A 125,586-nucleotide genomic window follows, 5' to 3' on the forward strand; every position below is an offset into this window, starting at 1 on the left:
ATCAAGCTTGACCATTCCATACTACCACAACCCTAAACCAGCCTGATCCATCTCCAGAATCCTAACTCACTACTCAGATGAATAAAATATGATGATGATGAACATAAACCCAGAAAATGATGAAACTAGCATGATAAGATAGATGAGATAATGAATAACAACTTTATATAAAAAGTAAACTCATATTCTCAATACCCAGAAAGTTATGAGACTTACAAGATATTAAAATCTGAGAGAAACAGTAAATAAAGTTGTAAGATGATATTCAAAGCTAAAAACCCTTAAGGGGTAAAAACTAAGGTTTTTTGTGGCTACTGATGTGATTTTTCCTAAAAGATGGTGTTGTGGGCGGCCATGGGGTACAAGGGATATATATAGTGAGGGAAGGAAGCCCTTATTTGGCTAGCTGACAAAATAGAAAGTCGGTTCGATGTACTCGACCACAAGCGGTCGAGTGGCTTGGTCGAGTGGTCCCTTCCCTTGCTTTCAAACGGTTGAGTCCCTGAGTATCACACGGTCGAGTCCACGAGTTGCACACGGTCGAGTGCTTTAGATGCAAACGGTCGAGTGCTTCAAGAGTGGTGGTCGAGTGGTTGATCCTTTGCTGGTCATCTCCTTGATTCAACTCCTATTTGCTTCAATGGTTGCACTCCTCTCAGCCCAGATGCTATTTCCATGCTTCTTGAATCCAATTCACCTGTTTAATGCAACTGCAATGCAAATCCTAGTCTAATGCACAAACAGTCCTTAAACTACATGAAAATGACAAGATAAGCTAATAAAACATGTAGAAGATGTGTATAAACAGTGGTTAAAGGAAGTAAACAGAATTACAAGATAAACTATCGTTTGTAATATCTCACCTACTAAATCAAATGCATTAGAACTAGGTGAAACTAGTAAAACGGAAATATAACTAGGTAAAGGAAGTAAAACTAGTAAGAGAAGATAAAACTAAGTAGAACTCGGTAAAACTGTTAGAACTGGAGTAAAACTATAATACTAGGTAAACGGAAGTAAAACTAGTAAGAAAAAATAAAACTAAGTATAACTCGGTAAAACTGGTAGAACTGAAGTAAAACTAGGTACAACTAGTAGTCTCGTGACAAATTGCTTGGATTATTTTCCATGATTCTATCTTTTAAAAATTAGTAAAACTATCGTTTGTAATATTTCATCTACTAAATCATATGCAGTAGAACTAGGTGAAACTAATAAAACTAGGTGAAACTAGTAAAGCGAAAATATAACTAGGTAAAGGAAGTAAACCAAGGTAATACTAGGTAATATTAGGTAAACGGAAGTAAAACTAGTAAGAGAAGATAAAACTAAGTAGAACTCGGTAAAACTGGTAGAACGAGAGTAAAACTAGGTACAACTGAAGTAAATAGGTACAACTATTAGTCTCGTGACAAATTGCTTGGATTGTTTTCCATGATTCTATTGTTTGTTAATATCTCATCAACATTCGAGAAAACGACAGCAATGCTTTGGAATTAAATTGTTGTTTTGGAATTTAAGTAAAATTCGTAGCATTAAAGTAAATGTCGTTTTCTCAATTGTTGATGAGATAATAACAAACAATAGAATCATGGAAAATAATCCAAGCAATTTGTCACGAGACTAATAGTTGTACCTAATTTTACTTTAGTTGTACCTAGTTTTACTCCAGTTCTACCAGTTTTACCAAGTTCTACTTAGTTTTATGTTCTCTTAGTAGTTTTACTTCTGTTAACCTAGTATTACCTTGCTTTGGAATTAAATTGGCGTTTTGGGATATAAGTAAAATTAGTAGAACTGAGTGAAACTAGTAAACTAGTAAAACAGAAGTAAAACTAGGTAAAGCTAGTAGACCTGAAGTAAAACTAGATAAAACACGGTACAAATATTAGTCTTGTGAGAAATTGCTCGGATTTTTTTTCCATGATTCTATCGTTTGTTAATATCACATCCACAGTTAATGATAACAATGCTTTGGAAGTAAATAGGCGTTTTGGGATTTAAGTGAAATTTGTAGAACTAAATTAAATGTAGTAGAACTTGGTGAAACTAGTGAACTAGTAAAACGATAGTAAAACTAGGTAAAGCTAGTGGAACTCAAGTAAAACAAGATTAAACAAAGTACAATTATCAGTCTTAGGAGAAATTGCTCGGATTATTTTTCCATGATTCTATCGTTTGTTAATATCTCATCCACAGTTGAGAAAACGACAACAATGCTTTGGAATGAATTGGATTTAAGTAGAACTGAAGTAATATTAGTACGAGAAGGTAGAACTAGGTAAAACTATTCGAACTAAGGTAAAACTTGTCGAACTACAGTAAAACTAGTTCGAGAAGGTAGAACTGCAGTAATATTAGTACGAGAAGGTTGAGCTAGGTAAAACTAGTCGAACTAGGTATAACTAAGTAAAGCTAGTGGAACTGAAGTAAAACTAGATAAAACAAGGTCCAGTTATCAGTCTTTTGAGAAATTGCTCGGAATATTTTCCATGATTCAATCGGTTGTTAATAGATTGGATTTAAGTAGAACTAAAGTAATACTAGTACGAGAAGGTAGAACTAGCCGTAACTAGAAAAACTAGGTGAAATTAGTAAAACTAGGTGAAAAATAATAAAACTAGTAAAATGGAAGTATAACTAGGTAAACCTAGTAGAACTGAAGTAAAATTAGATAAAATAAGATACAAATATTAGTCTTATGGGAAATTGCTCAAATTTTTTTCCATGATTCTATCGTTTGTTAATATCACATCCACAGTTAACGACAACAATGCTTTGGAAGTAAATAGGCGTTTTGGGATTTAAGTGAAATTCGTAGAACTAAATTAAATGTAGTAGAACTAGGTGAAACTAGTGAACTAGTAAAACGGTAGTAAAACTAGGTAAAGCTAGTGGAACTCAAGTAAAATAAGATTAAACAAAGTACAATTATCAGTCTTGGGAGAAATTGCTCGGATTATTTTTCCATGATTCTATCGTTTGTTAATATCTCATCCACAGTTGAGAAAACGACAACAATGCTTTGGAATGAATTGGATTTAAGTAGAACTGACGTAAAATTAGTACGAGAAGGTAGAACTAGGTAAAACTAGTCGAACAACAGTAAAACTAGTCGAACTAAGGTAAAACTTGTCGAACTACAGTAAAACTAGTTCGAGAAGGTAGAACTGCAGTAAAATTAGTACGAGAAGGTTGAGATAGGTAAAACTAGTCGAACTAGGTATAACTAAGTAAAACTAGTGGAACTGAAGTAAAACTAGATACAACAAGGTCCATTTATCAGTCTTTTGAGAAATTGCTCGAAATATTTTCCATGATTCAATCGATTGTTAATAGATTGGATTGAAGTAGAACTAAAGTAAAACTAGTACGAGAAGGTAGAACTAGATGTAACTAGAAAAACTAGGTGAAATTAGTAAAACTAGGTGAAAATAATAAAATTAGTAAAATGGAAGTATAACTAGGTAACGCTAGTAGAACTGAAGTAAAAAGATTAAATATAGTAGAACTAGGTGAAACTAGTGAACTAGTAAAACGATAGTAAAACTAGGTATAGCTATTAGAACTCAAGTAAAACTAGGTAAAGCTAGTAGAATTTAAGTAAAACTAGGTAAAGCTAGTAAACCTCAAGTAAATCTAGATAAAACAAGGTACAATTATCAGTCTTGTGAGAAATTGCTCGGATTATTTTTCATGATTCAATCGGTTGTTAATAGATTGGATTTAAGTAGAACTAAAGTAAAACTAGTATGCGAAGGTAGAACTAGGTGAAATTAGTAAAACTAGTAAGAGAAGATAAAACTAAGTAAAACTCGGTAAAACTGGTAGAACGAGAGTAAAACTAGGTACAACTGAAGTAAAATTAGGTTCAACTATTAGTCTCGTGACAAATTGCTTGGATTATTTTCCATGATTCTATTGTTTGTTAATATCTCATCAACAGTCGAGAAAACGACATCAATGCTTTGGAATTAAATTGCTGTTTTGGGATTTAAGTAAAACTCGTAGCACTAAAGTAAATGTCGATTTCTCAATTGTTGATGAGATAATAACAAACAATAGAATCATGGAAAATAATCCAAGCAATTTGTCGCGAGACTAATAGTTGTACCTAATATTACTTCAGTTGTACCTAGTTTTACTCCAGTTCTACTAGTTTTACCAAGTTCTACTTAGTTTTATGTTCTCTTAGTAGTTTTACTTCTGTTTACCTAGTATTACCTTGCTTTGGAATTAAATTGGCGTTTTGGGATATAAGTAAAATTAGTAGAACTGAGTGAAACTAGTAAACTAGTAAAACGGAAGTAAAAATAGGTAAAGCTAGTAGACTTGAAGTAAAACTAGATAAAACAAGGTACAAATATTAGTCTTGTGAGAAATAGCTCGGATTTTTTTCCATGATTCTATCGTTTGGTAATATCACATCCACAGTTAACGACAACAATGCTTTGGAATTAAATAGGCGTTTTGGGATTTAAGTGAAATTTGTAGAACTAAATTAAATGTAGTAGAACTAGGTGAAACTAGTGAACTAGTAAAACGGTAGTAAAACTAGGTAAAGCTAGTGGAACTCAAGTAAAACTAGATTAAACAAAGTACAATTATCAGTCTTGGGAGAAATTGCTCGGATTATTTTTCCATGATTCTATCGTTTGTTAATATCTCATCCACAGTTGAGAAAACGACAACAATGCTTTGGAATGAATTGGATTTAAGTAGAACTGACGTAAAATTAGTACGAGAAGGTAGAACTAGGTAAAACTAGTCGAACAACAGTAAAAATTGTTGAAATACAGTAAAATTAATTCGAGAAGGTAGAACTGCGGTAAAATTAGTAAGAGAAGGTTGAGCTAGGTAAAACTAGTCGAACTAAGTATAACTAAGTAAAGCTAGTGGAACTGAAGTAAAACTAGATAAAACAAGGTCTAATTATCAGTCTTTTGAGAAATTGCTCGGAATATTTTCCATGATTCAATCGGTTGTTAATAGATTGGATTTAAGTAAAACTAGTACGAGAAGGTAGAACTAACTATAACTAGAAAAACTAGGTGAAATTAGTAAAACTAGGTGAAAATAATAAAACTAGTAAAATGGAAGTATAACTAGGTAAAGCTAGTAGAACTGAAGTAAAACTAGGTAAAACAAGATACAAATATTAGTCTTATGGGAAATTGCTCGAATTTTTTTTCCATGATTCTATCCTTTGTTAATATCACATCCACAGTTAGCAACAGAAATGCTTTGAAATTAAATTGCCATTTTGGGATTTATGTAAAATTCGTAGAACTAAATTAAATGTAGTAGAACTCGGTGAAACTAGTGACCTAGTAAAACGATAGTAAAACTAGGTAAAGATATTAGAAATCAAGTAAAACTAGGTAAAGCTAGTAGAACTCAAGTAAAACTAGTAAAACTCAAGTAAATCTAGATAAAACAAGGGACAATTATCAGTCTTGTGAGAAATTGCTCGGATTATTTTTCATGATTCAATTGGTTGTTAATAGATTGGATTTTAGTAGAATTAAAGTAAAGCTAGTACGAGAAGGTAGAACTAGGTGAAATTAGTAAAACTAGGTGAAATTAATAAAACTAGTAAAACGGAAGTATAACTAGGTAAAGCTAATAGAACTGAAGGAAAACTCGGTACAAATATTAGTTTGGTGACAAATTGCTCGGATTATTTTACATGATTCTATCGTTTGTTAATATCTCTTCCACAGTAGAAGAAAGGTTTTTCTTCATGTTTCAGCCACCAGACTTCAGCCACAATGTTCAAAAACGTTTTTTGCAAGCTGCTAAATTAAAATGTTAATTACTCTTTTTATTAGAGGGTGTCAACAGAAGCTGATGCTGATTGATTCTCACCGGAGGAGATAAAAAGGTCGGCGTCGAAGAGTATCAGTATTATCCAAATTTATACAGAAAATTGACCTATTATCAAATTTCAAACTAGCTATCCACTTGAATCTCGGAGGAAATCGATGAAGATGGCGGCGGGGGCGGCGGTACGGCTGATTGATTCTCACCGAAGGAGATAGAACGGTTGGCGTCTAAGAGTATCAATTTCGACTTATTAATGGTGTAGAACGAAAATGGAAGAAAAGCTTACGAGCTCGAGAGTGACAGAGAGAAGATGAAAGCAGCGTAAAATCGAAGAAGAACAACAAATGGTGTACAAAAAAGGGAAGAAGTTAGAATCCAAAGTCCCATTGTGCTGTGTGGAGTAAGCCGAGTAATGTTTATTAAAGAAAGAATCAGAAGGTCCATTAGAAGCCCAAAACGATAATGAAAAATGAGGGGTGGGCAAAAAAACCGAAATCCGAAAAACCGAATCGAACCAAACCGAAATAAATGGTTTAGTTTGGTTATGGTTAAATTTAAAAATCTGTTTGTTTTTCATTTTAAATAACCATTTGGTTTAGGTTTAGTCTGGTTAAAAACCGTAAAACCGAATGATTTTTTTGGTTTTTTATAAAAATTTAAGATAATTAGATATAATTACTAATTAGTTTCTCAAGGTTATAAATTTATATTGTATAACAAGATTTATAATATTTTTCTTTATTGGGATCTAGTTATTGATCTCCTATTACTTTTATGCTTATTTTTAGTTATGTATCAACTATTTATTTTTTAAAAGCATGGAATAACCGTTAAAAACCAGAACCAAACCGAAACCGAACCAAACTGTGATACATATTGTTTTTATATGGTTTCATTTTTGATAAAACCGAAAAAACCATAAAACGGAAAAACCGAACCGTAACCAAACCAAATTACATATGGTTTCTTTATGGTTCCATTTTTATAAAACCGAAAAATCGTAAACCGAAAAAACCGAACGGAAACAAAACCGAAAAACCCAACGCCCATATCCCTGGACTCTGTAGCTCCTGCCAAACAATACCCTAATCTTAAGAACACAAATCGTCTCAGAAAAAACCGGGAACTTCTAGAACAAAATCGGTGTAAGAACAAAGGCTGTAACTTTTAAAACCACTCGTCGGCATCGTTGGTCGGAACACGATCCATTTCAGAACAACGCCCGTAACTGAAAGCAACTGAATCTGCCCATCAAGGTCCTTTTTCATCACACTTTTTATTTAGTCACTGACTTATTCTATGTTTCTTGTTACAAACCTCAGATTCCATTGTTGTATTTAGCGCCAATTGTTAGACTCAGTTTGGAAATTTTAGATTTGCTGAGTTCTTGGGTTTGATTTATCCAGGCTTCGTGAAATTGATTTTGAGATTCCTCTGTATGTTAAGGATCTTTGATGATTCTTGTTGGTTTGTGTTTTGGCTTTTCTGTTTATAGACGATCGAAGAACACAATGTGTTTTGCAATGTCTTCTTCAATTAGGGCAAAAAACAATTTGGGGATGATTTCTGATTTAAGTGCTCACGAGGTTCTAAACAGCGATCATGCAATGTTTGAGATTCTTCTTCTGTTACTGCATGAAACAATCTACAAGGTGATTCTTGTATCAAAGAGATGGCTTCAGATTGTCTCCAACCCTGTATTCCGCAGCACTTACCTAACCAAATGGAAACCAAGATCCCATCTCATTGGTTTCTTCATCAGCAACACAATGTACCTCAACAACCAATGTATTTGACCTCGCTCCGAGCCTCCTATGCCTTTACTGTCAACGAGCATCATAGGCAACAAAATGGAATATCCCGGCGTTCTGAAATAGCTTAATTACTACATCGATTCATCAATCGGTTTCTTTCTCTGTGGTCTTCATCCGAAAACTTACTACTTATGGGATGTAAATACGAGGAAACATGATGAGATTCTGTGTCCTCAAGCTCATTTCAGTGAGCTTGTTATGTCTTTGATGACCGAAGATTCTCTTGATAAAGGTTTAAGCTACAAGGTGATTCACGCAGAGTTTAATTCCTACGTACTTAACTCTAAAAAGGTGAAAGTCCAGACTTATTCCTCGAAAACTAGTATGTGGAGCTATGCCGAACTGACTTGTCCCCAAGGAATATCGCTCAGGCCGTGGACTCCCGGAAGAGTGATCGGTTCCGTGGTATATTGTATTGCCATAGCAGGTCAAGTGTCTATCTATGACACATACGATGAAGAGAAACATATCAATCAGATAAAACTCCCGAAAACATTTAATTACGATGAACATGTTTTCGGCGAATCTGCTGATGGGTCTTTACAATATGGATGGAGTGATAAAGCGGTAATGGAGATTTGGAACCTCGAGAAAATAACGCTTCAATGGGTTCTTCAATATAAGCTGAAATTCAAGGCGATGTTAATACGAACTCCCTAGGATGAAACTCTGATGGAGGCTGATGACAGGTAAGAGGCGACGTGAATTGATGGTGATGATGATCAAGTGGATTGCGAGTGACGGCAGGTGATGTTCGAGAGAGAAAAGCAATGATTCGATGGTGAGAAGTGTTAGATGGTTATATGGATTCGAAAATAAAGTGAAGATTTTCTTAATCACAAAGTGTTTAGAAACTCGGAATCATGAACGCATTCACGAGTTCGGATTGAGAGAAGAAAGATTCAACAATACTTGTTACATAAAACTTCTTTGCTACCAAACAAGGAGGCGTCACTTTTGGGTTTTATAATCAACCCTAAGGCTCGACACTCCAAACAACAGGAAGTTCAAAATAAAACAACAAGACGTGTAAAGGAAATAAGAAAACAACGAAGCGTCTAGGTGATCTGTAGTAGTACAGAAGTCACTTGTATTAGTACATAAGTCATGGTGACTTATACATTATCCCCCATTGGTAATGACTTCTAGATAACTCGACGTAGTGATCCATTTGCCTCATTAAAAACTATACCGAGAAAACCCATTGGGACAAAACTCAGCTATGGGAAAAAGAGTACAAACTTCACACCTAAGTTATCTAGTTATCATTACCGGGTGAAGTCTTCAGGGTGGATATGTTGAAGACTTGGATCCTCGGTAGATTGAATGACCCGTCAGCTATGAGTGCATGAGCTTCCTTGGCCATCTCCTTAGCTCTTGAACGAGTGATCCTTCCCACGATCTCCGGTTTTTCTACAGCTTCTGTCTCCTTGCTGGCCATGATCATATCATCCTCCCCCTCTTCAAAAGGATTTGTCCTCAAATCGGGATCTGCATAATAAGGAAGCAAATCAGAAACATTGAAGGTTGAAGATATATTATACTTACCTTGAAGATCAATCTGGTAGGCGTTGTCGTTGATCTTCTTGACGACTTCAAATGGACCATCAGCTCGTGGTAGAAGCTTGCTTTTCCTCTCTTCTGGGAACCTATCCTTGCGTAGATGAATCCACACCACGTCTCCTTCTTCGAAAACGATCTCCTTTCTGCCCTTGTTCGCATGTTTCTCGTACTGCTTGGTTCTTTTCTCTATGTTCTCCTTAGCTTTAGCATGTATCCTCCTGACCTGTTCAGCCTTTTCTTTGCCACCAAAGCTACACTTCACACTTAAAGGTAAAGGAATCAAGTCTAGAGGTGATTGTGGATTAAAACCATAAACAATTTCAAAAGGAGAGAATAAAGTAGCAGAATGCTTAGCGTGATTATATGCGAACTCTACGTGTGGTAAACATTCTTCCCATGACTTGAGATTGCTTTTCACTAAGGTCCTGAGGAGTGTAGATAGCGTCCTGTTCACCACTTCGGTTTGCCCATCTGTTTGCGGATGACATGTGGTTGAGAATGATAGCTTGCTAAACCTGTCAACCACAACGAAAATCGAATCTCTACCATTTCTGGTTCGAGGTAAGCCAAGAACAAAATCCATAGAAATATGAGTCCAAGGTTGAGAAGGGATAGGGAGAGGAGTGTACAAGCCGTTGGGCTGTACTTTACCCTTGGCCATTTTACAGATATGGCACCTAGAACAGACTTTCTCAACGTCTTTCTTCATTTGAGGCCAATAGAAGTGTTCTTGCAGTCCAAGTAGAGTCTTTGACACTCCGAAATGTCCAGCTAGTCCACCTCCATGAGCTTCTCTAATCAACAGTTCCCTTATGAATCCTCTTGGTATGCACAATCGATCTTTATAAAATAGATATCCATCCTGCCTATAGTAGTTTTCAAAAGCAAACTTATGGCATTTGCCATAGCTCTCAGCAAAATCGATGTCAGTCTCATAAAGTTCTACTATTTTATCAAAACCTTCAAGCTTAGAAGACAAGGTAGAAACGAGAGTGTACCTTCTGGATAATGCATCTGCGACTACATTATCCTTACCTTTCTTGTATTTAACCGTGTAGGGAAAAGTCTCTATGAACTCCATCCATCTGACATTTCTCTTGTTGAGCTTCTGTTGTCCTTTGAGATGCTTCAAGGACTCATGATCAGTATGAATAACGAACTCCTTTGGCCACAGTTAATGCTGCCACGTTTGAAGAGCCCGAACCAAGGCGTACAGCTCCTAGTCATATGTAGGATAGTTTAGCGTCGATCCTCCTAGCTTCTCACTGAAGTAAGCTACTGGCTTCCTATCCTGCATCAAAACAGCACCTATACCCACTCCGGAGGCATCACATTCAATCTCAAAAGTTTTCATAAAATCAGGAAGTAAGAGAATAGGGGCAGTGATAAGCTTCTCTTTTAAAGCTGAAAACGCCTTCTCTTGTGCTCCCTCCCATCTGAATCCTACATCCTTCTTGATAACTTCTGTAAGTGGCGCTGCAATAGTACTGAAGTCTTGGACAAATCGCCTGTAGAATCCTGCTAGTCCATGAAAGCTCCTGACTTCTGCCACGTTTTTGGGTGTTGGCCACTCCTTAATAGCCTTGACCTTCTCATCGTCCACTCTAACTCCTTCTGCACTGACAACAAAGCCTAGAAAGACAACCTCAATAGTACAGAACGAACATTTAGAAAAATTAGCAAAGAGGGATTGAGAACGAAGAACATTTAGAACTTGGCGGATGTGTTCTAAGTGTTCTTCTAGAAATTTGTTGTAGATGAGGATGTCGTCGAAGTACACAACCACGAAGACGCCAATGAAAGGTCTGAGAGCATGATTCATTAAACGCATGAAGGTTCTAGGAGCATTGGTGAGACAAAACGGCATGACTAGCCATTCGTAGAGCCCTTGCTTGGTCTTGAAAGCTGTTTTCCATTCATCTCCTTCCTTCATTCTGATCTGATGATACCCACTCTTCAAATCGATCTTTGAGTAGACTGTTGACCCACATAGCTCGTCCAACATATCATCTAATCTCCGGATCGGATGTCTGTACTTCACTGTGATATTGTTAATAGCTCTGCAGTCAACACACATCCTCCATGAACCATCTTTCTTTGGTACGAGCAAGACTGGTACTTCGCATGGACTGAGGCTCTCTCTGATGTGTCCCTTGTTCATCAACTCTTCTAGTTGTTTCTGCAGCTCTTTAGTCTCTACAGGATTGGTTCTGTAAGCTGGTCTGTTCGGTAGAGCTGAACCTGGTACCAAATCGATCTGATGCTCTATCCCACGTATTGGAGGCAAGCCTGGAGGTATCTCTTCTGGAAATACATCCTTGTACTCCTCTATAATCTCTATCATCTCGCGTGGAAGTTCTTCTGCTGGCTTGGTACTAGCGAGTGTCTCTTTGTAGACAAACATGAATGTGGTCATCTCTGGGTCAAATAGCTTATTGAACTCGCTGTGATTGATGTACAGGCTGTGAGACACTTTCTCTGTATCCTTGCGGTTCATGTGAAGCTGATCCTTGTAGATCTCGCTGGGTGTAAGTGGTAGAAGAGTGACCTTGCGTCCTTTGAACTCAAATGACTGCCTGTTGGTGTAGCCATCATGGAACACTCCTCTGTCAAACTGTCATGGTCTTCCCAAAAGAATATGACTGGACTTCATCGGAATCACATCACAAAGCAGCTCATCTTCATACTTCCCAATTGTGAGTTTCACTACCACTTGCTGTGAAACTGTTAAAGCTCCTTTGTTATTCAACCACTGTACCTGATAAGGTCTAGGGATTGAAGTGGTCATGAGATTAAGCTTCTATACCATCTCTTCACTAGCAGCATTAGTATATCTACCACCATCAACGATCAAGGTGCAGACCTTGTCTTGAACCATACACCGGGTGTGGAAGAGATTCTCACGCTGCCCTCGATCATCTGGATGAGTCTGAACACTTAAAGCTCTGCGTGCTACTAACATCTCTCCCATGACTGCGGATTCACCTTCTTCACCTAAATCAGGCTCTGGTTCACTCTCTGAACTGTCTACAGGCACAATCTCTCCTCCTTCTTGAAGAAGAAACATCTTCTTGTTAGGACAGTCTTTGGAATAATGCCCCATTCCTTGGCATTTGAAACACCTGATATGACTTGTATAGGTGCTACTCTTGGGCTTGAAATCGATCTTAACTTCCTCTTTGACTGTGGCTGTTGCGGGTTTGCTGTCCTTGGTGAAGGCGGGTTTACTGAACTCTCTTGGCTTGGGAATGTTAGGCGTAAACGTTGACCTCACTCCCTTTCTCTTGATCTGTGATTCAATTAGCTCTGCCTTATGTACCATTTCTTGCACATCTTCATAGTTCTGCAGCTCTATCTTGTCTTGAATCTCTCTGTTCAAACCTCCAAGAAACCTAGACATAACCATGTCTTCACTTTCTCTCAGATCAGCCCTGATCATAAGCGTTTCCAGCTCCTGATAGTAGTCTCTTACAGACTTAGTACCTTGAGTGAGACGCCTCAGCTTGTTAAGAATCTCTCTCTTGTAGTGTGTAGGCACAAACTTCTTTCTCATCTGCGTGACTAACTGTTCCCATGTAGTGATAGCAGGCTCTCTCTGTCGATGTCTAGTGAGTCCCAACTGCTCCCACCACAACAAAGCATAGCCATTGAATTCAGATATGGCTATCTTCACCTTGTTCAACTCATAGGTACCTTGAACTTGAAAGTTCGACTCCATCTTCCTTTTCCAGTCTAGATAAGTCTCTAGATCATTGGTACCATGGAACGAAGGATACTGAATCTTGAGATGATTCAGCTGCTGCCTCAAAGGATCATAATCCCTGCCGCGACCTCTGTTTCTGTTTCTCCTCATTGTCTCTTGGCTATGATTTGAGGCTTCCTCTTCTTCTGAATACTCTCTATCTGTATCAAAGTATATTCGATGCCCAGCTACTTGTTCAGCTCGTCGTGGGCGTGTAGGATCTCTACCAGTTCTTCGATGCTCTCTTTCTGTGCTTTGAGTGTTTCTTCTCTGATTGAAACAAGTCTCTCTTCCCCCAGTAGGTGACTTAGCTGTTCTGATCCGTGTATGTTTGGAAGAAGCTCCCACGTGTGCCTTTCCTTTAGCTAAGCGGAGAGCCTCATTAGGACTAGGCGGTTCTGAAGAACTCTGATCTGAAGCGCTAGTTGCTTAAGCTATATCTTTGATCTGCTTCTCAAACTTGTTACTGAGCTGCTCCATATGTTGCTGGAACTGAGTAGACATTGTCTTGTTTGCTTCTGCTATTTGCTTAGCCATGGCTTGGTTCAAAGCTTCCATAGCTTCTGGAGAAAGCTCCATTGTACCTGCAAAATAAAGAAGAAATCTCGAAGTAAACTCTAAGACTCATAATCTAGACACAAACGAACAACAAAAAAACAAATCCTAAAACTAAAGAAGACTCACAACGAAAGCTAAAACAGCAGAGACTAACACAACAAAGAATTAAACAAATGAACAAAATCAAAACAACACAAAACGAGATTAGGGTTTAGAATCGCTCAGCCTTTGGAACAGAGTTGGCTCTGATACCACATAATACGAACTCCCTAGGATGAAACTCTGATGGAGGCTGATGACAGGTAAGAGGCGACGTGAATTGATGGTGATGATGATCAAGTGGATTGCGAGTGACGGCAGGTGATGTTCGAGAGAGAAAAGCAATGATTCGATGGTGAGAAGTGTTAGATGGTTATATGGATTCGAAAATAAAGTGAAGAGTTTCTTAATCACAAAGTGTTTAGAAACTCGGAATCATGAACGCATTCACGAGTTTGGATTGAGAGAAGAAAGATTCAACAATACTTGTTACATAAAACTTCTTCGCTACCAAACAAGGAGGCGTCACTTTTGGGTTTTATAATCAACCCTAAGGCTCGACACTCCAAACAACAGGAAGTTCAAAATAAAACAACAAGGCGTGTAAAGGAAATAAGAAAACAACAAAGCGTCTAGGTGATCTGTAGTAGTACAGAAGTCACTTGTATTAGTACAAAAGTCATGGTGACTTATACATTATCTCCCATTGATAATGACTTCTAGATAACTCGACGTAGTGATCCATTTGCCTCATTAAAAACCATACCGAGAAAACCCATTGGGACAAAACTCAGCTATGGGAAAAAGAGTACAAACTTCACACCTAAGTTATCTAGTTATCATTACCGGGTGAAGTCTGAAGTCTTCAGGGTGGATATGTTGAAGACTTGGATCCTCGGTAGATTGAATGACCCGTCAGCTATGAGTGCATGAGCTTCCTTGGCCATCTCCTTAGCTCTTGAACGAGTGATCCTTCCCACGATCTCCGGTTTCTCTGCAGCTTCTGTCTCCTTGCTGGCCACTATCATATCAGATGTGGAAGATGAACCCAGTGGAATCTAAGAGATTAGCTAAGACATAAGAAACACAGCTGCTAGCATTAATGAATCAGAACTCGAACTCTGTTTACATCAGAAAGGACCCGCATATCTTCACCTGTGACTTGGAGTCTCAATTGGTTGAATATGTTCCGTACGGTAGACATGCATCTTCGTTCGTTTGGGATTACTGTAAAGTCTTGCCTTATTTTCGACCCATTTGGCCTTCTTTGCCTTTCTCTATTGAAGATCGGTCAGATCTCAGGTGAAACCGCAATCGATCCTGAAACACCCGCTGGTCTCAATCCGCGACTGAGAAGAAACGCCCCACGAAACTGCCGATAACTCCTAGAATATTAACTCAAATTCACTTCAGTAAAAAGGAGAATGACGATGAAAGACTGGGGAATAACTCTTCCAAATTTCGTTACCTTTGAAAACGATTTGATATATCGAACCGTTTCCTCCCAAACCCTAACGATTCTGCTCTTCTCCTTCTTTCTAAGATAAATCTTTGTTGATCTCTTTCTCCTTTCTAAGTGTCGACAATCCACAAAAAGAGAAAGAGGCGTCCAAAGCTTATAAACACCCTCTTAGGGTTTCTCAAAACCGACTCAAAACCAGGAGAACTCAAATCAAACCGGCCAATTTCTAAAATTAGGAAAACGGGATGTTACACAATGTGTGGTGTGTGTACGCACACGTGTTGTTCAATTATTCTTTGTATATCTAAAATAATCAACAGATGATTTATTTATACTTATGAATTGCAATACATTTATGCTAGTTATCTATACTAATAAATTTTCAAGATTCTATATATCAAAAACCATATGCGCGCGTACACACACACCACATCATTGCACGTACACACACCACATAATTTCTATGTGTGGTGTGTGTACGCGCGCTTGTTGTTTAATTGTTCTTTGTATATCTAAAATAATCAACATATTATTTATTTCTACTTATGAATTGCAATACATTTATGCTAGTTGACTAGGATTTGTATAAATTTAAAGAATTTGATAGTGTATTTACAACCCATCTTTCAGAATAAATAAACTACTCATCATAATCCAATTGTTTGTTATTTCACTCTCACCTTTATTTTTCCACCACCTTCAGCGCCTACAAAGATAGGGGATGATATTTAGCCTTCATGAATTCTTTTGACAGCAAAGACCAAACTTGAAAGATGCATTAGGAATTTTCTCGCGAAATGGCAACCGGTTGTGCCTCCTATCTAGTAGATTCATTAATTTCTTAAAATCGTCAAATACAACCAATCCCGATCGTATCATCCTAGGTATGTCGTATTAATCATTTAACTGGTTCCAAAGCCGGTTCAATTAACGACATATTTATGGTGACCCTCTGTGGACCAGTTGTATATAGATGATCTCAAAATTTTAATGAACCTTCTAGAGATGAGGCACAACTATTTTCCATTTTGTAATGAAGATTTTCGATGCTTCCTACAAGTTTGGTCGCTAGTGTCAAAGCAAATCATGAGAAAAAGTTTCTGAGCTTTAAATTTTTTCTTTCTGGTATTACTATTAAGTTTTTTGGTGGTTATAATAATGGTTGTGTTACATGTTGCAAGAAAATATTTTTCTATATGTGAAATTTAAAAATAATATAGAAAATACTAATAAATTATCACAATGTAGATGGTAGTATATATGTAAATTTTATTGTTCGTATATAAAATCATAGTTCAAAATTTTACTCTACTTTTACAACCATATAATAATTTTATTGAAGAGTATATAGTTTGTGCATGATAGAATACTTACATAGAAGTTTGGAATAAACCTTCCTTATCAAGAAAATTTTAGAAACAATATAAAACTATAAACTTCGCAGAAATTTATGGTGAAAACTCGTATCAAATTTGTGGTGGAAATTTTATTTATAAAAACCATACTTGACCAACTGCACATTTTCGCTGGTCGCACACCCTCTAAACCACCCTGGACGGATGATAGGACCAAACAATTTTCCTAGTTAAGATATAGGCTAGTTTATCTTTAGTACCAATATGATGTTTTTAATAATCCCATCACATGCACCGCATGACAATCTGGCTCAATGTCTCTAGTGCGCTCGTAAACAACTGGAGGTTCAATAATATGAATTGCAGTTTTACTAGCACATAAGATACGTGTTGGAAATGTTTGTTTGATACCAAATTGACTTTGCAAGACATGCTGCCATAGCTCGATACCTAGGTTCAGCTGAATAATGAGAAAAAATATATCTTGCTTCTTTACCTTCCAAGAAATTGGAGAGCCTCCAAGCATTACAATAAACGCACACAACGATCTTGCTTATATGATTTAGATCCAGATCAGATTTAAGAAGAATACCAAGGCTCCAAGATCCTTTTAAGAAGCAAACAAAACAGAGCTTCACATTCCAATGAGCTTCACGAGATTGTTGCATAAGTTGTGACATAACATGGAACGAGTAACTCACCTCCGGTCTCGAATTCCTAAGATAAATTAGTCTCCACACTAATTAATCGAAGATATTGCTTTGGATCTACAAGAACATGACCATCATTTGTGGTGAAATGGTGATTTTTTCCTAAGGGTGTAACACCTCGTTTATCACCACGATCACCACAATCGGCAACTATATCAATTCATGTCCATGACTTACTTCAATTTCGTGAAAGTATTTCAGCTGGCCTAAATATATACTACATGCCAAATGAATGAGACTTAGAAGATCATATACATATTGTTGTCACAAATGAAAAGATCATAGACATAAACAAACACAAATAGCTTAATGTCATCGGGAGCATAGGAGGAGAGATAATGCTCCTCATGGAGCTTGTTTAAGCTCATACAACATCTTCTTTTGATGGAAAACTTTTTAAGGATGAAAATGAAAAAAATAAAGACGTGAATTTACGTAGACTTCGTCTTCCAAATCTCCATATTGTTGATATTTGTTTGATATACCTCCCATATTTTAGCAGCGACAAGAGGAAAAATATCATGAACTATTATTATCTTGACAGCAGGTGCAAACGTTTCATTCAACTCTTCCCCTTCAATTTGTTTGTTACCAAGTACAACAAGACGCGCCGTGTATGTTTCTAACATACAATCCGCATTATACTTTATCTTGTAAATTGATGGCTTCCAATAGCCACTTTGTTTGCTGGTAAAGTGACTATATCTCATGTATCTATATTTTCAAGAGCTACAACCTCTTTATTCATTGCATTGTTCCATACTTTTAATCGGACGGTGTTCTTGACGATTTTTTACTCAGTCGAATGTGTAACTGTAGCGATGAATCCGAATGTCCTATAGAAAAGAAATCATCTGAGACGTAATCTATCAATGGGTAGAGAGACGTACCTTGGACCATTTCCAAAAGCTTTATTGAGGAATTAGGTAGAGCGTGATGGGTTTCTTATGTAGACATTAGATTATGTAAAAAAAATATACCCCGTATTTTTGATGATCTTGAGCAACTCTAAGTAAATCTTTATTGCTCTTGAGTAATTTGTATATATAATGTGTTATGTAGAAACTAGAAAAGGGTTTGGGGGAGGGAGTCTTTATTATTGTGTTGTTCTTTTGACTCAATGATACAAAGGTTTATATAACACACAACTCTTAGGATTTACAACAATATTAGGGGTTATAATAACCAATATCAACAAAGTTCAACATCGACTTGTCGGCCCATACACAAATATACACCAATACTCTCCCGCAAGACAAATTTGGTACACAAAACACAAACTTTAAAATCATAAAACGGAACACGTATGTCATGGATGCTTGTCAAGGGCATACAAATCATGTAAACAGATTCCTTAGGATATAAACTTCAATCTTGAAAAGAAAAGAGGGATAGAACTTCAGCTCGTCTTTGGTCTTTGTAAAAGGGAATAACAACATCCCATGGACGCAGATCTTGCAACTCTACAAATAATTGTCCTAATCTTGAACTGTCCACAAATCAAATTAAAAGGAAATTGAGGTAAAAAAATATGAGTGTTTTAAACAACTCCCTCATAATGGTAAAACTATTACCAAACAAAAAATCTGAAAATTCATAACTAAAATCCATGTAGACTATAAACCCTAGAAGTAGAACCCTTGATTAATTATTGCTAAAGAAAAAGAAAAACAAACCCAAATCTATAAAAAAACATATGAACCAAACCAAATAATTATAGTTTTGATACAAACTAAAACCCACGTGAAACAATCACGGGAACACATCTCTAATTGCTTACATCTTCATCGTCTTTATCTTCATCACCACCATCTTCTCCAATAAAGTTCTCCCTGATATCTTTTGAAGTTGAGATCACAAAATCTCTAATGCATAAGATTTAATTTAGATCCACATGCTCTGATACCATGTTAAAACTAGAGAAGGATTTGAGAAGAAGTCTTTATTATTGTGCTGTTCTTCTTAATCAATGATACAAAAATTTATATAACACCAACTCTTCGGAATTAAAAGAATATTAAGACTCATAATAATCGACATTAACAAAGTCCAACATATTCTTGTCGGCCCATACACCAATATGTTAGGTAACCTTTTGTTATATTTAGTTTCTTAGAAAATATGGTTTCAGTTTGTAACAAGTTTTTGAGTTTAAACGAAAGTCCAAAGCTCAAGCATATGCTCAGCAAATGTTTAACGAACTCTACATTTTTGCGTATTATTTTACGACTAACTGGACTCACAAATAGTAATAAGAAATTAAATAGCAATTCATTGTGTTCAATATAGTCTTAACAATAATAAATAAGAAACGACTAGAAATTTTGTATATTCCTCTGTTAAGACTTGAATCCACATTAAAACAACCGAAAGAATGGAGACTTTTCTCGGATGTATGGGAACTAAATTTCCAAGTTCCATGTCGCTTCTGCGGTCAGTTTTGGCATCTTCGATTCCTCGGCTAGATTCATTGATGCACATACATGTTGAATCAGTACAAGAAACCCATTTAACGTGACTCAGAAAGAACCAATTTTGGCTGAAGATATGTAAAGAACTATTATAGGCAGTACATAATCAACTCATTGTTTACATTTTTGACTAAATTGAGATTACTTATTCTTAACACCTTTTCATGTGTTTCCATTTAAACAAGAATAATCGATATGATTTCTATGCTTTAAATGTTTGGTTAATACTGAATTTTAATTTATTTTCATCAATTGAAATGATTGTTTATATAAACAATGAAGTATAAATTTGAATATGTATATATATATATATATAAAAATATTAACTTTTGAACCAGTATCTTAATATATTAGTATATATAAACTCTGAAAAGTTGGAGATCCATATTGTATTTTTCATTATTATCAGCGTGTTTCAAAAAAAAATTGTTATCAAAAAATCACAAATTAGTTATCTAATAGAATGAACTTTAAGGTTCTATATAGCAAAAACCACACACAAGCGTACACACCACACACACACACACACATATATATATATATATATAATGATAAATTACATCACAAATTAGTTATCTATACTATTTAATTTCATGGTTCTATATGGCAAAAACTATACGTGCCCTTACACACACCACATAATTTCTATGTGTCGTGTGTGTACGCACACGTGTTGTTTAATTGTTCTTTGTATATCTAAAATAATCAACAGATGATTTATTTCTTCTTACGAATTGCAATACATTTATGCTAGTTATCTATACTAATGAATGTTCAAGATTCTATATAGCAAAAACTATATGCACGCGTACACACAAACCACATCATTGGGTGTGCACACACCACATCATTTCTATGTGTGGTGTGTATAGGCGCACGTGTTGTCTAATTGTTCTTTGTATATATAAAATAATCAACATATGATATATTTTTACTTATGAATTGCAATACATTTATGCTAGTTGACTAGGATTTGTATAAATTTAAAGAATTTGATAATGTATTTACAACCCCTCTTTCAAAGAAAAGAAACTACTCCTCATAATCCAATCGTTCGCTTTCTTTTGTTCACTCCACCAAATATGAAAAATATTCGTTATTTGACTCTCACCTTTATTTTTCCACCACCTTCAGCGCCTATAAAGATAGGGGATGATATTTAGCATTCATGAATTCTTTTGACAGCAACGACCAAACTTGTAAGGTGCATTAAGAATTTTCTCACGAAATGGCAACCAGTTGTGCCTCCCATCTAGTAAATTCATTAATTTCTTAAAATTTTCAAATACAACGAGTCCAGATCGTATCATCCTAGGTATGTCGTATTAATCATTTAACTGGTTCTAAAGCGGGTTCAATTAACGACATATTTATTGTGACCGTCTGAGGACCTATTGTATATAGATGATATCAAAATTTTAATGAACCTTCTAGAGATGAGGCACAACTATTCTCCATTTAGTCATGAAGATTCTCGATGCTTCCTACAAGTTTGGTCGCTAGTGTCAAAGCAACTCATGAGAAAAAGTTTTTGAGCTTCAATTTTTTTTTTTTCTGGTATCACTATTAAGTTTTTTGTTGGTTATAATGATGGTTGTATTACATGTTGCAAGAAAATATTTTTCTATATGTGAAATTTAAAAATAATATAGAAAATACTAATAAATTATCACAATGTAGATGGTAGTATATATGTAAATTTTATTGTTCGTATATAAAATCATAGTTCAAAATTTTACTCTACTTTTACAACCATATAATAATTTTATTGAAGAGTATATAGTTTGTGCATGATAGAATACTTACATAGAAGTTTGGAATAAACCTTCCTTATCAAGAAAATTTTAGAAACTATATAAAACTATAAACTTCGCAGAAATTTATGGTGAAAAATCGTAACAAATTTGTGGTGGAAAATTTATTTCTAAAAACCATACTTGACCAACTGTACATTTTCGCTAGTCACACACCCTCTAACCCACCCAAGACAGACGATAGGACCGAACAATTTTCCTAGTTAAGATATAGGCTAGTTTATCTTCAGTACCAATATGATGTTTTTAATAATCCCATCACATACACCGCATGACAATCTGGCTAAATGTGCCTAGTGTGCTCGTAAACAACTGGAGGTGCAATAATATGAATTGCAATTTTACTATCACATAAGACACGTGTTGGAAATGTTTGTTCGATACCAAATTGACTTTGCAAGACATGCCGCCATAGCTCGATACCTAGCTTCAGCTGAATAATGAGAAATAATATATCTTGCTTCTTTACCTTCCAAGAAATTGGAGAGCCTCCAAGAATTACAATAAATACACACAACGATTGGATATTAAAGGTCAAGTAGCCTCATCCGAATCACAAGAAATTATGAGATTGAGATCCATATCAGATTTAAGAAGAATACCAAGGCTTCAAGATCCTTTTAAGCAGCAAACAAAACAGAGCGTCGCATCCCAATGAGCTTCATGAAGTTGTTACTGTGACACCCTGGTTTCAGAGACTTGCGAAGAGAGTTAAAATAATTGATTTGGCCACTTTAACTTATCTTTTCAGTCAAAGGTCCTGAAAAAACGCCACAGTTAAGCGTGCTTATACTAGAGTAGTCTCAGGATGGGTGACTTTCCGGGAAGTGATTGTCAGAACTGTGCAAGTTAGGACAAAACACAGGAAAAGATCATGTGGTGACTTGTAGGGACAGTAACAAGTCTTTAAAGCCTCCAATACGTAGCAAACTAACCATCAAATTTGGATGGACTCACGGGCCTAGTGAGAGGATGTGAGACATATTAAGCGATGTGGGCTCATGGGCTGGGAGTTGACATGGGCCCCATTGATAGGTGGCGGTCGGGTCGTTAAAAATAGTATCAGAACCGAACCTTGACGAGTGTGGAGTCAAGTGGGTTCATACCGTCGGGGGTGACGTTCTTGGTGTGCAACGAGAACGTTGCGATCTGTTAGTGAGGGTAAGCTGTGACACCCCGATTTCAGAGATTTTTGAAATGGTTTAAAAGAATCTATTTGGCCACCTATGTCACCAAAATGCACTTATCTTTTCGGTCGAGGATCCTAAGAGAACTCCACAGTTAAGCTTGCTTGGGCTGGAGTAGTCTCAGGATGGGTGACCTTTCGGGAAGTGACTGTCAGAATTGTGCGAGTGAGGATAAAACCCATGGAGAGATCATGTGGTGATTTGTAGGGATGGTAACAAGTCTTTAAAACATCCCGGACGTAGCAACCTGACCGTCAGATATGAATGGGCTCACGAGCCTAGCAAGAGGACGTGAGGCCCATTAAGGAAGGTGTGCTCATGGACTGGGTGTGGACATGGGGCCCCTAAGAGATGGCGGTCGGGGCGCTACATGTGGTATCCGAGCCGAACCCAGACGAGTATGGCGTTGAGTGTCTCACACCGTCAGGGGTGACGCTCTTTGTGTGCAATGAGGATATTGGCCACCTTAGTCACCATAGTGCACTTATCTTTTCGCTCAATGGTCCTGAGAGAACTCCTGAGTTAAGTATCTGAGTTAAGCATGCTGGAGCTGGAGTAGTCTCAGATAGCCCAGAGACCTATTATGTGGGATCCGATCTGGGATCCGCTCTCATACGCTCCAAGAAACCGGATATTCGGGTAGGACGGATACAAATCCAGATAGTAAAATTTCATGTCTGATGGATTCGGATCCGGATAGCACAAAAAACAGACCCGAATATCCGGATATCCAGCCCAGTTGGTAAATATTACATTATTAGGCTTATATTTGTATATGTGGGCTTAATACACATTACTATTTCAAAGCCCAATACATGTCCAATAAGAGAAAGTAGTACAAAGTCTGTACTGTTTGAGACTTACAATTAGGGTTTCACTTTTATTTTTCTCTCTGCCGCTTTCTCCATAACCATCTCCATCTCATCTCATCTCTTTCACTGTCTTCACACATCACCATCTAATCTCCATCACCGTCTTCCACACCATCACCGTGAATCTATGGATAGCTGCCGCAAGATGAGATCACCGACTCGCCGTCTAATAAGAAGAAGAGAGCAAGATAAGTTTAAATATGGCTTCGAAATGCAGAACAAGATGAGAACCTACGATCTCAATGGTTTGTAACTTGCAAAAGATGATCTCTGCGGCGGTTTCGATCTCTTTTGGTGGTGGATTCAAACTTTTTTTAGTGAAAGAGAAATAAGTTTCACCCCAAACAAAAAAAACATCAGATCCGGATATCTGGTGTTTTAAACACATATCTGAAACCAGGATATCCGGGTAGAGCGGATCCAGATCCAGATATTAAAACTAAGAATCCAGCAGATCTTGAGCCGGAGTCGGATACTCCTAAAACACCGAATATCCGGATATGTTACAAGTCTAGTCTCTGGATTGGTGACCTTTCAGGAAGTGATTGTTGGAACAGTGCGAGTGAGGACAAAATACATGAAAAAATCGTGTGGTAATTTGTAGGGACGGTAACAAGTCTTTAAAGTCTCCCGAACGTAGCAAACCAACCGTCATATTTGGATGGACTCACGGGCCTAGTGAAAGGACTTGATACCCATTAAGCGAGGTGGGTCCATGGGCTAGGAATAGACATGGGGCCCACTGATAGCTGGTGGTCAGGGTGTTACAGTTACATAAGTTGTGACATAACATGAAACGAATAACTCATCTTCGGTCTCGAATTGTAAGATAAATTACTCTCCACACTAATTAATCGATGATATTGTTTTATATCTACAAAAAAACGACCATCATTTTTGGTGAGATAGTGGTTTTGTTCTAAGGGTGTAACAGGTGATTTAGCACCTCGATCACCACAATCAGCAACTATATCAATTCACGTCCATGACTTACTTCAATTTCGTGAAAGTATTAAAGCTTGCCTAAATTTATACTTCATGCCAAAGGAACGAGACTTGATCATATACATATTGTTGTCACCAATGAAAAGATCATCGATATAAACAAACACACATAACTTAATGTCATCGCGAGCATAGGAGGAGAGATAATGATCCTCATGGAGCTTGTTTAATCTCATATAAAAACTTTTTTTGACCACAAACTTTTTAAGGATGAAAATGAAAAAAAAATGAGGTAATTTTATGTAGACTTTCGTCCTCCAAATCTCCATGAAAAAATTATTGTTGATATTCATTTGATACACCTCCCATATTTTAGCAGCGACAAGAGGAAGAACATCAAGAACTATAATTATCTTGAGAACAGGTGCAAACGTTTCATTAATCTCTTTCCCTTCAATTTGTTTGTTACAAAGTACAACAAGACACACCTTTTATGTTTCTAACATACAATCCGCATTATACTTTATCTTGTAAACCGATTGGCTTCCAATAGCCACTTTGTTTGGTGGTAAAGTGATTATATCCCATGTATCTTTATCTTCAAGAGCTACAACCTCCTTATTCATTGCATTGTTCCATACTTTTAGGCTGTTTGCGTCATTGAAGATTTTTGGTTCAGTTAAATGTGTAACTGTAGCTATGAATCCCAATGTCCTATAGAAAAAAAATCATTTGAAACTTAATCTATCAATGGGTATAGAGACGTATCCTGGACCGTTTCCGAAATATGTAGAAACTAGAGAAGGGTTTGGGGGGGGGGGAGTCTTTATTATTGTGTTGTTCTTCTTAATCAATGATATAAAAGTTTATATAACACACAACTCTTAGGGTTTACAACAATATTAGGGCTTATAATAACCGACATCAACAAAGTCCAACATGGACTTGTTGGCCCATACACAAATATACATCTATACTCCCCCGCACGACAAACGTGGTACACAAAACTTAAACTTTACAATCAATAAAACAGAATACGTATATCATAGAAAATTGTCAAGGGCATACAAATCATGTAAATGAATTCCTTAGGCTATCAACTTCAATCTTGAAAATAAAAGAGGGTTAGAACTTCAGCTCGTCTTTGGTCTTGGTAAAAGGGATTAACAACATCCCATGGGTGCGATCCTGCAGCTCCAAAAATAATTGTCCTAATCTTGGACTGTCCACAAATCAGACTAAAAAGAAATTAAGCTAAAAACATGAGTGTTCCAAACAATTCTCTTGTAATAGTAAATTATTACCAAACAAAAATTCTCAACAATTCATAACTCAAATCCATGTAACCATAAACCCTAGAAGTATAACCATCATTATTAGTTTAAATAATAATAAAAACTCGATTAATTATTGCAAAAGTAATAAAAATAACGAACCAAAATCTATATTAAAAACGTACAAACCAAATCAAATAATTAAAAAAATTATAAATACTAAAGCCCGTGTGATTGAAACAATCACGGGAACACATCTATTATTGCTTATGTCTTCGTCGTCTTCATCTTCATCACCACAATCTTCTCAAAGAAAATTCTCCATGATATCTTTTGAAGTTGAGATCATAAAAGCTCTGATGCGGAAGATCTAATTTAGATCATGCTCTGATACCATTTAGAAACTAGAGAAGGATTTGAGGAAAAGACTTTATTATTGTATTGTTCTTCTTAATCAATGATACAAAAATTTATATAACACCAACTCTTCGGATTTACAATAATATTGACTCATAATAACCGACATCAACAAGGTCAAACATAGACTTGTCGGGCCATACACCAATATGCTAGCTAACCATCTGTTAACTTATGTTTCTTAGATATGGTTTTAGTTTGTAAATTTTTTTGAGTTTAAACGAAAGTCCAAAGCTCAAGGATAAGCTCGGCAAAGGTTGAACGAACTTTACATTTTTGCGTATTGTTTTACGGACAATACTAGGGTTCACCATTTTATTGACCTCCTTATAATATAAAAAACAAAATCTGTATACATTATTGTAAAATAAAAAAAATCTAGATCTTTATTTTATAAACCAAACCGACAAATAATTTTATTTTAATTATAAAATTTAAACCCTAACCACCTCATTTATAAACCCAAACCGATATATAATTTCTTTCTAATGTAAAATCTAAACTCTAATCACCTCATTTGTAAACCCAAACCGACATAAAATTTTGTTTTAACTGTAAAATCTAAACACTAACCACTTCATTTATAAATCCAAACCGACATATAATTTTTTTTTAACTGTAAAAGCTAAACCCTAATCACCTCATTTGTAAACCAACACATAATTTCGTTTTAATTGTAAAATCTAAACTTTAATTCTCATTTATAAACTCAAACCAATATATAACTTCGTTTAATTGTAAAATCTAAACCAAGCAAATAATTAACTTTTTAAAATTAAAAATATAAATAATTTTTTTAATTTGTTTTGTTTTTTAATTTAATTTTGATTTATTTTTTAAATAAAATATTATATAAAAGATTCTCATTAGTTGAAAATGGAAAAGGTGAACAAAAGCTAAGTATTTTTCTTTTTTTTTTGTGGTCATTATAGTCTGATCTTAACAATAATAAATAAAGAACGGCATCTATCAAGACTTATATCCACGTTAAAACAACCGAACCGAAAGAATGGAGACTTTTTTGAGATGTATGGGAACTAAATTTCCAGGTTCCATGTCGTTTCTGCGGTCAGTTTTGGCGTCTTCAATTCCTCGGCTAGATTCATTGAGGCACATACCTGTTGAATCAGTACAAGAAACCCATTTAACACGACTGAAAAAAGAACCAATTTTGGCTGAGTGCTTAATGAACAATGTTCTAAAAATCGATTTAGGCATTCTTTCACGATGCTCGGCACCAACAGATGTTCTAGTTCCAAAACAAACCAACAATAATAGAGCAGAAGTCAGTTTCAGACCTATTGTGAAATCCTAATCGATGATACAACCAAATATTCTACCCGACATTCAAAACCATGTAAGAGGAACTATCTCCATAACAAAAGGATTCTAATTCACTTATTTTATTTAAACTCTCCCAAGATCACCATGCATCATTTATGTATCTAATGAAGATCATAACACATGCCATTAGGAGTTTTGTATCATTCATGCCAAGTATCACTATTTCTTAATTTCTTAGAAGCAACAATGGTAAAACAATACACGCTACGTTAAGAAGTTTTAACCTATTATATAGAACTAAATGTTACAAGAAGAGCAGCCTCCTGAATTTCACATATATGCTTGTTTTTGAGCGCGAATCTATTTGTTTCATATTGACGTGCAAAACCACAATTGTAGAGAAGAGACGGGACCGTAAGAAGAAATGCTAGGATAACAGTATCAGCTAGTATCTAGTGTCAACTCTGTTGGAATAGTGATATATACAAAATTCAATCTACCCTTCCAAAAATAGGTTCCACTAATGAACAAAGGCGAGAACTGAAAATAGTATTTACCTTGAAAGATCCAGTCGTTTTGGAGTTCCTCGACCATTCCAAACCAAGCATCTTACTAGAAGTCTGATAAGTTGCCTTGAGATTATCACCACCATAAAGTTTACGAGAAACCGCAAAGTCCCAAATATTCTTAGACAAGTCATAACAAGGCTCAAATGTAGCCATCCCACCATGAACATAAGTGTACTTGAGCTTACAGTTCTTTGTACCCACCGTGTAATTAGCAGACAACTTGTTTGCAGGATCAACCACAAGGCTTCCATCAACAATTGTCCGGTTATCTCCTCTCATATGAATGTAAGTCAGATTCAAAGGCTTCTCTGCAATTCTGATAGTGTTCATGAACTGAAACCTAACATCCTGCATCATTAAAAAAAACCGAAACTTTCTATTTCAATTTCACTCAATTTCAGAGAAACCATACAAAATAGAACCTTGTGTAACACATCCTGCAGCATCAAATCAGAAACTTCCTAGTTCAATTTCACTCTTATTCAGAGAACCAATACAAGCAGAACCTTACGTAATCAGAGAATCCAAAACCAATTTCATCTATTTCTCATTTCTTATAGGTTCAAGCTAAAAAGGGTTAACTCCAAAAATTGGGAACACGAATAAAGGAGTAACCTTTTTAGGGACGTTGTAGTCGATGATGAAGAAGCCAGGCTTCTCAACGGCCAGAGAGAGACCGTTCAAGCTAGGGCCGGCGACGAGAGCAGCATCAGTCATGGTGGCGCGTAGCTTAACATTGCCGGCGTTGAAGGCAAGCGAAGCAGTGCCACCGCTCTTGTCAACATCGAACTTTCCCTTGAAAGAAGCATTCATCGTCATCTCACGATAGCCGCCGCTTCTGTGTATATCTCTCGTTGACCCGATTTCATGGATTTCGGGTTTCTCTTTTTTTCGCCATTTAAACCGGTTGGGTCGGTAATAAGAGGTTTCTTTAAGGATTTAGAAATTCAAATAAAATCACTTGCCAAAATTTAAATAGTCAAAAAATTTACTAAAAATTATATGAATCGTAAGCGTTAGCCATCAGGGGGGTGTATTGTAAAATTTACAAAAATCTTATGTTATTTAATTATACATTTTTAAAAATTTAATAAAATTAATTATTATTAAAATGATGATTTAAAAATCTACCTTAAAATCTACGGTTATTGAAAACAGTTTATAAATTTAAATTTTAATAATTTTGTATGATTTGAGATGATTTCTTTAGTTAAATTTGAGAGAATTTTATAATAAATTGTATTAACTTCCCTAAAATTATCAAAAATATTTAAAATCTTATGAAAATTAAAATCAATTGTAATATTTAATGGAATACATCCCCTCAGTTAAATTTTTTACTTTTAGTGATTAATTTTAATTTTAAAATCTACATTATGTTACATATAATTTTGAGTTGATTTGAAAGTAAAAGATAATAAAGATTCATATACGTGGATAAAACATGTCATTTTAATATTTTTTATATATATTTTTCAAAATAATAAAAACTTTCAAATCATATCTGAGTTTTTTTTTCTTTTGAAAAAAACAAATATGAGTTTAAGATTGAATAATTTCTTAATATGTAAGGGATCACAGATTTTAAAAGTATGTTTTTGAATAAAAATTAATTCACAACAAAATTTAATTTATAACTTCAATTTTTGAGAATTTTTTCCGCTTTGTAAAACTCCTCATAATTTGACCCAATTTAGGGTTTGAAACCGTATTTTTATTCTAAAATTCATGTATAATTTTCTAAATAGTTAATTGTATTTGAGTTGTTGATATTAGAAGGTTTCAGAAACCTTAACTCATTTTTCCAACAACCATAAATTATAATTTAGTCAACAATCAAAATATAATTTGGATAATAGCGTTTAAAAACATATATATTGTTACTGCTATATATTTTTTTCAAAAACACAATAAAAAGAACTTATGCTTTTGTTAAAATGGTTACTAATCCATTGGATTTGGTTTTACAATTCTTTAAGGTACTGTACAGATATAACACACATTAAAAAAAAGTATGAATTATACCTTTCTTAAAATTAAATATATGAAAGTTTATAAAAATATAATATATTATCATAGGTAATCAGTATACTAAAAATTAACTAATTCTTATAAGTTCATGTATATCTTCTTGATACTCTCTAAGTCTCTATTAAATGATAAGATCAAACATGCATATCAATAACATATATTATGAGTAAAAGAAAAAGTAAAAGAAAAAGAAAAAGAAAAACAAACAGTATTATCTAATATCATACGTGCCTTACTAATAGAGGGATACAAAACATGCATGTATTACAGACGTTTGAATTGTCTAACTCTAACGCCCTTTAGCAAATCCATTTAAGTATTACTATATACGAATAGTTGGCTTTGGATTCGGTTCAAGATTAAATTTAAGCAATGAAAAGCCCGCGTGCGTGCGTGTTTGGTTGGGACGTGAGACAATATACAAAAGACAATTTATGTAAGTCCTCTTCTCGTTTTTTCTTTTTCACTTTACCCAACTTGCTTTTACAAAATGTAACTATACTTACACCATTCACGTTTTTAATTACAAAACCATTCAATATTTATTACTATCTCTTTGGTTTGCATTGTATTCAATTCTTTGCTTTGGAAACTGTTCATTTTTATTGACATTTTTATAAAACCAAATTTCCATTATTTTAATTTCTTTTTGTCAGCTTTTTTAATTTTGAATATTGCTGTTTTGGTTAAATGTGAGTATTAACCTAACTTACATATATATATATATATATATAATAGTATATTACTGTGATGATGATAATAATATTAATCTTCCGGATTCTATTCTCATTTGGTTTGTGTGCTTCTCTTCGCTTTCCTCAATTCTCAATCTTCTTCTCTGCAGAACAAGAAAAAAAAAAGTGGTTTGTTTTCTTCTCTTTGCCTTTTTCCTCTTTTCTCGGCAATCAGTTTCCTCTTTCATTGGTCTTTCATATTTATTTTACCTTAGCGTTAAGCGTTTCTTTTGCTTTCCTCAAACCAAAACCTTCTCAGATCGATCGAAGTTTGGTGAAGTTTGATTTGGTGGGTTATCATTATTTCTGTGTTTTTGTTCATTGTAATATCAAATAGAATCTCCTCTTTTGTATGGTATGATAAAAATTGAGTCTTTGATGCTGGGTTTGTGACTTTTGAATGGATCTCTCTGTCTTTAGTTCTTGTCTGATTTTTTTATTTAAACAAGACTTTACGGTTTAAAGTTGTTCAATGTCTCTGTTTTTTCTTGGCTGTTTTTGATTGCTAACCCATAAGGGCTTTGTGGTAAGTTAAAGAGTTATGCTGGTTTGTTGATTACGAGTAATGATTCTTGTTTCCTCATGTCTAAAGATTTGATGTTCATCTTATTTACTGATGCTATGCTTGTTGTGTGTGGCTGTGCTAATTGTTTTCATTACCTATACTGTTCCGTTGCAAGTGCCATTGATTATATAGGTTGCTTGATTTTGGAGATTAGATGTCAATTTGAAATTTGTAGCTTTTGTGTCTGATTGATCAAGTAGAAAGCTTATACATTGCTCTTTTTCTCTTGTCTTCGTTATTGATAGATATTTTATTTTCTCCGTGTTTTTATTGTAGTTTCCAGCATTGGCTACATTGAGGAAAGTGGTGAGAGTCTCTTGAATTGTCTCAAGTGTCAACTTTGGATAACGCTAGGATGCAGGGAGAGAGAGCTAGTCTCGGTTCTTTAGCAGAGGCTTTGAACTTTGAGCATGGATCTACATCTAGTAACTCTGTGATAGATCAGCCAATTCGTTGGGATAATAATATTCACAGTTATGGTGATAATGGATTGCAGGATTACATGATTTCAGCTGCTGCTGATACAAATCCTACTTTTGCAAACTCAGTTTATCATGAGCAAGGCGGCTTACACAGGTTTAACATTGGCGAGGCTAGCTCTAGTGGTACGAAGAACGAAACCACTAGCCACACTCAACAATGGAATGGAATTGGACGTTTTGAGGAACAGAGAAATGGCAAGCTTGAGTTGAACCCTTTGTTTGCGCAACCATCTAATGGAAACCGTGTTGTTCGCCATGTCAATCTGAATGCAGAATATAATGAGCATCTTGATGATGTGAATCCGGTCACAGGTCATCCTGCTCTTTTTGAGGCTAATGGACTCAGGTCTAGGTTTATACCAGAGGACAGTGTTAGAGATGGGCGTCGCGTATCCTGTAAAAAAAAAGCTCTTGATGCAAGCATTGGTCAGTCCTCTTCAAGCGGAGGTTTCCGTGAGGTTCAGCGTGGAGAAAGCAGTTCTTGGATCTCACCTTCTGCGTATTATAGTCCAGCAATGACAACAAATGATTTAAACCTATCTCTTGATCGTCGAAGGGGTTTGGTGGTATCTAATGCTGTTCCAAATGTATCTGCTCCTGCTATCACAGAGAGCTCTAGTAGAAATTACTCTGTCAGGGTTAATCCAACTGATCAACAAGACACCGTAAGCCCATCTGTCTTTGCTGCAGGAAGTGTCATCAGACGACTTGCTGCTCCATCCTTGAACTCACAAGGGTTTCCACCAGCAGATCAACAACTGATCGACTTGAGATATGGACATGCTTTAGGCAATTTTGCTTCTCAGAATCCAAATGCACCTGCTACTCACATGTCTCCTGTATTTAACTTGAACGCAAGCCCAGTAGCAGCGGCTGTACCGTCGAGTTCTGCTACTCCTGTTGAGAGAAATGTTTTGCATCGAGATGAAACGAGACAGATAAATAATAGTCTACAGATTCCTTTGTTTGTACCTGCTCCTGAACTGAGGCATGTAGCCAATGGTCATATCAGCAATAATGCAAGTAGTGCTAGACATGCTGTATCTTCTTCATCCAGGACAAATGTTCAGCAGTGGCAGTTTCCGTCTCCGTCGCCGTCGCCATCTAATCCAGCATGGAATCCTTACCCGAGTAATAACTCGCCACATAATCAAGGAAGTTTATCTGAACACTTGCGTAGGTCATTGCTTTCTTCCCTTGCTACAACAAACCAGAGAGCTGCTGCTCGTTCCTTGGTCCCTCCTGCCTCTCCTCCGGTTGAGCATGTGGTTCAGTCTGGTGGTGAAAACACCTCTCAGGTGCGTACTCGGGCTTCCTCGAGAACAAGTCTAAGACAACGGCCACATGCAACAACTGCTTTGCGAGGCAGAAGCAGAACGGCGTCATCCGAGGTTAGTTTCATATCAAAGATTAATGCTCCCTTTTGTTTCTTATGGATTGTAGTAATGTTACATTTGTGTTCATATCGACTGTAAATACTAAATACCCTGTAGACGGTGACGCATTATTAATCTGATAATGTATGTGTTTCTCTTATGAAACAGATGCGTAATGTCTTGGAGCAGATGCGTAGAGGAGGGAACTTGCGTTTGGAGGTACTGTTTTAGATATTATGTATTTACAAAAAAGATTTAAGTATAGCAGAATCTAACTTGATGAATGCAATCAACAAATAAATGCTACCTAGATTTTACCTTAATGGTCATATTTAATCTGTTTTATCTTGGGCTGCTTTGTTCAGGATGTTATGCTTCAGTCGATGGTGCGAAGTGTGGCAGATCTTCATGACCGACATAGAGACATGCGACTTGATGTTGACAACATGACATATGAGGTAAAGCCAGAGCAATCCCATAATCATTTTATTTTGTTTCATCATATTATTAACAGTGTGTATAAAATCTACAGGAGTTGTTGTCTCTAGAAGAGCGGATTGGCGACGTTTGTACCGGTTTGAATGAGGAAACCATATCAAACAGATTGAAGAAGCAAAAGTACAATAGTAGTACCGGAGCTCCACAAGAAGTAGAACCATGCTGTGTTTGTCAGGTAAGAATATCAGATTTGACCATTATGAGTTGCACTTTTATTTAATCTTTATTAATTATTCATGACTTGCCGGTTGCTTAAACTTTGATGCAATGACTGCAGGAGGAATACAATGAAGGAGAAGAATTAGGAATATTGGAATGCGGGCACAACTTCCATGGCCAATGCATCAAAGAATGGCTGAAGCTGAAGAATCTTTGCCCAATTTGCAAAACAACAGGATTAAACACTGCAAATAAGCGAAGAAGACAATGATTGAACCTGTTGGGTTTTAACCATTTGTCGAGTGTTCTATACCATTGCAGCCTCATCAGAACACTGCAGTCAAGTTGGTGTCTTGTCAGATAGGAATGAAGGGAAGTAACTGAAGGAGATAGGAAGAAAAGGAGAACCTAAAGAAAAGAAAAAAACTTGGGTTCTTCTGAATTTGTTTGGATAAGTTAATTTTACCAATTAGATTTTTTCTTTTCTTATGATTTTACCCAGCAACACCAAGAAAGCTTGTAAGCCAATTTGGCAATTTATAGGTTTTATGGATGATTGGTTATGTAATTTATTATTTATCGTATATCCAAATTGGATGTATCGACATAGCATAAGATATTCATATTCTTTGATTCAAGAAGGTAACAAGTTCTTAGCTTGATCATCATCGGAATCTTCGAATTGATGAAATCCACAAAACTGGGACAGAACAGAATCAGCTGCTGAGGCATTTGTCACCTGTGGATAGAGATGTTAATATGGTGGTTTGATATGGTTTCCTCATTCAGACAGGTATTATTATTATTACTAGGTTAGATCTGATGCCGCGGGATGTTATTCTATACATTTTAAAATATATTGGATGTTTAAAATCTGATTTACATTTAAGTTGGGTAAATTTTATCTTATAATTGACTTAACTCTAGTTTGGTTCATATCTTTTTTTTTTGTTAAGTTTGGTTTATATCCCTTATATATATATATATATATATATATATATATATATATATATATATATAAGCTTTCTCATAAAAACAAAAAAATGCTGACGTATTGCGCTCACAAAACTCCAGAAATGATTTCTGTATTTGTCTTCAGATTTTAATAGTATTTAAATACCATTGTATTTTTTTTTTAAAAGTGACACCCAAAATATAATTCTTTTATTTTCCTTAGAACTTAACTGTATTACTTAATTACTTACATTTTCATAAAATTTTAAAAACTCTTGATTCATATAGCGAGATAATATAAAATTTATATTATAATAATTTCCATATGTCAAATCTTAATTATTATACAAGAATTTTATATATTCAAATAAAACTGAAAAATATATACTACACAAATAAATTTTAGATCCCATTTAAATCAATGAGAAGATAAGAAGAAGAAAAAAAGAAGAGAGTATATGTTGTCCCTATCTGTTGTTCCTTGAATTATTTTGCAGTATCAATGCCATTGACCCTAAGACCAAGATGATTCTCCAGCTTTTGCGTTTGAGACAGGTTAGTGTTCCTTTTTATGTTGTTGTTGCTGTGGTATATTTCTAATGATAGGGTTTCATTAGATGATGAGTTTTGGAAAAATTGTCGCTAAATGCTAGAGACTTGCAACGTAGAATCATTGCAACGTACCAAAAAAAGTCAGAAAGGACACTTCCAACCAGTGTTCTAAAATGCCGGCGCTTTGACGGTATATGCACCGCATATTCTCTATTCGGTGTCGTAATACAACTTATACAGCTTATTATGTGTTTTCTTATAAAGCAGGTGTTTGGGCACCGTATAGTCTACGTATACAACACCGCCGAGACGTCGTCCGTACGTTTTGTTAAGTGGAAAAAAAACTAGTTTCTCAATAGTTAATGAAAAACCTTAAATACAATCCCAAGTAATATTGATATCTCTCTGGTTATACCTCTCGTTTTCATAGCTCGTTAAATTCTATTCCCTTATCTGTTATTCTGTATTCCTCTTTGGTTTATTTCTCTACTCCGATTGGCCTTCTTCCCAACGTAAGCTACTCTGCTGCTTCATGGTCACGAGTCTTTGTGATACAGTTTTTCTTTATTATTTAATATTATACTATACTGGTAATAGTTTGTTAATGTCTCTGTTCGTACCTTTGGTTTATTGTTTGTGGCTATTCCTTGTGAAGTGTTTATATAACATTGATTGTTGGAGTTACAATCATGTTCTGCTGTCATGATTTGATTATTTAATTATTTCTGTTTATATTTTTTGTATTGTTCTTTCAGTAAAAATTGGAGGAGATTATCATCAAAATTCAGCTGATCTCTGACTGAATCGGTATAAATATTTGCTTTAAGAATATAGTTATTTAATAATATATATATATATATATATTACACTAATATATATATATATATATATAATTATTTAGTATATATAAATATCCGCCTAGACTCCGCCTAAACACCCGCGTATACAGCTAGGCGCTAGGCGTTCGTGTATCGCCTAGAGAACGCCTAGCGCGTTTTAGAACACTGCTTCCAACAAAACCGTTAGCTAAGACAACTTCATCAACTTTTACATTGTGGTATGGTAAACTTGGGTTCAATCGCGAGTGCTGTCAATGCCCACACTGAAAACAAACAACCAAAAAAACAAATTTTTGATCAAGAGACAAACAATTCCCTGTCTCATATGTTATGTTTTGGATGATACATTTGCAAAACTAAATAATATAGAAGATATTAGTATACCAAGCCACCAGAAAGCAACAAGTGTGAACAGTCCAATGTATGCAAACAGCTTTTGCACATTAAACCCCTTCTCCTTCTTCACCGGCAAATTTCTTAAGAAGCATTGTGTTGTCAATAACAAAAGGGTGGCCACGAGGTTATCCTCCCCAACACACAAAATATTTTAATTATTAAAGGATCATATACAAGAACAACTTCTAACTTGTAAATAGTTTATAGGACTACAGAGAGAAGCCCAAAGAGATCTCCCATAAGGGACCGTTGCCCGTTGCTAAACACAAATATCAACCGTACGTTAAAAAAATATGGTTGATGAAGTTGGACAACTCATGTAATCAAATGAATCATTAACATCCCAAGTTTTCCCGAGCGTCGTCATGACCACACCGGCCATGCTGACAAATACAGCAACTACTTTTGAGAGGTAACCATGCTTTTATTTTGAAAATCCCATAAAAAAAATTTCCACAGTATTTTGAAAAAACAAATAAGAACTTACTTCAGAGAGAAGAGGTTTCTCCTTCTTATTCCCGGTTTTGTCACCTGAGTTTGTGAGTCTCGTTGTTCTTGGGAAATTAGAGGTGATCCTGCCATTGCCTGAAGATGGTAGAGAATGACGTCAAGGAACAGTGGCTTTCTCAGTTCCATTGGTGAGCCTTGCAGCCTTAGCTTTGCTTTTGCAGATTTAGTTGCTTGCATATAGCTTCGGATTGATGGGCTAGTCTGACTGTGCCCATTACTCTCTTCACGCTCGGTCTTGCTAGTAGCTGAACCCTTCTTCCTGGATTTCTGGTTCTCCTTCTCAGCTGAATTCTCTTTATTCTTTGGTTTGGGAGACCGTTCTTCTTTGGTATCCTTTTCTATTGAGGCTTTTTCCTCCACCATGGCTCTTCGTTGCTGTCAATTTGGTTGACCAGTGATGAATCAAGTGCTTCATTGGTTTCTAATGGTGCAGGAGTATGTACTTCCACCTCATGAACATGTACCTCCTCCCCAGGCTGTTCAGACATTTCTTGGTTTTTCTTTTCGTCACATACATTCACAGGTTCTTCTGCAGTTTCATGTACCAGCGGATATGATGACTCAGTTATCTTCTCCACGCCAAGATTTGGCTTCTCGACTTCCCTATGAGGGGATCGTTGAGGTTGGATAGAGCTCTCAACTACAGGATTGTGTACCTTCCTCAAGCTACGTTTAACTTTTTCAAGTTCAATCTGAGGATCTTCAACAGCGGGTGGCTCTATTGACTGGCTTGAAACTTTCCGGAAACTTCGTTTGGGTTTCTCAAACTCAAAAGATGTCTGCACTGAGGAACTTTCCAAGCTTGCAGCAGGAACTTTACAGACACTCTTCTTGGGTTTAGCAGATTCAGCCTCGACTAAAAGCTTGTTCTGAGGTTTTCCAGAAGCATGAGGCTGACCAGTTCTCTAACCAGATCAAGTTTGAGTTTGGATTGGATTAATCATAGGCGTGTACAAGTATCACTTTTGGTGATGAAGCGAGAATCTGCAAACACAATTATCCATCAAGATTTTTAAATAAAGTAGAGAGACTCTATAACACAAGGGAGAAAATGTATACAAACTTAGCTCCTTATCTGTTTCTCCTAGTTTCAATGTCAAAAATGAACCCATCAAATTAAGTAACTCACCACCAAGCCAAGTTATTCTGCAAAACCTACTTCTCAAAAGGCTAAAGAACTTACCTTTACGACATAATCCACATCAATGAGTAATTACAACATCCAAAGATTAAGACTTTAAGTGTCCCCAGAAAACGAAAATTCAATTTGGGGACAACATACAAAAATCGAGAGAGCGAGTAAATCCAGATCTGTTGAGGAGTGTTTACCTCGTCCCTAAGCTGTTTAGCTTCATCAGGTTTAACAGTTTCGGCGAGAACTCCATGGTGAAGAACAAGACCCGAGAATGTGAGAGAGATCAAGATGGGAAACAAAAGCCACCTGGAATTTGATTCCATCGATAAGCTGATTTTAATCTTGTGAATCAAGAATATGCACAAAATACCAATTTTGTCTGGAAGTAAGGTTTGTTTACCTGACAATATCAATATATTCGATTGTACCAGAGAAGGAGAAGAAATCAATAAGATCTTCATTACAAAATCAATAAGAACGGCTTGCAAATTATATCAAGAACACCAAAATCGTTGATTCACACATCGTATTACTATAGAGTGGTGGCGAGTTCTTGAGACACGGTAAAGGGAGAATTGAGAAATCAGATTCATGGTTGTTGAGATTTTGGGACATTTTCAATAACTTTAAGATCATTAGAATGTTATTTAATAGGTAAGCAAAATTATAGATGATATGTATTAATCGTTATAATTTAATTGGTTAGCTATTTTTAGTGATGCGTCAGTTTTTCCTTCGTTATAAAAGCTGAACTGTTAGTAGCTGTAAAAAAATTTATTGTATTGATTACAACCACCAATCAAAGTTACAACTTGTATGCATAAAAAAATATGTGTACTAGCATTGGCAAAGCAATGTGAAAAGAATCAATAAGAACATTGACAACACTACTGTACGCACAACATTTATACAGCTTGTCGGTGTGGACGTTGATACGTGTGATCAAAACATTTTCTCATTTGCCTCTCACGTAATTTTCTCATACTAATCACTACATTATGTCACATGATTGACCAAACTAATCAGGATTATATTATTTTCATTTTATCATTACTTATTTGTATGTAGTTTTTTTTTTTTGTTAAACTTATTTGTATGTAGTTTTGTTGGCTTTATGAACAAAACAGAACACCGAATTGGACAAAATCGATTCAGTTCTAGTCTTCTAGATAGTCACGTTAAGATAAAAGTATTGATTCGTAACTTTCAGGAATATGGCCTACATTTACAAATAATTGTAGAATAGTGAGACAAAATAATTCTGGATATCAATCAAATTATTGCAGGAATATGACCTTCATTATTTTTTTTGCTATCATTTTTAATGGAGTTAACGATTTTCACATATCAAAAATATTAAAATAACATCTTCTTTTTGAAAAAAAAAACCTTTTAAAACTTGATTTTTTTTTAAATATTTTCAATCACAATTGATCTGAAACAGATAGTGTAAATAATAAGTATATGGAAGACATCTAAAGCAGAGTATACGAGAGCCCAAAATGGAAGGGGTTTAGTCTCTCATAAACATGATTGTGTTGCTTCTTCTTGTAGCTTCGTCTGGACTTGGAAAATGCTTCCATGCTTACAGTTACAGCAGGAGTGATTTCCCGGAAGGTTTCGTTTTTGGAGCCGGGATATCTGCTTATCAGGTAACCAAGCAATCCCATCCCTTCTTCTCTGTTTTTTTCTTCTTCTTCTTCTCGATTTTCTTTTAAGTTTTTTTGGTTTCTTCTCAAAGTGGGAAGGAGCTTTTGATGAAGGCGGGAGGAAGCCTAGCGTTTGGGATACATTCCTATTGGTGCGGGATTCAGCACCCCCGACATACCGAACTAAACCAGAAATACTAATTGATTAGTTAACCGGGAAACCGGTTAAGGGCTTGATTAGGTCAACAAGAGGTCAGTTCGGCCAAAGCGTAACCTTGAAGAAGAAGGAGCCGACTTCCACTTCGGCACTCTCGTAAGCTTTTTTTTTTTTTCCATTATCTTTTTCTATGTTTTGGTCTTTGCACTACGATCTGAGGGAGGGTGGGTATTCCTGTTTACACTTCACTTTTCCCGGTTTTACGGTCTTATACAAACTGAAACCATTTAAAAGTACGGTATGTAATTCCATTTGGTTATGTTTGGTTTTATGGTTTTAGGATATATTGCTTTTAAAAAAAAACTAAAACCATATGCAATTCTGTTTTGGTTTGGTTTGGTTCAGTTTTGGTCTATTCAATGACTTTTCAAAAAAAAAACATTGCATAAAATTAGCTGTTTTTTTTTTTGGTCAAACAAAATTAGCAGCTCTATGCTTAGAGAATAAGGTTCTCTTCAAGTACTTTAAGAAGAAAAATACATTTGATTTTTTTTGTCTTTGGTCTTTATCATCTTCTGTTTTATCTCCTTTGCTCCAATACACTTGGCAGGTAAGATGGATAACGGAGACATAGCTTGTGATGGATATCACAAGTACAAGGTTCGTTCTCTTTTATATACATGTTATTTATATATATTCACCAAACGAAATACCAAAGATTTTTTTTTCTGACACTGCAGGAAGATGTGAAGCTTATGGCCGAAACTGGCTTACGTGCATTCAGATTCTCCATCTCTTGGTCTAGGCTTATTCTCAGTAACCCTTCTATAATTATGACCTTTTTTTCTTACTTTACTCCAAAGGATCAACTTAATGAGCTCTTGTCTCATTAGATGGAAGAGGTTCCATTAACCCGAAAGGTCTACAGTTCTATAAGAACTTTATCCAAGAACTTGTCAGACATGGTAATACCTACTAACCCGACTTTAAACTCTTCTTCTTCGGAAGTAGACTTTGCTTTTTACCTCATATTAACTATACTATATGCAATTTTACTGCAGGAATTGAGCCACATGTTACACTTTATCATTACGATCATCCTCAGTATCTCGAGGATGACTATGGAGGATGGATCAACCGCAGAATCATGTAGAGCGCAGCATTTTAATTTACTTTGCTTCCACTTTCACATGATGCTACAAAAAATTACCTGAAAAAATGAAAAGCTTCTTCTTGTTATTTTTTCATATCGCAGCAAAGACTTCACTGCTTATGCAGATGTTTGCTTCAGAGAGTTTGGGCGCTACGTCAAATTCTGGACCACGATCAACGAGGCTAATATATTCACTATTGGAGGTTACAACGATGGGAATTCACCGCCTGGTCGTTGCTCCTTTCCGGGCAGAAACTGCTTGTTAGGGAACTCTTCCACTGAAACATATATCGTCGGCCATAACTTGTTGCTTGCGCACGCCTCTGTTTCAAGACTATTTAAGCAAAAGTACAAGGTATAATATCTGTTTTTTAGATAACCCTCTCTTGAATGTGAGACTTGATAACAAAGGAGTAAGGTATTATATATATATATATATATATATATATATATATATATTTATATGTAATGTGCAGGATATACAAGGAGGTTCTGTAGGCTTTAGCTTATATGCATTCGATTTTACTCCTTCTACAAGCTCCAAGGATGATGAAATCGCAACGCAAAGAGCCAATGATTTCTACCTAGGATGGTGAGTCATGCACAAAACAAACTTTTGCAACATATGTATCCAAAGTTTTAAGCTAAAAACAAAAACAAAACATATATTCTTGAAAACTCAGGATGCTTGAGCCTGTTATATATGGACACTATCCTGATGCGATGAAAAAAACCGTTGGATCAAGACTGCCAGTTTTCTCAGAGGAAGAATCAGAACAAGTTAAAGGGTCATCTGACTTCATAGAAACTATACACTATCTTACCGCTTCTGTGACAAAGAACGAAATGAACCCTTCACTTTCAAGAATCACAGATTTTAACTCAGACTTGGGCGTATCTATTAATAGTAGGAGCCAAAAAACTAATCTATATATATATATATATATATATATTCAAAACTCTTTTCTCTTTTATCCTATGATATTTTGCATTAGCTAATCATCTTTTTTTCTTTTTATTGCTTGGGAGGCAGTTTCTTCTCTGAAGGTAAGAGTTTCGAGGCTACTAAATTCAGATGCAAAGCGCCTAGTATTAATTACTTATACCTTTTTCACTAGTTGTTATTTTTTTTGTTTTTGTTAGGACAAGTATGTTGGTTCTCCATGGGCTATGGAAGGCATCCTGGAGTATATAAAGCAGCGCTATGGCAATCCCCAGTCTACATTCTTGAGAATGGTCTCTCTCTCTCTCACTCCGTATGTCTTCTCTCTTGTGTTTGTCTTAGTCTATTTAATTATCTTGCCAATGCAAATAAATATAGGTAAAATAATGAAACAAGATTTGGAGCTGCAACAGAAGGACACACCAAGGATTGAGTACTTAGAAGCTTACATTGGAGCAGTGCTGAAAGCCGTTAGGTAAGTAAAGTGTTTCATAATGCATCTTACCTTCCCTGCTCTCTTATCGGTGTATGAAAGATACAAAAGTCATGACTACATGTAGGAATGGATCAGACACGAGAGGCTACTTCGTATGGTCATTTATGGATTTGTACGAATTACTAACCGGATATGAGCATAGCTACGGATTGTACTCTGTCAATTTTAGCGACCCCCAACGCAAGAGATCTCCCAAACTCTCTGCCCTTTGGTACTCTGGTTTTCTCAAGGGCAAAACCACCTTTCTTGGTTCCCAAGGCATCATGCAATCGCATAGCAATTTCTCGTCTTCCTCCTAGTACCAGGGTTGCTATTAAATATGATGTATCCGGTTCAGTATATAGTCAGATTCTTGAATAGAAAAGATCACTGAAGTTGTGTGATACGAGCCAAAGAATTCAGCTTCAACACGTACTGAAACGTTTGATATAAGAGAGATATTTAAGCAAAAACTTCCCTTTAACCCAACTCTTTCTTTTTGAGAATTAGGTTAATTGTTGGAGCTTGAGGCTGAGAATTAGGTTAACCCAACTCTCTCTGTACTCTACTTGAATGTATATATTTACAAAACTATATGTGTTTTAAACAGTAGCTGTAATCTGTTTCCTCGATAAAACATTATATGTGGTACGTGAAAAGATTGTTCTCCACTAACACCCTTACATTGACAACATGTAATCACTCCATTCCAAGAAGTGTAAAACATCAAAGATCGAGACCAAATTGTGAGTTAGTGATCCATTTTTCTACAACCTTGCACAATTTCCGCTGGAGAGCGATCGAGTGTTGATAGAGTCGCGGGAGGCGACTTTTTGAGGATCTTTGGACGAGTGAGGGTTGTTAATATTCAGATTACAGGGAGTTAAAGACGACGGATTTGATTATCAGTCCTGTGTAGTTGTATGATGTTACTTGGGTATGGATTGATTGCATCGTCATAAGGTACATATGGATTATCATCGGGGTAGAGTGGTTTTTGAGCATCCAGGAGGGAAGTTGGTATTTGATGGAGTGCGACCGACTTCGCGGAGTCTTATGATCTCGGCCATGCAGGCAGGGAAGATGATCAAAAAGGGACATGGGGCCTATAAGGTTACAATCTCGATGTTGAAGTTAGTGGGGCAGTCTACAGTTGGCGGTATTCGGGTTTGTTGAGGAGTTCGAGGATGTGTTACATTCGTTGTAGGGGTTACCACCATCTCGGTTTGATCCCTTCACGATTGAGCTCGAACCATGGACTAACCAGAGATGGCTCCAACATAGATCATCCTCCTCCTTCTCATCTCCATGATTCCACGCTACACACTACCTACACCACAAACACAATGAGATGCGTGAGTATTAACAGAAATACCCAGTAAGGCGATCCTCCCATCTACGAGCTCTACACAAAAGCAAATAAAGAGTACAACCACAAATAAAACATAACAAACTAGTCATTAAATAAAACACCCAATAACACATTCACCACACTTACACATGATCACACAAAACAAGCCATACAACCCAATCACTTACATAAGCTCATGGTCACGCACTCACCTTATTCTAACAACAACTAAAACCAGGAGAGACTCTCTTGGCGTCTACAAACAGCCCAGAAACACCCTACAACAAATCACAAAACCAAAATGACCTTGAAACAAAATTGAGAGAAATAACAGAAACCTTCAGTATTAAAGACAAAACCCTAAAACAAAAACCAACTGTTAACTATCAAATTCCTCCAGTGAAAAGCTATCTATAGAGGTCAAGGCGCTTCCCACAAAATCTGATGCCGATCAGATAACAGAAGAGCCCAGGATCGCACTTACAATCCCGGCTGGTCTCAGTTTGCGTCTAAGACAAATCAACTCACAAAACTGCAGATAACTCTTCGATTATTAACTAAAATCTAAATCCGTAAAAACTATCATCTAGATAAAAGGCTTATGTATAAATTCACTAAATTCCATTACCTTTGGGTACAATTTGCTATGTAGAAACCCTTTTCTATTAAAACCCTAACAATTCTAATTTCTCCTTAATCTCCTTCATACCACACTGAGCTTCTCTCTCTTTGCTTTATTCATAGCTCAAGCACGAAATCAGCAGCAACAACAACAAGGAGAAGGTGCAGAGACATATAAACATATAAAACACTTCTTAGGTTTCTTCCAAAACCAACACTAACCGGTAAACTCAAACCAAATCGGTGAACTTAAACCAAACCGGCCAATTTTTAAAATTAGGAAACCGGGATGTTATAGTTTCACCGTGGGGAGCGCTGGTGTTATTTTATAAGAAGAAGGATATGAGTTTTCGCTTATGCATTGATTATCAAGGTCTAAACCGTGTCAATGTGAAGAACAAGTACCCTCTTCCCAAGATCGATAAGTTGTTAGATCAGTTGAGAGGTGCTACTTTGTACTCCAAGATTGATCTGGCGTTGTGTTACCATCATATTACAATAGATTAGGCAGATGTGAGGAAGACGACTTCCAGGATGAGGTATGGGCATTATGAGTTTGTGGTGATGCCTTTCGGGTTGAGTAATGCACCAAAAACATTCATGAGGTTGATGAACAGTGTGGTCCAAGAGATTTTGGATGTGTCTGATATCATCTTCATCGACAATATTCTGGTGTACACTAAGAGTCCTGATGAGCATGCAGTACATCTGAGAGCAGTGTTAGGGATGCTGCGAGAGTAGAAGCTGTACGTTAAGTTGAGTGAGTGCAGTTTTTGGCAGAGGGAGATGGGATTTGTGGGTCACATTTTTTCTATAGAGGGAGTTTTTGTGGATCCATAGAAGATTTGGCCATTAGGGATTGGCCTAGACCGCATAATGCCACGGAGATCAGGAGTTTCCTTGGTTTTGCGGGTTATTACAGGAGGTTTGTGAGGGGTTTGTGAGTAAGGCACAACCGATGACTAAGTTGACGGGTAAGGATGTTCCTTAATCTTGGTCACGGGAGTGTGAGGAGGCATTCACTACCCTGAAGGGGATGTTGATTACTACGCTAGTGTTGTCATTGCTAGAACAAAGTGACCCATATTGGATCTATACAGATGCTTCCAGAGTTCGCTTGGGTGTGTGTTGATGTTGCATGAGAAGTTTATTGCCTACGCTTGGAGGCAGTTGCAGAAGCATAAGGACAACTATCCTACTCATCACCTAGAGATGGCTACTGTGGTTTTTGCCTTGAAGATTTGGAGGTCTTATCTTTATGGCGGGAAGGTACATGTGTTTACCGATCATAAGAGCCTGAAGACATTTTCACTCAGCCTGACCTGAATTTGAGGCAGAGACAGTGGATGAAGTTGGTGGCGGATTATGATCTAGAGATAGCTTACTACTCTGGTAAAGCTAACTTTGTTGCAGATTCTCTGAGTCGGAAGAGGGCGGCTTTGGCTTAGAAGCATGATATGTAGACTATGATTGGAGAGATTAGTGCATTGAATTTGTGTATTGTTTCTTAGGAGCCGTTGGGTTTGAAGGCGGGTGATCGAGCAGATCTTCTGAGTAAAGTGCGATGGGCTCAGGAGATAGATGACTGGTGAAGGATTTTAGAGATGTTGGTATGGAGTATCAGGTCTCAGTCAATGGTACAATTCTTTTTCACGGTCGGATCTGTGTTCCCAAGGATAACGAGTTGAGGCAGAAGATTCTAATGGAGGCTCATGTGAGATGTTCTCCATTCATCCATAAGTGACCACATTGGGTTGGGATGAAGAAGGATGTACCTAGTTGGGTCACGAAGAGTGATTTCTGCCAGCCAGTGAAGGCTGAGCATCAGGTTCCAAGCGGCTTCTTGCAGAGTTTGCCATTCTAGAGTGGAAGTGGGACATGATCACGACGGAATTCGTGGTAGGACAGTGTCTCTGACTCGTGATATGAAGAATTTAGGTCATTGTGGACCGATTGACTAAGTTGACACATTTTCTTAAGCTGAACATGAAGGAGGCTCAGGGTCAGTAGAGAAGTTATGCTGATAAAAAGAGGAAGAATATTGAGTTTCAGGTTGGCGATAGAGTGTACCTCAAGATGGCCATATTGCAAGGTCCAAACTGGTCATTGTCAGAGACTAAGCTGAGTCTGAGATACATGGGTCTGCTCATAGTGGTTGAGCGGGTGGGACTGGTTGCATATAGGCTGGATTTGGCTGATGCTATGATGCGTTACACAAGGTCTTTCATGTGTCGATTCTGCGAAAGTGTTTTTATGAGGATGATCAATTGTTGGCTAAGATTCCTGAGGATCTTCAGCCCAACATGACCTTTGAGGCGAGACTAGTGAGGGTTTTCGAGAGGAGAGTCAAGGAACTTTAGATGAAGAAGGTTCTTTTGATGAGAGTCTTGTGGGACTGTGACGGTGTTGATGAGCAGACTTGGAAGCCAAACGCGAGGATGAAGGCGATGTTCAAGAATTGGTTCAAGAAGCAGGTCGAGGCCTGAGCTTGTCTAACCTTGGTCTCAATTGTCGTTGTGGTTGTTGGTGAGGTGAAGTGCGTGGCTAGAGTGGAATTAAGTATTCCAGCCCATCTCTCTTGACACTTGGTCTCTTAGAGGTGGTTGGTTGTGCGAGTAAGTATCAAGATAAGGTGGTGTTTGAGATACATGTTTTAGGTGAAACTTGTTCCTAGAAGTGGAAATTTTCTACTAGTGGAAAGTTATAAAAATGAAGAGTTTTATGTGAGTTAGAACTTTTCCATTTTTAGTAGGTGTGGGCCTTTGTGGTGCTTGTGGGGCCTTCGTGGTGGACTTTTGAGTCAAAGTTTGTCTCTTGTGGCGATCTTTCGAGTTATTGTGTGCCCTTTGTGGGAGACTCTTTAACCAATGTTGTCTGTTTAGACGGTCATTCGGGATTTGTGGTTTGTTTGGGCGGTTCTTCGGGATTTGTGGCCTGTCTAGGCGATCTTTTAGAATGTATGTTCATTGTGTCGGTTCTTCAGGATGTGCGGTCTGTTCAGGCGATCATTCGGGATGTGTGGTCTTCGTGACTATCCTTCGGGATGTGTGGTTTTCGTGATGGTCCTTAGGGGTGTTTACCCTTGGTGGCGATCATCTTTAGGATATTTGTTTGGCCTTGGCGGTGGTCTATTTAGACATTTGTTTGGCCTTGTTGGTGGTCCTGTTTAGGACATTAATTTGTTGGCCTTAGTGGCGGCTCTTGTGGTTTTTTTATGATCCTTGTGTGGTCATGAAGTATTCTAGTGAGGGAATATGTGGTTGGTAGGAGATTGTGATGTTTTATGCGAGCCATGGGAGGGAGACTTGGATAGGAGATATGACTTAGACGTGTTCATAATTGTTTGCTCTAAGAATAGTTGGTCCTGAACGACTCTTTGGATAACTTTAGTTCTCCTAGTACTGTCATATTCTCAGACTTTGTGACATGAGAGTATGACATATATATCGACTTCGGATGATCATCCGGGGGCGCTGTAGGGTGGCAAACCGAGAGACGAATATTGGACTTCATTTATTCATATATGGTATTAGCCTGACGATGAGCCAATACTATGGCATGCATGTGATAACATCATTATCTTACCCATTTTAGCTATAGTTTTAGTATGCATTTAGGAAGAGTTTAGTATGATTTCAAGGCTTTAATGTCTATTATCAAGTATTTTAGGTTTCAAGAAGGTTTTACAGGTTTTATAGCAAAAAGGACCAAAAGACAAGGAAAATACGTTTCAGGACAAATTCAGAGCTTTACAGTACGGGAAACTTTTGAAGAACTTCCAGAACGCACATTATGACGAGCTTGGTGTCTATGGAAAGCTGATTCTCCTCGAAGTGGAATCAAGTCAATCCGTTCACTCACCAGGAAGTTATGCCCGATTTACCGAGACGTGTTATAAATCGAGGTAAAGAGAACCATTCAGCCGATGGGCTTTTATTGAAGGCTTGACCAGCGACCACCACAACGGCCCAGTCCAAGTCTTCACCACATTCTAGAACATTCCTACGCCGCCCTTTGTCCTGCACTCAATAAGAAAAGACGTTTCTACCCTTACAAAACCCTAAACATAGACAAAACCCTATAAATACTCTTATAAGCCCTAGGGTTTAGTGTACCTTCAAAGTGCCTTCACCTGCCTCCAAAGAGATCACGACCAGAGAAGCAACCACAACCAAAGCCCTCTCTCGTTCATCTCTTAAAGCTTTGAAGATCCACCAACTCTTTCAATTCTATTTGTTTTGTTCTTTGTTTCTAAAGAAGAAGATCATACACTTTATTTGACAATCATTGAATTAATATCTAAATCCCTTTTCTCTATTTCATCTTTTATGTTTATGAGTTTATTAAACCTTGCTTTGCTTTGATGATTCCCTTAAACATGCTAGAGTAGTTTTCTAGTTGGGTTTAAAGGGATACTCAAAGGGGGGAGATGATCTTAGTTTAGGTGGCAATTTTTAGGGTTTGTTAGATTTATATTCTAGTTTATTCTATGCTTTAATTCTAAGTCTTTGCTTAATGCTCTATGATCTAAAGTGTGTGTGCTTTGCCAAAAGCTTGCATGTGTGCTTGACCTAGCTTAGATGTGTGAGGAGTCATAGGAAGCACATACCCCTTACCTATGGAATTTCATGGATTAGAATCGAACTTGTTTAAAATGCTTTGATCTATGCGTCGTTGTCTGCGATAGTTGAGTAACGGATTATAGTGATTTTAGACGGTTAGCTTGTGAACTATAAGTTAATGGTTCATTCGTGTTTCGTAGTCCGAGTTTTAGATAAACAAACTAATCCTAAACTTTCCTAGGTAGATAGATCATCAAACCCATGTGATTCCCCTTGATGCCCAACGCTTTTTATTTATTTATTTTATTTGCTTATTGCGACCGTGACAACCAAAACCCCATTTTTATTGAGTCCTAGCCTTACATCTCTTCCGACGGATTCTCTAAACAACAACTCTCTTTCTGTGGGATCGATCCTTAAATACTACTACTGATTATCTGTGCAATTGCAGCCGTTGTGTGGTTTTTAAGGTAAAAGATTTTGAAGCGAAATAAACCACGCATCAGCATGAAAAGGCATGATGTGAAGCCAATAAAAACCCAAGGTTGATACCTATGAGTAAGGAAAGTCTAAAACTCAAGAGAAAATAGTGTTTGGAACATGAGTCAATCGCTTGGAGGTAACCTTCGTAAATTGGTCGAAGGAAGTGTGGGCTGTGGAGACGGTTTCACGGGAGTCTTTGTCTGATCGGTGAAGTTTATGAACAAGTATGCAGAAGTCTAGGGAAATCTGGTGAAGTCTGCTGTCTTTTTGCCTGTGTTCCAGACACTTATTTCCTTTTTGAAGTTTTTTTTATTTTGTTTTGCTTATTTCATTAAGGGTGTAAATACCCCCAAGTACCTAATTCCCAGGACGTTCTATTTTTTTTAATGAGTTTTCTGCACCTTGATGTACCTTTATAAGCCATTTCTGGAGATTAGAGATTTATTCATCCTTCTTGACAATTTGAAAACGCAATCTAAACTCATTAATTTAATGATATGTCTATATTTTTCCTCTGCTTAGCATGTATTTGTCATGCATTTAGCTAGGATAACTAGTTGGTTTGCATCGATTTCTAGCCTTTTCTGTACACTTTGCATATTTAGGTAGTTATTGCATCATCTTTGCATACATTGTGCATTTTGGAGTATTTCAGATATCTAGGAGACGTCGAAGACGCATCGTTCGAGCCACGTCGTTTGAGCCAGCCTCCCCGCAACCACTCGACCCCGTTCGAGCCATGTCATTCGAGCCATTATGCCACTCGACCAACCACGTCAAATATCCGACTTCTTCCACCTCTTTGATCGAGTCGAGTGAAGATTTTAGTTTTGGATTCAGCTTTCAACGTCCTCACCAAAGTTTTAGGGAATTGAGTTATCTTTCTAATGCCGTTTATTTCAAGCCAATCAGAGGTTTGGTTCAATAGTTATCATTGTTTTAGTGGATGCGTATACAGCCAGCTCAAGCCAACACCACATCAGTTCGAGCCGACCTTCGAGCCACCCGTTCGAGCCACTCATCATGCGCATCAATCGACTTCACTCGAGCCACCTGGGTCGAGCCACGATGAGATTGCATTCAACTCGACACGCACGAACTCGATCGCACATGTCAGGAAGAAAGACGTTTGGTTTCACACGCTTCAGGAGATTCCCAAACAGACTCCTTACCTTGTCGTTTTAAGTTTTAGGGCTTTACATGTTTTGACTATAAATACATTTTGTTAAGTCTTGGCCGAGGACATCTTTGATCTCGTTTTAGTTCTTTTCCTTAAGGTTTTACCTAACCACCAAAAAACGTTCTAAGACTTTTAATCCGACATCTTTGAGTTTATTCAGTTTTTACATTTGATTCCTTCTACAAAGTTGTTCATCTTATTTTTATCTATCTAATTATGCTTGATTCATTGTTTTCTGAGTTTGTATCATCGATGATGATTTCTAGATCTGAGTAGTGTTAGAGTTCTTGAGGATGAGATAGACTAGGTGGAGGATCTTAGTATGTAAGGTGTTTAAGCTTAGATTCGTGTGATTCCCTTCTGGACTAGAGGTAGAAATACTAGTTTCTCTCTGACCAATTGGAACTAAGTCTTAGACATTTCCACACCCAAAAGGTGTTTGATGAAATGCCTGACCAACTAGTGCCAGAGACTTACGTTCCTAGCCTAAGAGATTAGTTGTCTAGGATGTTTGTTGACGTGAATGAACTTGTTTGTCATGCCTGCTCGACCATGTTTATCTAGCAAGAGATAGGTATGGAAGTGGTTGAGTCTGAGTAGTTTTTGCCAAGAGATTGGATTAGCTAAGTCGTGATGTTCATTGTTTAGGGATAGCTTGCTTGTGGCATGTTAAACACTCTATAGACTGAGAGACTCCACCGACATCAATTACCCCATCCTTAGGACTTCTATCTTTTTGATTGATATTGCATTTCGGAGACCGTTTCTGAACCTGCTATCTAGTTATCATTTTTTGCTTTTTATTCATATTTACTCCTTGACATACATTTTCGTTTCTAGTTCTGTAGTCCATTTTCGTTCAACATTTTCAACATTCTAGGATTGTTAGACAAATACTCTTTTGAATTGGCTTGACTTGTGATTGCTTGATTGCATCTTGATTGCTAGCAACATCCCATTTGGATTGACACCTTAAGTACTACAACACATAAGGTTAATTGAACCTGCTAGGATAGACACACAAAAAAACCTAGTATCATTCAATTATGTCTTCTTCATATTTTTGTGTTATTTTCAGCAACATGAGTGAGTAGTTTCCTTATTGGGTTTTAGGATTCCAATTAGGAGATTCAATAAATTGATTTTTTTAATTGTTGTGTGGAGTTCTTAATCCGTAGGTTCTTTGATTCACATGATCTTAATGCTAAAATAGGACTTCTCACCTTGTTTAATAGTTGATTTAATTCAAATTTTTATTTACAATCCTGAAAACCAAAAAAGTTTCTTACGCTTTAGCTATTTATGACTCTCGCAAATATTTAGTGTCCTTGTGCATTCGACGCCATATATACTACCTTGCGGTTAAGTGCATCGGGTAATTACTCAAGCAATCACTATGGCCTATTGTGATTTTTTGGTGAGCTTTGGCTGCATTGAGGGCGGTGGAAGGTGGAGATTAGACCTTCAGCTTCGAGGAGAACGTGTTTGCATGGTCAATGTCGATCGACACCAGGTGGGTTTCGGTTGACACTAAGGTTGTGACAGGGCGAGGACTTTGGCAAGTGTCGATCGACACAAGGTGGAGGTGTCGGTATACACTGTTAGAGTTTTTGGGTTGTTGAGGTGGGGTGTCGGTCGACATCAACCCTTCAGCAGAAGGCTGATACTTGTTTACCTGGTTTGATTGTGTTGGTTGTTGATTGTTGAGCTTTGGATTCTCAATTGCTTGTGTGTATAGCCCAGTAGATGGGAAGACTGGCTCACTAAGTATTTGTGATAATATTCATGCATCTCAATTGTTGTTTGTGGTGCATGTAAAAGCAAATTGATATTGTGGAATCAAGTCGATGAAGAGGAGATGTTCTAGAGGCTCGTTCTTTAGAATGTTGCCTAGGATTGTTGGATTTGTTTTCGAATATTGATATTGCTTATTTGAGTATTTATTGGAAAATTGATGAATTAATGTTGGTTATTTCTGTTGTTTGGGTTGAATGTTGGTGGGTTGTTAGTGAGTATGAGATCACTAGTTAATTTTTATATTAAAAAGGAAATAAATTGGTCGGTTGTTTTAGTTTGGTATTAGAACCTCACGGTTATAGGTATGGGTTTATTGAGCTTTCATTGTTGATGTTTGGATTTACATGCCTTTAATTGATTATGTGAGTTAGTTTATTATGTGTGGCATGAGGTCCTAGAACATACTCTTCGAGTCTTCAATGAGATTCCACGATATGTTGTATTCTTTGTGTTTGGTTTCGGACTGTTTGATTAGCCTTCTGTTCATGGTAGTGGAGATGGTTAGAGGTGGTGTTGTTGCTGGTCGTGGACGCGGACGTAGTCGTGGTAGAGGCAGAGGCCCAATTGCTAACGACACTGTGGATCAGAGTGTGACGGTTGAGAGCATCGGCGAGTCGCAAGCTTTTCAGGAGAGATCAGTGGTGTGGCTGGTAGTGGTACCGATGGGGCAGAGCGTGGGAATCATGTACAGGGAAAAGTTGCACAACTCTTTCAACATAACTTACTTGAACCATACAAACAGTTAGGCCATCATTAACGGGACATCTTTTACACTGATCTTGGGTATAAAAAAATAGAAAAAACTCAAACAGTAGAGAAACAAGCAGAGGAACGATCTTGAACAAGATCTGGTCTTGAGCATTGATCTTGATATTTTTCTCTCTTGCTCTCTCTTACCTTATTATAATAATATTATCTTATTATAATATTATTATAATTACTTTAAGATCAGTTGTGTCATTAAGTATGCCCTTAGAGATATAAACTCTTTGCAGTTGCTAACAAGAGGTACCAATCCATCATCTGTGATGACACCATCCACGTCCACTTCCATAAATGTCCTCTCAAAACCGTGGTCAGGATCCAGTAGAATCTCTAATTTTTTCATCTTATGACAGAATTGAGAAAACACAATGAATCCTGCATCCCCAATGAGATTAAAGGTCCTTAGATTCTCCAGGTTCTAAATCTGCTCCTCCAAAAACAGTAATAATAAGTGCGCAACATTGTGCCAACTAAATCAAGTGTTATGATTTTATGAGTTATATGGCATAAAATCGCTATTTCATCAAAATGGAAATCCACCAGGTCACCGACACTAGGTTATTTTAGTTATTAAATCCAATAGATATATTATTTTATTTATTTTCCCTTGACTTTTATGTAGGAGGGAATTAGTTGTGATGACAATGAGTTTGGGATAGTGCATATGTCAATTTATAAAATGAGATATTAATTAATTAACATCATCATCTTCCCAAGTTAAAAGCCTTGTTTATCGTAACTATTTTATACAAATTCTAGCATAAAAATGAGACACTCATTTTTAATTGATTTTGGCATCTATGTGTTTGTTTTTCACATGATTTTTGTTTTTTCTTTTAATATATTTTTGATTGTTTTTAATTTTACATTTGTTTTGATAGGGAGAGGGCTAATGTCCCTAAGAACAATAACACTTTGTGATGCAAGAAATAAAAATCTTAAAAGTATTTATTTAAAGCAACAATACCACATCTTTTTCCAATGATACATTTGAAAGTTTTTTGATTGCACTTTATGGTTATTAATTCACAGCCTACAACAAAAACTTCATTGTATAAGTCTATGTTTTGTATTGTTAATGTTACGGTATTTTTATTAAGTTTACTAAAAAAATTGATTATGTGTTAGCTGTCTCATCTTAGAGAAAATATTATTAAATTGAAATTTAAATAAAAAGAAAATACTCAAAATGTTAATTTTTTCTGTGTGTTCAAGCAGATGTTGAACATCTTTTGTGCAATTAATTCTTAAAATATTTTACAACACTTAAACCATATATGATATATATGTATATAAATATACTATATGTACATTCATTTATATGTTCATATATCAAATGTGTAAATAAATATAGTACAGTAGATAGTGCATTATAACTTACTTATAAGCAATGAAAGAAATGGTTGCTGGAAATGTAACAAGAATAGTTCCATTTGATTATTAAAATATATTTATTACTAAAAAAAATTAGAAAAATGAGCCTGTAGAAATTAATTGTTGGTTAACTGATAAAAATTGACATAATTACTACTTATGAAATTAAAACATATAAAAAAATAATATTTTGGATATTTTTGGATTTCAAAATTTTTTTGTGGATGTTAATTGATTTTTTTTACTAATTTTTTTTTGTTACATTTGAAATACTAACCAACATACATATTATCTCATATGATGCATATATTATGTTTGTTATAACCATTTTAACTCTAATCTATGAAGAACGGGATTAAAATACGGTTTTACGATAAAATAGATAGTTAAATGTGATTACCGAAATAAATGTTTAACGATGAAATTTAATTTAGATTAAAAATTATCAAAATTTTAATATGTGCCATTTTAAAAAGAATCATTTAAAAATATTAGTAATATTTTTTTTTGATTTTATAAATTTCAACACATGTACGTTTGTAATGGATACGTGAAAATATAAAATAATTTAAAATAAATAATAATTTATAGGAATGAATCCTCAGTTATTTGATGAAAATGTCTATGTATCTTTATATATGTTTTATTTTATAAATTTCACTCACTTAAAATTAATTATTTCATGAGGTAAAATTAGTACTTATGAGATAACAATATATCAAATCTATCTTGGATAATGTTGATTGAGTTTTTTGCTAATTATATTTTGTTAACTTTTATATTTATTTTCAATTCTAGCTAAGATATATATTTGATATGATGTACTAATTGTGTTTGATATAAAATATTTAGCTCTATGCATTAAGATGAAATGTGTAAAACTTAAAATATGGTTTATTATGATAGTATAGATATTTCATTATACTCTTTTGTGTTATTTTGTAAGAGCTTTTGGGTAAAAGCACAAAGATTAAGAAACTATAAATATTTTGTTCTTTGTAATACTTCAACCAATAGGAAAATATACGGCATAATTCAAATATACAATCTAAAAACATTTATATTACTAATAACATTTTAATTATTCTCAATAAAAATTTGTAATTTTATTATGTGTTATTACGCGGGCCTTATCTAGTATTATTGACTATGTAGTTTAAGTTGTTCATAAATGAACAATTCTAACTGAAAATTTTATAATCAATGAACAATTCTAATTGAAGACGAGAATAAAGTGTTTTGAATTTAATTTGTCTTTGAATTCATTCGAGACGTGAGTCAACCCAATATATAAAGAAGAATATGGTCCATATATGGATTTCCTTTATTGGAACCCTTTTTTCTTGAAACATTGCAATCCTGATTTCTAATATTCGCTGAGGGACATAAGGGAGACGATCTCACTGAACCCATAAGTCCGATGAGACAACCAACGTCAATTAAACTTTTTACAAATTCTTCCAAACGTCCATGCTAGATCCAACTAACCCTGACCAGACAATGACCAACCATAGTCACATGAACTTACAAATATAGCAAGCACCTAAACCATTCACATACTCTTATTCTACCTCCACTGGACCACTTCGTGATCCATTCGATCAAGAAAAAAAGTTCCAATAAAAGAAATCCATATATAGACTAAACTTTCCGGAACAAGCTTCGCTTAAGCGACCAAGTAACAAAATAGATGATCTGAAATACTCCATTTCGCTCTGGTCATGGACTTCGTCTCTTCAATGAACCATCTTATATTTAACCCCACACTCTTAAGTGCCACCTTGGTTCTGCATTAACCAAGACCTAACTCCATAATCTATAAAAGCTCTTACAAGTTCTAGCTCAAAACGAGCTCGTTGGCCCAACCAGTAGTGAAACTTGCCACAAAATAGTCCATATAAAAAACCTCCATATCAACACCTGATTAGTTCACAAACTAACCGTACAATTCGAAATCCTTACTGTTGAATACGGAGCTTGTAGGCGACGAAGCTACCCAACAAATTTCAACCAAATTGGACCTCCATTTTGTCCTCCAAACGCTGCCTCACAGCAACCATCCCGAACTAGTTGGGCGTTCCCTCTGCAGACCTGCAATCATTGATGTTTTTATTTATTTTCTTAGTGTATCTAATGGTAATCATAACTCAAGTAAGCCATTGTTGGGTATAGGTTCATTAAAGTTGGCCCTTAATGAAGTGTATTTCCTGAATATTTTATGTTTGTTTTAATAATAAAAGAGCAACCGATGAATGTTAAAGACAATTAGTGGTATGGCAAAATTGAGTGACGCCTTTTTCATGATTTTAAGCCGCAGTAGACCGCGGGTATATAATTTATATTTTATGTTGTATCTATTTGTTAAATATTGAATGTTTTGTAAATAGAGGAATAACTAAATTTTCTAGTTGTTGTGCGGCTAAATATTTATATTATTTTTTAACCTGCAATACACTTCATGACCATTTGTTTGTTATATTTAGTTTGTTTTATTTAGTGTTTGAGATTATATTTTAATTTTTTATTATTATAAAATAACGGATCTAAATACATAATCAATAATTATACGCTGTGATTAAGTCATATTTTTTCTAATAATTTAATTATTTTATACAGTCTTAGTTAAATCAACTTGATTTTATGTCAAATATTCTAATATTAGTAGTGTTGATAAATAATTAAATGAGGACTTAACCCGTGTTAACACAAACTTAATAATATTTTATTAATTTCAACATGTTCTCTTTATAACTAATCTACTATATAACCACATTATATAGTATTTTAGAATTTTTTAATTTTACATATTCGTAATAATTAAAATTTTTATTAAGTTTATATATGTTAATTGTAATATTTAAATAATTATCAATCAAAATTTTTCTTATGTTAAGAATCAAAGCTCACAGAATGTTGTAAATAATTTTTTAAATAAACAAAACTAAAAGGGCATAACACAAAATGTACTACAAAAATGTTAATATAGATAAATAGTTACTTAAACAATTATGTATTTTAGTGGAATGGCGAGATTCAGTGAGGTTGAGGAAAGCCTAAAACATATTACTTATCAATATGAATAGCTTTGGGCATTCGGGTTCCCGAATCCGATCGGATTCGAGTTTTCGGGTTTTTGGGTTTAGGCATATAGAACCAGTTCGGGTTTTTTGTACTTTCGGGTCGGGTTCGGGTATTATATGTTTGGGTTCGGGTTTTTCGGGTATACCCGAACTCAAAAAAATCATGAACAAACAATTTTTTTTTCATCTTTTTATAAATTTTAGAACACATGTATATATATAAATATTAAATGTTTCACATTAAAACAAAGAAACTAAGATGGCAAAATGGTTTAATATGCATCCTTAAATGTCCACGGTATTGGGTTCGATTCCCCTTAGATGCATTTTTACATTTAATTCGGACTAGTTCGGGTTTTATTTCGGGTTCAGATATTATTCGAACTCGATCAGGTTTTACACAAAACCCGAACCGAACCAAACCACCTATTTGGGGTCGGGTTCGGGATTCGGGTTCGGATAAGATGCCGAGTGCTAAATATGAATGTTAGTTGACATTCATGTTACACGAAGACTATGAACATATCAACTAATTAAACTAGCAATTCCGGCGTAATACGATCTCGTGTTTTGGTGTAGAGGTTGTAATTATACAATTACTAGGTACACTGATACCCCTATATGACTACTGTATTGGTAACATTCTAGATGGTAGTTCCAAATATTGAAGGGAAACTTGGGAATTTGTGACATATATAAACCATATATATGTGGTTGTTTCTCAAAGTTGTTTCCAAGTGAGTCTTGTTTAGAAAGTTTCTTTTTATACAGTGCATGACATCCCAGCTTCACCTTTAAAATGAAGGAATTACTATGATTCTCTAAATTTGAATATTCATAATGATGTTAGGCCAAATAATCTATGATAACTCCTAGTTTACTAGTTTACTGAACAAGATCTCTTAAAACCTCATCTAGAGAAAGCTACTAGCTAGCTCTGGATCCAACACTAGTGTGGGTATAAACCTTGGATATTTCTATCCAAACAAGTCACTCCAATAGGTCCACTAATAGAAGAAATATAATTAATTTTTGTAAGTTTCAAACCTCCTCTGGCCATTGTTGGTGTCGGATCATGCATCCTGGATCCATGACCCGGGGAAGGATGTCCACATGGTCTCCACATCACAGCGTCGGAGGAAAAAAGGGGGCATGCAGTCAAGCAGAATTATCCAAGGCCATCACGAGTTCGGACATGCAAGGTGGAGGGTCAAGGAGTTATTAGAAGCCCAAAAACGAGCACAACGGTTAGAGGCCCATAAAAAACCCATAAATATTCGAAGTCAAGACGTTATGACATTGAAGGTAGGATCGAAATGGATTTATCTAAAGGGAAATCATGGAATGAATTATCCGAATTATTTCTCTACAATGTACGTATAAATATATATATATACAAGTATATAACCACATAAGAATGATAGGGAGGTTTTTTCAATCGTTGGGATACAGTTTTTCTTTATACATTTTATACGGTTCATAAGCATACTAAATATTTTAAAGATACGTTCTAGATTTTGTTCTAGAGATTTTTAACCTACAAACATTATTTATCATTGAGTGGTCAGATCCGGTAACCACAGCCATTATCCCAAACTTAGGACAAAGAGAAAATTCGGCAACTCCTCTAAGAACATGAGAAGAAAATCCTTGCAATCAGGTCAAACAAATGGGACGCTCATCAAGATCTTTATGTCATATCAACTCAGGAGAATACATTGCAAATATGGATAACAAGTAGCAACAATGGAGAAAAAAAAATTGATAAACAATCCAGCGACCTCAACGATTTCAACTGGATCAGGGAGATTAGGAACATTAGAAGGCTACCACAAATAAAATTTCTTCTTTAGAAAGCCATGAAAAATGATCTACTTGATGGTGAAAATCTGAAATCTCGAGGTGTTAATCATTCGGGTCTTTTCTCTCACTGCACCCAAGAGGTGACATGCTTACACTTGTTCTTCCATTGCAACTTCGCCAGCCAAATGTGGAACAATCACCTTTTAAACTCCACTTATCTCGTCTCGGATCTCAAGTCTGAGAATGAGAATTGAATCCACAAAGCTTTTGATCTGATTACCGCCTACAAGAATTAAAGAAGGGTCCTTAGTCTTGTGGTCATCATATGGATGTTTTAGTCTTGACGAAATAAACGAATATTTGAGAAGAAAAAAGTGGTAGTGTGCATAACTGTTAGTGTTGAGCTGTTGAGGTGCCTAGTTCGACCTTATGACCTTTTTGAACATTTAAAAATCTTTTTGATTACTTTTTAGGTCCAAACTTTTTTTTGAGCTTGCGGTATAATCGAGGCCGGCTCTGAATCAGAGATCAGAGATCAGAGATGACACGGTTAAATTATTTACGGCTGATGCAGCTTAGCGTGAGGATCAATGTGAGGCAGAATTCAGATTGATGTTTTAATTATATTGTTACCTTTTGAAACCATATAGACGAGTCACATCTGTAGCTCAAAAAGTGAGCTCTCCTACTTAATTTTGGATATTATAAACAGGAAATTATCATCCCAAATAAAATAAAAAAAAAGTAAAAAAAACAATAACATACCCACAACCAGTTATCAAACACATAAAATACCCATACGCTCAAATTAATAACGATTGTAGTGTGTAGATGGCTAGATGCTATATCGCACACAATAAATGCAAATCTCACCCGCAGATTCATTTTCAATTATTAGTCGAAACGGAGAGGTTTGGACGAATTCACGTGGTTCTATAAAAATTTGATATTTGTATGAAAATAACTAATGACACGTTATCGAACACCAAATAGAAATTACAATTTTTAGCTTATTTCTTTGACTTTTGATATCTTTTAGTTATATAGTGAGAATGACTTCAGTTAACTCTTAACTTTGATAAAAGATTATATTTGAATATTTGATATTTTTGAAAACTAATTTCTCAAAATTTGATAAAATATTATATTCTTCAATCTTTATGCAACTTCACAACGGTAGTGAGTAAAAAACAACGTTTGCCTTTGTAAAATATTGCGAATACCTTGTACACGAGTTTCCTTTTCATTTTTGATCTTTTCTAAATATTTTTATCGCATATATAATAACTTGAAATTTTTTCTAACACGAAGAAAATCATTTAATCAAGTCATTCTATTTTGAAATGTAAGATGACATGTTATATCAATACAATTGCACTAATATTACTATTATACTGTATTTTTTAGTTAGGTTGTTATTATAATATACTTTGGTGATATTTGTTCAAAAAAAAATATATATATATATATATACTTTGGTGATATAAGTTATCAAATCATTTAGTTTTACTCTTACTATGCATAGAAATCGGAATATTACAATTATCCCAGTAACTTCATATTTCTTAAAGTCATAATGATATAATTACCCTCATTCATTGAGTGCCAAAAACTACACCCTCGACGATGTGAGACCACATGTCGCTAAACGTTTTTCACGTTATTCTCTTAAACATACATTCCAGATAATATTAATTAGTTGGATAAGTTGAAAATGATCATATAAAATGGCTTCAATTAAAAACAACCCAAAATCTTAAGATGGACTTTAAACCTTAATAATTTGATCCAAAAGTGGTTCTGTTTCAGTTCGGTGCAAATATCTTGATATGAAATTCAATTCAAATTTTACAAAATTTCATTCCAAAACCTACTTGAATCCACCAGCTGATGGCTGGAAAACGAGGGTAAAATCACTACAACTAGAGCCGGTTCATTCAACGGAATGATACAATGTGACTAAAAAATCTGACAAACAACGATAGTTTAGTTTTAAGTTTAGTCTTATTTCTTTTTTATAAGTTAATTTGGGTTTTGTATTTCTTTGGACATATCACTACAACAAATATGTACATTGATAGCAGACGGATATAGCTCATTTTCCGTCACTGCTATGAAAGATGAGATTTTTTTTCGCTTACTTTTTAATAGCATCTTATTAACGCTATGATAGGAAAATTATGTAGCGGGAAACAAAAGTGACTTTTGTCCGCCAATACTTAGTGAAATTATTCACTTAATCGCCAAATAAAAAAAAAACCCAAAAACTCGACACACTCTCTCTCTCTCTCTCGTTACAACCTAAGCTCAACCTAAGAAGATTTCTTCTTCTAAATTCTCTGTGTGTGCTCAAATTCTTCTAAATTTCTTATCAATTCTTCAGTTTTATCGCCGTTTGTGAAAAGCCCCAATTTCGCCGTTTGTGAAAAGCCCCAATTTCGCCCTAAATCTCCATATCCATCGCAATTGATAGCTCGAATCCATTTTTGAGGCATGTCTTTCTTCTTCCTCCTAATTTCGTTATTTGTTTCGATTATTTGTGATTTCAAACAGCTTTTGATTTTGATAAGGGTCAGATTTAGTTATCTGTTTTGTTAGGGTTCGATTTATCTAGATTTATTTCGTTATCTGTTTTTTAGGGTTCGATTATTTACAGATTTTGAGAATGTGGAGTTTCGAATCCATCTGTTTTGTTAGGGTTCGATTATTTACAGATTTGACTCAAAAATAGCTTTTGGATTTGAGTATTTGCGCCTTCATAAACTGAACGATTTTTTTTTTTTCCCAAGTGTTGGTGATTGAAATGTTGGGGAACTGAAGCTTCTCATTTCTCTGTACTCACACAACAGGTTAGTATCACTCAACCAATAGTTAAACATTATTATTACACACGAATATTGGTGATTGCTATGTTTTGTCCTTTGAGTCTGATTCGTATAAATAGTGATTAGATTAGTGAGATTTTACACAGTTAGATATTGGTTTAAGAGCATCTGTATGTGTCTGAAGTAGTGCAGTATTGTCTGAATTGTTGCTTAATGTGAGCTTTGTATAATATGTATCTCTATTTTATCTATAAAGGTTAAAATTTATATTATAACATATAATGTTGGACAAGGCATGGGTGCATCTATGCAGGTAAGGAATTATATTTCATAATTAGGTTTTATTTTGGGTTTGGATACTTTAAGATGTTCTTTTAGTTATGATTTTTTTCTTTAATTATCCATTGAAGAGCTGATCCTGGTTATAAAAGTGGAGCTTGGAAATTTGTAAGGGATGTGTCTGCGGCTTTAGGTGACATAGAAATGATAATATGTCCTTGTAAAGACTGTCGTAATGTAGTACGACAGTTAAACAGTGTTGTGGTTGAGCATCTTGTAATAAGAGGGATGGATGAGGCATACAAGGTGCATAGTGATTGGTATCATCATGGAGATGTGAAGTCAGTAGATGAATTTCAAAGTAAACCAACTCAGTGGAATGAGGAAGTTTTTGAGTTATATAAAGCTGCTGAATTTTTTGATCAAGAGTTGGCTTTTAGAGGTGACTTAGCTGACCAACCTGTGGGCGACTTAAGTGAGATTGCAGAGGGTGAGGACCAACAAGAGGATGAGTTCCTTGCAAAGATCCGGGATGCTGAAACCCCACTATACCCTAGCTGTTCAAACCACAGCAAGTTATCGGCTATTGTGACTTTGTTTAGGATTAAGACACATAATGGCTGGATGAGAAGAAGATTTTTTGCAAACGACTATTTCATTTTAAAGGTCCAGATGGATACTGTTCTAATATTTCAAGAGGAGTTTCAGTAGAAGAGTGTAAGGTAGGAGGTCTGAAATCACATGATTATCATGTCTTGATGCAACAGCTTCTCCCGGTTGCACTTAGAGGATTGTTACCAAAAGGTCCTAGAACAGCAATACTACGGCTATGCGCATTCTTCAATCATTTGTGTCAGAGAGTTATTGATATTGAGGTTATTACAGTATTGGAAGCTGAAATTGTAGAAACGCTTTGTATGTTTGAAAGGTTTTTCCCTCCAACCTTCTTTGATATCATGGTACACTTGACTGTTCATCTAGGAAGAGAAGCTAGACTAGGAGGACCTGTGCATTTTAGGTGGATGTACCCATTTGAGAGGTATATGAAAGTTCTAAAAGATTTTGTAAGAAATCCTGCAAGACCAGAGGGTTGTATAGCAGAGTCATATCTTGCAGAAGAAAGCATGCTGTTTTGTAATGAGTTTCTGAAAAAGACAACCAATGTAGAAGAAAAACCTGAGAGGAATGTAGAGTATGTGAACAGCTCTATATTAGAAGGTCGTCCAATATCAGCAGGAACGTCATTCACTCTTACTGAAATGGAGAAGAATATAGCCCATCTTGCTGTCATTCAAAATACAGCTGCCTTTGATCATTATGTGGAGTAAGTTACTTGTGTATTTCATTCCTTATAAATTATAAGGTCAAAATTATGCTGCTGATAGTTTCTTTTCGTATTTATGATTTGGTAGTATGCATTTGCAATATCTACAAGACTCAAATCCAAGGTGTAGACGTGATGCAACATATTTATGGTCTATGCATTCTAAGAATTTTGCTGCTTGGTTAAAAGGACAGGTGAGTAAAGTTATGAATTTGATGAGTCTGTTTATAAATCTATAGTAGACTCATTCATAATTTTGATTAGTCTGTTTAATTTTGTAGATATCTATTACTTCTGATGGACATGAAGACATAGTTAAATGGCTAGCATATGGTCCACGGTGTACTGCAAGGTCCTATACTGGTTATATAGTTAATGGACAACGTTTTCACACATACTCACTTGAAAGGCAGAGTCAGAACAGTGGTGTTTATTATGAGGCAACGGCTATGTGTAGATCTAGTGCTAAGGATACTTCACAAGTAGTTGATTTGGTGTCATATTATGGGAGAATTACTGACATCATATTGTTGGACTACCATGTGTTCTATGTGCCGATATTTAGATGTAACTGGGCAGTAAAAGGTAATGGAGTTAAAGTGGAAGATGGGTTCACACTTGTTAACTTAAATCAGAGCCAAGTAAGCTTTCAGAAGGATCCGTATATTCTAGCATCTCAAGCAAAGCAAGTATTTTATTCAAGTGAAGATGGATCAAGTTGGTCTGTTGTTATGAGAGGTGCTTCAAGAAGATATAGTAAAGAAGATGTTCAGTCTGGAAATGCAGATATAATTGGTCCATTGCCAGTAGATGTTGACATGGATACTGAAATGGATGAAGCTGAATATGCTAGATCTGATTGTGAAGGCATATATGTGCAAGAGTAGATTCTTGATTCATTTATATATATATATATATATATATATATATATATATATATATATATATATGTTTTTGTTTATGGTTGATGTTTGTTGAATGTTGTAGATTTTATGATGTATTCTATTATATAAGTTCTACGTGATTAAGTTTCTGTTCTAAGTGATTAATTTTCTGTTTACGCAGGTGAATTAAAATGGGTGGAACTAAAAAGAAGGTTGGAGGGAAGAAGGGTGGAGGAAAAAGAAAGAGAAAGTCTAAGGATGATGACGAACCTGAGTTTATTTGTACTGTGGAGGCCCAACCTGTAGCAACAGAACAGCATGTGGAGGCCCAACCTGTAGCAACAGAACAGCATGTGGAGGAAGAGGAGCATCATTCCGAAGAACCACAAACTCAACAGCAACCAGAAGAACCAGTAGGAGAGTTTGTGTTGTCTGAAGAACATGAGCAGCCTGCTACGCGTAAAAGAAAACGAGGACCAACAAAGATGAAAAACCTAGCCAAGGATCCATCTGTTAGAGTGAAAGTTGATTACAATGTACTTGGAGTAGCGGTTGGTCCAGGGTCAGTCAAGTTGGCATCATATGTAGGGACATTGATGCGAGAACACATCCCTATCAACATACCTAACTGGAAGAAAGTGAGTCCAGATCTTAAAACACTTCTCTGGAGATCTGTTCAGGTAACAAGAATTTTTTTTTGTTTTTAAAAAGTCTCTCAATTGAACATGTTTACTTTTATAGTTATGGTGTGAGTGTAAGTGAATGCAGGCAAGGTTTGAGCTTGATGAAGATTGGCAAAGGATATCTGTGATTCACCAGATGGGACATTTGTGGCGATCACACAAGTCTGTCACGGTGAAGGCTATAAATTTGGCTGCAAATAACCAAGAGAGGATGAATTTGAGACCACCAAATATTGGTCCTGTTGATTGGCAAAAATTTGTCAAACTCAAAACTAGTGCTGCATTTAAGGTAATTACTTGTGATTATAATTGTTTAGTAGTTGATTGGTGATTAGTAATTAACATGTTTCATTATTAGGCCGTGAGTGAGAAATATAAAGCAAAAAGAAAGAATCAGATACCTCACACCACTAGTCGTAAAGGGATCAGCAGACTAACAGAAGAAATGGCAAGCATATATACTACAACTATGTTGTTTATTATTATACATAGTGCTTGTACTGTTACTGAAATTTTGTTTTCTGGAACAGAAAGCTGAAAGTGAAGATCCTTCCAGCGTGACAAGACTAGATGTTTGGATCAAGTCTCGCACCAAAAAGGATGGTACACCAGTAGATACGAATGCAGCTGATTTGATTGTAAGTCTGAATAGAGTTGTACACCAGTAAATAGTGTGTTATCGACTAGTAAAACCTGAAACTGTCTTTATGTTTTTCAGCAAAAAGCAGCTGAAATTGGTGGAAGTGATGCTCCAGCATTTTTAACAAATCCAGATGAAGATCACCTCGCCAAGCTTTTAGGACCTGACAATTCTGGTAGGCTGAGGGCAATGGGTAGAGGCATGAGTAAGACCAAATTAGCTTGTTTACAAATGCAGAGCAAGTGTATGGCTGAAATGGAAGAGCGGCAAGTAAAATTAGTAAAACAGGTCAATGCCTTGGAAAGTGAACTTGGCAGAATCAAGAATCAGGTTAGATACTTAAGAGTTCTCTACTATTCATCAGCCAGTTAGAGTAATATAAATTGATGTTATTTTTGTTTATGTTACAGAGACCAGAAGCTGAAATGGATGAAAACTCAGCTGCAAGAGTAACATATTCTTACTTCTTTTCATATCAGCTAAGTGATTCTTCTTAGTGTCGTTTATGATTCTTAGTTGCTCATGAAATTGTTGCAGAGTGTAAACAAAAGAGCACATCCTAAGTGTGTGTTTGTTGATTGGTCTGACATTGATGAAAATGTTGGTGAGGGTCGGATTCTTTCTTCTGATCCGGATGACATAGTGAATGACTGTCGTCTTGGCCCTTATGATCTCAAAGTGTTAGTTGAAGCTGCATATAAACCAGATGCATTTCTATGGAGACCTGCACAAAAGATCTTTCATATGAAAGAAGCTGTTGGACATATAATCGCATGGCCAACTGATAAGTGTAGACTGGTAGACAACAACATCCAAATGGAAGACATTGCCCCTATGGTATTTATAATTTCTAGCAATGTGTTAGCAATGTATTACCCCTGTCTATAATGCTAATTAATTATATTGGATTTGTTTACTGATTGTGTTTAACAGGGTATACAAGGAAACAAATGTAAACTATTGGATTTGTCTAAGGGTGACGTCATTGTTGCTGAGGGGCGTTGGGAGACACAAGAACCAAGTGCGTTGGTTAACGGAATTCCTCTTGGACCAAAAGCAGTTAAAGTATTTGTGGATTCAGTAAAGCAGCCTGATACATCACTATGGAGACCTACAGCTGAAATGTCATTTCTTGAGGACTGTTTGATGGCTTACGTATCTTGGCCCCTGAGTAAGGTTGATTTTGAAAATCCCTCAACTCCAACTGGTCAGAATGCTACATCACATGCTTCTTTGTCTGCATCAAAGGCCAAGTCTGCAGCCACAGCTTCTAAGTCTGCTACAGAGTCCAAAACTTCAGCAACAGCTTCAAAGGCTGCATCGCAGGCCAAATCTGCATCTATGTCTTCTAAGTCTGCATCTGGTTCTGAGTCTCCTGTTGATGATGCAACGGGTCCAATATCACCAATAAAGAATACTTTACCATCACAGTCTCCTCTCAGGAAGTCTCCAGTAAGTGTTTTCATATGTTATGAAGTTGTTTTTGTTAATTATATGATGACTGATGGTTTATATTGTAAACATGGCAGCGCATTAATAAAGTTATTTCCAAGGAGAATAAGAAGTGCAAGTTGATGGATTTAACTGAAAAGAATAGGGTTGTGGCTGAAGGACGATGGGGAACAAATGATCCAGAACATAAGGTTCACTTTACTCGCTTGGGTTCTAATGCAGTTAAAGTGTGGATAGATGTTGTGAAGGTGAAAAATGTAAAAGTTTGGAGGCCATCCGATGAAATAGAGATTATTGAAGATGCACTTAGCTCCTGCATTGCTTGGCCAGAGAACAAGGTCATTATGTCTTAAACTGATGGTTTTATTGTGTAATGTTAAGTACTTGAGATTGCTTGTTTATTTTGGATGTTCTTGAGACTTTGATGGTAAACTGATGTTCTTGAGACTTTTGTTATGTATTTTGGATCTGAGACGTTTATTAATCAGATTTTATGAGATTTTATAAAACAGGTTATGTGTGCTATAATCACATATCAGAAAATGCTATAAAAGTACAGGTAAACGTTATGATAAAAGAATATACCATAGCACAGTAAACAAGATAAAACAGCATTTCGCAACAGCTATATTAGATATGTATAACATAGCACGAAAAATTAAATATTGTATAAATTTTTGCAAAATTATAATCTTGATAATACAGCAGTTTATTAGAGCTATGCTATAAAACTATAACATAGCACGAAAAAACAAATGTTGTATAAATTTTTTCAAAATTATGATCTTGATAATATAGCAATTTCTTAAAGCTATGTTATATTTTTATAACATAGCATACGTAATAAGTGCTATTGTATATGGGGTACATATAATAACAGTGCCCTAAAACAGCGCTCATGAAAACGCTATCAAAGACCTATGATAGCGTTTTTCTCTGGTTAACAATGTGCATATTTGTTGTAGTGTATTCATTTGTTTATTAAGTTTGGGATTCCAAATCAAAGTTAAAAAAATATAAATTTGAGGGTTTTTAATTAAATAAATTCAGCATAATTAAATAATATGTATAATGAAAACATTACAAAAATTTGGTCTTAATTTAGTGTCTATGTGCAAATGCACTTATTGCATTCTGTCAATCGTCGGGGCTGCCTCGACTGATTCTCTAGTATATATATAATTCAAACACATATCTGAGCATCAAATTTCTATTCAGCCTAATCTTTTCGTATATTATAAATTCAAGGGATATCTCTCAACGTCAAATATCCATTTAGTTTTTTCTAACAACAGTAATTAAAATATATTTAGTTTTATCAAAAAAACAAAATATAACTTATCTTGTTTCGGTTGCAGCGATTATAAAATCCTACATATTTGGTGAAATGTCAAGTGTCTCGATGATAAAGATTAGTGTAGTAGTGGATCTAAGCGTTTTAGTTAAATAATGCCTCCCAAATCTCGTCAAAAATCGTATATATAAGTTTATTGGTACAATGGTCAAAACTAAAATATATTTCTTACGTATCCGAGAGATGTTACGGTTGATCAGATGTTATTAGATGTCTGTTCACAAATTTGGAATTATATATACATTTTTTAAAATCGTGCTACTGTAGATTAATTAATGCTAATTTATCTGAGTTGAAATATAGGTGTCATATTCATGTAGGTAAATAAAACTTGCGGCTTTATTCATTCAAATATCGATATTGGCATTAAGTAAAGTAAAGTTTGGTCTAATTCGTATATACCTTATTGTGTTTTTCCGAGGCCCCTTTAAACCGTGCTAATTAATGATGTACAAAGTATTAAAAGGTCGAATGTCACAAGCATAGTTTGCTGATTTGCTCTCTACCGGACAAAATTCTCGTCCTAAACTCTTTAGTTTGTTCTAAACGACAAGTAGTGGATAATACTTTTGCTGGTTTGAACAAAAAAAATGCTCTTTAGTTGTTTTCAACCCATATATTTTTTTCTCGTAATAATATTTTTGCTGGGAGATAATCCTCGGGTGTTTCACCAAAAAAAAACCCATGAATTTTCCAACCAACGAACAAATTCAACAGTTCAAAAGTAATAGCCCTACTGTTTATTTTTATTTGTTGTTTTAGAATTAATTTTTTGTTTTATATTATTTGTCGTTTTGTAATTACCTTTATGAATCAAATTTTCAGTTTCACCTTTAATTTTTGGGGCATTTTCAAAAATACATCTTTTAATATATTATTTTTCAAAAATACCCGTATACATTTTCAAAAATTCACATTTTTAATATACAAAATGATTAAATTCTAAATCCTAAACCTCAAATACTAAACTTTAACCCTTTAAAACTATACCCTAAATGTAAAATAGAGAACCCAAACCTAAAAAAAAATTCTAAAAATTAATTTAACATATTGTAATAATGTAAAAGAAGGCAAAAATGAAAATGTTCAAAAAAATCATATTTTTGAAAAGGGATATCTCAAAAGGGGTATTTCCAAAAAATTCCCTTAATTTTTAGCTTATATAGTAATTACTTATATCAAATGAAATAATGTATCAAATAAAGATAAAACAGAAAATTTAATTATTCTCTTAATATGTGTCAAGTTATTAATCTGAGATTTTGACATGTGTAAAAATTAATATTTAATAGGGGATTTAAGATTATTTCTTTGAAAAATATTAATAATGTAAAAAAAATAATTATTAAAAAATACAAAAATTAAGTAATTTTTAAAAATAATTATAAAGATTATATATATATAATTCATAAAACTAAATATTATAACATTATTTACTTATTTTAATTTTATGTTATTAATTCTACAAAAAAATAGAAAAGAGATTAATGAAAATATACAGTAAATTACAAATTCTAAAAAATTTAAATACTCACTTCTATATAAATATAGATCGTCTCGGATTTTTCATCCAACAAAAAATTTATGCACAAAAAAATTCTTTCAACTTTTTTTCTATAGGTGAAACTTTTTTAATGGGAAAACAAATTTTTCTATTTTTTAAACCAAAATATACTTTCTCCTTTTTCAGTTTTGAATAGGTCAGATTAATATGCTGACCCAAAAAAAAATCGAAGATTAATATATGCATCTTCCTTTTCTAATATAGTATTTTCAAATTTATTGTAGTAGTTGTAGATGGCTTTATTTAATTTATATTTTCATATTTGAATTATTTGAGATTCATATATTACCAATTTTATAATTTTCTATTATTTCTTTAATTATGTCAAATTAAATTCGTTTATTTTTTTAACCTTGATTGGTTGGTCACAAACATTTTTTTGTGCAAACAAATTATTACCCATTCGCTCAATCCCAAAAGGAGATAAAGAGGAGAAGGTTATCAACCTAATGGTTGGATAAAATAGGCTAATCAAACATAAGCTTACAACAAACATAGATAGATTGGAAAAACATAAATCGTTGTTGATAGATTCATACGAGCTCATAGACAGAGTCTACTTCATGGTATGTCAAAGAAACTTCCACAAATACAATAAGAAATTTAACATTAGTTACTATCAAAAGATTTTGTGACATTTAAAAAGGGTATTTAGTTTCATTGATTACTGGAGCAAGCCACTTTGAGACAACTAAAAGATGTGAATATGTTCTCTCCACATAGAAGGAGGGCAGAGTTGAGGTTCTTTCTATGGTGGAGGAGATTAGACACACGGTTATCTGCGCAAGAGAGGAAGGTGGGGGAAGTTGGATGCAAGTTTCTCTTCCCAAGGGAGGAAGACAGAGCCAAGGTTCTCTACATAGTGGAGGAGGGCAGAACCAATAGAAAGAAATAATTTTAGTGATTAAAGAAACTATGCAAAAGTGAAAGTAAAGAGACATTTGATAGTTGGCCTAATTTGTTCATATAGATATTTTCTAGATGGTGGTAAATAATATATTTGTAACATACAATATACCTAGGTGTAAAAAAATACACATACGTAAAATATTTGTATATGGATATAAATCAGTGTATTATAGCAAAAAGAAAATTTATAAATAATATCTAATAAATTTTAATATATTTTTATTTACAATTTTTTAAAACCGGATGGATCTTTATCTAGTATATATATATAAGATACGGTTGAATTTTTAATGGTCATTATTAAAAAAAAAACGAGACATTTTCTATTCAACTAAATTAATGCAATTTTTATATTAATTTTATAGTTTTTCTTAGAAAATGGAAACTATGCACCAACACAAATCAATCTACTTCGTGCTTATTTGGATTTCATCTTGAGAATTTAAATCAAATTATAAAAAAAACTATATATATATATATGGATATACATGGACATTTTTAACCTAATAAAGGATAACTGGAATCATTACATCTTGAGCATATTTTAGCATCAAAAGAAAAAGGAAAAATAAAGAGGAGAGAAAAAGATAGATTTTTTTTACATGAAAAGAGGAAGTTTTTTGGACATAAAAAGAGAAATGTGGTTTTTTTTTGGACATGAAAAGAGAAAGTTAGATGACCTTCTTAATTAAAAACCTCTAAAATACCAATAAAAAAATCTAGATACACATGTATACCTAAAAATTTAATCTTATAATTAAGATACTTTTTTTTTTGTCAACAATTATAATTAAGATACCTATTACTTTGTTATTATAATAAAATATTTCTATTATTTTGTTCATATTTAACTGTATTTTAATATTATATTTAATATATTTTAGTAATATAATTAAATTTGAAACTGTTACGATAGTCCGTTATAAATGAACAAGTGGCAAAAGAGGGTATCTAGATAAAGAACCGATCGTTTCTTTCTTTTTCCAATTTTTACCATTCTTCCCTTTTTAACGCTAAGACACCCCTTTCAAAAACTGACGGTGGAGCTGCCCTAACCACCACTACAAGGCTCCGGTCAAATCGAACTTATTTAATGCGCAGTTAAAACACCGACGAGTTTTTTTACCAAAAAAAACAATTCTTTCCAAATCTGTTGAGTATTCACAAAAATGGTCGGTAAAAAGTGTATATTCAAAGGGATGGGCATGGCTCATGGTCATGGCTGCATGGGAAACCATGGGCAAAGAAAAGGAGTGTTCGTTTTCACTTTTAATTTCAATTTACTAGTGTCTCATGATAGTAACAAAGTCATCGTTATCCTATGTCTATTATTATTTCATTTTACAACAAACATACATATTATAACCAAAAAGATGGTTTTGGGGTCAAAATGGAATTTCAATCATTATGTCAACAAGTTTTCACACTAAGCTAAGGCATAATTAATACGAATATATCGCAGACAGCTGCCACCAATGCTATCTTAGGCAGATCAATCTGATGTTGCAGCTTAGGTTATATCTTCATACAGATAATAGTAAAATCAATAATAATTCGATCGATAGTAGTCAACTTCCATGTTCCAGGACTAGTAACTCGCACATATGTATCATGTATGTGTGTTATATTATCTTACCGACCAGTTTTTCACTTTGATCGGACATTTTTCGTTTTAAAAACAAAAAAAGACAGAACGATTAGGTTTAAATGTGAATCGATCATTTTTATTTTCGCACGTGAAAAACAACTTAGGCTTTTTTTACCACACGGCCCTGTATGATTGGCTCTACTATAAAGTTAAATGATAAAAATATTATGATCCTTATAATTGCTAGCACTATAAATACGTAGCCACACTCTAGGTTGCATGACTCACAAATCAACCATAGTCACTTATTATTTCTTCTTATTTTTGAGCAAATTTTGTTTCTTCCTTTCATATTGTGAGAATGTCGAAAACCAATATGAAAGTATGCAACAATTATTTTCTGGTCGATCCGACCAAAGCAAGTTTTCTTGATCTCCTTCTTCTTTTGTTTTCCTCCAACCTAACCAGCGCAAGATTCATCGATTCTCCTCCGGATACGCTCAAAAGTTTCCGGAGAAGTTTCACGAGTCGATGGATCATTGTGTTGGCCATTTTGCTTCAGAAGATTTTAATGTTCTTAAGAAAACCCGTGGCGATCCTAGGTGGTTTTCTAACGTATTCGCTCAATCTTCTTACGGCAAATGGTGGCTTCTTCAAGATGATACTAAACCTTTTGACAGGTGAGAAATCTAACAATATAGTTTAACCTTTACTTATTCAGTTTTTTTTTCCCTTCCTTTTTTGTGCATATGATATAATGTATCCCAAAAAAATTTAGATATGTAAAATCATTCCAAAGATGTCAAGGACCAAATATCATATAGAGTTCCACATATTAATATTCCCCATGGACTTTTGGACAAGGAGGACCAATGACACTAATTACCTCATATCAAACGGATTCGAGACAGACCGAAGATCTCTACATGCAAGACGATATAGCACATATCAAAACCCAAAAAGATTTAACAATATTTAATCAAGAACTTAGTTTGGTTAAAAAAAACAAAACAGAGTTTAATCTCCTATAAGGTCTTCAAAACACTATTTAAATTTTGAGACAAACTAATCTAACTATTTTGGTTTTTGTGGATGGTGTTTCACAAGTATTTTTACAGGACTAACTCAGGCTCGAACATTTTACAGGAAAGCTGGTGAAGCCTGATAAATCATCCGCGGCATATACGTCGTTTATAGGATGCTCAGATCGAAGAGTTGAACTTGACGAGAAGATAAATGTTGGTACCGTCGAATACAAGGCGATGCTATCAATGATGGCTTCTAAGATCGCTTATGAGAGCAAACCTTTCATCACTTCCGTCGTCAAGAACACTTGGAAGGTTAACTGCATTCTCCTCTTCTTCTCCTTCTTTTAATTAGGGTTATCTGTCTTATTCTCTCATCGGTATAAACAATCCTTCTTATTATTGGAGAAAAAATAAACAAAAGTTACAGCATCCATAAAATATAAAAATCTAATAAACTTTTTCATTTTCTTTCTTATCATATACAAAATTTTTTGCGTTTTGTGTTTCTCATGGCTAATAATCAAATTAAATTATAAACACGGTAAATTAATGTACTCTACTTTCATGTTTGTTTTACGTCTCACTCTCACTGTGTGGTTTGTATCCTGTGATGCAGTTGGACTTGGTGGGTAACTACGACTTTTACAACGGTCAGTTAAAAGCTAATTAATTTTTTTTTATTTGGTACCAGCTATGCTCTAAATTTCTTTAGGAAATGCTATTATTTTCCCATTTCAGAGCTTAGGGCACTATTTTGTGTGAGATTTTGGATTAATTTAACTTCTTTTGGTGTATAAATAATTAAAGCCAGTTAAATCATTTTAATCATCCATATAGAAAACACAACCTTGAAGTTCTACGTACGTAGGACAAGCATACTCGTAGTAGGGTGAAAAAAAAACAAAGAGAGAGACGTAAAGTTAAAAATTTCTATCAAAGAAAAGGAAAGAAAAATAAAAGCAATAAGTAAAGATCTTTCAGTTTTCCAATGAAAAAAAATCATAAAAATGCCTTTCATTTTCTCAATTTTGATAATACGACAGAAACAAGTCTACGAGATCACCATCATGGTGCTTATAAATGTCAAATAGCCAAATAGGTCTCTCTCTGTTCCATATGGAGTTGTACAAAAATGAATGCCAACTATGCAAGAGACCCTACTGATTATAAATGTGTCATCTGTCGGATAAATAATAGATGCATATTTAATGATGAATGTAGAATAGAAATAACAATTACAACTTTACAAGTGTCTTCAGTTTTAGTGATAGAACTTTTTTAGATTGCATTTAAATTAACCATCTAAACAAGTTTACTATTTAAATTAATAATATAATGCTAGATTAACTCATTTTCTACGAGTACGTTTATTTGTTGGAATTCCAGTTAAAGTTTTGGAGGAATTATTTTTAATTAAGATTAGGAGTAAGTCAATAACAGTAGGACTATAAATTTATCAAAATTTTAAAAATGTTTAAAATATAATTAAGATCTGAGTATCCACTGATCTAAAAAGATAGTATGTAGATTTATTTAGTTTATAACTTACATACATATTCTACAAAATTTAAACTCGATTTATAATAATATACCGATGATGATAGTATAATTTCTTAGGCTACATAGTCTTTTAAAATTAATTAGGATATATATATATATATATATATATATATATAAGTGTTCATTAAATTTTAGTATATAGTATATTAAAAAATAAATTTCCAAATATTAGATTTTTAAAATTTTATTTTATTTGCAAAATTTTAATCTCTGCATAGAACGTAAGAACTTAAGTTTACATATTATTTTTAAACTATGTTTATGATTTTCTTTGTTAGTCTGGTGCATCTGTGGCTAATATAATATTCTAACAGAATTGGATAATATGTTGGTTGTAATTTTTGTGTAACCTTTTTTTCTTTTATCATGTCTTAAGCATTCTCAAGAGAACAAATATAAAGATTCCAATAAAAAAAAGAGAGAGAACAAATATAATAAGAATAAAACTGGTGACCCAAAATATAATAAGTCACGTGTTTTGTCCGAGTTTAGCAGCTAAGATTCTTAAAGTCAAATGCTGCATGATAGTAGTTCGATTTTTTTCTTATAATATTATAGTAGATCAATTTACAGAAAAGAGGAAAAAATAAAATAGTAACTTTTTCTATTCAAAATTAATCGGTACTTTAACGATTAAACACAAAAGTTATATCGATTAACGTGAATCAATATTACTGTTTTTCATGCAATTACTGATTCTAAAATTCTTGTTTCTTTTTTTTTTTTTTTTTTTCTAAAAAGATCTTATAAGTGTTACTATCTTTTCTATTCATACAACATCAATTTTACCTCTCGATATATATTTATGTATTTATGCATAACCTTGAAATAGTTTGAATATTTAAATAACATTTGAAAAATCCATAAATTCTAAGTTTGTATTTCTGTGGTCAGCTTTCCAAGAAAGTAAATTGACGCAAGCCTTCGTGTTTAAGACGTCGAGCACCAACCCAAACCTCATCGTCATCAGCTTCAGAGGAACTGAACCTTTCGAGATGGCTGATTGGTGCACTGATCTCGACGTCTCTTGGTACCTACTATATATACGTTCTATATATAGTTCTACATCAATACATAGTTACTCTTATTAATTCATATATATACTTCCAAATTTTAAATTAGGTACGAGATGAAGAACGTTGGCAAAGTCCACGCAGGGTTCTCGAGAGCTTTAGGCCTCCAAAAAAATGGATGGCCTAAGGAAAACCTAAGTCTCCTACACCAATATGCTTACTACACCATCAGACAGATGCTTAGGGACAAGCTTGCCAAAGACAAGAACCTTAAGTTTATTCTAACAGGTCACAGCCTCGGGGGGGCCCTAGCTGCTCTTTTCCCGGCGATTCTAGCGATTCACGGTGAGGATGAGCTGCTAGATAAGCTAGAGGGAGTCTACACGTTTGGACAGCCACGTGTAGGAGATGAAGACTTTGGGGAGTTTATGAAGGATGTCGTGAAAAAGCATGGGATAGAGTATGAGCGATTTGTCTATAACAATGATGTTGTACCTAGAGTGCCTTTTGATGACAAGATTTTGTTCTCATACAAGCACTATGGACCTTGCAATTGGTTCAACAGTCTTTACAAAGGAAAGGTAAATTAAAGTAGCCTAAATCCAATTATTTGTTTTTTTTCTTGCTAAATTATTTAAAAAGACGTAATAAAAAAAGAGAGTGAATATTTAAAAAGTTGACATGAAGAAACCTTAAAATTTTCTTTTAAAAGAATTGTCCATTTTCACATGAGATTGACATGATAGTTAGAAGGTAGCAACTTATCCATGTTTAGTTTCCTAATTGCCTTTTTCTTTTAAGAGACTAAATTAGGCAATATTTTTTACTAAAACTAATTACAACGTACGTGGTCCGTATTTTAAAAAGTTAACAAAGTACGTACGTGTGTAATTAAATCTTAAACTCTAATTCAGCTCTATATATAAAGCTAAATTCCAAAAATTAGATCCTAAATCCGAAAACTGTATTTCTTATTTTTTTTATATATAAAATAGTCTATTTTTTAGTTTACACGTTTTCAGCATTTTTTCTAGATTGTTCCTTTTTATATTCATTATTGGTGCATAATCATGAATGTTTACGCTTATTAGGTAAGAGAAGATGCACCGAATGCGAACTACTTCAACTTGTTGTGGTTAATACCGAAGCTATTGATTGGTTTGTGGGAGTTTATAAGGAGTTTCATATTACAGTTTTGGAAAGGTAAAGAGTACAAAGAGAATTGGATGATGAGATTGGTTAGGATTTTGGGAATAGTAATCCCTGGTGGCTCTAACCATTTCCCATTTGACTATGTCAACTCCACACGTTTAGGAGGCTTGGTTCGACCTCCTCCTTCTACTACTACTCCTGAGGATAAACTTGCCCTCATTGCTTGAATATTGCAAATTGAATAATCCTACCCACTTTATCTGCTCTTAATGAGTTTAATAATTGTACAAGAGCTTTAATTTATTATCTGTTATATGTCTTGTGTTTGTGTGAGTTTCTTTATACCATATGTACGTTGTTAACACTAAATATCTATCTTTTTTCAAGTTCTGAATTAGAATAAGAGAACCAGGTACAAAGTATTTCTCATGGATTATACTGTCACCTTTTGTTTATTTATTTTTGGTCACCACACTATCTCCATTTAATTTCGTTTTCCTACATACAATTTCTAAGTTTTGAATCGAGTGATTATAAATAAATAAAATAAAATAAAAATCATCTAAAAATTTACATTCATTCATATTAACCACTTTACACATGGTAATGGTAGTAAAATTGCACCTGAATCTTGCAAGATTGATTAGAGCATAAATTATCTTGTTTTGGGTGGCAAATAAATTTGAGAAGGTCATGTCCTGGTCTCCTTGAGATTCTTATCTTCGTTAGATGCCTCTTATATGTGGTAGATCTTTTAATGAACATTGATGTATATATGCGATATGCCTCTCTTTTTTTGGCTAAAAATGCGATGCCTCTTTTATGTGGTGGACTGGTGGGTCTTACGCTGACATGATGCCTAATGTATATATGCATGGCGTTACAATGATATCTATCAAATTGTGGAATCACCCTAAATTATTACAAATTTTATTTGACATATACACAATAGAAAATTAAAACTAAAATGTAATGATCGACTTTTTTAGTCTTGATTGGTAAGGCGTTTAGAAAATGCGTATAGCACTTTCGTCTATATTTTCAACTACTGCTTCGAATTCAACTAATTTTATGAACATTATTTTGTTTTGACTTTTTGATATCCAAATTTCCACATCACTCATAAGACCATCACCAACCGTTCAAATGGACAACGTCGTTAAAAAAAAAGTATATATATATTTTAATTATATTATAATATTTTTTTTATTATTATTAAAATTAGACTACGAGTTTACGACTAAAGAGACACATGTACAAATTGTTAAAAGAATCGGTTCTGTTTTTTTTGTCATCTCAAATTTTATTGATAAACTTGGTTTCGCACTGAGATAGATTACAACAAGTAGAATAGAAGACCCAAATAAGGAAAACATATGCCGCCGGACTACAAGAATATCCCCAAAATCATTAGTCCACAAGAGGGAACCCAGTTTATAAACAAACGATAATATAGAGAGAAGAACAAAGAACTAAGTTCTATATTTGAGAAAAGGCATGAGAGATTCCACAAAGCTTCCTTATAAAACCTGTGAATATCGAGAGCACTAGAAGACCGGATAACCTCACACCGCATACAACCAGCAAGCAAATCGACAGAGAGGAAAGCAAGAACCCAACACGACCAGAGATACAAATACAACTTCCATCACACCTTACCAGCCGATTAGAGAGAACTAAAAAACTAGAGTCAAGGCCAAAACCTTAAAATCTACTAGAGACAAACAACGCAAGATCAACTATTCTTACATGCGGACACTCGTCGAACCAGTTTCAGCCACCTACAGACTTAAAATTGACGACGTCCTCGCAAGAGAAGAAGTAGAGAACGATTCTACTGCTTCCACTAAAACCTAACTCTAAAACTTCCAAAAGGAAACTTGAAGGAATGCTAGTAGGTGACTCAACAACAAAATACCATCCAAATGGCTCACACCAAGAACGAACCTAGAGCAAAAACTAATCTCAAACCAGCAAGAGGACTTTAAAAAGAGGTAGAGCAAAATTCCAGATTCAAACCCCCAAACATATCCACCACCGAAAATAAATGACCAAGAACTGAATCAACAAGGATAACAACTAAAGCCACCACCAAGCAAACTAGGGATATACCAAACGAGCTTGACTTAATGAGAATGTAGCCAAAGGTAACCTAAACACTTGATATATCATGGTTTTTAGGTGTTTTTGGTCATGATATAAGTCTTAATTATAGAGTTTTTTTTGATAATTTAGAGTCTTTATAGGATTTAACATAGATGAGAGCATAATGAAGCTAAATAGGAGGATTTGGAATACATTCCAGCATTGAGGCTGAAGCTGCAAAGTTGGGAGACGAATTCAGAGAAGGCATCGACTGATGCAATTGATAGTGTCGATCGATGCATAGCCAAAGAAGAAATAGGAAGTTTTCCCACAAGTTTTGCAGATTTACAAAGTTTCACCAAAGTTTTCCGTATTTGCATTATTAGTCCATGGGCATGTTTTAGGAATATAAATAGGATTTCTAGTTCATTGTTTAAAACTAAGCTTTATTTTTCCCTGCAACTTTTGAGAGAAAACCCTGAGAGATTTTTAGAAAGCTTTTGGAGAGAAGAATCAAAACTTCTTCAAAGAAGATTCAGAACTCCTTTACTTCTTCTTTAATCTCTTAATGCTATCTATTTTATTCATGATTTGTGTTTTTACAATTATGTTTAAGTAGATCTGCTTGTTAGGTTTAGGATTTCTCACTAGAGATTTCATGGATTCTTAGATTGATTAATTAATTGGATTCTTTATCTTTCTTGTTCTTCACCATAGGTTGTTCTAAATGCTAGATCTTTGATTAGTCATCTGGACTTAGATCTTAGGATTATTGATTGATATGAGAATATAACTGATTTTCATGACAAAAACCTTTGGTGAGCAAAATTACTTTTTGCAAAGAGATTTGAATTAGTGATTTTGTGAACTTATCTAAACTTGATTTTATTGCTGGTTTTTAACTTGGATTTTGCAAAGAAATTTGGATTTTCGGGTTTTAAAACTTAGATAATATTTGTAGTGAGAACTGATTTATTTTACAATTGTGTTTAGAGTTCAAGAACGGTGCTTAATTATTGAATCCTGCTTGCTTAATTAATTGATCTGATTTTCCATGATTTCCTAAGAATTTCCATAGGCCTAACGTTTCATTCTACTGAATTTTACAACTCTTTAATTTTCTGTTTTATTTTGCGATTTAATTACAATATTTCTGTTTAGCATAATTAAAAATTATTAAATCTATCGTGTGAATCTAGAGTTTTTGTGGATTTGATCCCTAAGTACTACAATTGATCTCTTAATTTAAGAGAGTAGTTCAGGGTTAAATTTGAGCATATAACCACTTTCTAAACAAAGAGACCTAAGGCAGCACTCTCAGGGCAAAAGAATACAAAGGCCAGATGTTACCAGAGAGGAGGCAAAAACATCTCGGCCGCAGTAGAAACCAGCAATCCATCTATCACCATCAACGACCAAGGCCAAAGAGAACCATATATGAAATTACGCTCAATAAAGCCATCAACGAGACAGGGCAAATCGCGGTTCACCATCACAAGCCCAAATAATAAAAAATTGCCGCAACTCTAAAAAAAATTAGCCAAAAAATGAAAAACAAATTCTGCCAAATTACGAAATTGGATTTTTCCACCAAATATTTTAAAATTTATATCTTTAAAAAAACTTACAAAAACCTTGTAAACGCTTTTAAAAACTTTTTAAAAACCTTGTAAACGCTTATATAAGGTTTTAAAAAAGTGTTTAAATTTTTTTTAAATGTTTTTAAAGGTTTTTTTATAAGGTTTTTATAAGGCATTTACAAAAAAATTTACAAGGTTTTATAAGACGTTTATAAGGTTTTTAAATAGTTTAAAACCTTATAAAAGCCTTGTAAACTTTTTTGGCGGGAATTATTTTTTGTAGAAATTTTTTGTCAAAATTTGGCGGACAGTTTTTTCAAAATTTATTTTATGTCGGAAATTTTTTAGCGGAAAATTTTTGTTTTTCATTTTATTAATTAAAATATTTTTCATATTGGTCGTCGGAGGAGATGGAGGCATAATCAGAGGAAGGAGAGACGCTGTTAGTGGAGTCACTCATGATTGGAGTACGAGAATAAAAAATATTCACAAAGCATAACCAAATTTCATAGAAGCATCTTAGAAAAAGGAGGAGTTTCTGTGCCGTCAAACTAGTACGGATCCACCGTGTTGCACCTCCACCGCCAATCTGTACATGAAACAATCGAACAAGAGAAAGATTCATCTTGGTTCACAAAAAAAATGAGAAGGTGTGGAAATGAAGAAGAGAAAAGAAGAAAATAAAGTAAGGCCATGAATGGTGACATCTAAAGTGCGTAATTGGAAGTGTGGTTTTCAAAAAACTAAATTTTACACCATTCACAAAACAACAACGTAATTTGCGTTATTTAAGAAAGAGAAAAAAAACTGTTTGCGTTTTTGAAGGAATCAATTTAACTCATGGACCGCACTTGTGTTATGACTCACCAATTAGCTACGGTTTTGTGTTTTTATGTTTTACCAATTAGAATAATTAATTCATTAATTTTTCATAAGTTATAAAATATTGAGTTTTTATGAAAAAGCAGATTTAAAGAAAATAAAAAAGTTAGCCAATTGAAATTTCAATTTATTTATTATTAATTCACAAATATTTGTTATATATATTATACTTATCTTTTAAAAAATCACATACACAATGATCATAAAAAATTTCTTATACTATTTTCTTATGTACTAATCGTTGAATTAATCTATATTTTCTTAATTCAAGATTTTATTACAATAATAGAGTATATATTTCATTTGTAAATAGATAAATATACTTAGTATATAACTATATATAGTTATTTTATTATAATCAAAGTTAAAAGATAATTTTATATAAACATATAATATGTAATATATCACCATTTTTACAAAAAAAACAAAAAAAAAGGGTTTCACCATATACTTTGATAATTTTATCTATAATTTGTAATTTGTATTGTTTCTTGCATTTTTACCATTCCAACATTTTCTTGTAAGCCGTAAATAATTTTTTTCACCAATCAAATTTTATTGTGTACCCCTTATTTTTTGATAAACTGCACTTGTCTCGCAAACCGCATGTACCGCAGTTTATCCGTACCGTACTCTAAAACCGCTTTCTCCGCACAACCAAATACGCGGTCACCATTCGGATCCTAAGAGTTTGGTTTATTTTATTTTATTTTTACTCTTCAATTTCTAAGTTTTTAATTATTTTAGTAAATTATTTTAGTAAATATATATTTTTTTTTAGTAATTTTTTACTATAATCTCTGACATCTTGTGTTGTGTGCACTTATGCAACAATAATTTGTGTATCTATATTTATAGAAAATTTGCTTCAATTTATCTTTGTTACTATTTGTAATTTTGTAGTTACGTTTAGCAACTAATTAGCTACAAAATATTTGTTACCTAAATTTTCATCACTAATCTATAACTATTTGTAATTAATATTTGTTATTATTTTTTCCGTAGCGAAAAAACGTAGCTATATAATCATAATTTTGTATGGATAGATAGCTATATCATCCCAATGTAAGTGCTTGAACATGCAAGAAAGGATTAGGTTGAAGTTCTCTTCTTAATAGATCTTTTGAAAATTTGCATTTGCAGGTGCAAGATTATAAGATCTACCTATATGAGTAAGAAGTGGAGCCGCATCAAGAACTTTGGACTTAGCTTCCTATATGCTCATGAATGGATAGAGACACATGGCTTATAATAGTGTCAAGTATAAACACTTAGAGTAGTATAGAAATTCATGTGTGTATTATCTTCATGTACCCAAATGAGTTAAAAGTATTCAATCCATTGGACATCCTAATTATCGGGTATTTGGAATGTGTAATATTACTAAGATGTAAATTCAATCGTTACGATATTTACATTTATGCATGAGTTTAGTTTATGTGTGTAATTTTGTGAATCAAAGATTAAACTTAAATGGGGGAGGAATGTTGGTGATTTAAGTTATTAATCAACATTTATCTCACTAAAAGTCACAACGTTTGGTGAATGGTCACAATGGTCATAACTTTTTGTGAATGGTCACAACTTTTGGTGAATTGTCACATTGTTAACGTACGGTTGCAAATGTACGTGGAAACCCATCGAGTATTATAAATACTCTACTTCTCCACAACAACAGAGTTAGAAAAAGTGAGAAAGTGAGAGATTAAAATCAGATTCACAAAACTCAAAGTTTGAGAAAAACTTTGGTGATAAACACAAAATTTCTATATGTTTCTTTTGTATCTTAGCCTAGAACAAGAGAGAAATGTTTGATTGTCATATCTTACAATGGATTTCGTGTAACCCTAGGCTTAAGAGAAGGGTCGAAATACTCTTTAAGGAAAGTGATCATTTGCACGTTTCAATCATTATCCAAGTTCACCTTACACTGTTTCTACAACATGTTTGGTGTCCTATGGTACATTGCAACAAATAAAAAGAGGCCAAGAGAGCCTAAGTGATATTCAAATCTTAAAAATTTTGTCAATTTTAAAAAAAAAATGAACGAAAATACACCAAAGTTTTTTGATCGTGCTAGACAGATATGCCATATGTCTAATCCATCTCAGCCAGTGCACTTCCTTTCTCGACGATACAATTGCAATCTGTACAAGTGCATTGGCTGCTACAGCAAGAAAAGTGCTTTAAGTATCATCTCCATTGTGATACCTACGATTACGATATGCACAAGAAATGTTATTTTTAACTGAGATTTCGTTTGTCGGATGTAACTAGTCCTCACACCCTTTACAAACAGTACAATAAGTTCTGTTCAGATGTGGAGGTAAAGGCTTGAGTGGTTCTATGGGATATTACTGATGTGGTCATTGTCGTGTTACTTTCCACAAACTTTGCCACTTGTATCCGTCAAATATCAAACGTCCTTTTCACCCTTCCCACCCTCTAACACTCACCTTCTCCGTATAATAATTTGCAGTAGATCCTCACTGTTGGGGAAACAACTAATGTGAACCTGTGAGGAAAATATAATAATCTTGGTAGCAAAAACTTTAAAGCGTAAAATAACAAGACACAAAATTATACATGGAAAACCTCCCCAATGTGAGGAGTAAAAACCACGGGACCGTAGTCCACTCAAAATTCCACTATCACCAATGTATTTGAGTACAACCACGTCCTCTCTAGAGATTAAGGCTACAAGTAGCAATCTCTAACAATAAGAAAACAACACAAGAGAGAGAACACAAAAGGCTAATAATATGCAGATCCAAACGACCCTACATTCACTAAGATTCCGGAAACCTATTCAGATCTCCACAGTACCTATCCTACATAAACAAGTCAGGAACAACTCTGCAAAATTTCAGCTCAAATAAGAGCTCTTTTGAATGTCCAAACGTGCAAAAAACCAATCCCTAACAGTTATGTTTTTCTCTCCTCTTCTAGATCCGAAAATCAACTCTCTTCTCTCTCTTTTTTCCTTATGCCAATAAAAAAGGTTTATATAGTGTCTCATAATCCGAAACCCAATATTAATCTCATGGACTAATATAATGGCCAAAGTCCAGGTTTGGTTAACCAAACCCAATTGGTTTCCCCACTAGGAGGAAAACCCAACACCCACTTCACGGCAAGAAGAAGAAGAACCCTATGATTCTGAAGAAGAACCTGATGCATCCGGATCTAATGATGCATGTATCTTAATATCCGATGTAAAATGCAAATGTTGCTGGAGGAAGCTCCAACACATATACTACCACTGTTCTATTTGCAATTTTAGCCTAAACCTCACATGTACTAGAAACCCACCACCACTTACCATCAACCACCTTAAGAGCCATGAGCATATCCTCACCCTTTTTCCTAGACGAATCCATTCTCCATGTGATGTTTGTGGCTTGTCGCTCGGGAACAACCATGATCTCGTCTACACTTGTCTCCCTTATAGCTACATGGTCCACATGACACGTATCTACTTATCCTGTGTCATTAAGATCACTAGTCACCCACACCGCTTAGCTCTCTCTTCCTCCCTTCCTTCAGGTGAATTATCTTGCGGAGTCTATCGCCAAACCATTGATGTAACCAATGGGAACTTTTCCTACCAAAAGGGATGCCACAATGCTGTCAACTCCAAATGTGGAGTGGAAGGCCGTGTGTAGGACGGGAAAGATCTCCAAGGATGGACTGAAGAACCAGATGAAAACGTTAAGCCATTCGTGAGGATCGATGAAAAGAACCATACATCATTTCAGTCATAATAAGTATTATCTAAAACTCCACCGTAACGACGTATGGGATGAAAACATGTTCTGTCGGGCATGCATCCTCCCAATATTAATATACGAGAGTTTCTACAATTGTATGCAGTGCCATTTCCTTCTCCACAAAGCATGTGTATCACTTCCTCGCAAAAAAAACATCTGCTACACAGACACCGCCTTATCCTCCATCTAATTCCTCCAAAGCCATTAGCATACTTTATTAACGGAAGATTGGAGCATTTCCATGACATATTCAAATTTCATGGTTGTGACCAAATAGGTGTAAGTCTAGTCAGTGTTCACATTATTCCATAGAGTGTATGGAATGCAAGTCATATTTGGGCCTAAAATGCGCTACTTTACCAAGTGTGACACACGACAAACACGACCGACATCCACTTACTCTTTGCGGTAGGGAAGAAGTTACGACGAGTGGTCAACATTGGTGCGAAATATGTGAAGCAAAATTAGATGCAAACGAATGGTTCTATACATGTCATGAATATTGTAATGTCACGGATCACGGTGCATATTAGTTGTTTATTAAGAAAACAACTCTTCATGAGGCCCATGCAGTGGCGGACCCAGGAAAAAATTATACTCAGGTCATAAATAGAAAAAAAATACTGATAATGTAGTGTGGAAGGTTCGAACCTTGGTTTGGGGAGGTCAACAAAGCGAAAAATGACCAACTATGCTGCTGAAACTTCACAACTTTACATACAAAAAACGTTATTTCAAAGATTTACCTTGTCAGTTGACCTTCCCAAGCTCTATGTGGATCCGCCACTGGCCCATGTCCATTCTTAGAGGACGATATTCGTTGTTAGTTACTCGCAACAGTGGTAACACTCGAGCAGTTTGCTGTGTATGTGATCGTCGTTGCATAGAGCCCTTTATCTACGAGTGCCGATCGAGGTTTTCATATTTGTTCTTGCTTGTACTTGTATACTTTCATTGTTTGATATGTCTTTGAATTATTGTATTACAGGTTCTATTGTTAATTTATTATTGTTGTATAAGTGTGATTCTTTCTATACATGATGAATTATTTAACAGAATGGTTTACATGCAAATGATAATCTCGTCTGATTGGGTTGCAAACACATTATGTGGACCGTACCAAGAAAAATTGGTCATAATGTGAACCATACAATATGATATAAATTAATGAAATGTTTTGTCAGAAACTTTACTTAAAAGGTAAGAACATTTAACATAATCAACACAATGATGCATATGTGATCGATAAGGTAAGTAAAGAAATCTTGTCCTCTCAAGGGATCAAATCACCTCTAAACACCTCCAGGCTCCAAGGGACCAAACAAAGGTGGAAAGGGGTGAACTCATCACTCGGATTTTAACTCTCAGCTAGGAACTAACATACAAATGTACTAAGCGCATGTATTGGAAACAATTAACAGCTACTTACGATCAAAAGTATATTATTACAAAGTAGGAATAAGAACACCAAATAGTACGCATACGCACGAGTGAAGAGTCTCCATTTACCGTATTTTCTTCGAAAAAGGGCAACTAGAATGCATGACAGGTGAAACAACCACTTAGGGAAGCCATTTTCTTCTTCCCACTTCTTTTAAAAGATGAAGCCTTACCATGGGATGTGGTTGTTGCTTTATTGTCTAACACCGACCTCCTCATCTCCTCTGCTTTCTTCTCTGCTGATTTCACTTTTCTCATTATTTTTTCCATTGACGACGATCTTTTCTTTTCCAAATTCATCTGAGAAAAATATTTCTGACATTAGATTACACTAACATACTAAAGCAGTTACTTAAAGGTGTTGATATCAAATGTAATTGTTTCGATGCTTAGCTTTAGTTTTTGTGCTTCAGATAAAAAATAATAATGCTACAGAAACAGGATGAGAGGGGATTTAACCTCTAGCTTTCTTATTGCGGCCTCGGCTTTAGCTTTCTGCAAATTTTCCCAAGATATGATGCTGGCTTCCGCGGTCTTCACACTACAGATATACGAAACATTCAATCAGAATTTCAAGTCTAATTCATTTGAAAACTAGCATTCCTGTTGCTTATAAGATTCTTCAGAACTAAAGAGCGTGTGACTAATGTGTCAACCCTATAATCTAAGAACATACCATGTCAGACCTTGAGGATCCCTAGCTTTGCCATTTAAGTGGTCTCGCATTTTTGAGCTATTTCCATGGTATAGACCTCTGTGCGTCTTTGACCAGCGAGTTACGGTTACCTTCTCATCAACCTGTAAGTCCTTGACTTCTGCTTGGTTGGAATGACCATTCAGTAGTTCCGAAACAGGTCGTGCTGATGGAGAGGAGGGAGAGAATGAACACTGTCTCTCAGGTGATAAGCGGATGCTTCCCTCAGGACTCATCTGGGTCGCCATATCCCTTCTCGAGACAGCTTGAGCATCAGTAGCTGCATCCTTTATACTTTCATGGATGTCATCTGTACATATTGGTAACAAAAAGTAGTTTACCAAATGAGAATGTCAAAATTTCCAGATCATGATATTTAAACGATTAATAGAGCAGGATAACAAAGTTTGATGCATGAGTCCTTTTTGTCCACTTTAATTTTAGCACAATAAAATTTATGGAGAGTCGGATAATAATATCAAAACTCAAATGTAGTTTATAAAAATGAGTTGCAGAGAGTTGAACAGTATTATTATACCTTGGGATGATGGTGCAAGTCCTTCAGTGCAGCCATGAATGCTAATCGATCTAGCCATGCAAGGATCGATTCGTTGAGGAAAGGCTGATGCAGTAGAACCCCTAGAAGAGACAGTTTCTGGCAACACACCAGCTGAAAATGGAGAGCTTGCCGTTAAGCAGCCCATGTTCCCACCATGAACCATAGGAACCGCAGGAGAATACAATGAATAATATGCAAATCCCGGAGGTCCTAATGGACCACTTTTGGCTTTAGGTCGCCTTTCATGTGATGCTCCAAATGAAGTTCGGGCAGCTCCGTCCTTAGTAAGAGGACTAACTATCCATCTCTCTGCATCTTCCCATTTAGAAGGAACTGTTCTACCACTATATAAAGGCAAAAAACCAGCATTGGGCGGACTTCTTCCCCCGTTTGAGCGTAAAGGTACCCGCTCTGAGCTCCAACCCTTTTGTATACTATGCAGATAAGTAGGAGTTCCAGGGCTAGGAAACACACTGGATTTATTAGTTGAAACTGAAGTTCTCTTAACATTTACCACTCTTGGAGACGAAGAGATTACATTACTAAGATCCAATGAAGCAGTCCTTTGGTAATCTAGCTTTTTCGCCAGCGCTTCAGATCTGGATCTTCGTTCCTGACATTCTATAAAGAGTTGAGATTATTAAACAACATGTGTTTCTATTTTCTTCTTTTCCTTTTGTTATGATGTAAAAAGTAAACTGACCTCTAAGAGCTACAGAGAAAGAACTCCTAGCAGAATCAAGATTCTGGCTTTCATCATCTTTTTTAACCTCAAACTCCTCTTTCCAAGCTGCTTTTATTTTTTCAGTAGAAAACAAAGAGACAACAAAGTAAAAAGTAAGAGAAACAGAAAACATGGTACATACATTTTTTTCAAATTTCCAAAAGCATAATTGATCTCTTTTAGACTATTTTTGTCGCATGTCTCTCTCTTTTCTTGACAACCTTTAATCCAATTCAATCACTAGCAGTAACACTACATACATCAGTACTACTAGTAGTAGTAGTAGCTTACCTTTCACTTTATTTGATTTTCTAGAGTTACGACTATTCTTCCACCCTGTTCCACGCTTGTCTAGATCTAGATCTTTACAGCTCGAACTTACCCTCTGATCTCGCTCCTGTTCACATCTCAAATAATTCCAAACAAAAGTTACTTCAAAATTCAAAATAAAAAAAAATAATACATTCCAAGATCCAGAATCGTGTTTTACGAACGAAGCTACTTCACTAACTCAAATCTCTATATAGCTCTGTTGCATGGAATCATCATCTCTAAAAACTCTAAAATCCAGTGCAAATCGAAACAACAAATCTGTTTTTTTCTCTAGTGTCATTGAACGATGAACAGTGAAATCGAATAACAAATTTTGCATGATTTTGACTAAGTCAAACACACACACGCGGATTCATAAAATGTGATAGTGAAACTCTTAGATTCATGAAGTGAAACAATGTGGATGGAGGAGTACCAGAGAAGGACCGGAGACGAGAGAGTCACGGTCGTGAGCGTCGGAGGTGGAAGAGCAACGATCGACGCTAACGGAAGCGGAGGAGAAGAGACTGAGACTATATTCCGGTGTGAAGATTATAGAGTCGGGGCTTGAGTCTCGTCGAGATCCTCCGGGTTTCGCCGGACGGTTGACTTTGTATGATGACTCCGACGGCATTTGAAATCTTCGCGAAGAAGCTAAATCTCTAACCGTTTTTTTTTTTTGTGAGCTCGAGCTATAGAGAGAGAGAGAGAGAGAGAAAGAGGTTTTGTGAGTAATCTGGTTTTTCTTTTTGGTGGTGGTGACTCAGAGACACTCTGCAGGGAAACAATGTGTGACTTTGACTTGTGTGAAAGACTGTTGAGAGAGAAAGGTAGAGAGAGAGAGAGATGATTTTTTTTTAAAGATTTTTGCTTTTTTTTTTTTTTTTTTTTAAATGTCTTTACTTATATATTTAAAAGAGCAATCTTTTGAGGCGTGGTTGATACGAATTTAATGAATTATAAGTGTTGTGATTGGTGTGTTTTGTTTTGTTTTTTCTTTATTTTGTTTTAACATGAGACTTTCCATTAATTAAGGAGGGTGATCATGATCATCATGTACTTATGAGTAATGATGATTTGAAACTTTTTTTTTTATGATAAAAAGGTATAGAATGGGTGGAGTTAAGCTTTGAATGTTACACCTTCTTGCTATTATTTTTACTAACTACTTATGTAATAACGAATTTATTGAAATAATTTATACATCTGTTACATGAGTGTGCAATATATTGTTTTTTATTTTAGTTTTTTAAAATAATTATGTTAAGCATTTTAAATGTTACTTTGTTGATTTTGTAATTGTTAATTATTTAAAAGATAACAGTTATGGAACATAAATTTTTTTACGGGTAGGGACGAGATGAAACAGGACCTAACAAGACGGGATAAGACGAGATGTCTTTATCATTCTAAAATAGTTACGCATACATTATATACGTGCAATCATCCAAACTAAAACTAGATTAAAATCTGATATTTGGATTTAATACCTTTAAGTATACTGTTATCATTTTAAAACTTCAAAACGATCATTGTATATTTATTATCGTGTAAAGGATTAACAATGTCTAAACAACGTACTTATCTAAATATGTTTTAACATTTACCATATAAGTAAACCAAATATACTACTCAACACTATTTAAAATTTCGAAATTATAAAAAACACATTAATCAAAATATTTTATGTATTCAAAATATACATAAATTAATTACAATATGTGTCATCACTAGTATGTTATATGAGTGTGCAATATATTGCTTTTTTATTTTAGTTTTTTAAAATAATTATCTTAAGCATTTTCAATGTTACTTTGTTGATTTTGTTTGGATAAAAATTTAAATCTTCTCGGATGTATGGCTAAATTTGTTGTCGATGCATGGATTGGAGAAACTTCGTATATAGGAATAACTAGAAACATACCGTTTGAGATTTTATTTAATAGAAGCAAACTTACATTTCACCGTTTGGAATCTTCCATGTAATTCCTTCGACACATGTTTGAGGTTTTCAAGTTTTCGGTATTTTTACATGTGTCGTTAACAAGGTGAGGAGGTTTTGGGGAAGACAAAATAGAGTGTATCTTTCTGAAAACTCTTTGAAACTTAAGTCACTAAATGTAACGTGGCTGGATGAAGAGTCAGAGTCTATTTCTGAGAGCATAGTGATAGTTAAGTTATGTATCTTAACCAAATTCTAAAGTCCCAACCAAATATTTGGTGGAACAATTTTGACGAAAGGAGCCGTTCCAATAGAGAGATTGAAGCACTCAATCGGCCAATGCTGGCCATTAAGAAATCTAAATTAAGTTGAGTAGGATTACATGCTGAACATAGGTATGACTCTCTCTATAAATTGATTAGGTCTATTTATTCGAAGAATGGACATTGCTCTTAAGGGTATCTGCATTGGGATAACTGATTTGGGTGTTCTTAAAGTAAAAATATTATTAACATAATATAAGATCATTAGTTTAGATATTTTGTTTATTTAAGATCATAAGATTTAATAATATAATAATCTAAAACATATTACAATTTTAAAAACTTTAAAAAATAACATTTAAATTGCAAACTTAAAAAACTTATACTAAAATTCAAAATACAATACCAAATTTTTATGAAACAAAAACCATTAAAGATATAAATAAAAAAAACAAACAAACATATTACAATTTTAAAAACTTCAAAAAATAACATTTAAATTGGAAACTTTTATACTAAAATTCAAAATACAATACCAAATTTTTATGAAACAAAAAAAACATTAAAGATATAAATAAAAAAAAAACAAAACTTCCTCCAAACAAATAAATGTTTTTTCCTTTGCAAAAAATTGTATCCATTCACGAGTTGCCACGTCACCCAAGAACTGACCCAAAATCAATTCTACATCAAGAACTAACAACATGTTCTTAATGACTATTTCCTATATTATCAGTTTTAATAAGGTTAAGAACACCAAATCAGTTCTCCCAATCTAGATGGCCTAATAATTGACATATATTTGAGTCATGATATATATAACCGCATCACGATGTCTATTTAGGGTTTCTCTCTCTCTATAGTATATACTCGTAAGAATCTTTATATATGTCACGATATATGGATTCTTGATGTGCATACCAAAATAGAATTTTTATTCGGTTTGTAAAAATCGTTACACAAATAAACAATAATTCAAAATAATAATATTAGACAAAATAGCTTAAATTAAAAAATGTTTTGAATCTTTTGACATCTTGTTATGTCAACAAAAAAATAATAAAACTAATTTATTTCTTAAGCACAGAAACGTGCAATATATTATTATAATGCCTATACATTTTTAAAAATATGTTTATCCTTTTACAAACATACGAAAAGAAATTATTTAAAAAACAGAATCACCTTATAAATTTCATTTCAAACATTTTCTAGTACTTTTTTGCCATTTACTAATGTTAACTAAGTGAATAATCATTTAATTTTTCATCCAACAAGAACAAATTATAATGTCTTCTCAACTTCCCAACGAATAGATGTTAATATGTGTATTGGATACTAATTATTTTGATTTGCCTGTCTTTTTATCAAAAGCAAATTGTCTAGCAAATGATTCAAAATTTACAATACTAAAGATATTCTGTATGGTTCCATTCTCAGTTTTGTGTTGTCTTTTACTTTCTCGGTTTTTTTTTCCCTTTAGAGCCCTATATATATTTTGTAACTATGCCTTTTCAGTTAATTTACCAACTTTGTAATTGGCTTTTCTTATGTGAAATTATAACAAAATTGTGTGAAGTAAAGTACATTTCCAAACTTTTATAAAATCACGCATCCACATCACACACGTTATTGGCTTGCAATCTCTATTTATATGCAAGAATAAGAGAAGTTACCATGAAACTTACCGAACTAACTCAGCATTGAAGGAAGAAGCAAATATGTATGTGAGTGAGAGATTTTGTACAAGCTGGGCCAGAAACATGAGACATTTAGTGATGTTTTTCGAATATGGCTGTTGCTTGTAGAAGATGGCTAAAACATAAATAAATGTTCTGATTTTCTAATTCGGACAAATGTACATTTTTTTGGCTGTATATTGCTTCCCATCGTGTTCTGTTTGCTTGGCCAAACAGAGGATAAGATTCAACAGTACGATGCTGTTGCACATGATCCCGAAAAAAATGACTGTGGAGATATAGAGTGTGAGCAACAATATAGAAAATTAGAAAGACTTTTGTCTCACTTCGTTTTCTTACACAAGTTTTCATTTTAAATTCACAGTTTGAAGCAATGATTGATTGCATAACACAAAATTTCTGAATCGGAGTTTTATATCGAATGGGCTTAAACCCTGAGTTTACCAAACACATTTTTTACATACAAACGCGTAACTTATGATCACAACACTTAAACTTATGATCACAACACTTTTCATCTACTTGGATTCAACAAGCTGACACAAATGCAGATTGCAAGGTACCTTTCGCCCTTTGGGGTCTTCCTGCATCGCCCGCTGTCTTCTTATAAGTTCTAAGAGCTATTTTTGTCTGACGTAATATGCTGTTATCGCCTTCAGCTTCCCATTTAAGTAGTTCTTTTCTACCTGAAAACATTGGTGCTTGCCCGTTAGACAAATGGAGTTTGTTTCCAATATATATATCAAATACCATACAGTTTTCACCAATGCAACATGATGACAAATCATCAGCTTTTAACCATCATGAATAAGCATCAGAATCTATCCAAATTCTTGGAACGCCTTTTTAAATTCCAAACAATATGCGCACATACATAATCGATTAACTAGGAAACTGATAAGAAAAAAAACACTTGCCTCCAGTGACCATGGAGGAGATGTTGATAAGGCTAGTTCTGCCAATTGGTTAATATCAACATTTCTTGGAAGAAACATAATGACTGTTGACGCAATGTTCATGGCCGCCTTAAATAAAGCGTCTCTGCATCATTCAGGGACAGTGAGTCAATATTTCTTATCCTCGAAAGAGATTAAGGAGCTCAAAAACTCTTAATCACATAATAAATAATCAGCACAAGAGATATACCCATCACGAGGTCTCAACATTGTCTTCATGTCATACGTACTTGCTTTAAGATAATCAGGGCCTCCCCAGGGAGGCGATAGGAATACAGTGCCTGCCTGTAAAATGAATTTTTAGTTCAGTGGCTACACGAAAACCAAAATATATAAGACGAGTTGAAGAAAAAGACCTTCAAGTTATGTGCCAAGTCAAAGAAGTCTCCCTTCACAAAGTCGATTTTATCAGCAACACCATATATGGCAGCATTATGCTGTGCTAAATCAAGTTTCTTTGGATCCAAATCAACTGCAATTACATAGTGACTCCTAAAAAGGGGCAACAAAGCAGAAAATTAGACAAGAAAATTGCCCAAAATGTTTAAAACCTTACTTCCACCAGTTGGTGGAGAACTCTTAGTTAGATTTAAATCCTGCTATCGTGAGGAAATCTAGCAATGATTGAGTGACTAAGAACTGCCAAAATTATGTACTAAAAAATGTAAAAACTTGAGTATAAAGAGTGTATGTTCAATCACCTTGATGCCAACTGAATGGCATTTCCACCAACTCCTGTAAAACAGTCAATGACTATGCCTTCATTACAACGTGCGGCATGATGCTTAGCTATAAGTTCAGGAGTGACAGAAAACCATCCTTCCTCGTCCATTTTGATGCCTTCATCAAATCTGGAGAAGAGGAGGTATCTTTGGCACCAATACTTGCCAAGGATTGCAGAGTATTCTTCAAGAACACCTTTCATTCCAGTCCCTGCTCACAGAAGAATCCAAAAGATTTTAAAACCGGACCAACTGCAGCTATGAAAATTCAAAGCTACATGTATGCAATAAGTGGTATTGCAAACCTGTGTACGAATTGAGTAATTTCTTTTTGGCTCGAGCTCTTCTGGACTCCTTCTTAGCCTTGCTAACGGAATTGACAACAACAGATGCACCGTTTCCCTCTTCATCAAGAGTAGTAATATCAAAAGATTGATTTCCAACGGAAGTTTCTTGGTATGTATCAGTCAAACTGGAAACAAGGAAAATGTTAGAAGGCTGTTGCTAAAGACGCTCAACAACACATAGAAAATCAACTTTACGTTTATGAAGCATACCGGTAGTTTCAAAGTTATGGCACTTAAAATTATAACATAGCTAAATGTTTGATTCAATAGGGTTTATATCAATAGCTTCAACCAAGACCACTACACACTCTCAACGTTTTTAGTTGTACCAAAAAAGTTCTGCGTATATATCAAATATTTCCACACCAGATTGCTTATCAGTGCTCAGTACAATGGGTAAGACTGACACATACTAATTAGATCAACGTTGTAATGATCAATAGCTAATACTAAAAGATATGAAAGAAAGTATGGTTGTTTGATCCCTTGTAAAAATCTCAGTTCAACTAAGTTCAGTCCAGGAACATAATGCCATGCTAAAATCAGCAGGAGAAAGACCACATTATATTAAATTTTTATACCTGTTAACTTCCGCTATAGCTTCTGTTTCACGTTGAATCTGACAAACTCCACCAAGATCATCAGGTTTTTCAGCATTAACATCATCAGCAGGTCCAGTTCCAAACAGGGCATCATGTTGCTTCTCTGTTGTCTTAATACCAAAAAGAAAAGAATCAAACACACCTAAATGAACAAGATCTCCTGAAAGTTTACAAGAAAGATAAAAGGGCAGGTATCCATCTCAATCACCTCTACAGCCAATTCAGTCAAGTTGTGGCTTTCGTTGCTATAAGCTAGATGCTCCATCCCAAGTGGCGGCTCCCATGTGGACTCTTGTGTCTTAACATTGTAAAAATAACTCCTTCCATAATAAGAATCCCAGTAGACTTTCCATTCATTAGATTCATGTTTATCACCCTGAGACTCTCCATCTCCATTTCCCAAGAGACAGCTTCCTAAAACAACATCATGATTTTCTTTTTTCAGGGTGGTACTTTGAACACAATCATCTTCTACACACGGTTTGTGAACTTCCTCATTATCACCAATAGCATAATCAGAAGTCTTCAAATCAGAAACCAAATATAAAGTGGATGCTACATCCTTGTTGTCTTCTTCTATGAAAAGAACATTAGCCTCGTCGTTTATTTGAACCTTGAGTCCTTTCTTTTGGTAGCCTCTTGTTCTGTTTTTCCACTGCATAAGTAGATGAATTCTCAGAGCATGCCAAACTAACTAAAAACCAATGAATTTTGATAACTGGATCAAAAGGGTACCTCCTTATTTGTTCGAAAGGTAACCGGAAGACCCATAGCATTCATCTCTTTCATCAATCCCATCTCCTCAGACCTAATATCTTCAAACAAAAATTTCAAATTCAACAACTTTTAAACATCTTTACCAGAATAAGTAAAAAAACAATACTTTATAAAAGTAAGACATACTCGCAATTCCATCAACACTCTTGTTTGGGGATATCTGCAATACAAATAAAAATAACCAAAATTTGAACCCAAAATTCACAGAAACATAAGACAAAATTCAACTTTACAAAGAACACTTACGCCACTGTGTTCATGGAAGAGAGGAACCAAATGAGTATCTGTAGACCCATCGTCCCTGAGTATTTAAACAGACGAGAATCAGACAATAACAAAAAAAAAAAAAACCAGCTGAAAACTCAACGAAAGAGCTAAATCCTCTGATAAAAATCAAGAATTATTACCATAGATGGATTTGAGTAAGATTGAAGAGAGAGCCTAGAGCTACAATTGCTTCACCTTCTTCTTCTTCTACTTCGCCTCTGACCTTTCCCATTCTCTCAGGAATACGAATCAACCAAAACCTCCGTACACCCAGAGACACCTCTCTTCTTTATATTTGCTATTTAAAACGACGCGTTTTCGTGGTTTGGTAATTTATAATGTTACTTTTATGAAAACATATAAAACTGAACTAAACCGAAATTTGTCTAATTTGGTTAATTAGATGAAGCTAGCCGGCAAAAAGAAGTAAAGAACCATACTTTTTTTTAATTAATGGTTCGACTTCGTTCGGTTCGGAAATACCAAACCGAGATAATCGAAATATTATTTAAATTTTGATCCAAAATAAGGGAGTATACAAAATGAAGCCAAAATATTTAAATAATAAACTTAACCACATTTGGTTTCTATTCCAATTTCAGCACAAATTTATCAAAATAACCGTTCAAATATGTTCGGTCTGGAACTAACCTAACAAACAAAAATGACCAAAATTCAATTTACCAAACAAACCAAACAATATCAAATTAACCGAAACTAATTAATAATAACCTATTTAGTTTTATTTGTACCAAATTAAACCGAAAATTTTCATTTACAAACCGAACTAAACTCCAATTTTAGTATAACTTTGTCAAATTTTCCAAACCGAACATTGAAATACCAAAATGTCGAACCAAACCAGACCGCCTCAGTTAGAAACACAAAACCCTCTCTCGGAGCTCGGCGAGTTTAGGAGAAAGGAATCTTGCAATCGGAGATGGCGAACAACATGGTGGCTACGGCGAATAAATCACCGGTAGAGCTACTTCAAGAGACCAAAGCCTACATCGAGGCCATCTTCGAGAGGATGCTCTCAATCAAGCAAAAAGGAAAACCCAAATCCGAGAATCGAGAACTCCTCACTCAGATGTTTCTCAACTTCATCAATCTGCGAAAAGCGAATCGCGCGATTCTTGTAGAGGAAGAGAAAGTTAAAACTGAGACTGAGTTAGCAAAATCTCCGGTGGATTTCACGATTCACAATCTCATGTATGAGAAGAGTCATTACCTCAAAGCTAATAAAGCTAGCAGAGATTTCAAATCTAGGTATCCCAACATCGACTCATATCTGAACTAGAGTTCTTCAGTGAAGCTCCTGAAGCAATCAAGTCTCAAACTCTTTCAAATGATACTTCTCATGATTTGATGCTTAAAAGACTCAATTTTGAGCTTCATCAGGTAATTAATTAAGAGACTCAGTTTAAGATTCTTATGTGATTGAATATGTTTAGGCTCGAATTTGTTGGACCAAGTTCATGTTATTAGGAGTTTTTGTGGTTCAAATGTGATTTTGAGTGGTTAAGCTTTTATGCACACAGAGGAAAGAACTATGCAAGCTTAGAGAGAGGTTGGAACAACATAAGAAGAGTTTGGTGGAAAGTAATGAAGAGCGTAACAAGTTTCTGTCAAGTCTTCCAGTGCATCTCAAATCTTTAAAGAAAGCATCTTTGCCAGTACAGAGCCAGTTGAGTTTGCCGGATCCGAAGAAGCTGAAGTATCATAATTTAGCTGAGCTTCTTCCTCTGCCGCTTTATGTTATATATTCGTAGTTCATGGCACGAAAAGAAGCTTTTGAAGAGAATATAGATCTCGAGGTATCTGGGAGCCTTAAGGATGCTCAAACTTATGCCCGGGAGCAGGCAGAACAGAACTCAGGTTAGCAGTTGTGAAACCTTTTGTTGAAATTAGTACTGAAAATAAAGTCCTTATTTGCTCTTTTAAATGACATGTATATACAGAGAGTCTAAGATTGGAGGATGATGGTGAAGATGATGATGGAAAAAGGCAAAGGAAACGACCCAAGAAAGAGGGTTCTGATGAGGGAGGACTATATGAGAGTCATCCTCTTAAAGTTGTCCTTCACGTATATGATGTTGAGATTCCAGATCCGAAATCCGATAGACCTGTCGTGCTAAAGTTTGAGTACTTGTTGAAGTTGAACGTTGTATGTGTTGGCATTGAAGAGTCTCAGGATGAACTTGAGAAAAGTATACTATGTAACTTATTTCCAGAAGATGCTGGTCTTGAGCCTCCTCATCAGGTGCATACATATATCCTTTTTATCACTTTACATTCATTTTATAACGACTATTTTCTTAAAAGCATTGATACTTACTTTCTTTTGTTTGTTTGTTCAGTCAGCAAAGCTCATTCTTGGCGATGATCATTTATTTGATATGAGCAGAACTTCGAGACCATATAAGTGGGCACACCATTTGGCGGGGATTGAGATTTTACCTGAGATGTCACCATTTTTTACTGACAAGGATACTCAGACTAGTGATACAGCTATAGACTATGCTTCTGCGTCTGATCACCGCAATGTGCAAACCGTTCTGGAAAGAATACGGTCCCAGAAAAAGGCTAAGCTAACTCTTGTCTGAGTCACCCCACTCAGTATGTTTTTGCCCATCTTTTTGACAGTAGTAGAAGTTCTTATATTTGTAAGTCAGTTAGTTGTTGTATCTGAATTTGAAGACTGTCTTGGTATTTGTAAACTATGCACACATTGTTATGTTATATTGAGGCAACGAGAAGAAATAAACGGAATGATATATGCGGCGTTTTATTAATTAACAAAGACCGACCTCTGAAGCATAGCAATTACAAAGTAAAGAGATTCTTGATGGTCCTGTGTATGTATAGAGAGAGGTTACAATCTTAAAAATGAGAGCTCAACTCAACACCTAAGATAAGTATGACCACAAGAACTTAATTCACCATTGATTTCACCAGGACCTTAGTTCTTGCCAACAAGATGAATAAAGTCACTAGAACTTTTTTGATGAACATCTTTAATCTCTGAGCCACCTCAGGTCATTTGGTTACATTCCAGTATATGGTTGGGCAAACATATAAATTCAATTCACTAGGACGTTTACTACACAATGAGAAACTAAGCCAGCTCTGCAAGAGTTTCCAGGAGCTGCTTAAACCCCAAACAACATGCATAAAACTAAAAGGACACAACAGCAGGGCATTTAGTCTACTAAGTTACAGATGCGGCTCTGATCAAGATTTTGGTAGCTATAATGTGATAACTAATAATCCTTATTTCCTGATCTCTAGTTAAAAATTAGTTGAAATACTTTTCACCCTCCTGACGAATCTAGTTCTCATCCTGGACAAAATGTTTCAAGCACTGATGTGTTCTTCAAAAGAAATTAAAACAAAATTGCAACAGAAGTACCTTTGAGAAGGAAATGAGAGAACATGTCCAAGGGTACATAAAAACGCATCTTCCATTTCAGCAGGATTTGGTGTTTATATTCAATTTGAATGCCTCTTTGTCCTGAAAGACTCTTATCACAGAAATTGCACTACATAGCTGCATTAGAGAACCAAGGACAGATGAGAAAAAACACACTCCAGAAAAGGATACTCTCTCTCTCTCTCTCACTGCAGAAAAGGAATAGACAGCTTGACATACAACAGTGAACATTTGGCATAGATCCTAAAATAAGAGAAAAGGAAGATGCATGATTCTACACCAGCGACTAATAAGCTAGATAGTGTCTTAGATTCAGCAGAGAAACTTCTGGCATACTTCAGACTTACACAAGCAATCAAGAATCATACTACACTCATACTGCAGATTCAACAGAACCAAAAATCATGCATTAACTCGAACAGTAGATTCTAACTTCATGGTTATAGTGCTTCAGTTGTGTACATAAACAACAGGGCATTTGGTCTAGCGGTACGATTCTGGAACAGTGTAAATCCAAACAATATTTAGACAAACAAGATCATAAAACTAATTCAAGAAAATGTAGGACGAGAAAGACTTCCTCTTCTGATTGGTTTGTGGTGGAAAAGGTTAGAACACTTGTAAAAATATCTAACTGGAATATAATTAGAGTACCATACAAACTAGAAATTATTATACGGAGTACAATACAAACGAGATATCTATTTTCTAGAGGAAAAACCTAAAAAACACGCCATCTAATTTTTTATGAAGATTAAAAATAACCCCACGTGGTTAATTAGTTGCAAATAAAGACACTGTTATCCTTTTATTTTCCCCCAAATCGATTTGGGATCTAAAAACCCTAAAACAAAATTTTTTCAAATCCCGAATGGGTTCTTTGATTACCTCAAAGCGATATCCATTGTCACCTTACCAACCATCAAAATCACCATCAAAACAACCAATGTGAAAAGGAAGAAACTCAAGTCTCTAATGAAACATTTTTTATCGATCTTAACTTCTTTGTCCGCAACACAAAGCGAAACAATCCCAACAACAACAAAAGTTACAAATACGGCACCACCCAAGACGTTATTAAGACCCACTTCTCCTTTGTTCGAACCAACAAAAGCAGCTATACTCGCAAACACATCAGGCGCGCGGTTACCAAGTGGAAGCAAAGTAACACCAACAACAGTTGGAGGTAACTTCAAAAGCTTAGAAAGCTTCTCCAACGAACAACAAAAGTAATCAGCAGCAGTATTACCCAACATATAAAACGGATCAACAAGCCAAACCCCTAACCAAAGAAGTTGAGCTAATCAAAGAACCCATTTAGGATTTGAGAAAATTTTGCTTTTAGGGTTCTTAGATCCCACGTTGATTCGGGGGAACAATAAAAGGGCAACAATGTCTTTATTTACACATGGTGTTATCTTTTAATCTTAGTTAACAATTCTGTCACTATTGTTACACATGGTGTTATCTTTTAAGCATGGATCTACTATTATAAATAGAACGATGGTTTTTTAAAACAACATAAATTAAATCAGGTATTTTTTTGTCCAATTTAACAACTACAAATATTAAACGTTCAAAAAAAAATTAGATGACGTATTTTTTACGTTTTTTCCTTATTTTCTACGGAATATGGAAATGACTATTTCATCTAATTTTCAATTAAGAAAAGGTCACATAGACTAGATCGAGGGACAACCTACTAAACTAATTATATAGTAAAAGTCAACTAAGAGAACGAAATAAAAAATATGATCAAACTGTTCAACGAACAGGGCATTTGGTCTAGTGGTATGATTCTCGCTTAGAGTGCGAGAGGTCCCGAGTTCAATTCTCGGAATGCCCCATTGACTTTATCGGAAATTTTGTTCTAAAGTCTTGCTGAAAATGTTATAACTATGAATCTACCCTTTGATTTTTTTTTTCAGTGGTCAGGTTATATAGACCAAACAGCAAGTAATTAACGTAAATTTCAGCATGAAAATAAACCATATTTCCTTAAAACTTTCAATATCAAGTGTGTTAGAGGTGGATCTCACCCCTACAATAGGCCCAGCCCAGAAAAGGCCTAAAGGAATCACTAGGCCAAGAAGGGCTATTTTGGTCTTTTCGGATGACGAACCGACACAATAATCTATAAATATTGATTGCACGGCGTATGACAAAAAGACACAAAAAACGGAGGGGGAATTTGTACGAGAGAACAGGTTCTCGAAGTATCGATTAGACGAGCTCGCAGTTCGTCAATTGTTTCATTTTCGTCATTTTCTAGCCCGTCGTTATCAATTGTAGCCCGAATTTTTCATATATTAAAGAGAACTTTGACCCTCTAGATACCGAACTAAAATAATTTAATTGGACCGATTTGGACATCAACAAAGTGTTGAAAGGCAGACCAAAGAATAAGTTTCAACTGTCACGTACCTTCACTCATGTCTGGCAACGTCTCTGTATTTAATCAACGAACTCCAGCCAATGAATATTAATGCTTCCCTTGCATTTCATCAGGTGTAGATTAGAGACACCAGTAGTTGCGCACAAACATTTTAACAAACAAAGGACCATGACTCAGCTATTGCTTTCACATCCATTGACTTCAACCAGAAAACACCTCCCTCCGCTGATTCAATCTGAAAACATGAGACAGTACTTAAACTAGTATTGTACCAATAGATACTCCAAACCCAAACCATATCAATATGGAATGTATCGCACGTAAATTTCAATGAATCTTGCATCTAAAACTTTGAGAATCAAGATCAGGTCGAGCAGCAAACTAAAACTTTTTTAGTTTAAATGATCTGCAGAAAGCACATGCATTTATTCAACTCAGAATTCTTGCATCTATATCTGTCATTGGTGCCTGATTTTTCTCACATCACATTCAGCATTTCAACTAAGTTAATCTACATAACGATTCACCAAAATTATGCATGTATTGTCTAGGGTCGTCAATAACAAAGAACTTGGCATAGTCATAGTGGCATGATCAAGACTATCACATTAAGATAAAAGAGATTATGATGAATCGAATTACAGGAGGATTTTCAACTGATTGATATAACGCTAATTATAAATGTAGGATGCGAAGACTATCCATTTCTAATGATTTTTTGCAGATAATTTTCTTTTGGTCTATTTCTATCGAGAGTACATTGAAAACCATAATCCACATTCAAAGATAATTAGCCTGTTCGTTAAGTTGCCGCAGCAATCACATCCTGCGACTAGAAATATAAAAGTTGCCGGAGTTTAAAACAAGTCGTCGCTTCTGTTAAATCTATGAAATGAGTCGCCGCTTCCGTTAAAACAAGTCGCAGTGGCAGTGTTAACTATCGCTTGTTTTTCATGGCGACAAATGATACACCGGTATATTCTCCGTAAAATTAGCCGCAGCGGCAGCTTTCACGTTTATTTGGCCATGTTGACATTTAAATTTTGGCCGCCGGAAGGAGACGCAGCGGCAACGTAACGAACATGCTCAATACCATTCGACTGAATTGAAAGAGATCTCACAGAATATATATCTTGGATCATCCTATCAAGACTAACTTATTAAGTAAAAGTCAACTTAGAGAACAAGACCAATATGATCAAAAACATATGGTGGCATTCAATATTTAAACCAAAGTACTTAGCAATAGGGCATTGGTCTAGTGGTATGATCCTCGCTTTGGGTGTGAGAGGTCCCGAGTTTGATTCTTGGAATGCTTCATTGTCAGTATTTATAATCAGTATTTCAATTTTTTTATTTTTTAATAACATGAAAGAATATGGCCAAAGATGACCAAATTAAAGCAAGTGAACACAATATGACCAAATATGGTAATCTTTCATGTTTAACTTAAATTTTACAGCAAGAGGGCATTTGGTATAGTGGTATGATTCTCGCTTTGGGTGCGAGAGGTCCCGAGTTTGATTCTCGGAATGCCCCATTGACTTTTTGGATATCAGATTTAAATACTAGGTAAGAACTATCATGGAACTACATGTTCTTTAGTACATTTTCCTATCAAGACTAACTTATTAAGTAAAAGCCAACATAGAGCACAAGACCACAATATGACCAAATACATATAGTTGCCATCAATGTTTAAACCATAGTACTTAGTAATAAGGCATTTGGTTTAGTGGTATGATTCTCGCTTTGGGTGCGAGAGGTCCCGAGTTCGATTCTCGGAATGCCCCGTTGACTTTTTGCATGTGAGATTTAAATACTAGGTAAGAACTATGATGGACCAACATGTTCTTTAGTGCATTCTCCTATCAAGATGAGCTTATTAAATAGAAGTAAACTTAGAGCACAAGACCACAATATGGCCAAATACATATGGTGACCTGCAATGTTTAAACTAAGTGCTTAGCAATAAATGATTTGCTCTAGTGAAATTATTCTCAGAATGCTTCATTGACTTTTTCGAAAACAATATGTAAAAAATGGCCATTCAAAATCAATGGATATAAACATTTGGTGCCTAGTTTGTCAGTATTTCAAAAAAAAAAAATTAAAAACATGAAAGAATATGGCCAAAGATGACCAAATTAAAGCAAGTGAACACAATATGACCAAATATTGTGATCTTTCATGTTTAACTTAAATTGTACATCAAGAGGGCATTTGGTCTAGTGGTATGATTCTCGCTTTGGGTGCGAGAGGTCCCGAGTTCGATTCTCGGAATGCCCCGTTGACTTTTTGGATATCAGATTTAAATATTAGGTAAGAACTATCATGAAACAACTTGTTATTTAGTGCATTTTCCTATCAAGACTAACTTATTAAGGAAAAGTCAACTTAGACCACAAGACCACAATATGACCAAATATATATGGTGGCCTGCAATGTTTAAACTAAGTGCTTAGCAATAAGAGATTTGCTCTAGTGATATGATTCTCACAATGCTTCATTGACTTTTTCCAAAACAATATGTGTTAAATGGCCATTCAAAATCAATGGATATAAACATTTGGTGCCTAGTTTGTCAGTATTTATAATCAGTAATTCAAAAAAAAAATTTAACAACATGAAAGAATATGGCCAAAGATGACCAAATTAAAGCAAGTGAACACAATATGGCCAAATATGGTAATCTTTCATGTTTAACTTAAATTGTACAGTATGAGGGCATATAGTCTAGTGGTATGATTCTCGCTTTGGGTGCGAGAGGTCCCGAGTTTGATTCTCGGAATGCTCCGTTTACTTTTTGGATATCAGATTTAAATACTAGGTAAAAACTATCATGGAACTACATGTTCTTTAGTGCATTTTCCTATCAAGACTAACTTATTAAGTAAAATTCAACATAGAGCACAATACCACAATATGACCAAATACATATGATGGCCATCAATGTTTAAACCAGAGTACTTAGCAATAGGGCATTTGGTCTAGTGGTATGATTCTCGCTTTAGGTGCGAGAGGTCCCGATTTCGATTCTCGGAATGCCCCATTGACTTTTTGGATATCAGATTTATATACTAGGTAAGAACTATCATGGAACTACATGTTCTTTAGTGCATTTTCCTATCAAGACTAATTTATTAAGTAAAAGTCAACATAGAGCACAAGACCATAATATGACCAAATACATATGGTGGTAATCAATGTTTAAACCATAGTACTTAGCAATAGCGCATTTTGTCATGTGTTATGATTCTCGCTTTTGGTGCGAGAGGTCCCGAGTTCAATTCTCGAAATGCCCCGTTGACATTTTGCATGTGTGATTTAAATGCTAGGTAAGAACTATCATGGAACTACATGTTATTTAGTGCATTCTCCAATCAAGATGAGCTTATTAAGGAAAAGTAAACTTAGAGCACAAGACCACAATATGACCACATACATATGGTGGTAATCAATGTTTAAACCATAGTACTTAGCAATAGGGCATTTTGTCTTGTGGTATGATTCTCGCTTTCGGTGCGAGAGGTCCCGAGTTCGATTCTCGAAATGCCCCGTTGACTTTTTGCTTGTGAGATTTAAATGCTAGGTAAGAACTATCATGGAACTACATGTTATTTAGTGCATTCTCCTATCAAGATGAGCTTATTAAGGAAAAGTAAACTTAGAGCACAAGACCACAATATGACCAAATACATATGGTGACCTGCAATGTTTAAACTAAACAGTTAGCAATGAATGACTTTCTCTAGTGATATGATTCTCAGAATGCTTCATTGACTTTTTCCAAAACGATATGTGTTAAATGGCCATTCAAAATCAATGGATATAAACATTTGGTGCCTAGTTTGTCAATATTTATAATCAGTATTTCAAAAAACAAAATTACCAACATGATAGAATATGTCCAAAGATGATCAAATTAAAGCAAGTTAACACAATATGACCAAATATGGTCTTTCATGTTTAACTTACATTTTACAGCAAGAGGGCATTTGGTCTAGTGGTATGATTCTCGCTTTGGGTGCGAGAGGTCCCGAGTTCGATTCTCGGAATACCCCGTTGACTTTTTGGATATCGGATTTAAATACTAGGTAAGAATTATCATGGAACTACATGTTCTTTACTGCATTTTTCAATCAAGACTAACTTATTAAGTAAAAGTCAACATAGAGCACAAGACCACAATATGACCAAATACATATGGTGGCCATCAATATTTAAACCATAGTACTTTGCAATAGGGCATTTGGTCTAGTGGTATGATTCTCGCTTTGGGTGCGAGAGGTCCCGAGTTCGATTCTCGGAATGCCCCGTTGACTTTTTGCATGTGAGATTTAAATACTAGGTAAGAACTATCATGGAACAACATGTTCTTTAGTGCATTCTCCTATCAAGATGAGCTTATTAAGTAAAAGTAAACTTAGAGCACAAGACCACAATATGACCAAATACATATGTTGACCTGCAATGTTTAAACTAAGTGCTTAGCAATAAATGATTTGCTCTAGTAATATGATTCTCAGAATGATTCATTAACTTTTTCCGAAACAATATGTGTTAAATGGCCATTCAAAATCAATGGATATAAACTTTTGGTAAGTCAACATAGAGCACAAGACCACAATATGACCAAATACATATGGTAGTAATCAATGTTTAAACCATAGTACTTAGCAATAGGGCATTTTGTCTTGTGGTATGATTCTCGCTTTTGGTGCGAGAGGTCCCGAGTTCGTTTCTCGAAATGCCTCGTTGACTTTTTGCATGTGAGATTTAAATGCTAGATAAGAACTATCATGGAACAACATGTTCTTTAGTGCATTCTCCTATAAGGATGAGCTTATTAAGTAAAAGTAAACTTAGAGCACAAGACCACAATATGACCAAATACATATGGTTACCTGCAATGTATAAACTAAGTGCTTAGCAATAAATGATTTGCTCTAGTGATATGATTCTCAGAATGCTTCATTGACTTTTTCCAAAACAATATGTGTTAAATGGCCATTCAAAATTAATGGATATAAACATTTGGTGCCTAGTTTGTCAGTACTTATAATCAATATTTCAAAAAAAAAAAAATTACCAACATGAAAGAATATGGCCAAAGATGACCAAATTAAAGCAAGTGAACACATTATGACCAAATATGGTAATCTTTCATGTTTAACGTAAATTTTACAGTAAGAGGGCATTTGGTATAGTGGTATGGTTCTCGCTTTGGGTGCGAGAGGTCCCGAGTTCGATTCTCGGAATGCCCTATTGACTTTTTGGATATCAGATTTAAATACTAGGTAAGAACTATCATGGAACTACATGTTCTTTAGTGCATTTTCGTTTTAAGACTAACTTATTAAGTAAAAGTTAACATAGAGCACAAGACCACAATATGACTAAATACATATGGTGGCAATCAATGTTTAAACCATAGTACTTAGCAATAGGGCATTTGGTCTAGTGGTATTATTCTTGCTTTAGGTGCGAGAGGTCCCGAGTTTGATTCTTGGAATGCCCCGTTGACTTTTTGCATGTGAGATTTAAATACTAGGTAAGCACTATCATGGAACAACATGTTATTTAGTGCATTCTCCTATCAATAGGAGCTTATTAAGTAAAAGTAAACTTAGAGCACAAGACCACAATATGACCAAATACATATGGTGACCTGCAAAGTTTAAACTAAGTGCTTAGCAATAAATGATTTGCTCTAGTGATATGATTCTCAGAATGCTTCATTGACTTTTTCCAAAACAATATGTGTTAAATGGCCATTCAAAATCAATGGATATAAACATTTGGTAAGTCAACATAGAGCACAAGACCACAATATGACCAAATACATATGGTGGTAATCAATGTTTAAACCATAGCACTTAGCAATAGGGCATTTTGTCTTGTGGTATGATTCTCGCTTTTAGTGCGAGAGGTCCCGAGTTCGATTCTCGAAATGCCCCGTTGACTTTTTGCATGTGAGATTTAAATGCTAGGTAAGAACTATCATGGAAAAACATGTTCTTTAGTGCATTCTCCTATAAGGATCAGCTGATTAAGTAAAAGTAAACTTAGAGCACAAGACCACAATATGACCAAATACATATGGTTACCTGCAATGTATAAACTAAGTGCTTAGCAATAAATGATTTGCTCTAGTGATATGATTCTCAGAATGCTTCATTGAGTTTTTCCAAAACAATATGTGTTAAATGGCCATTACAAATTAATTGATATAAACATTTGGTGCCTAGTTTGTCAGTATTTATAATCAGTATTTCAAAAAAAAAAATTACCAACATGAAATAATATGGCCAAAGATGACCAAATTAAAGCAAGTGAACACAATATGACCAAATATGGTAATCTTTCAAGTTTAACTTAAATTTTACAGCAAGAGGGCATTTGGTCTAGTGGTATGATTCTCGCTTTGGGTGCGAGAGGTCCCCAGTTGGATTCTCGGAATGCCCCGTTGACTTTTTGGATATCAGATTTAAATACTAGGTAAGAACTATCATGGAACTACATGTTCTTTAGTGCATTTTCCTATCAAGACTAACTTATTAAGTAAAAGTCAACATAGAGCACAAGACCACAATATGACCAAATACATATGGTGGCCATCAATATTTAAACCATAGTACTTAGCAATAGGGCATTTGGTCTTGTGGTATGATTCTCGCTTTGGGTGCGAGAGGTCCCTAGTTCGATTCTCGGAATGCCCCGTTGACTTTTTGCATGTGAGATTTAAATACTAGGTAAGAACTATCATGGAACAACATGTTCTTTAGTGCATTCTCCTATCAAGATGAGCTTATTAAGTAAAAGTAAACTTAGAGCACAAGAACACAATATGACCAAATACATATGGTGACCTGCAATGTTTAAACTAAGTGCTTAGCAATAAATGATTTGCTCTAGTGATATGATTCTCAGAATGCTTCATTGACTTTTTCCAAAACAATATGTGTTAAATGGCCATTCAAAATCAATGGATATAAACATTTGGTAAGTCAACATAGAGCCCAAGACCACAATATGACCAAATACATATGGTGGTAATCAATGTTTAAACCATAGCACTTAGCAATAGGGCATTTTGTCTTGTGGTATGATTCTCGCTTTTGGTGCGAGAGGTCCCGAGTTCGATTCTCGAAATGCCCCGTTGACTTTTTGCATGTGAGATTTAAATGCTAGGTAACAACTATCATGGAAAAACATGTTCTGTAGTGCATTCTCCTATAAGAATGAGCTGATTAAGTAAAAGTAAACTTAGAGCACAAGACCACAATATAACCAAATACATATGGTTACCTGCAATGTATAAACTAAGTGCTTAGTAATAAATGATTTGCTCTAGTGATATGATTCTCAGAATGCTTCATTGAGTTTTTCCAAAACAATATGTGTTGAATGGCCATTACAAATTAATGGATATAAACATTTGGTGCCTAGTTTGTCAGTATTTATAATCAGTATTTCAAAAAAAAAAAATTACCAACATGGAAGAATATGGCCAAAGATGACCAAATTAAAGCAAGTGAACACAATATGACCAAATATGGTAATCTTTCATGTTTAACTTAAATTTTACAGCAAGAGGGCATTTGGTCTAGTGGTATGATTCTCGCTTTGGGTGCGAGAGGTCCCCAGTTGGATTCTCGGAATGCCCCGTTGACTTTTCGGATATCAGATTTAAATACTAGGTAAGAACTATCATGGAACTACATGTTCTTTAGTGCATTTTCCTATCAAGACTAACTTATTAAGTAAAAGTCAACATAGAGCACAAGACCACAATATGACCAAATACATATGGTGGCCATCAATATTTAAACCATAGTACTTAGCAATAGGGCATTTGGTCTTGTGGTATGATTCTCGCTTTGGGTGCGAGAGGTCCCTAGTTCGATTCTCGGAATGCCCCGTTGACTTTTTGCATGTGAGATTTAAATACTAGGTAAGAACTATCATGGAACAACATGTTCTTTAGTGCATTCTCCTATCAAGATGAGCTTATTAAGTAAAAGTAAAGTTAGAGCACAAGAACACAATATGACCAAATACATATGGTGACCTGCAATGTTTAAACTAAGTGCTTAGCAATAAATGATTTGCTCTAGTGATATGATTCTCAGAATGCTTCATTGACTTTTTCCAAAACAATATGTGTTAAATGGCCATTCAAAATCAATGGATATAAACATTTGGTAAGTCAACATAGAGCACAAGACCACAATATGACCAAATACATATGGTGGTAATCAATGTTTAAACCATAGCACTTAGCAATAGGGCATTTTGTCTTGTGGTATGATTCTCGCTTTTGGTGCGAGAGGTCCCGAGTTCGATTCTCGAAATGCCCCGTTGACTTTTTGCATGTGAGATTTAAATGCTAGGTAAGAACTATCATGGAAAAACATGTTCTTTAGTGCATTCTCCTATAAGAATGAGCTGATTAAGTAAAAGTAAACTTAGAGCACAAGACCACAATATAACCAAATACATATGGTTACCTGCAATGTATAAACTAAGTGCTTAGTAATAAATGATTTGCTCTAGTGATATGATTCTCAGAATGCTTCATTGAGTTTTTCCAAAACAATATGTGTTGAATGGCCATTACAAATTAATGGATATAAACATTTGGTGCCTAGTTTGTCAGTATTTATAATCAGTATTTCAAAAAAAAAAAATTACCAACATGGAAGAATATGGCCAAAGATGACCAAATTAAAGCAAGTGAACACAATATGACCAAATATGGTAATCTTTCATGTTTAACTTAAATTTTACAGCAAGAGGGCATTTGGTCTAGTGGTATGATTCTCGCTTTGGGTGCGAGAGGTCCCCAGTTCGATTCTCGGAATGCCCCGTTGACTTTTTGGATATCAGATTTAAATACTAGGTAAGAACTATCATGGAACTACATGTTCTTTAGTGCATTTTCCTACCAAGACTAACTTATTAAGTAAAGGTCAACATAGAGCGCAAGACGACAATATGACCAAATACATATGGTGGCCATCAATGTTTAAACCATAGTACTTAGCAATAGGGCATTTTGTCTTGTGGTATGATTCTCGCTTTGGGAGCGAGAGGTCCCGAGTTCGATTCTCGAGATGCCCCGTTGACTTTTTGCATGTGAGATTTAAATACTAGGTAAGAACTATCATGGAACAACATGTTCTTTAGTGCATTCTCCTATCAAGATGAGGTTATTAAGTAAAAGTAAACTTAGAGCACAAGACCACAATATGACCAAATACATATGGTTACCTGCAATGTATAAACTAAGTGCTTAGCAATAAATGATTTGCTCTAGTGATATGATTCTCAGAATGCTTCATTGAGTTTTTCCAAAACAATATGTGTTGAATGGCCATTACAAATTAATGGATATAAACATTTGGTGCCTAGTTTGTCAGTATTTATAATCAGTATTTCAAACAAAAAAAAATTACCAACATGAAAGAATATGGCCAAAGATGACCAAATTAAAGCAAGTGAACACAATATGACCAAATATGGTAATCTTTCATGTTTAACTTAAATTTTACAGCAAGAGGGCATTTGGTCTAGTGGTATGATTCTCGCTTTGGGTGCGAGAGGTCCCCAGTTCGATTCTCGGAATGCCCCGTTGACTTTTTGGATATCAGATTTAAATACTAGGTAAGAACTATCATGGAACTACATGTTCTTTAGTGCATTTTCCTATCAAGACTAACTTATTAAGTAAAGGTCAACATAGAGCACAAGACCACAATATGACCAAATACATATGGTGGCCATCAATGTTTAAACCATAGTACTTAGCAATAGGGCATTTTGTCTTGTGGTATGATTCTCGCTTTGGGTGCGAGAGGTCCCGAGTTCGATTCTCGAGATGCCCCGTTGACTTTTTGCATGTGAGATTTAAATACTAGGTAAGAACTATCATGGAACAATATGTTCTTTAGTGCATTCTCCTATCGAGATGAGCTTATTAAGTAAAAGTAAACTTAGAGCACAAGACCACAATATGAACAAATACATATGGTTACCTGCAATGTTTAAACTAAGTTCTTAGCAATAAATGATTTGCTCTAGTGAAATGATTTTCAGAATGCTTCATTGACTTTTTCCAAAACAATAAATGTTAAATGGCCATTCCAAATCAATGGATATAAACATTTGGTAAGTCAACATAGAGCACAAGACCACAATATGACGAAATAAAAATGGTGGCCATCAATGTTTAAACCATAGTACTTAGCAATAGGGCATTTTGTCTTGTGGTATGATTCTCGCTTTTGGTGCGAGAGGTCCCGAGTTCGATTCTCGAAATGCCCCGTTGACTTTTTGCATGTGAGATTTAAATGCTAGGTAAGAACTATCATGGAACAACATGTTCTTTAGTGCATTCTCCTATCAAGATGAGCTTATTAAGTAAAAGTAAACTTAGAGCACAAGACCACAATACGACCAAATACATATGGTTACCTGCAATGTATAAACTAAGTGATTAGCAATAAATGATTTGCTCTAGTGATATGATTCTCGGAATGCTTGATTGAGTTTTTCCAAAACAATATGTGTTAAATGGCCATTACAAATTAATGGATATAAACATTTGGTGCCTAGTTTGTCAGTATTTATAATCAGTATTTCAAACAAAAAAATTACCAACATGAAAGAATATGGCCAAAGATGACCAAATTAAAGCAAGTAAACACAATATGACCAAATATGGTAATCTTTCATGTTTAACTTAAATTTTACAGCAAGAGGGCATTTGGTCTAGTGGTATGATTCTCGCTTTGGGTGCGAGAGGTCCCGAGTTCGATTCTCGGAATGCCCCGTTGACTTTTTGGACATCAGATTTAAATACTAGGTAAGAACTATCATGGAACTACATGTTCTTTAGTGCATTTTCCAATCAAGACTAACTTATTTAGTAAAGGTCAACATAGAGCACAAGAACACAATATGACCAAATACATATGGTGGCCATCAATGTTTAAACCATAGTACATAGCAATAGGGCATTTTGTCTTGTGGTATGATTCTCGCTTTGGGTGTGAGAGGTCCCGAGTTTGATTCTCGAGATGCCCCGTTGACTTTTTTCATATGAGATTTATATACTAGGTAAGAACTATCATGGAACAACATGTTCTTTATTGCATTCTCCTATTAAGATGAGCTTGTTAAGTAAAAGTAAACTTAGAGCACAAGACCACAATATGACCAAATACATATGGTTACCAGCAATGTTTAAACTAAGTGCTTAGCAATAAATGATTTGCTCTAGTGATATGATTCTCAGAATGCTTCATTGACTTTTTCCAAAACAATATGTGTTAAATGGCCATTCCAAATCAATGGATATAAACATTTGGTAAGTCAACATAGAGCACAAGACCACAATATGACGAAATAAAAATGGTGGCCATCAGTGTTTAAACCTTAGTACTTAGCAATAGGGCATTTTGTCTTGTGGTATGATTCTCGCTTTTGGTGCGAGAGGTCCCGAGTTCGATTCTCGAAATGCCCCGTTGACTTTTTGCATGTGAGATTTAAATGCTAGGTAAGAACTATCATGGAAAAACATGTTCTTTAGTGCATTCTCCTATCAAGATGAGCTTGTTAAGTAAAAGTAAACTTAGAGCACAAGACCACAATATGACCAAATACATATGGTTACCTGCAATGTATAAACTAAGTGCTTAGCAATAAATGATTTGCTCTAGTGATATGATTCTCAGAATGCTTCATTGAGTTTTTCCAAAACAAGATGTGTTGAATGGCCATTACAAATTAATGGATATAAACATTTGGTACCTAGTTTGTCAGTATTTATAATCAGTATTTCAAAAAAAAATAATTACCAACATGGAAGAATATGGCCAAAGATGACCAAATTAAAGCAAGTGAACACAATATGACCAAATATGGTAATCTTTCATGTTTAACTTAAGTTTTACAGCAAGAGGGCATTTGGTCTAGTGGTATGATTCCTGCTTTGGGTGCGAGAGGTCCCCAGTTCGATTCTCGGAATGCCCCGTTGACTTTTTGGATATCAGATTTAAATACTAGGTAAGAACTATCATGGAACTACATGTTCTTTAGTGCATTTTCCTACCAAGACTAACTTATTAAGTAAAGGTCAACATAGAGCACAAGACCACAATATGACCAAATACATATGGTGGCCATCAATGTTTAAACCATAGTACTTAGCAATAGGGCATTTTGTCTTGTGGTATGATTCTCGCTTTGGGAGCGAGAGGTCCCGAGTTCGATTCTCGAGATGCCCCGTTGACTTTTTGCATGTGAGATTTAAATACTAGGTAAGAACTATCATGGAACAACATGTTCTTTAGTGCATTCTCCTATCAAGATGAGGTTATTAAGTAAAAGTAAACTTAGAGCACAAGACCACAATATGACCAAATACATATGGTTACCTGCAATGTATAAACTAAGTGCTTAGCAATAAATGATTTGCTCTAGTGATATGATTCTCAGAATGCTTCATTGAGTTTTTCCAAAACAATATGTGTTGAATGGCCATTACAAATTAATGGATATAAACATTTGGTGCCTAGTTTGTCAGTATTTATAATCAGTATTTCAAACAAAAAAAAATTACCAACATGAAAGAATATGGCCAAAGATGACCAAATTAAAGCAAGTGAACACAATATGACCAAATATGGTAATCTTTCATGTTTAACTTAAATTTTACAGCAAGAGGGCATTTGGTCTAGTGGTATGATTCTCGCTTTGGGTGCGAGAGGTCCCCAGTTCGATTCTCGGAATGCCCCGTTGACTTTTTGGATATCAGATTTAAATACTAGGTAAGAACTATCGTGGAACTACATGTTCTTTAGTGCATTTTCCTATCAAGACTAACTTATTAAGTAAAGGTCAACATAGAGCACAAGACCACAATATGACCAAATACATATGGTGGCCATCAATGTTTAAACCATAGTACTTAGCAATAGGGCATTTTGTCTTGTGGTATGATTCTCGCTTTGGGTGCGAGAGGTCCCGAGTTCGATTCTCGAGATGCCCCGTTGACTTTTTGCATGTGAGATTTAAATACTAGGTAAGAACTATCATGGAACAACATGTTCTTTAGTGCATTCTCCTATCAAGATGAGCTTATTAAGTAAAAGTAAACTTAGAGCACAAGACCACAATATGACAAAATACATATGGTTACCAGCAATGTTTAAACTAAGTGCTTAGCAATAAATGATTTGCTCTAGTGATATGATTCTCAGAATGCTTCATTGACTTTTTACAAAACAATATGTGTTAAATGGCCATTCCAAATCAATGGATATAAACATTTGGTGCCTAGTTTGTCAGTATTTATAATCAGTATTTCAAACAAAAAAAAATTACCAACATGGAAGAATATGGCCAAAGATGACCAAATTAAAGCAAGTGAACACAATATGACCAAATATGGTAATCTTTCATGTATAACTTAAATTTTACAGCAAGAGGGCATTTGGTCTAGTGGTATGATTCTCGCTTTGGGTGCGAGAGGTCCCGAGTTCGATTCTCGGAATGCCCCGTTGACTTTTTGGATATCAGATTTAAATACTAGGTAAGAACTATCATGGAACTACATGTTCTTTAGTGCATTTTCCTACCAAGACTAACTTATTAAGTAAAGGTCAACATAGAGCACAAGACCACAATATGACCAAATACATATGGTGGTCATCAATGTTTATACCATAGTACTTAGCAATAGGGCATTTTGTCTTGTGGTATGATTCTCGCTTTGGGTGCGAGAGGTCCCGAGTTCGATTCTCGAGATGCCCCGTTGACTTTTTGCATGTGAGATTTAAATACTAGGTAAGAACTATCATGGAACAATATGTTCTTTAGTGCATTCTCCTATCGAGATGAGCTTATTAAGTAAAAGTAAACTTAGAGCACAAGACCACAATATGAACAAATACATATGGTTACCTGCAATGTTTAAACTAAGTTCTTAGCAATAAATGATTTGCTCTAGTGAAATGATTTTCAGAATGCTTCATTGACTTTTTCCAAAACAATAAATGTTAAATGGCCATTCCAAATCAATGGATATAAACATTTGGTAAGTCAACATAGAGCACAAGACCACAATATGACGAAATAAAAATGGTGGCCATCAATGTTTAAACCATAGTACTTAGCAATAGGGCATTTTGTCTTGTGGTATGATTCTCGCTTTTGGTGCGAGAGGTCCCGAGTTCGATTCTCGAAATGCCCCGTTGACTTTTTGCATGTGAGATTTAAATGCTAGGTAAGAACTATCATGGAACAACATGTTCTTTAGTGCATTCTCCTATCAAGATGAGCTTATTAAGTAAAAGTAAACTTAGAGCACAAGACCACAATACGACCAAATACATATGGTTACCTGCAATGTATAAACTAAGTGATTAGCAATAAATGATTTGCTCTAGTGATATGATTCTCGGAATGCTTGATTGAGTTTTTCCAAAACAATATGTGTTAAATGGCCATTACAAATTAATGGATATAAACATTTGGTGCCTAGTTTGTCAGTATTTATAATCAGTATTTCAAACAAAAAAATTACCAACATGAAAGAATATGGCCAAAGATGACCAAATTAAAGCAAGTAAACACAATATGACCAAATATGGTAATCTTTCATGTTTAACTTAAATTTTACAGCAAGAGGGCATTTGGTCTAGTGGTATGATTCTCGCTTTGGGTGCGAGAGGTCCCGAGTTCGATTCTCGGAATGCCCCGTTGACTTTTTGGACATCAGATTTAAATACTAGGTAAGAACTATCATGGAACTACATGTTCTTTAGTGCATTTTCCAATCAAGACTAACTTATTTAGTAAAGGTCAACATAGAGCACAAGAACACAATATGACCAAATACATATGGTGGCCATCAATGTTTAAACCATAGTACATAGCAATAGGGCATTTTGTCTTGTGGTATGATTCTCGCTTTGGGTGTGAGAGGTCCCGAGTTTGATTCTCGAGATGCCCCGTTGACTTTTTTCATATGAGATTTATATACTAGGTAAGAACTATCATGGAACAACATGTTCTTTATTGCATTCTCCTATTAAGATGAGCTTGTTAAGTAAAAGTAAACTTAGAGCACAAGACCACAATATGACCAAATACATATGGTTACCAGCAATGTTTAAACTAAGTGCTTAGCAATAAATGATTTGCTCTAGTGATATGATTCTCAGAATGCTTCATTGACTTTTTCCAAAACAATATGTGTTAAATGGCCATTCCAAATCAATGGATATAAACATTTGGTAAGTCAACATAGAGCACAAGACCACAATATGACGAAATAAAAATGGTGGCCATCAGTGTTTAAACCTTAGTACTTAGCAATAGGGCATTTTGTCTTGTGGTATGATTCTCGCTTTTGGTGCGAGAGGTCCCGAGTTCGATTCTCGAAATGCCCCGTTGACTTTTTGCATGTGAGATTTAAATGCTAGGTAAGAACTATCATGGAAAAACATGTTCTTTAGTGCATTCTCCTATCAAGATGAGCTTGTTAAGTAAAAGTAAACTTAGAGCACAAGACCACAATATGACCAAATACATATGGTTACCTGCAATGTATAAACTAAGTGCTTAGCAATAAATGATTTGCTCTAGTGATATGATTCTCAGAATGCTTCATTGAGTTTTTCCAAAACAAGATGTGTTGAATGGCCATTACAAATTAATGGATATAAACATTTGGTACCTAGTTTGTCAGTATTTATAATCAGTATTTCAAAAAAAAATAATTACCAACATGGAAGAATATGGCCAAAGATGACCAAATTAAAGCAAGTGAACACAATATGACCAAATATGGTAATCTTTCATGTTTAACTTAAGTTTTACAGCAAGAGGGCATTTGGTCTAGTGGTATGATTCCTGCTTTGGGTGCGAGAGGTCCCCAGTTCGATTCTCGGAATGCCCCGTTGACTTTTTGGATATCAGATTTAAATACTAGGTAAGAACTATCATGGAACTACATGTTCTTTAGTGCATTTTCCTACCAAGACTAACTTATTAAGTAAAGGTCAACATAGAGCACAAGACCACAATATGACCAAATACATATGGTGGCCATCAATGTTTAAACCATAGTACTTAGCAATAGGGCATTTTGTCTTGTGGTATGATTCTCGCTTTGGGAGCGAGAGGTCCCGAGTTCGATTCTCGAGATGCCCCGTTGACTTTTTGCATGTGAGATTTAAATACTAGGTAAGAACTATCATGGAACAACATGTTCTTTAGTGCATTCTCCTATCAAGATGAGGTTATTAAGTAAAAGTAAACTTAGAGCACAAGACCACAATATGACCAAATACATATGGTTACCTGCAATGTATAAACTAAGTGCTTAGCAATAAATGATTTGCTCTAGTGATATGATTCTCAGAATGCTTCATTGAGTTTTTCCAAAACAATATGTGTTGAATGGCCATTACAAATTAATGGATATAAACATTTGGTGCCTAGTTTGTCAGTATTTATAATCAGTATTTCAAACAAAAAAAAATTACCAACATGAAAGAATATGGCCAAAGATGACCAAATTAAAGCAAGTGAACACAATATGACCAAATATGGTAATCTTTCATGTTTAACTTAAATTTTACAGCAAGAGGGCATTTGGTCTAGTGGTATGATTCTCGCTTTGGGTGCGAGAGGTCCCCAGTTCGATTCTCGGAATGCCCCGTTGACTTTTTGGATATCAGATTTAAATACTAGGTAAGAACTATCGTGGAACTACATGTTCTTTAGTGCATTTTCCTATCAAGACTAACTTATTAAGTAAAGGTCAACATAGAGCACAAGACCACAATATGACCAAATACATATGGTGGCCATCAATGTTTAAACCATAGTACTTAGCAATAGGGCATTTTGTCTTGTGGTATGATTCTCGCTTTGGGTGCGAGAGGTCCCGAGTTCGATTCTCGAGATGCCCCGTTGACTTTTTGCATGTGAGATTTAAATACTAGGTAAGAACTATCATGGAACAACATGTTCTTTAGTGCATTCTCCTATCAAGATGAGCTTATTAAGTAAAAGTAAACTTAGAGCACAAGACCACAATATGACAAAATACATATGGTTACCAGCAATGTTTAAACTAAGTGCTTAGCAATAAATGATTTGCTCTAGTGATATGATTCTCAGAATGCTTCATTGACTTTTTACAAAACAATATGTGTTAAATGGCCATTCCAAATCAATGGATATAAACATTTGGTGCCTAGTTTGTCAGTATTTATAATCAGTATTTCAAACAAAAAAAAATTACCAACATGGAAGAATATGGCCAAAGATGACCAAATTAAAGCAAGTGAACACAATATGACCAAATATGGTAATCTTTCATGTATAACTTAAATTTTACAGCAAGAGGGCATTTGGTCTAGTGGTATGATTCTCGCTTTGGGTGCGAGAGGTCCCGAGTTCGATTCTCGGAATGCCCCGTTGACTTTTTGGATATCAGATTTAAATACTAGGTAAGAACTATCATGGAACTACATGTTCTTTAGTGCATTTTCCTACCAAGACTAACTTATTAAGTAAAGGTCAACATAGAGCCCAAGACCACAATATGACCAAATACATATGGTGGTCATCAATGTTTATACCATAGTACTTAGCAATAGGGCATTTTGTCTTGTGGTATGATTCTCGCTTTGGGTGCGAGAGGTCCCGAGTTCGATTCTCGAGATGCCCCGTTGACTTTTTGCATGTGAGATTTAAATACTAGGTAAGAACTATCATGGAACAATATGTTCTTTAGTGCATTCTCCTATCAAGATGATCTTAATAAGTAAAAGTAAACTTAGAGCACAAGACCACAATATGAACAAATACATATGGTTACCTGCAATGTTTAAACTAAGTTCTTAGCAATAAATGATTTGCTCTAGTGAAATGATTTTCAGAATGCTTCATTGACTTTTTCCAAAACAATAAGTGTTAAATGGCCATTCCAAATCAATGGATATAAACATTTGGTAAGTCAACATAGAGCACAAGACCACAATATGACGAAATAAAAATGGTGGCCATCAATGTTTAAACCATAGTACTTAGCAATAGGGCATTTTGTCTTGTGGTATGATTCTCGCTTTTGGTGCGAGAGGTCCCGAGTTCAATTCTCGAAATGCCAAGTTGACTTTTTGCATGTGAGATTTAAATGCTAGGTAAGAACTATTATGGAACAACATGTTCTTTAGTGCATTCTCCTATCAAGATGAGCTTATTAAGTAAAAGTAAACTTAGAGCACAAGACCACAATACGACCAAATACATATGGTTACCTGCAATGTATAAACTAAGTGCTTAGCAATAAATGATTTGCTCTAGTGATATGATTCTCAGAATGCTTGATTGAGTTTTTCCAAAACAATATGTGTTAAATGGCCATTCCAAATCAATGGATATAAACATTTGGTGCCTAGTTTGTCAGTATTTTTAATCAGTATTTCAAACAAAAAAAAATTACCAACATGAAAGAATATGGCCAAAGATGACCAAATTAAAGCAAGTGAACACAATATGACCAAATATGGTAATCTTTCATGTTTAACTTAAATTTTACAGCAAGAGGGCATTTGGTCTAGTGGTATGATTCTCGCTTTGGGTGAGAGAGGTCCCGAGTTCGATTCTCGGAATGCCCCGTTGACTTTTTGGATATCAGATTTAAATACTAGGTAAGAACTATCATGGAACTACATGTTCTTTAGTGCATTTTCCTACCAAGACTAACTCATTAAGTAAAGGTCAACATAGAGCACAAGACCACAATATGACCAAATACATATGGTTGCCATCAATGTTTAAACCATAGTACTTAGCAATAGGGCATTTTGTCTTGTGGTATGATGCTCGCTTTGGGTGCGAGAGGTCCCGAATTCGATTCTCGAGATACCCCGTTGACTTTTTGCATGTGAGATTTAAATGCTAGGTATAAACTATCATGGAACAACATGTTCTTTAGTGCATTCTCCTATCAAGATGAGGTTATTAAGTAAAAGTAAACTTAGAGCACAAGACCACAATATGACCAAATACATATGGTTACCTGCAATGTATAAACTAAGTGCTTAGCAATAAATGATTTGCTCTAGTGATATGATTCTCAGAATGCTTCATTGAGTTTTTCCAAAACAATATGTGTTGAATGGCCATTACAAATTAATGGATATAAACATTTGATGCCTAGTTTGTCAGTATTTATAATCAGTATTTCAAACAAAAAAAATTACCAACATGAAAGAATATGGCCAAAGATGACCAAATTAAAGCAAGTGAACACAATATGACCGAATATGGTAATCTTTCATGTTTAACTTAAATTTTACAGCAAGAGGGCATTTGGTCTAGTGGTATGATTCTCGCTTTGGGTGCGAGAGGTCCCGAGTTCGATTCTCGGAATGCCCCGTTGACTTTTTGGACATCAGATTTAAATACTAGGTAAGAACTATCATGGAACTACATGTTCTTTAGTGAATTTTCCTATCAAGACTAACTTATTAAGTAAAGGTCAACATAGAGCACAAGACCACAATATGACCAAATACATATGGTGGCCATCAATGTTTAAACCATAGTACTTAGCAATAGGGCATTTTGTCTTGTGGTATGATTCTCACTTTCGGTGCGAGAGGTCCCGAGTTCGATTCTCGAGATGCCCCGTTGACTTTTTGCATGTGAGATTTAAATACTAGGTAAGAACTATCATTGAACAACATGTTCTTTAGTGCATTCTCCTATCAAGATGAGGTTATTAAGTAAAAGTAAACTTAGAGAACAAGACCACAATATGACCAAATACATATGGTTACCTGCAATGTTTAAACTAAGTGCTTAGCAATAAATGATTTGCTGTAGTGAAATGATTCTCAGAATGCTTCATTGACTTTTCCAAAACAATAAGTGTTAAATGGCCATTCCAAATCAATGGATATAAACATTTGGTAAGTCAACATAGAGCACAAGACCACAATATGACGAAATAAAAATGGTGGCCATCAATGTTTAAACAATAGTACTTAGAAATAGGGCATTTTGTCTTGTGGTCTTAGAGCACAAGACCACAATACGACCAAATACATATGGTTACCTGCAATGTATAAACTAAGTGCTTAGCAATAAATGATTTGCTCTAGTGATATTATTCTCAGAATGCTTCATTGAGTTTTTCCAAAACAATATGTGTTGAATGGCCATTACAAATTAATGGATATAAACATTTGGTGCCTAGTTTGTCAGTATTTATAATCAGTATTTCAAACAAAAAAAAATTACCAACATGAAAGAATATGGCCAAAGATGACCAAATTAAAGCAAGTGAACACAATATGACCGAATATGGTAATCTTTCATGTTTAACTTAAATTTTACAGCAAGAGGGCATTTGGTCTAGTGGTATGATTCTCGCTTTGGGTGCGAGAGGTCCCAAGTTCGATTCTCGGAATGCCCCGTTGACTTTTTGGATATCAGATTTAAATACTAGGTAAGAACTATCATGGAACTACATGTTCTTTAGTGCATTTTCCTACCAAGACTAACTCATTAAGTAAAGGTCAACATAGAGCACAAGACCACAATATGACCAAATACATATGGTTGCCATCAATGTTTAAACCATAGTACTTAGCAATAGGGCATTTTGTCTTGTGGTATGATTCTCGCTTTGGGTGCGAGAGGTCCCGAGTTCGATTCTCGAGATACCCCGTTGACTTTTTGCATGTGAGATTTAAATGCTAGGTATAAACTATCATGGAACAACATGTTCTTTATTGCATTCTCCTATCAAGATGAGGTTATTAAGTAAAAGTAAACTTAGAGCACAAGACCACAATATGACCAAATACATATGGTTACCTGCAATGTATAAACTAAGTGCTTAGCAATAAATGATTTGCTCTAGTGATATGATTCTCAGAATGCTTCATTGAGTTTTTCCAAAACAATATGTGTTGAATGGCCATTACAAATTAATGGATATAAACATTTGATGCCTAGTTTATCAGTATTTATAATCAGTATTTCAAACAAAAAAAAATTACCAACATGAAAGAATATGGCCAAAGATGACCAAATTAAAGCAAGTGAACACAATATGACCAAATATGGTAATCTTTCATGTTTAACTTAAATTTTACAGCAAGAGGGCATTTGGTCTAGTGGTATGATTCTCGCTTTGGGTGCGAGAGGTCCCGAGTTCGATTCTCGGAATGCCCCGTTGACTTTTTAGATATCAGATTTAAATACTAGGTAAGAACTATCATGGAACTACATGTTCTTTAGTGCATTTTCCTATCAAGACTAACTTATTAAGTAAAGGTCAACATAGAGCACAAGACCACAATATGACCAAATACATATGGTGGCCATCAATGTTTAAACCATAGTACTTAGCAATAGGGCATTTTGTCTTGTGGTATGATTCTCACTTTGGGTGCGAGAGGTCCCGAGTCCGATTCTCGAGATGCCCCGTTGACTTTTTGCATGTGAGATTTAAATACTAGGTAAGAACTATCATGGAACAACATGTTCTTTAGTGCATTCTCCTATCAAGATGAGGTTATTAAGTAAAAGTAAACTTAGAGCACAAGACCACAATATGACCAAATACATATGGTTACCTGCAATGTATAAACTAAGTGCTTAGCAATAAATGATTTTCTCTAGTGTAATGATTCTCAGAATGCTTCATTGACTTTTTCCAAAACAATAAGTGTTAAATGGCCATTCCGAATCAATGGATATAAATATTTGGTAAGTCAACATAGAGCAGAAGACCACAATATGACGAAATAAAAATGGTGGCCATCAATGTTTAAACCATAGTACTTAGCAATAGGGCATTTTGTCTTGTGGTCTTAGAGCACAAGATCACAATATGACCAAATACATATGGTTACCTGCAATGTATAAACTAAGTGCTTAGCAATAAATGATTTGCTCTAGTGATATGATTCTCAGAATGCTTCATTGAGTTTTTCCAAAACAATATGTGTTGAATGGCCATTACAAATTAATGGATATAAACATTTGATGCCTAGTTTGTCAGTATTTATAATCAGTATTTCAAACAAAAAAAAATTACCAAGATGAAAGAATATGGCCAAAGATGACCAAATTAAAGCAAGTGAACACAATATGACCAAATATGGTAATCTTTCATGTTTCACTTAAATTTTACAGCAAGAGGGCATTTGGTCTAGTGGTATTATTCTCGCTTTGGGTGCGAGAGGTCCCGAGTTCGATTCTCGGAATGCCCCGTTGACTTTTTGGACATCAGATTTAAATACTAGGTAAGAACT

General features: G+C 35.0%; 9 protein-coding genes, 2 long non-coding RNA genes, 2 other non-coding genes and 3 pseudogenes across 18 annotated transcripts; 10 read left to right on the forward strand and 6 right to left on the reverse strand.

Moving 5' to 3' along the window:
* Positions 1-7,349: 7,349 nt before the first annotated feature.
* On the forward strand, positions 7,350-14,848 carry LOC104779144 (F-box protein At5g03970 pseudogene; annotated as a pseudogene).
* Positions 14,849-26,840: 11,992 nt separating this feature from the next.
* LOC104777611 (outer envelope pore protein 24A, chloroplastic) lies at positions 26,841-28,868 on the reverse strand. Its single transcript, XM_010501890.3, has 3 exons — positions 28,518-28,868; positions 27,891-28,250; positions 26,841-27,167 (listed from the first exon to the last, which is right to left on the reverse strand). Exons 1-3 carry the CDS (start codon positions 28,719-28,721, stop codon positions 27,087-27,089), a joined length of 645 nt encoding a protein of 214 aa, XP_010500192.1. The 5' UTR covers positions 28,722-28,868; the 3' UTR covers positions 26,841-27,086.
* Positions 28,869-30,672: 1,804 nt separating this feature from the next.
* LOC104777612 (putative E3 ubiquitin-protein ligase RHG1A) lies at positions 30,673-34,385 on the forward strand. 2 transcript variants are annotated; one of them, XM_010501893.3, is made up of 6 exons: positions 30,673-30,796; positions 31,509-33,105; positions 33,259-33,309; positions 33,456-33,548; positions 33,623-33,763; positions 33,866-34,385. In XM_010501893.3, exons 2-6 carry the CDS (start codon positions 31,588-31,590, stop codon positions 34,016-34,018), a joined length of 1,956 nt encoding a protein of 651 aa, XP_010500195.2. In that variant the 5' UTR covers positions 30,673-30,796; positions 31,509-31,587; the 3' UTR covers positions 34,019-34,385. The 2 variants fall into 2 exon arrangements, with proteins under 2 accessions (XP_010500195.2, XP_010500194.2); XM_010501892.3 differs by having other exon boundaries at positions 30,678-30,956.
* Positions 34,386-36,202: 1,817 nt separating this feature from the next.
* Positions 36,203-38,598, reverse strand: LOC104779145 (protein IQ-DOMAIN 31-like; annotated as a pseudogene). Its single transcript, XR_015594675.1, has 4 exons — positions 38,534-38,598; positions 38,328-38,439; positions 36,976-37,982; positions 36,203-36,340 (listed from the first exon to the last, which is right to left on the reverse strand). The product of XR_015594675.1 is annotated as a protein IQ-DOMAIN 31-like (transcript).
* Positions 38,599-39,959: 1,361 nt separating this feature from the next.
* On the forward strand, positions 39,960-43,169 carry LOC104777613 (beta-glucosidase 1). The gene is given in 13 exon segments (XM_087506734.1): positions 39,960-40,095; positions 40,550-40,599; positions 40,680-40,755; positions 40,833-40,904; positions 41,001-41,088; positions 41,195-41,447; positions 41,569-41,684; positions 41,776-41,999; positions 42,126-42,139; positions 42,236-42,302; positions 42,305-42,328; positions 42,414-42,510; positions 42,596-43,169. Coding segments are annotated over 12 exon segments (1,311 nt in total). The 5' UTR covers positions 39,960-40,095; positions 40,550-40,554; the 3' UTR covers positions 42,831-43,169.
* Positions 43,170-59,393: 16,224 nt separating this feature from the next.
* Positions 59,394-60,279, reverse strand: LOC147947617 (uncharacterized). Its single transcript, XR_015587181.1, has 2 exons — positions 59,918-60,279; positions 59,394-59,809 (listed from the first exon to the last, which is right to left on the reverse strand). It is a non-coding gene; the product is annotated as an uncharacterized LOC147947617 (long non-coding RNA).
* Positions 60,280-61,648: 1,369 nt separating this feature from the next.
* On the forward strand, positions 61,649-68,122 carry LOC109127160 (uncharacterized). Of its 2 annotated transcripts, XM_087506735.1 has the most exons (11): positions 61,649-62,017; positions 62,316-62,375; positions 65,020-65,518; positions 65,607-65,810; positions 65,880-65,969; positions 66,052-66,159; positions 66,240-66,491; positions 66,572-66,610; positions 66,699-66,998; positions 67,095-67,613; positions 67,691-68,122. In XM_087506735.1, exons 3-11 carry the CDS (start codon positions 65,030-65,032, stop codon positions 67,964-67,966), a joined length of 2,277 nt encoding a protein of 758 aa, XP_087362861.1. In that variant the 5' UTR covers positions 61,649-62,017; positions 62,316-62,375; positions 65,020-65,029; the 3' UTR covers positions 67,967-68,122. The 2 variants fall into 2 exon arrangements, with proteins under 2 accessions (XP_087362861.1, XP_087362863.1); XM_087506737.1 differs by lacking the exon at positions 62,316-62,375 and having other exon boundaries at positions 61,734-62,017.
* LOC147947618 (uncharacterized) lies at positions 63,272-64,858 on the forward strand. The gene is made up of 3 exons (XM_087506738.1): positions 63,272-63,954; positions 64,043-64,148; positions 64,236-64,858. The coding sequence occupies exons 1-3, from the start codon at positions 63,389-63,391 to the stop codon at positions 64,839-64,841; spliced, it is 1,278 nt and encodes a 425-aa protein (XP_087362864.1). The 5' UTR covers positions 63,272-63,388; the 3' UTR covers positions 64,842-64,858.
* Positions 68,123-73,264: 5,142 nt separating the features above from the next.
* LOC104777614 (triacylglycerol lipase OBL1) lies at positions 73,265-78,210 on the forward strand. Its single transcript, XM_010501895.3, has 6 exons — positions 73,265-73,708; positions 74,175-74,368; positions 74,673-74,706; positions 76,511-76,646; positions 76,739-77,210; positions 77,721-78,210. Exons 1-6 carry the CDS (start codon positions 73,390-73,392, stop codon positions 78,006-78,008), a joined length of 1,443 nt encoding a protein of 480 aa, XP_010500197.3. The 5' UTR covers positions 73,265-73,389; the 3' UTR covers positions 78,009-78,210.
* Positions 78,211-85,384: 7,174 nt separating this feature from the next.
* Positions 85,385-86,410, forward strand: LOC109130649 (uncharacterized; annotated as a pseudogene).
* Positions 86,411-87,273: 863 nt separating this feature from the next.
* Positions 87,274-90,748, reverse strand: LOC104777615 (uncharacterized). Of its 2 annotated transcripts, none has more exons than XM_010501896.3 (7): positions 90,264-90,748; positions 89,807-89,912; positions 89,495-89,581; positions 88,771-89,412; positions 88,215-88,542; positions 87,998-88,079; positions 87,274-87,838 (listed from the first exon to the last, which is right to left on the reverse strand). In XM_010501896.3, the coding sequence occupies exons 1-7, from the start codon at positions 90,459-90,461 to the stop codon at positions 87,632-87,634; spliced, it is 1,650 nt and encodes a 549-aa protein (XP_010500198.2). In that variant the 5' UTR covers positions 90,462-90,748; the 3' UTR covers positions 87,274-87,631. The 2 variants fall into 2 exon arrangements, with proteins under 2 accessions (XP_010500198.2, XP_019099400.2); XM_019243855.2 differs by having other exon boundaries at positions 89,495-89,584; positions 90,264-90,635.
* Positions 90,749-94,128: 3,380 nt separating this feature from the next.
* Positions 94,129-97,707, reverse strand: LOC104777617 (uncharacterized). 2 transcript variants are annotated; one of them, XM_010501897.2, is made up of 12 exons: positions 97,544-97,707; positions 97,383-97,437; positions 97,263-97,296; positions 97,095-97,174; positions 96,568-97,014; positions 96,339-96,469; positions 95,716-95,882; positions 95,390-95,621; positions 95,045-95,180; positions 94,879-94,973; positions 94,650-94,773; positions 94,129-94,418 (listed from the first exon to the last, which is right to left on the reverse strand). In XM_010501897.2, the coding sequence occupies exons 1-12, from the start codon at positions 97,633-97,635 to the stop codon at positions 94,353-94,355; spliced, it is 1,659 nt and encodes a 552-aa protein (XP_010500199.1). In that variant the 5' UTR covers positions 97,636-97,707; the 3' UTR covers positions 94,129-94,352. The 2 variants fall into 2 exon arrangements, with proteins under 2 accessions (XP_010500199.1, XP_087362865.1); XM_087506739.1 differs by having other exon boundaries at positions 94,129-94,414; positions 94,646-94,773; positions 97,544-97,701.
* A 569-nt stretch (positions 97,708-98,276) lies between these two features.
* Positions 98,277-100,198, forward strand: LOC104777619 (THO complex subunit 5A). Its single transcript, XM_010501899.3, is given in 5 exon segments — positions 98,277-98,686; positions 98,689-98,804; positions 98,945-99,281; positions 99,365-99,666; positions 99,764-100,198. Coding segments are annotated over 5 exon segments (1,344 nt in total). The 5' UTR covers positions 98,277-98,343; the 3' UTR covers positions 100,010-100,198.
* On the reverse strand, positions 100,167-102,236 carry LOC104777618 (uncharacterized). The gene is made up of 3 exons (XR_015594383.1): positions 101,725-102,236; positions 100,816-100,953; positions 100,167-100,257 (listed from the first exon to the last, which is right to left on the reverse strand). It is a non-coding gene; the product is annotated as an uncharacterized LOC104777618 (long non-coding RNA).
* Positions 102,237-102,610: 374 nt separating this feature from the next.
* TRNAP-AGG (transfer RNA proline (anticodon AGG)) lies at positions 102,611-102,682 on the forward strand. The gene has a single exon. It is a non-coding gene; the product is annotated as a tRNA-Ser (tRNA).
* A 3,528-nt stretch (positions 102,683-106,210) lies between these two features.
* Positions 106,211-106,282, forward strand: TRNAL-UAG (transfer RNA leucine (anticodon UAG)). The gene has a single exon. It is a non-coding gene; the product is annotated as a tRNA-Leu (tRNA).
* Positions 106,283-125,586: the final 19,304 nt, after the last annotated feature.

This window comes from Camelina sativa, chromosome 3 (assembly GCF_030686135.1).
Source record: "Camelina sativa cultivar CO46 ecotype springtype chromosome 3, ASM3068613v1".
NCBI lineage: Eukaryota > Viridiplantae > Streptophyta > Magnoliopsida > Brassicales > Brassicaceae > Camelina > Camelina sativa.

What these genes read in the sequence shown, in the direction of transcription:
- LOC147947618 (XM_087506738.1), top strand. Translation starts at nt 63,389, where the DNA reads ATGCAACAGCTTCTCCCGGTTGCACTTAGAGGATTGTTACCAAAAGGT. An exon ending in GCCTTTGATCATTATGTGGA is followed by an intron (nt 63,955 to 64,042) that starts GTAAGTTACTTG and finishes ATGATTTGGTAG; the next exon opens with TATGCATTTGCAATATCTAC. An exon ending in CTGCTTGGTTAAAAGGACAG is followed by an intron (nt 64,149 to 64,235) that starts GTGAGTAAAGTT and finishes TTAATTTTGTAG; the next exon opens with ATATCTATTACTTCTGATGG.
- LOC104777612 (XM_010501893.3), top strand. Translation starts at nt 31,588, where the DNA reads ATGCAGGGAGAGAGAGCTAGTCTCGGTTCTTTAGCAGAGGCTTTGAAC. An exon ending in GCAGAACGGCGTCATCCGAG is followed by an intron (nt 33,106 to 33,258) that starts GTTAGTTTCATA and finishes CTTATGAAACAG; the next exon opens with ATGCGTAATGTCTTGGAGCA. An exon ending in GAGGGAACTTGCGTTTGGAG is followed by an intron (nt 33,310 to 33,455) that starts GTACTGTTTTAG and finishes TGCTTTGTTCAG; the next exon opens with GATGTTATGCTTCAGTCGAT.
- LOC104777611 (XM_010501890.3), bottom strand. Translation starts at nt 28,721, where the DNA reads ATGACGATGAATGCTTCTTTCAAGGGAAAGTTCGATGTTGACAAGAGC. An exon ending in ACTACAACGTCCCTAAAAAG is followed by an intron (nt 28,251 to 28,517) that starts GTTACTCCTTTA and finishes TTAATGATGCAG; the next exon opens with GATGTTAGGTTTCAGTTCAT. An exon ending in AAACGACTGGATCTTTCAAG is followed by an intron (nt 27,168 to 27,890) that starts GTAAATACTATT and finishes CTGATTCAACAG; the next exon opens with GTATGTGCCTCAATGAATCT.
- LOC109127160 (XM_087506735.1), top strand. Translation starts at nt 65,030, where the DNA reads ATGGGTGGAACTAAAAAGAAGGTTGGAGGGAAGAAGGGTGGAGGAAAA. An exon ending in CGAATGCAGCTGATTTGATT is followed by an intron (nt 66,160 to 66,239) that starts GTAAGTCTGAAT and finishes TATGTTTTTCAG; the next exon opens with CAAAAAGCAGCTGAAATTGG. An exon ending in CTCCTCTCAGGAAGTCTCCA is followed by an intron (nt 67,614 to 67,690) that starts GTAAGTGTTTTC and finishes TAAACATGGCAG; the next exon opens with CGCATTAATAAAGTTATTTC.
- LOC104777615 (XM_019243855.2), bottom strand. Translation starts at nt 90,461, where the DNA reads ATGCCGTCGGAGTCATCATACAAAGTCAACCGTCCGGCGAAACCCGGA. An exon ending in TCGTCTCCGGTCCTTCTCTG is followed by an intron (nt 89,913 to 90,263) that starts GTACTCCTCCAT and finishes AGATGTGAACAG; the next exon opens with GAGCGAGATCAGAGGGTAAG. An exon ending in ACTTGCACCATCATCCCAAG is followed by an intron (nt 88,543 to 88,770) that starts GTATAATAATAC and finishes CAATATGTACAG; the next exon opens with ATGACATCCATGAAAGTATA.
- LOC104777617 (XM_010501897.2), bottom strand. Translation starts at nt 97,635, where the DNA reads ATGGGAAAGGTCAGAGGCGAAGTAGAAGAAGAAGAAGGTGAAGCAATT. An exon ending in CTTACTCAAATCCATCTATG is followed by an intron (nt 97,438 to 97,543) that starts GTAATAATTCTT and finishes TTAAATACTCAG; the next exon opens with GGACGATGGGTCTACAGATA. An exon ending in GCCATTCAGTTGGCATCAAG is followed by an intron (nt 95,181 to 95,389) that starts GTGATTGAACAT and finishes GCCCCTTTTTAG; the next exon opens with GAGTCACTATGTAATTGCAG.
- LOC104777614 (XM_010501895.3), top strand. Translation starts at nt 73,390, where the DNA reads ATGTCGAAAACCAATATGAAAGTATGCAACAATTATTTTCTGGTCGAT. An exon ending in TAACTACGACTTTTACAACG is followed by an intron (nt 74,707 to 76,510) that starts GTCAGTTAAAAG and finishes TTCTGTGGTCAG; the next exon opens with CTTTCCAAGAAAGTAAATTG. An exon ending in ACAGTCTTTACAAAGGAAAG is followed by an intron (nt 77,211 to 77,720) that starts GTAAATTAAAGT and finishes TACGCTTATTAG; the next exon opens with GTAAGAGAAGATGCACCGAA.